The sequence below is a fragment of the Poeciliopsis prolifica genome, unplaced genomic scaffold (genome assembly GCF_027474105.1).
Source record: "Poeciliopsis prolifica strain line A6 unplaced genomic scaffold, Auburn_PproV2 SCAFFOLD015, whole genome shotgun sequence".
NCBI lineage: Eukaryota > Metazoa > Chordata > Actinopteri > Cyprinodontiformes > Poeciliidae > Poeciliopsis > Poeciliopsis prolifica.
Genome location: NW_026562390.1, coordinates 6,015,171 through 6,137,066, shown reverse-complemented (window position 1 = coordinate 6,137,066; position 121,896 = coordinate 6,015,171). Strand labels below are relative to the sequence as shown.

General features: G+C 37.8%; 6 protein-coding genes across 6 annotated transcripts in view; all 6 read right to left on the bottom strand.

The window, feature by feature from the left end:
- Nucleotides 1-3,159: 3,159 nt before the first annotated feature.
- Nucleotides 3,160-18,982, bottom strand: LOC129366495 (calcium/calmodulin-dependent protein kinase kinase 2). Its single transcript, XM_055040395.1, has 17 exons — nucleotides 18,668-18,982; nucleotides 14,546-14,817; nucleotides 14,110-14,451; nucleotides 13,067-13,114; nucleotides 12,165-12,218; nucleotides 10,292-10,343; nucleotides 10,054-10,187; nucleotides 9,654-9,690; nucleotides 9,451-9,472; nucleotides 9,257-9,345; nucleotides 8,450-8,649; nucleotides 8,254-8,307; nucleotides 8,071-8,144; nucleotides 7,896-7,983; nucleotides 7,336-7,467; nucleotides 7,071-7,174; nucleotides 3,160-5,594 (listed from the first exon to the last, which is right to left on the bottom strand). Exons 2-17 carry the CDS (start codon nucleotides 14,759-14,761, stop codon nucleotides 5,522-5,524), a joined length of 1,719 nt encoding a protein of 572 aa, XP_054896370.1. The 5' UTR covers nucleotides 14,762-14,817; nucleotides 18,668-18,982; the 3' UTR covers nucleotides 3,160-5,521.
- Nucleotides 18,983-19,731: 749 nt separating this feature from the next.
- Nucleotides 19,732-22,795, bottom strand: snrpd3l (small nuclear ribonucleoprotein D3 polypeptide, like). Its single transcript, XM_055040398.1, has 4 exons — nucleotides 22,677-22,795; nucleotides 21,390-21,529; nucleotides 20,238-20,430; nucleotides 19,732-19,929 (listed from the first exon to the last, which is right to left on the bottom strand). Exons 2-4 carry the CDS (start codon nucleotides 21,513-21,515, stop codon nucleotides 19,865-19,867), a joined length of 384 nt encoding a protein of 127 aa, XP_054896373.1. The 5' UTR covers nucleotides 21,516-21,529; nucleotides 22,677-22,795; the 3' UTR covers nucleotides 19,732-19,864.
- Nucleotides 22,796-24,453: 1,658 nt separating this feature from the next.
- Nucleotides 24,454-33,200, bottom strand: adora2ab (adenosine A2a receptor b). Its single transcript, XM_055040030.1, has 5 exons — nucleotides 33,128-33,200; nucleotides 28,936-29,461; nucleotides 28,643-28,774; nucleotides 27,006-27,109; nucleotides 24,454-26,470 (listed from the first exon to the last, which is right to left on the bottom strand). Exons 2-5 carry the CDS (start codon nucleotides 29,133-29,135, stop codon nucleotides 25,497-25,499), a joined length of 1,410 nt encoding a protein of 469 aa, XP_054896005.1. The 5' UTR covers nucleotides 29,136-29,461; nucleotides 33,128-33,200; the 3' UTR covers nucleotides 24,454-25,496.
- Nucleotides 33,201-36,460: 3,260 nt separating this feature from the next.
- LOC129366672 (breakpoint cluster region protein-like) lies at nucleotides 36,461-69,586 on the bottom strand. Its single transcript, XM_055040645.1, is given in 25 exon segments — nucleotides 36,461-41,887; nucleotides 42,178-42,340; nucleotides 42,779-42,884; nucleotides 43,046-43,180; nucleotides 43,417-43,556; nucleotides 44,219-44,328; nucleotides 44,510-44,569; nucleotides 46,619-46,750; nucleotides 47,699-47,796; nucleotides 48,013-48,087; nucleotides 48,306-48,410; nucleotides 48,628-48,703; nucleotides 49,955-50,074; nucleotides 50,165-50,330; nucleotides 51,107-51,228; nucleotides 56,736-56,876; nucleotides 57,013-57,038; nucleotides 57,041-57,064; nucleotides 57,165-57,222; nucleotides 58,368-58,475; nucleotides 62,409-62,437; nucleotides 62,440-62,593; nucleotides 62,972-63,076; nucleotides 68,182-68,241; nucleotides 69,521-69,586. Coding segments are annotated over 25 exon segments (2,469 nt in total). The 3' UTR covers nucleotides 36,461-41,797.
- A 6,892-nt stretch (nucleotides 69,587-76,478) lies between these two features.
- On the bottom strand, nucleotides 76,479-105,771 carry LOC129366671 (breakpoint cluster region protein-like). The gene is made up of 2 exons (XM_055040644.1): nucleotides 103,542-105,771; nucleotides 76,479-76,600 (listed from the first exon to the last, which is right to left on the bottom strand). Exons 1-2 carry the CDS (start codon nucleotides 105,127-105,129, stop codon nucleotides 76,479-76,481), a joined length of 1,710 nt encoding a protein of 569 aa, XP_054896619.1. The 5' UTR covers nucleotides 105,130-105,771.
- A 1,659-nt stretch (nucleotides 105,772-107,430) lies between these two features.
- atp2a2b (ATPase sarcoplasmic/endoplasmic reticulum Ca2+ transporting 2b) overlaps nucleotides 107,431-121,896 on the bottom strand; it is a 25,300-nt gene continuing 10,834 nt past the window's right edge. The window contains 20 exon segments of the mRNA XM_055040059.1: nucleotides 107,431-108,428; nucleotides 111,172-111,343; nucleotides 111,427-111,544; nucleotides 112,683-112,816; nucleotides 112,900-112,985; nucleotides 113,110-113,286; nucleotides 113,289-113,311; nucleotides 113,404-113,624; nucleotides 113,715-113,926; nucleotides 114,019-114,142; nucleotides 114,227-114,445; nucleotides 115,220-115,339; nucleotides 115,436-115,567; nucleotides 115,647-115,749; nucleotides 115,855-115,943; nucleotides 117,805-117,971; nucleotides 118,137-118,278; nucleotides 118,404-118,559; nucleotides 119,172-119,257; nucleotides 119,914-119,994. Of these exon segments, the coding sequence (XP_054896034.1) occupies nucleotides 108,415-108,428; nucleotides 111,172-111,343; nucleotides 111,427-111,544; nucleotides 112,683-112,816; nucleotides 112,900-112,985; nucleotides 113,110-113,286; nucleotides 113,289-113,311; nucleotides 113,404-113,624; nucleotides 113,715-113,926; nucleotides 114,019-114,142; nucleotides 114,227-114,445; nucleotides 115,220-115,339; nucleotides 115,436-115,567; nucleotides 115,647-115,749; nucleotides 115,855-115,943; nucleotides 117,805-117,971; nucleotides 118,137-118,278; nucleotides 118,404-118,559; nucleotides 119,172-119,257; nucleotides 119,914-119,994 (2,576 nt within the window). The 3' untranslated portion in view covers nucleotides 107,431-108,414.

The window sequence follows — 121,896 nt, the reverse complement described above, 5'->3', positions numbered from 1 at the left end:
TTTCAAGTGTAATATATTATAATTAAATTTTAAAAAAATTAGGTACAATATATAAATGCAGTGATGGATGACGCCCAGGTTAGCGGACCGCTGATTATTGTCCAGTACCACACAATTCGTAGCACAATTATTTATCAGAGTGTGATATTTCATTTATTTTAGGCTTTTAATTTAAATTTTTCAGCGGTGCCAAGAAGTGTGTCGTATTTAAGAGGTCAAAGAGCAAAGTGAAAAGTGAAAATGAAAGAGAAATCAACAATATCTGCAGCTCCTTAATTTTAGCAACAAGCACCAAATAATCTGCAAATCTAAAAGACTGACTTATAGAGAAATAATTTTTTCAACCAGGTTTTATAGAATCTATAGGAAACACAGCTATCCTTCTAACACTATTGTCTACTCTGCAAACTAAAAGGGGAAAATGCTCCTGGGCCTGCATAAAAGAGAAGTGTATTAACATCAGCAATGTGTAAATGCACACATTAAAGCGTTTAGGAATACAGGTTTATGACACAGAGCACTCAGACAAACTACAAGTGTGTTTGATTTATGAAAAAGCCACAGGAGCGGAGACAAGTTTGAAAGGCAAGTCTGATATAAAGCAAAACAGGAAAAACAATGGAGAGAATTAGTGTTTACGTCAGTGTTAGATTCCGCATTGACAGAATGTGAAATAGCAGTTTCACTGGAACGTCAACAAAAATAACACCCAAACAAGATTTTAAGCCCTACTTGCATTTTTACAGGATGATGATTAAGGTTTTTGTTTACTACTTCATTTTTTCCCCCGTTTCTTACCCCTCCAACCTTCCAACTGGAAAACAATTAAGCGAGTCAGGAGAGTAAAGGGTCTGATTCTGTTACTATCAGCGTTTCTCAGATGCTGATGTGCAGTTTCCAGCTTCCTCATGTGCCCCAGCGGGGGGAATTTACGCACAGTGCAGTTCAGAACCTGAAGCTGCCTCTGTACTGGTTTTGAACAGCGCCTCATATGACGAACATTAGCACACATCGACGACAGGTGTCAGCCACACAAATTGTTAAAATGGTGCTTAAGCTCAGCCTTTTAACAGGTTCCTGTTTTTCTATGTCAGCCTGTGAGATATATACTCTGATCAGGCATAACATTAAGACCACATTCCTAACAGTGTGCTGGGATCTTCCTTGCAGCCAAAACAGCCCTTACTCATTAAGGTGAAGGTGACGATGTTTGCAGAACCTTTACGTCCTTTAGACGGTGAACTGAGGCCTCCATGTGTCTCTTTTTACATTATAGCAAAGAGTCTTATCCGACAGAAACCCATCGATGAATATTACTGCATTTATGCATTTATTTATTTAATATCAGTTATTGTTATATAACCCCCAATACAAGTAGGGCAGATTTTTCTCTTTATCATCCCATTCAGCACAAAGTATAAGCGTGATGTAACTGGCCTGATAAGAAATCTGCATTAAGGAAAGCAATCAAAGACTCTTTCACTCTCATCTTTCAACTTTTTTTCTCGCCAAAGACTCTCTTGTTTGGAGCAATTTAAACTCCACCTTCTAAACTCTTAGCCTTATTTTTATCACATCGATTTCAAATCGATGTGATAAAAATATAATTTTTTTGATAAAGTCAAGCATTTCCAAGTGTCAGGTCTTTAGATTAAGACATATTGCTAATTTCCCTTTACATCTGGATGTCATAATTTCTCACCTTCCACAAAATTCATGTGTGTGGGAGCAATTATAAGTCAGTAATAGCTACAGTGGCAGATATGTGAATGTAATAGGGTAGAAAATGACTGACAATTACTTTTTCATACAGCTTGCTAAAAGATGTTGGCCAGGCAACTGAGCACAACAATACGCAAATCCTGAAGGCTTTTGAAATTATGGCTGGAAGTGGGCTGTGATGTCATTACTTTAACTGAGTTTGAATTTCCAAGGTGTTTGAAAAGAATTAAAATCCTAAAAATCTGTTCAGGAAGAGAAAATTTACATGTACTGAGAAACTACATATGTTAGTGTGCAGCAGAATAACAACTGGAAATGGAACCTTGTGCATAAGCAGTTTTTCACAGAGCAGTCCAAGTGTTGCTTTGCATGTTTTGGTCTTTTAAAATCATCCAATAAATAATTAACATTATAAAATAACCTTATACCTTATATCATTCTTTAAAAGGTTAAAATCACACAGACTTTAATTTGAGCTACCTTGTTTTATACAGCAAGAGGTCTGGAACGCGGCCAGTTTGGACTCTGTGACCTCGCTGCCTCCTGTGTGAATGTTAGAAAGCTCTGACGGGGATGAGAGATTGAAATCTCCTTGAATGAGGCGTTTGTTGATGGGCCGAATGTTCCCGGGATCACATTTCTGGCATTTTGGCCACTGGATGCAAGCTCCCATTGACAAAAGCAATAAATTATATCACTTTAAAATTAAAACTTAAACATTTTAAGCATGAAGCTTTAATGTGTGTCAGCTGTCAACAAAACTATCAGCTAATCTTCAAAATAAACAGTTTTGAAGATATAATTTCACTTCTCTTTTTTGTATGAAACAGACACATTTAAGAGTTAGTCTGCCATGTTCAGAAATATAGTGAACAGCGCACACCTGTGGCCAACTATAGGAACTGTGAGCCTACAGTGGGATTATTGAAGCAAAACATGACCAAGAATTTTACAGAAAGGCAGTGATTGTTTCTTTAAATAATGAACATGGTACAGTTTGAGTTTTGTTAAGTTTTTTTTTTTGTGACTTTTTATGACAACAGAACAAAATTATAATAGAATAGAATAGAATTCAACATACTGGCATGTGTTTTTAGTTTATATAACAGCTATTTAAAAATCAAATTTACGCACAATGAGGAGAATTTTAGATTCACTGAGTTCTGCTGTGTGGCTTACAAAATGTTAAAACTTGGAATTTGTGTTTATGTGTTGTGCTCTTAAATTTAAGAGTCTTAAATTTAAGAGCACAACTTAAACTTTTGCTGAAAACTTGTTTGGCATTACAAATGGACACTTACCATTCGACCGCACATTTCTCGTGATAACTTGAAATACACAATATTAAATGGCTGTCTATATAATGATGTGTTTGAACTGTTTCCAGGATATGATAATGACACAGCAGTAACTTCAATGAACCACAAAAACAAGAAATGGGTGCACAAGTTTGAATTTATTGTGAATTTGTTTTCATTAAAACTGAATTAAAATTAAACATATAAGCTCAGTGTATACATACAAATACTTGGTCATTAGGTTAATCCTTCCCTAGGATGTAGCACTTTGACCATATGCTTTTTGTAGCCATAAAAAGAAGCTTGTGGAGTAATTATGAATATATGATCATTTTTCCAGGCTGAAATTGGAAAGTTAATTTAAATTGCTTAATTTCCTTCCTTGAACCTTAATTATCTCTGTTACAAAATACACTTTCAATCTAGACTGGAGAACCTATTTGGAAAAGATAATATGAAGTTTTTAAAGAAAACTATGCCAACTGGTCACCATGGTGGTGGCAGCATGGTTTTGTGATTGTGTCTTGCAGCCAAAGCATCATGCAGAGTTGAAGTTTTGTTTTAGTAAACATGTTAAGCTTCTTGAATGGCCTTGACCTCGGTCTTACTGAACGACTGTAGACTTCTGTCTGTCTGAAGGCAAAGAAAAGCCAATCAGCTAGAATGAAGCTGTTCTGTCAGGAATGTCGATCAAATATGGAGCGAGATTACTCCAGAAGTTTGTTGATGTCTAAATAAAAAGCATGTAGTTCAGGTGCAGATCATCTCCACAAAAGGCCTTTTTTGTATAACTCTGTTATTAAACTTATCACCTGAATTATAGCTTCTGAGCGTGCTCAACAAGGTGTACTGCTGCACCACAAAGACATTTAATGTGCATAGTACGAGTCTTAAAAACCAACATACATTTCTGAGAAACATGCAGGTACGAGTACAAAAAAGTCCTTCCCTTTTCTTATACATTCAACACGGAAGTCCTGAACTAAAATGTGTGGAAGCATTAAATGTTAGCATCAACACTGTCAATAATCTATGTTAACTTGACACACATTCGGTCATTTTATCTACAACACTAAATGTTTGAAAAAAATATATACAGAACGGATGAAAAGGTAAAAAAAATGGGAAAAAATTAGTACATTTGTAATTGATTTCAGAAATTAAATTCTGCTTCTTTCCAGAGTGACTGATGTTTATGACCAAACACGCCAAAAGATATGACATGCATAGATCTGTAAAAAGTCTGAATATTGGCACTATGCTTCCATCCTAACTTTATGGCAGTAGACAGCTTTTATAGATCAACAAGAAGAACAAGAAATTGTTTGTCATTTACTTTGCAAACCTATGCATTTATTTAAATGGTCTCTGTCTTTAAATAATATAAATCCAGTCAGACAAAACAAACAAAAAAACAAGGTTTCCTTTTTGATTTGAGGTTCTGTTGTCATCAAGTAAATCCTAAAACAGAATGCTACAGGAATGTGTAAAATCTGCCTTTATAGCACGGTAAAATACTTTCAAATATTTAAGGAAACAACAATTTTTCACCAACACATTCTGCTCTTCTCACATGCAGACTTTAATATTCAGCTTACTGCAGCTCACTGAGCTTTAAAATTGAGTGTAAACACCTAAAACAAAAACTCTTCACTTTACATGTCTGAAAGTACAAGTTTTAGCATATATAAAGGTCCTTTTTTACTCCTATGCCATCCAAATGCAGTGACGACGAATGTGAACGTTCACACAGCACTACATTAACCATTTTAAATCATTTAAAGCTTTCTATTAATTGCAGTACACGTCAAACTTAAAGTGTGGGAGTTAAGGTAAATATCTTGTGAAAAAAATGCATGCATTCAATGAAGTAAACATGTTTAGCTTCCCTTTTTCCTCATTTGGTAAACTGTACAGTCTCTTAAATATGTAACAAAACAGGGCACTGCCACTCTACCATATTTTGAATCTTTGCCAGGAGGCATTCTCTGCCAAAGAGAAGGCCGGAGGTGATGGTGAATTCCCATCCAAACATCCCCTTTTTTCCCTCTCAGCACAGTACACCTGAAGATCTGATCAAGTAAAAACAAGGGGGTGCCGTAGGGATTAGACTATGTTAAAAACCTGAAACTGGACCATTGAAGCCTGAGACGAGGCATGCTGAGACTATAAATGCATGCAAGAGAGGAGGATGAGAAGTGTAAGTTGAGGGAAAGGATGCAACATTTCAAGGTTTTACGGGGGTCAACACCCTGGGAGGTTCACATACGACAGTCACAAACCCCCACCACCTCAAAGATAAGCTGTACAAGAAGAGAAAAGATAATCACCGTCACAAAATCATCACCAAAGTCCTTAAAATAATAAGTTTGTCCATTCCTTTGAAATTCTTCGCATCCAACGTAAAAAATTAAAGTCCATAAGCGTTAAAAGAGTAAAGGGGCGTCGTGTTGTGCAGTTACAGGCAGGAAGATATCAGTGTGCATATGAAGCCGTTTCTATCAAGAAAGAGCCTCGTCTTCTCCTACATAGGGAAGGTCCATGCTTTTCACTCCTTCTGCACTCTCTTGTTTCCTGAGTGAAAACAACCGAGACTCAGTACCAGTAGCAGCATTGCAGCAAAACAATGTTGAGTTCAAACAACAGGAACAATTTTGAAGCACTGCTCTGCTGAAGTACTAAAATAAAAGCACAAACTTTATCTGTTACTGGTTTCAAATAGTTCATATTGTATTAATTTTATTTGTTCTGTGACACTTTAGAAATTAGATGATTACCAGCTTTCAGGTGAGGATTTCAAACTGAGGGTTAAGTGTTTCAGTGTTTAAATGAACTGTCTGTTTTTTTCCACAGGAAGTGATTCTGCCAAAATGATTCTGTGTTCAGCTTCTTATCTTTGTTTGATGAAGTCATTGACAGAGCTACTTTTATCATTAGCACTGCTTCCTCTCCCTGTTTGTCTTTCCAAAAAAAAAAAAGTCTTATCTGGTTGACTGTTTAGTCGTGTCTCTTTCCTGGACGAAGACATTGATGGAGCTATATTTGTAATTCACCATAAGCCCCATTGAAGTACTTCTGGCCTGATGCTGTATGTTTAGAGCGTGTCTTCTTTTAAATCTCCCAGTTTGTCAGGGCCATCCTGAGTGTCAAACAGGGTTCTTTTTAATGAACTGGTGTGTTTTTCCCAACCTTAGCACCAAATCTATGGAACAGAATTATGCAGAAAGAATAAAACATTAGGAAAGGGTGCCACTTGATACTAATTTGTACTTCATTTCCAAGATTCATTGACTCAATCTATTTTAATGTTCATCTATATATAGTTATTCTCTCTGACTTCTATTTGTTTTTATAGAAATAGAAGGAAAGGAGTGTTATGAGGAAAGCCATATGGGATGTGGACATTTTTTTTTTGTCTTTTTTACTCAAAAATTCATATCTAGAATTCTATATTTATGTAATTTACCATGAGAAATGTAAATGTTACTATCCAAAAATGAAAAAAATCAACATTACACACAATAAATGTCTAATCAATTAAAAGTTTCATCCTGCTTTTTTGTTCTTGTGGAGGATCGTCGTGCATGGAGACAGCATCCATCATAACATGCTATTATCTCAGTATCCCTGCTAACAGATGCCACCATCTTCATTTAATAATACTGTAAACAAGCATTTGACAAACCTAATCAGCTGATTGCTGATCTGATTAAAACCAGCAGTGCCGGAACACAGCATTTAAGCGCAGGATTTATTATCACCACCTGACGATATTAAAAGACAGACCGCGCTTTTAAGAGCCGAATTGGAAATGATGTCTCATGGATTTAGTGAAAAAGGTGGGCAGCTCCAGGCAGCACTCTGACCTAGACCTGCCCTATCTGTGATAGGTCAAATAAAAGGGCAAAATCATTCTTTGTTATTAAAACATAAAACACACTAAATGAGAAAGAACAATTACGAAAGAAAGTTGTGGTGAAACCACATTGCACAAAGACTCCAAACTGTTGTCATAGTATTATTAGGTCGGCCTTTAAACAATATACTCACATAAATGTTTGTGCTGGAGCACACGTACCGCTGCGATCCTCCTTTCGGCTCAAGTCGAAAGGGTTCCCAAAGGAGCGTTTCCTTAACATGGTTCTCACCAAAATCTGTCAAACGTCAAAAGTTTATGCAAAAGCTAAAATTACATTGAATTAGCAGTTTTTAATGTAAATTTACCCACTTTATATCTAGATCATTAAAATCCATTTTTAAAATATGACCGAGCTGCATTAGCATTTTCTTAATGCCAATTATCAGAGAAACTCACCACTGTAGCCAGACTTGGGATGTGTTTCACAGAATTCTCCACTTCCTCCTCAGTGACCTCAATCAGCAAACAGCAGTTGTCATCCTCAGGAGGAAGAGGCTCGGCACCGTGCTTCGTCACCCACGGATGAGCCTGGACACGACAAACAGACTATTGTTAGATGTAAGTTAATAGACTGTACAAGAATAAAGAAATAAGTAAAGAATATGAACATGGATGCACATTTCTACAGGAAAATGTTTCCAGTACCAAACAAACCTCCACATTATGATAGCATCAATCTTTCTACTGTTTGAAAGATTTTAAAGACACCATCCACCTGCTATAATGTTTAAAATAAAAAATATTCAGCAAACACCAGAAAAACATACATTGTTGTGCTCACATGGCACAGGTTAGTTTAACCAGATATTTGAAAAAATTCTATTTTGTGTACATTTCATTCAAATTTTGTGTTTTATCCATAGGACCTGTTTTGTCCCTCTTCTCAAGAATCACTGAGATAACTAAAATAACCTGTTCTCAGGTTAGGAAACTAGGAAACTATAGAAAGTGTTCACCTTTATCTGTGGCACAGATATTCTGGCCTCTGGATTCTTGTCCAACATTTTCAACAACAAATCTTTGAGGCCATCCGATATGTTTGCACTGTTGGCACAAGAAAACAAGTAGTGCAAAGCTTCAGAACAAACAGCAGCAAGTGAGTGGAAAAACAACGCACCCTTTGAAACATACCATTCTGGTATCACCACAGGTTGTGTTTTGATTTTTTGATGTAGACTAAGAATGCGCTCATCCATAAAAGGACACTGTGGAGACAATTAATATGCATAGTTTATTGTTTTAATGGAACGCCACCATTTGGAACAACTTTAAAGAGACAAGCAGCCTCTAGATTTCTTATGTAGACACACTCACCACTCCAAAGACGAAGCAGTAAAGCGTTACTCCCATAGCCCACACATCCAATGCCTTTAAAAAGAAAAGTAAGAAATACCTTAAAGCCATGTCAACTAATAAACAGAAAAAAATGATCTGAAACACCATCAGTATTGTATTGCATTACTGGCAACTGTCTCCAGGTGGCACTAGTTAGCCACAAACGCTGCCTCACCTTCCCAGAGAAATTTTTTCTGGTCTCAGAAAGTGTTTCAGGAGCAAGGAAAGCAGGTGTTCCCACTGTGCTGGTGAGCAGAGCATCGGCACCTTCAAACTGGTTACTAACTCCAAAGTCTGCAATCTTGATGTGTCCATCTTCCCCCACCAACAAGTTAGAGGGTTTGATGTCTCTATGGATGATTCTCTGATAATGCACTGTTAAAACAAGTCAAATTATGAGAATATAAGTCTGGAAATGTTAAGAATATCTAGGTAAACATCATTGTTCAAAAAAATAACAGCCATAATGTATGCTTATCGCATAAAGAAAGAATATGGAGGTGGTTGGATTTCAACTAAACAACAACTGAGAAAAGCATTTTGTTTCGTTAGATGTGATTATTATAAGTTTTTTTTAGTCTGAGACTTAAAGCCCTCCCATCCCTTTCATCCCAGTAATAGTCTCCTAGACAACCCTTGTGTAAAAGCTTTTCTCTTGAGCTGAAATGCATTTGCAGCCAGGAAAATTATGTGAAATGATCCTCGTGGGTGGCTGGAGTCAAGAACAGCTCACATGGAGAACATTATAAAGCCAGGGTAGCATCGTGAAAACAAATCTTAATGATACAGTGAGAGCATTTTAATGTCTGGCCAAGACAAGAATGATTATTCACAACACCTTTTATTTCACCTAAAAATAAAAGCCATATCTAGATAGCAGGTATAATCTATCACAGGTTCATTTTGAAACAAAGTGATTCATATTGATTAAATAATTGTTTCCATTAGATGGAAAATGAATATAGAGGCCCGAGGGACTCACAGTACTCGATTCCTCTCAGCAGATCCCTGAAGTAAAAGCGGGCCTGTTCCTCACTGAAGGGTTTATCAGTTGGCACCTCCATCACAGCCCTGAACACACACACACACTCACACTCTCATTATTAGCAATCAGAAATAATGAGATTGAGTCCATTTCAGTCGTATAATCATTGCCATAATAGAACTATATCTTACCCTTGTTTCACCAGCTCAAACACTGTGACAAATAACAAGAAAAAAAGATGACATTTGTCAAGAAACATGTTCTAAAATGCAGTTTTATTACAAATGTTATTAAAATAACAAAAAGTGATATATCCATATGCTTTATTAGAATAAAAACCGGCTGTGTTATGTCTGTTAGCAGTCTGGACAGTGACAGTTTGGCCAGAACATACCCATGTACAGATGGTCCTCGCTGGGGTCATCCAAGACCTGCCATCACAGCATGAGGGAACAAGAAATGAATGTCAATCCAAACACACACTTACAACACACAAAACCTCATCTTTTTATTTACATGCACTGGAAGTAGGGGGTTTATTTGTGGCCTTTTCCAGACTTAAACATGTCAAATAATTTTATTTGTTTTATTTTTGAATTTCTTTAGATTGAGTCATTTTCAAAACAGGTGTTTGGATTGTTTTTATACCTCAATAAATTAACTCATCTTTCCAGAATTACTTTTTGTACTTACCCATATTACATTTTTCTGATACTGACATTAGTTTGATTATCTGTAAGATTTAATTTTGATGATAAAAACAGCACTGTAAAAGTAAACTGCAGTTTACGTACCTCTACTAGTTTAACTACATTAGGATGGTCGAGTTTTTTTAGAATGGCTATCTCTTGATAAACTCGTTCCAGTGGCCCTTTATGCTGAGCTGGACCTTCGGGGACTGCTCTGGTTCCACGAGGAGGTGGTCTCCCTGATGGAGGAGAATACAAAAAATGGATGAGAAGTAAGAGACAAAAAAAGTGAAGTGGCCTTTATCAGTTATCTACTGCATTAAAGACCCTGCTTCTGACTTACGTGGAAACCCTGCCTGCCTCAGGAGTCTCTTCTTGGACAAAAGCTTCATCGCCTACACAACAGAGGGAAACAGGTTTAGATTTGGTGGAGGACAGGGAGGACAGGAGGCGGGAGAGCCCAGTGGGCAGCAATCCAGGAAAAAGATGAACAAAAGAGCAGATGGGAAAAAAATGAAGCTGGATACCACACAATCAGATGCTGCTATACTGACAGTGCACCCACTCATACACCTACTGCACATCTACTGTATAGATGACAGTGGCAGCATCTACAGTAAAAAAAAAAAAAAAAAAAGCATCTCTTGAATATCCTTTGTCTGATAACTAATGCTTCTCAGTAACAAAAAGTATCTCTTTTACAGATACAAAAAGGGATTCTTAGAATTCACATTATGCCTAAAGATTTCCATATAGAGAGCACTGGAATCATATTCACAATTTTTCTCATCAGGGGGTGAGCATCCCAGACAGAAACCTGATAGAGGCTGCAAAAGAGCCGAGGCTGGTGCAGAGATGAAGCTTCTAGCAGGACTGTGGTGATATCTGGGGCTAAATAATATTTGGAAAACATGCAGTTGCAATATTTTTGTTCAATGCTGCAATGATTGCTGCTATTAACAAAAACTTTAATCTACTCATTTTAACCTAAAACTGTACCAATTGAAGTGATCAAGTAGAAGGAGAGCTCATCCAGGTGTGAATTAGCAAATCCAAATTTGATTAACCAGCAGGGATTGTTAAAATTCAAGCGGGTCCAGTGCTGCAATGACTCAGAGTCCATATCTAGATCTATGGCCAGACGTGAAAAATCAATGTTCTCAGACACTATTCATCTGACGAAGAGAGCAAAGCTGGTAGAGACACAACCAACCTGCAGCTGTAACTGCAGTGAAAGATGGTTACATAAAGCATTAACTAAGAAGGGCTTCATACAGATCCATACCACACTTGCCAGATAAAATAACATCCATCCTTTAGTGTGCACTTCACAATCATAGAAAACAGGAATGGAACAGGATGCCTGCAGGTTTCAGCAAGTCAAATTTGAAACTTTTTAAGACCTTTCTAATGCCACCTTGCATGAAGGATAAGACCCAAAAAACCTATGAATAAAGAGTATGTGGGGTATTATGAACAGACATTGCAAAAAAACAAAAAACTTGTAGTTGCGTTTTCACACAATGCACCCAGCCTCTCAACAGAAGGGAGCCAGTGGCAAAAAACAAACATCGTCCAGCCAATGGACAATAAACTGCCTCTTACCTATCACTGATTTAAAAAGGGCTAGCTAGTTAGAAAGGGCATATTAGCCCTCATCCTCCTCAAGTCACAATCGAAAGATGTCTAGAAGAGGCTCAAACTTTTGCCAGACAGAACAGTCCCATGAAAAAAAAACCTGCATATACAAAATTAAATCGTACTGCCATAAGAAAACATAAGATTTCTGATAAACATATTTAATGCCAAATAAAAAAAACACTTTAATATAAATTTAAGACTTTTTAAGGCCTTCATTTTAAAGACATAAATGTAACACCAAGACTTCTGTTCGTATATCACATGAAACCCCATATAAAATATTTACAGACTGTTAAAGTCTGAAAAAGATTAAAATGGATGAATACATCTGGACTGGTCTTATTCAGACCCAACTAATCCAATCCACTGAGCTATTACAACAATAATATAATCACCAATTGTGACATGTGTGCTTCGTCACTTGGAAGACATTTTCAGTCCAATTGTGACATGGAGTCATTGTTATGAAGAGTAAATGGCATTCTGAACTTTCTCACAGAGGTAGCTCATTAAAAAAAAAACAGGCGTATATTATTGTACAATTAGGATGTGGGAGTGGGTTTCACAATACTCACGTAGTATGTGTTGTCATCTTCATTGTAAGCAAGCTTGACAACGCCATAAGAGCCCTGTGGAAGAGAAAACAAACAAAAAATATAAAGAAACGCTTCATACAAAATAAACCACATTAATGTGTAGAAAACCCCACAAGAACAAACACACAAGCATCAACACACGAGCTAAAGTGAGTGGGCTCACACTGAAAGAGTACCAGCTGCTTCAAAGTGAGAACAGAGAAATTCAAATCCTCTCTCCATCGCTTTTTCATTTTTGATTTCAGGCTAATTAAGGAAACTGGATCTGTTTTGTGCCATCACACCGCACCCTCCCCCCTTAACATAGGAAACTCTGTGTAGAAAGTGGGCCCAATTAGAGTCCTGTGCAGACAAATTCATACACAACAAAACAAAAACAGAGAGAGGGCAGACTCAGTTCCTGCTGGGGGAGCAGATTGTAGCATGGAGAGGAAGCAAATAGCTCATCTCAAAGTCCAAAGTGACAATTTCACAACAGAGGAATCTCTCCAATGATCCTAAATGGCTTCAATCTACAGACATTACATCTCTATATTAAAATTCATTGATACAATCAACCTGCTCAACAATACTAACAATCTAAACCATTTATACACACATCGACTCCCTCGCACCAACCCCTATCCACTAAGCCTTGCACAATCCTTAGAGAGCACTATTTATACCAGCCTCTCATCCATCTTCCAACTCTCTCATGGCCGGGTGGTTTACATGGAGTTTGGAAAATGAGGACAGCCGGGAGAGAGCATATCAGAAACTGTTACTGCACGTCCTCGGTGATGTGCGTTTACGTGACAGACATGCAGTAGGCGGAGGGGAGAAGGGAAATGGAAGAGTCAGTGAAAGAGAGCAATCAGTGAGTGAGTGGTCTCGGATGGTACCTTTCCAATCTCATCCTTCAGTTTGTACTGGTTGAGCTGAACGCAGTCCTGGAGGAGGGAGGGAAGAAGGGAAAGAAAGGAAGAAAAAGGAACATTTGTGATTCTCTTCAGAAATCAGAAAGCAAACATATTCAATCACTCACATTTAGGTACATTATTGTAAACAGACTTATAAGGATATATGTGTTTCTTTTCAATAAATATAAAAACAACAAACATTAATCAGACTATTAAAATATATATTTTAATGTTTACTTGAAGGATTTTTAATGTAAATAATAGTCATGTAAATCCTTCACAAATATGACTTTTGATACGACAAAATCTGATCTTACTATATCAAGAGCCTGTGAGGGATGTAGAACAGAACAAAAAACTACCACAACTATCAGCTACTTTTACTGAATCTATAAAATCTTACCTGTGCTTCCACAGCTTGATCTTAACCAGTGCTGCTGCTTTTAACAAGAAATGTATATGTAATTCTAAATACTTATAGTTAATTTTAATATCGTGATACACTAGCAGATGTTAAAGAGGAGCACCTAAGAGAGCTACTCTGTGTCAGCATTAGTTTGCCCATTCATGTGTAATGCTTTACTAAAGCCTCAGGAGAGCACAGTTAGTTAGGGTGCAGAGAAAACAGATACTATATTCATATTTACTATTTTGGTGCTTATTACCTCAAACTTACTGATTTTCAATGAATTCTTCATCACCTGATCAGTGAAGAACTGTTAAACAAATAAGATGAGGGTATTCACCTACATAAATATTACCTTAATTAATCTGCTGAATAAACTGTGAATCTGGAAATATTTTAGTATCACTGTTCAAAAACAATCCAAGACTGGATCCATCAATTATCCATCCAAGTGATCGTCCGTCCGTCCGTCAGTCAGTCCATCCGTCCGTCCATCCATTCATTCATTCTTTGGTTAATCAGTCCATTTGACCATCCATACTCTGTTTTTACAGGTTTTATTTTTAATGCCGGCCTGCCGAGTTACCTCTAGTAAATCCAGAGTGAACCTATATTTTACCTGGAGATCTATGATGGAAACGCTGTGGGACTCCACAGTGGGCCGACGAGGCAGGCGTGGAGAGGAGTGGGGCGATGTGATGGGAGAGTAAGGTAACGACGGGTAAATATAGCGCCCGTTAAGTCCAGGGGAACTACAGGGTGAGGTGGCAGTGTGTGAGCGTTCTTGCAGAGAAAGTTTCCGGTCAGACAAACTCAATCTGCCCCGTTGCTCTTGGCTTTCAGGCAGCAGAACCTCGGACCGACCAACTGTATGGGACAGCAGGTCGCAGGATGGAGTCCGGAAAGGTGCTCCTGCTGAGGAAGCTGGCTCCGGTGTCTCAGAGCTGTCCATTTCTTCCACCTAACATGACATGTTTCTTTTTATTTCTCATTTCAAATTTTTTTTTAGAAGCTTATTGTTTTTGAAAGACATAAATCAGTAAGTTCCAGCTCACCTCTTCCTCTCCAGGTGGTTGACTTGGTTCATACTCTGTGACCACAATGAGGGACTCCATGGGGTCTGGGGACGGTGTCTCAGAGTGCGTGTTTAAAGACGGGGTGGGACAGCTGCACAGCAGATCAGGGAGAGGTTCCTGCACTGACGGTGCATGACTGCCGCAGGACGCCGGAGACTCAGCAGAGGGCCAAGGAGTTACATGACAAGGAAACATGGTGCCTCTTCACAAATCTAGACAACTCCTCCATCAGATTGCATCCTCTCGGAGAACTGTACCCAAGAAAAAGAATTTGCACAAAATAAAAGGATGTTACTCTTGTCATAGGATTTATACAGATACCGACCTCCCTAAGATATGTATTCTGTTTTTGATTTTTGTGATCAATGGGCATCTTAAATATTTTATATCAAACAACCAGAATAAACAAATACAAAAAAAAAGTTTTTAAATTCTGATTCTATATATTGAGAGAAAACCCTATCCAAATCAACCTTGTCCTGTTTTACTGAGAAACATTTACATAAAAAAATAAAAATAAAACTATCTGAACTGTCTGACTGACATGACTGAAGGAGAACTTTTTGGAAAGCTTGCTACATCTGGAATAAAATTACAAATGACATAAAAATGACAAGTTACAGTGGTCTGGCTTTTGTGTTGAAGGTAACTTCAATGCAGCCTGATTCAAAGATGATACTACAATATTATATTGTAGATTTCTTGAAGTTGAAACTGTAGCATACTTATTGCACTGAGCACATCATGTTTATCATTTACCCGTCTCCTGTTACAAAAACGTTTCAGTTTTCACTACAATTCCTAGAATTGCCTAGAAGCTCCATCTACATCCTCTACTCTAAAAGGCAATTTTATGTCATATCATTAAGAATTAAATGTTGACATAAAAATAATGTGTGCTCGACTAACTTTCTGTCTGTTGCATTTTGATTTTAGTTTTTTTTATTTTATTTTTTTGTTTTCCCACACAAGTTGACTACACACTTTTTTCTCATTTTGAAGCTCCCGCCATCAGTCACATAAGCTGGTATACAAAATGTTAATCTTAAACTGTGTTTATTTTATTTAGTTTTAAGGGAAGTATAAAATCTCCAAAACGCACTGCCAGTGGAGTAGGGTTATTTTGTGTGTATAAGATTATGTTTCTGTAATAAAATCCTGATTTATTAAAAGAATGGAGGCATTATTAGTTAAAAGCAAAATCCATTTTGGCAGACTAAAATGGTAATTTTTTTCTGGTAATATGGATAGAGTTGACAGTTAAATTTTCAGTCTTGCATTTTGCATTATTTGCAATCTGGAAAAAGTTATAAAGAATGAAAGAATAGTTTTCAACCATTTCCAGACTCCTGACTGATTCAACATTTTGCTTCTAGTCTATTTATTTTTGTTAGGTTAGGTATACAAAACCAAATAAATATTCCTTGGAAGAAGTAGGGCTGCACATTCTATCACGAAATATCATTTTGCCTAGAATAAACAAACACAAAAAAAACTGTCCTGCTCTGTAGGAGCCACTGACATTTGATTAAACGTTTCTCCATCAAGTCCTATAGTTATTATAAAATTCAACCCATATTATCATTTCTTGCATGTTTTTATAATATTATGGAGTGAAAAGTAAGCGTTTTCCCATCTGAAGCATGATTTGTTTGGTTTCACAGTCTCTTGTGAACTTCTCTTTATTGAAGTGTGGCCAGCCAGACAAAGCAACTGGAAAGTAGACGACAAACTCTGAAGTAAGAGGCAAAAAATGATTTGGGTGGCAGTATAGTTTGCATATGCAAATACATATCTCTATTAGGGACATTATATTGCATATCCCTAATAATATTTACCTACCCACAGAGCTGAAGTATCACAAACCAGATGCTTTTCACCTGCAACATAACCTAAGTAGACATTTTGTTTTCATTTGAACCTTCAATAGAGTCTTGACTTTATTGAGGGTTTTTCCCACACGCCCTGTAAAGAACTAATTAATTCATCTGAACACATCGAGATGCACCAATTTCAGCTCTGGAAAGCAGATACAAAGTGGTGCATCTCAAGGAGCAACATTGGAGTCCGCTTTTGATGTCAGTTATACAACATGATTAATTATTATCTCCACAGCATTTAATGAGGACCGTGTTTTCTTTGTTTTGTTTTTTTTTTTTTTTTTGCATAATTTAAGACCACAATTTCTATCTCCAAGTCCACTCATGTTTTTTATACGCTCATTATCCGAGGAATGAGGGGAAGAGAAAAGCAGAGGAGGAAGAAAAATCTACATAATTTTTGTTGGATTGTTTTTAAGAGGATTGTGGTCATGGAAGTACGATAAACTGATGTAGCAGAGGACAAATAAGGCTATGAGGTAAACATGACAGTGTGTGAGCTAGCCGAGAGTTAAATGAGAATGATACGTGGGAGAGACGCCCACTTAAGGTGTCACCAGACTACAATTAGATTCAAGTCTTGTAAAACAACAGCAGATGCTGTAAAGCTCCAGATGCTGTACTTAGCCTCTCAGACCCAAAGTCACATGAGTTGACCTGGACAATCTGGGTGTGAGAGGAGAGGAAAGCAGGATTCATCATAGAATGTGGGGCGGAAGAGTGAAAGGGGGGGTCCGAGGTATGTAGTGCATTAATTATGACATAGATGTGGCCCTGCAGACATACCAGTACAACACACAGCCATCTGGAGCAGTGGAGCATCCCAAGCTTCATTAAATGACACACAGGGCAACAGAGTCAGCGGTGTGTGGAGTCATGCAGGAGATAAGCTACAGTAAATGCAAGAAAGGGTCGCCTAGATTAACTTAAGTGCAGTGTTATCACACGGCTGAGAAGAGAGCCAGTCATTTATCCCTTAACCTGCTACAAGAGCACCAAGCTTTTAATGCAAAACAACGGCATCTCACCCTAATTTGATGTCAAATATTTAAGGAGTTTTAATTATGGCAATATAAATGCGTTGATTTCCAAACTATTCAGAAGTGAGTGGTTAGATTAAAGCCGATTATGAACAGTTTAAATGCCACATAATATGGGTGTGACGTCACTTACAAGAAAAATTTTACTTTTTATATGCATTTATGTCTTTTATCTGTAATATCCTGTGTAAAACTGTGAACATACTATTGATAACAGTTCATTAACATGTTTTAGTATTCAATCATAAAACAGTAAATATTAAATTTTTAGACTTAGAGATAATTTAATTTAACATGTGAAATATATTTACATTAAACCTAAATTTTCTGTCATATCTCACTGGGGTTTGCTCAATTGTGGGGAAATTTTAAAGGTAAATCAAATTCATCGTTCCAGAAAGTAAGACTAAAGTGGGATGGTTTTCTATCCAGCTGACTGACAATGCAAGATAAATCTGTTTTTGATTTTTGCGTCAAATATGCGTCAAACAACGGCACAGAAATGATAGTCCCTGCTTCATTTTTCTGCTTCCGATTCCCATTGTGGAGCGCTGGCATAGACCGAGCGTCAAGTTGCTGTTTCAAACCAAAAGCGTTCGACACTAATCTTCCCCCTAAAATAAACCTAAATGGAAATATAGCTTGACGTTGACAACATTTGGGATAGAATGTTATGCAACTTTGGATTCTCATTGTAACTGATGTTACATAATCTAGTAGGGCAGAGATGTTTTAGTTTAGGCTGTTGACAGGCTGAAAACGTGCAATTTTAAAAACTCCCAACTGCAACATAAACATAAACATAAACAAACGACATGCCAGTTGTGAGCCGCTTTCAATGGAATGTCTCGCGTTTCTGGTGATGTAGAGGCGAACCTGCATTAACAATGCAACTAGTTAAATTGATTTTGAACATAAATGTGCCAAAGGGCGTCTTTGATGCCAAAATTGACACGGATGTAACGGTTGTTTACAGAACCAGCGAGCCAACTCCTCTCTAAAGCTCAAAGTCAAGCGGCTCGGCTAACGTTAGCAGCTGCTTCGGATGTCAACATACAGATGTTGCTGTAACGGGCGTCAATGATGACTGTAACGATTCTGGCGCTTAAAGACGCTTCCACTCGATAGCAAAGTCATTGAATCGATCAGAAACATACAATCTGATGTTATTTGAGTCTCACCTCTCCGTGCAGCTGGGGGGGTAGAATCAGAAATGTGAGGTTTCTTCTTCCAGCTGAGGTGTTACAGTAGCTGCTGCCAGCTAGCTAGCTTTGACAGAGTCGGGAAATGAAGCAGACTGACAGCCGATCCTGTGATGGAGCGGTCCACAGTGCCAAGTCCAGAGGTTCACACGAAGGGAATACTGACAGCATGCATTTATTTACGTAACGATGAGAAATGCACTCACAGAAATGAGATTCAGACGCAGGAGCAGTGTATGCTGCTCCTCATTGTTTTCATTTTTCTCACTTCAGGAAAAATACTTCATGGTTCTTAATTTCTGATCTACACAACACGGCCAGCACCGCCTCCTGTTGATGAGCTGGAGAATTGCACTCGATGGCAATGTATTTTTAACCTACATTTAAACGCACTTTGGATACTGTAGTTTTTCCACTTAATTTAAAAAATTAAGAGAATTTTTTAAATTCACTTCATTTCAATATCAAATTAATATCAATATCCGCCACAATATCAATATATTGTGGCTCTGATAGTGAAATTAAGTGAACAGATTAAATCATTTTGGCTACCTTAATGTTTTGGAGCAATCTTGCTCAAATTAATTGATGCTTGTCTGCCTTAACATTTTTAAAGGATTCTTCATATCTTTAGGACTTTTGAATTTACATCAAATTGTCAGATTTACTGTGGAAGTAAAGAAGGGATTTTTTATATATATATATAGGCTTATATAAAATTGCTGTTTGTATTCTTCCCCTTTTACTGTTATAACCTTAAATGAGACACAGTACATCCTTTGGAGGCAACATATGCAAGCATAGTTAATACCGGTGTAATCTTGTTTTGATTAAAATAGTATTTCTGTGAAGCCACAGAAGTATTTCAGATCGGCTAAGAAGATTTAGCCAATCTGATGACTGTACCCGAGTCGTTGATGTTGTCCACAATTTGACAACTAAAAATCTGTTTGCAGTTGCATTTACATGGTAATTTCAACTGTTGGATATAAATGAAAGCAGCTCTCACCAAAATATCAAATCTCGAAGAAACAGACTAAGAGTTGTAAACGCAAAGATGTTTATTTCCATACAAAATAAAAATCAAAGTGAGGAATTGCAGAAGCATAAAACACCAGAAAATACCAAATGATTTCAAATCCAAAGAAGACTAAATGAAACAAGAACAAAGGAAAGTTATCGCCTCTTCTGGAAGATGTTGCCTCTTCCAATTCCACCACGACCTCGTCCTCTTGCAGCCACTATAAAAAGGTAAAGAAAACAAAACTATAACAAAAATGTACCAAAAAATGTGTGGTTAGAAAATTATCACAAAGAAGTACCAAGCACAGCACAAGTACAGAAAAGAAGCATGAATAGGAGATAAACATATATAAAGCAATCGCAAAAAACAGCACGCAGTTCAACCATTTCCTCCTGGATTTTGTTACATAAAAACATTTTTATCAGTAAACACAATTTAAAAACTTATTGACTTAACCAAGCCAAAGATGCATGAAGTATTTTTAATACAAGTACAATATTATGGAAAAACGGCTTCCCTACTCACCTTGTGCTTTTAGAATGGCAGCTTTGCCTCTTCCTGCGCCAGAACCTTGGTTCTTGTTCTTCATGCTCTTTAACATGGGAGCATTCTTTAACATATCAGGTAGTATCAGAAAGCGGATTTTGCTTCCTCGGATGTAGACCTGTTCCAACTGCGCGACCCGACCATCCCTATAGGTCACGGTAATGTTGGACATCTATTGTAAAAGCAAAGAAAAAGGAAGAAAAGCTTTAGAAGTTTAGCTTGCATGTCATTATGCGAGGATGAGGACTAAAATTTCCAATCCCACTTATTTATTTGGCCACTTCTGCAAATCCAGCAAAATTAATGCACATAAAGAAAGCATTTCACTAACATCTGCCAGTATCACTTGTAATTATTTTCCCAACTTTTCTGTTATTGCTTTCTTTGAGCCATTGGAGTCATCATTAGTGTCAAATGTGGGCAATTACTGCAACAAGACATGATTCAACAAGGTGGATATTATATTGGTATGCAAAAAGTGAGGGAATACATTAGCTAATACCACATTCCAAAAGGTCATTTACACTTTTAATATTTCATATTAATATCATGACAGAAAAAAATGCATAATTTTCATGTTTAGAAAACATGACCACAGAATAAAAACACAACACTACTTTTGGAACAATAATAGTCGATATGGTCCAGGTTTACTGAATGCAAATTCATTGTTCCCTCCATTCAAAGCATGGTGTTATAAAGGCATCGAAGTAACAACATTACAGCACACTGTGAGGATTTATTTGGCATAGTGAATAAATATGCTATGATGACCAATGAATAAACCAAGCACTGAAGAACATCCCTGTAATGGCTTTCCAATACCATCTTTGTGCTCATAAAAATGCTGTTAACACAATGGTTAGTCAACAGGAAACAAAATAGAACAATGTACCTCTTTCATGTCACAGGATTTAAGCTCTTTATACACCACCAGTTATGAAAATAAGCTGATAGCATGATTTACATACTTTAAGGAATTGAAGTAGGGAAGGACAAAATAACTATGCCCAATACAAAATTGGGGTACAAATTAACAAAGGGGCAAATAACCCTGAATCTTAAGTCGCCTGACATCATTTGCTGTTGGTCTAACCTATGAAGGCAACCCATCAATATAGACAAACCAACCTGACAGTTCATGTTGTCCTCAGCTTCAATCAGCTTGCCTCTGTACACCTCTCCTGTGTTGGTCTCACAGGTCACAATGTGTCCTTCGGCCTCATGCAGGACCTTGATTGGCACGCCAATGGACATTTTTAACAGTCTTCCTGAAATACAACACAAAGCAAAACTTTACTATATCAGATGCAATATTATAAAATAATATCCTTTATTCAGTTCTCTAAAGAAATTCAATGCATCAGCAGCAAGGCGACAGGCCAACGGAAAACATACACCTCTTCAAATTGGTAATAATGAATAAAAAGTTAACAGTCTAATATCAAATATACTGCAGAAACCCATAGTTATAAAAATACCTGCAGATCCACAAAAAGATAATAAAAAAAAAACTTTACCTTGCATACAAAAAAAAAGACAACAAATGTCAATCTGCTTACTTTAAAATTACTTAAAATTACTAGCAGAAGTTGGCTGCCAGATTTGTCCAGGAATATCTAAATGAGCCAGCAACTCCACCAATGAACATATATATTTTTTTTCCTCATGTGCAAAAGATATGTACTCAAATATTGCATTAACTAGTAGATAAAGTCAGGGTTATTAAGTTGTGAGTGAAAATTGGAGTTGCATAAAATTGTAGGGGGAGTCTGTCCAGAAAAAAAATCCAAAAATGTATGTCCAAGCAGCACCCAAACACAAAAAGACCAGTTTTAAGTTACACTTTACAATTTCAATCACACTGTTAATACATGTCCTGAAACACCACAAATGAATAAAAGCGAATAAATGTCAACAAAAGGTAATTTTTCATGGAGGATAGGATTTACTGTTTTATTAGCAAATATTAATGAGCCATCGCAGCTCTATTATAAAAAAGGTTGAATCATTCAAAATTATAATCACTAATACTACTCTTTAGCATGAAGCAAGCAATTACATCTCGCGTAGAAAAACATAATCGGTGATTATAAAGTGAAAAGTTGACTGCTAGCTAACGACGTTAGCCACAATAGCTAACGATGCTAAGATACAACTCTTACTGACCAAACAAAAAATCTTCGAGATAATGCACATTTAAAGTTAATAATAAATCAAATACGCTGAACAATTAGACAGTTTCACACGTCCCAATTTGAATTATGCCCACTTATTTATGAAAATAACCAAACGAAGCCATGATAACAATTGAATAAATTAGCTTCAAAATTCTAACTCATGTCCAAATCGTGTTTGCGTAAAAACAAGTCGGAGGCAATTTTCTTAGCAAAAATTAAGATAAAGATGTGCAATTACCTCGGGTTTGCCTTGAAAAGAGGTTATTTTCTTGTTACTTTTGCTGTAGTAATTCCGCAACGTGCGCTTGTCGCTACTACTGCGCCTTTTGAGCCTTTTTCCTGCTACCCACAAAGCAACGAGGGGTCAACGTAAGTGCTTCCTGCAGCGCTTTCTGCGACGCATTGTGGGATATGGAGTTTTTTCTAACACAAAACGTAACCCTTTTAGGTAGGTACAAAAAAGTGTGAATGACAAGAATGTAAAGCGGAATATTTTATCGTATAATTTTTGACAGCAGCTGTTGTTACCTAGAACAATTGGTCAGTAGTTGGTGAAGGAAGTGAGTTTGTTTTAACACCCCGAGGAAGAAAAGTTATAATTGTATGGAGTCTTCCTCACCTGATGGGAGGAGAACTTTACATTTTTCTACCTATCCAAAAGAGACTTTTGATCTTAATGAGTTTTTTACTGGTTAAATAAAAGTAAAAAATAAATGATGAATTACATATTTTATTGGTGATAATTCAACGGTCCATGTAAGATACAGATAACCAGGAAATGAGATGCACTGCAGAACTCATTAACCACAAACTGGAGGTTTACTTAGCCGGAGATAGCTACTCATGTATGAATAGTAAACATGGGTCATTTTGCTTCCTCTGGAACCAACCAAGCTACACTAAGCTTATATAATTTTATTTTATTATTATTATAGGAAGTGCATTAGGCATGAACTACTTTTTTACCCATGCTGAAATTAGGCTCGTCAAAGTCAGTTGTTTATTTAAGATTGATTTAAAAAAAAAAGCTTTAGTCAGAGTGTGAATGTAAATAACAATAACAACAACAACAACAAAACTTCCATAGAAAGGAACGTCTGATATAGTAGCACTGATTTGCATCTTCTTTCTGAAAGGACACAAAACAATTTTTCATCATGACACAGTTATGGTTCATGGTTGACATTTACAACTTTATGAGATTCCATAAAGAGGCTAAATGGGATCCCATCAAGGTGCTACGTGAAACTTTTATTCTCTTGAAAAAATAACATTTGAATCTGACATGACCATCTAATTTTCATAAAACCTATAAACATAAATAATTAAAATAGGATTGTTTGAGCCATTTAAATACCACATATATCTGATGACAAGGTTTGTCAAGCCACTGATATGCATAGGATTTGAATCCACACATATAGCACGTGTTATGTAGAAGCCAAGCAATGTTTATTTTGGGAGACGTGTGTCTGGGATTGCTGTGAGGCACATAAAAGTCGCCTATTGTGGGCTTTTGCTACAGAGGAAGGACTTTTTAATGGGGAAGGAGAAAGCATAATGGGATAATAAAAGACATCATCAAATGAACCTTCATTTGATTTTCATTGCATTTGGCTCATTGATTGGCGTCAGCAGCCAGGCAACTCTGTAAACACCTCATGGATTGTAGGCTGTGGTTGTGTGCGTGGAATTTACTTGTGCATATGTGTGTGTTTCTATTGTTCTTTATGTGTGCAAGCCTGATTCAGAAATTAGTGACCTAACACGTCTATAGAGAGTTCACAATGTTCAAACAAACCTAATGTTTCATTAGGTAAAAGGTAAAAGGCCTTGGTATTTCAGTGCCTGTTATTTGTGTCTCATAGATGCTGTTAGGCAGTTATTTAATTGATCAAGGTATTGTTATAGAAACATTTAATTACTGTAAAAGGGAGCCGTACTTAAATGAATGTATTTAGGTATTTTTCTCTTACTCAAGAAACAGAGACAAAGAGCACTGATTACAATAGAAGTATTTGTGTGTTTGACAACAAAACACCAAACAATTCTTTTATTCATGTTTGAACAGAAAGGAAGCATCTGATTATACATCCAGCTTTGTAAGAAATGCTGTTTCAGTGTTTGAAAGTTAAACTACAATGCATGGCATGGAGCAGTACAAGGCTGACTGAAGATTTGTACAGTTATTGACATCAGTGATAAAAATCTGTAAAACGTTTCAATTTGATGACATTTGTTCAGTAGGGTGGAATACATGTTAAGAAACTTTTTGTCCTCACAAAAACTTCCCAGCACCCTTGCTGTCAAGGATCAAGGCTCTTTTTGCCAATGTGAAAGTCTTTTTTTGTAATGTTTTCAGTTTTGAGCCAACATTTGTATATGGGGTCAATGAAAGTATGAAGTGGTTTGAATAATTGATCACTTAAGAGATTGATTATAGGTCCAATGGTAATTTTTTGTATGGGTTTGAAGCAGGACAGCTTTGGCCAACTGGTTTTGTTTACACAGTTTTTATTTAGTAAACCCATCAGAGTCCAAATAAATAAATAATAATAATAAAAAAAAAAAAACATGTGCAAAGGCCCAGATAGCATACACACTGCCTGATCAAAATCAACATTTTTATGTTTAGAGTAGCAAAACTATTTTTTTACTTCTTTACAGGGTCTAAAAATGATCACTGTATGTATCATTGTTTTGTTTACAATATTATTTAACATTTTTGCTATTGCTTACTGTATACAGCCTGCATTTATTAGGCATTTCCATGGATGTCACTTAAACAACACGCAGAGAAAATATAAGCATCAGCTCATATTAAAAAGTGTCTCCTGCTTTAAGCGTCTTTATATTGATGTAGCCTGACCTTCATCTTTAATTTGGCTCATATCGAAAATAAAAGTCTAAGTAAATAAAAACAAGCCTTATGCTATGAGAAAAAAAATAGCTATTCTGTTCAGTGTTTTTTAAAATTTGTTTATTTTTTTTAAAGAAATTGTCTTCACAGGATTAAGTGTCGTGGTGGCGGAAAAATTTTTATATATGAACGTAAACGTCATGACACTTCTGTTATGTCTGTGGAGTTGCAACAATCAATCTTTTTTACGGAGACAGCTTGAACATTAACAAAATCAATGCAGCTTCCTCTGTCTTTCAACTCAAAAACATCTGCCGCTCCCTCTTCACATGAAGCAGATTCAGCTTCATCCTGTGCACGAAATGCCGTGCTTGGGTTCTCCTGCATCCCTGAGAAGGTGTCACTTTGCCCTTTGTATCCATTGTGGATGCAGCTGCTTGGCAGTACATCTTGAGTTGAAGACCAACGGCTGGAAGTTCTGTGATTAACTTCGTATCTTGATGGATTAGAATCAGAATCCAGGATGTAGCTATTCACCATTGTGTCACATGTTGAAACCTCTTTGCTCATTTGGGATGTCCGTCTGATGCTGATGCAGCTGAAATCTCTGCTGTCAAAACTCATTGTCCCAGTACCACTGCTGGTTGGCTGCCTCAGAATGTACTTGTAAAATATCTTCCAAAATGTGTGTCTAAACTCCCTGATGCGGTAGGCATAAATAAAGGGATTCACCACAGAGTTTGCGTGGGAGAGGATGATGGCGATGTTCATTACCCAGATTGTTGGACGCTTACAGCCTTTGCACAAGTGGTTCAAGCAGTTGATGATATGCACAGGAAGCCAGCAGATAGCAAATAAGCCCACAATAATTGCCAATGATTTGGCAGCATGCACATCCTTCTGCAGAAAAGAATGAGAAGAGTTCGAGGAGGAAGGTCTTCGTCCAAGAACAGGTGAGAATGAAACTGTGATGCTCATTCGACGGAGCTGCCTCCTCGCCACCAGAAATATTTTGATGTAGATGACCAGCATGACCAACAGAGGGGTCAGCACAAAGCCAAAGAAATTAAAATAGGTCATATAGTCCATAGGAACAACTGTCTCAAAAAGGCATTGGGTCAGACCTTTTGGGCAGCCTTTTTTTTCTGAGCTGTGAAGTGTTAAGTTTCGGCCTGTGAAACAGAGGCAAGAAAGATTTAATGTTAAATCCATAGAAAGGCTTTGAGAATGATATAGGCTTAAAGTGGGTTTAACTGGAAGCACAATAAACAGAATACCAAGATTCATGAATGTTAGTAGTTATCTTTTTACAGAAGAATGGCAAAAAAAAAGAATAGATAAATGGTTTGAAAGAGCAAAGAATTTGGATTCAATTAAGAAGCCAAGTTCAGAAAAGGGGAATATCGTTTAAGGGAACATTGAGGATGTTTTATTATATTTGGAGGCCATAAAACAAGCTTGTAATAATTTGGCAACTAGACTAGAGGTCGTTATCCTTAGGGCACATAGCCCTGCATGGTTTAGATCTTTTCCTAATCCCTTCTTCTCACAGAAATGTAAACTTTTTCTTTTGAGAAAAAAAAATTCAAAATTCAGTAAAAAAACATATCTTTTTTCAGCTGTCCTAATGCTAAATTTCAAAATGTATTTTGATGACAGAAAAATATGAGTGACAGAAGAAAAAAATGGCTGAATTTGATCTCTCACCTGTGTTCCAACCAATGAGTGGAGTCATGCCGATCACCGCTGATAAAGTCCAGCACAGTGCTATGATGCACTTTGCTCTCAGGCCTGTTACCAGACTGGTGTACCTAAATGGTCGAACAGAGCACAGAGATACATTATAGGGCAGAAAGCTTTGCTGAACCTCTTTATGATTACATCCCTCAAAGAACGGGTCAATATTTGCCAATTTTAACTGGATGTGCACTTAAATCTAACTGCATTATTTATTTATTAAAACAAATTGATGGTTTCTTAAAAGAAAAACATTACAGTAATCAGAACACATTTCCTTTTATGGCTCGCCTTTCCTATTTATGGGTTGATGTTTAAACACACCACAATCATGAATCACGAAAATGTTTGAAAACACTTTCTTAAAATTCTGTTTCTCATTTTCTTTGCAACAAATCATTATCAAATCCAATTTGCACTTCCCTGCCTTTTATAGGCACTTCCTTCTTTAACACATTAGATATCACAAACACATTGTGATATCTTATGCCTCATTGTGAATTAGATTTCCTTTTTCGATAGGCAGCTCATGCATCTTTTTTTTTACATAGATCTTTGTAGTGACATAGGCTACGCAGAAAAATTCCCCACACTAAAGAATCTTCTATAACATTATTCTAATACATCTTAAATATTAAAATGTAAAAATAGTGGGGATCTCAAAACGACAAGTCTCTTCTTTCAACAATTTCTAATCAATGACAAACAAATTTAGTGAAGGTTTTACAAGTCTTTTATTGTAGTTTTTGTGCCTATATCAATCTAGGCTCAAAATTGATATACTATAATATTATATTATAGTATTTTCAAATATTATAATATAGTATAGTATTTCAATTAGGTAAATGTAACCTCTGCTTATTTGAGCAGAGATGGGTAGAAAATAGTCATCCCCCCTACCCAAGTCTCCACCCCATGTCAAAACTGTTTATACTTTAAGAAAATTGTCTTGTTAAAAAGGCCTAAATTCTTTTTAATAACACATTTCAGAGGGAAATTTATTCCATGTAGTCACCACTAATTATTTTTGCTAAAGGTCCCGGAACTGTTTTTGGATCTAAATATGAATGAGAACATTTCCAAATATAAACAAATTCAGCTGGAAAACTAAAGTAAACATTAGTAAGGGCAAGTCCTTGAGTCATTAGTTCAAATACTCAACACTGTTACTTTGTTTTTGACTGAGATCCTGTGTGGGCAGGTTGGCAGCCTCATGGCACCAGTATTAACACTAAGTACACACTGAAGCCATTATCCAACTGCTTATGCAAATGCATCACCTGTTGTGGCTTACAAGATGAAACTTCCTTAACAGGAGAGAGCAGTGGTTACTAACCAACCACTCATTGTTCTGTAAAAGCACCCAGATTAGCAACAAGAAAATTCAAGGCAGCACTTAATCAATATTGATTTAAATGAGTACATCAAATCACATTCTGCAACTTTACTTCCCCTCAAGGCAGAAAAAAAAAATCTGTTCGTCATGGTTGAATCAACGTAAATCTCTCCAGATGAGGCTTAATTATTTCAGTTTTTTCTGAAAGTGAGCATTTGCATGTTTCTGGGCACACTTAAATATCATGTCTTGGGGCCTTCTTTGCTCTGACCTGAGCGGATTCTTGATTGCAATATAGCGGTCCACAGCGATGGCCAGCAGACTGAAGATGGAGCTCTGTGTGAGCACTAGCAGAAAGCAGGCGATGAACAGGCAACCGTAAAAATCAGCACAGAAACCCACACTGGATATGGATGAAAAAAAAGAACCATTACCGAACAAAAAGACAGCGATCACAACAATTAGAAGAAATCATCAGTGGATGTATCTCATCCTGTAATGTAATATTTCAGCGGTACAACATTAACCCTTGCCCTAAATTAGATAAAAACAAGGAAATGATACCTAATTGTGATAGCGAAGGGAATTGCCAGTAGCCCCACAGCGATATCAGCGACTGCTAGTGAAACCACAAAGTAGTTGGTGATGTTCTGCAGGTTGGAGTTCAGGCAGACGGACCAGCATACCAGGGTGTTCCCAGCCACAGCCAGGAGAGCGATCAGCAGCTCCAAGCCAATGTAAACCACCTGGTGGAGGTCCAGCATGGTTGTTTTTTCCTCTTTTTTTGCTTTCCTTGTACTTTCATCCCATCCAGTCAGCTCCTTGTCTTGTTTTCAGACACAACATTTTTCTTGCTAGACCGTTTGGTGCGACTTGAGACAAAAGGGATTGTGTCACATTGACAGTGACGCAAAGCAGAAAGTTCCCAGCACAAGCGTCACACGCTCGATGCCGAATTACGCTCGCACTTTTTACTGTCACGACTGCTGTGCTAGGCTGTTAGTCTTTCTCTTTTTCAAGTTTTGTTCAGTGAACAGTGATACAGCTGAGGATGATGCATCTAAAGGGGCTACTAAAGTAGAGAAGTAACCTGGAGAGGGGGGAATACAGAGAGTACATGGTGTTAGTGTGTTTAGCTTGTATAAACAGATTACACTGTGTTCAATGGACATGCAGTTACACCCACCCACCCACACACACACACGCATCAAAAAAGCCATCTATCACTGCATGACAAGGATACAGGGTCAAATCAAACAAGACAACAAGAGGCTTTTTATTTAGGGACAGTTTCCCAAAATTCCTTTCCTTATCATTTGAGATACTGACATACTTTTCACAGATAATTACACAAATAACTCAAACACCAACTGTTTGATGTTATTGCATAATCAAAGGAGCTCTGCAGAGTTCTTTTTATGGAAATTCCTGCATGTGATATGCAGATTAGGAGTTCTGACACAAACTTGTAACAATGTCAACAGACTTTAGTAATAATGACCTCAGACATCTGAGCTCAACTGCACAAAATAAAAACAAGGAAATGAAGAGCAGAAGTAAAGCAAAATGAACGTAAGCTCAAAGATCAGATAAGATGAAATGTAACGATTTAAAGAATTATGGAGCATTTTGACAGGATTTATTTCCATCAACAAAATTAATTGTACTTCATGTGAAACACCCACATAAAATAGAAAATTGCAATGATGAGAAAAAAAATGTATATGATTTATGACAATGTTAATTTTTTCTGTTTGTTGTGAATGTTCTGTAATCCTTATGTTCTGCTGCAAGTCTTAGCCAGGGTTTTCTAGCAAAATATTTTTTTTAAATTTCATGGGGATTCTCCTGGTGACATAAAGTGTAAATAAAAAAAAGTAAATGAGATAAAATAGTTGTGTACACTAAATCTGTAAGTGTGGCAAGAAGAAAAACATTTTTTGCCAGATATTTTGGCACCAGTGGCCTTTATTGAAAGAGTAAAAAAATACTGCTGTCATTGTTAAATTCTGCTGAATTTTCAGTTGATTCCTGAATGAAATGATTCACTTTCCTTATTCCAACAATGAGCTATTTAGAAAAATGTTAGCATGAGTCAGAATACAATTTAATGGATGCCTCTTTCTTAATTTTCTTCTCGTGCTGTTTGCTCCAAACGTATTTGGATCTTTAAAAGTTGAAATAAGTTCTTAAATTAGTCGGTTAATACTGAAATGTTACGACATCTTCTTGTTCTCAGTTTGAAGCTTAGAGCACTTTTACGTCACGGTTCTTCTGTGATTAAGTATATATTTATCCACATTGACACAAACACTTGTGAATTGATTGGTAGTCATGGAATAAAATGAGAAGTTTAGTTACGCTGATCAGTAAGGGGTGAAAAGGAAAAAACAAAATGGAAACAACTTCTACAGACCCCTGATGATTGCTTAAAATGTCACATTTACACTTCTGACATTGACTTAATGCAATGAACAAAATTGCTCATTTTGTTTTACTTTTGTTTTATACGACCTATTTATATGACAAAAAATAAATTTCATGAACGATCAAGCGAGCAACATGCAAAAAAATCTATGTTAATGATTAAGAGAGTAGTTCTTCAATAGAATCTTTCCCAACAAAAGATGAAAACGAGACAACGTTGCAAGATGCCACTGGAAAACATTCAAAATGGAAAGAAATGGTAACAAAACTAACAAACAGAAAATATGAAATGAAACTTGAACCCTGTTTAACATGATCTTAGTTGTGTTGTGGTGCCAATGAAGTGACACAAGGTTTGTTTATAGCTGCAGTGCAATAGGGTAAATATGCCGAGGAAAATTATGCTTGCTCACACTTCAACAATGACGCTCGCCTCCCAGTGAAAGATCTTTCCGCTGTAAGATAATGAAATATTCTTATGTTGCTGAGTCATTCCCCTATTCACAGCAAAACTGAGCTACAGTAAAACTTTCTTTCTCTTGTCCTTAGAGTCTCCCAGATGCCTTTTGGCAAACTCCAGTCAAGCGGCTTTCTCATTGCCTCTTTCCTATAAGCTTTGATTGGTGAAGAACCCGAGTCTCTTCCATCTTGGCTGCTGAAGATTGTAACTCTTTCTGAGTAATCATAGTCAAGTCAGGCGTATTTGAATATCACATTTCAGCAACAAGGAAGTTCAAAGTGCTGACATGATGCAAAAAACAAAAAACACAATAAGCAATTTTGAAACAAGCAGCATTTGACAAAAATAATTGTCATCATACATCAGATATTTAAAACAATGTTTCTTTGTTGTGACCTACATAAAACGGTCTGGTTGTGGCTTTCTTTAAATAGTTATTTTTGTTATTTTTCCACAAAGAAAGCTATGTTATTTTACGTCTACTTCACAATTACGCACCTCTTTGTGTCAGTCTACCACATAAAATCCCAATAAAACACACAGAAGTTGGTGGGAATTTTTTGTGGGAAAAAAGTGAAAATGTTCAGGAAGTGTGACTTTTGCAAGAAAGGGTAAGTAAGTCTTGTCAACACTTCTCAAAAAACAATTGATAAAGATGAGAGTTGATTATCTATCTGAGATCTAAAAGCATCTGTGGAAAGCCTCCCTAATTCTCATGCAGTGTAAAACAAGAGCCTAAGCATGCAACTGCTATAAACATCCCGGGCAGTCCTGAACACCTATACAATGTGCATGCTTCCCATTATGTATTGGCTCAGTAGTGTGTCATCTAACACTGGAAGCTGACTAACTAACACCTGACTCCACTGAGAAATCAGTAAAGTATGCAAAAAAGGGGAAAAGATGGCTCAGAGCAACAATCAATGCAAACACTAAAAATACAAAGGGAGAACAGAAGTTTGCACAATTTACTTCCCTTTGAAATATTTCTCATTTTGCTATTTTTAAACACGTTTTGAGACACTTCATTAAACATACCCCTCTGAGCCACATGCAAACGTGCAGCTCCACCATCAGTAATCCAGACGTGCAATCTGTTTCTGCTATCGCAAAGTCCAACTTTTCCTCTGTTGCTTTGCTGTTTAGGAATTCAGAATGAAGGATTTATCCAGTCGCAGTAAAAGACCTCTTGAGGTTGCAGCAGATTAGAGTGCAAATCCTCCAAAGCATGGCGAAAAGCAAAAACATTTGATCAAAGTCTGCAATATATCAGAAAAGACCGTTTTCTAGCTGATCTCACTGACAGAAAGAGAGACAAGAAGCACTCAGGACTTTGATTATGCCTATATAAGAAACAGAGGAAGAGGTGATAAGAAAACGCACGTCCTGCTGGAAAAGATCTGCCACTGTCCTGTCAATCAATGTATCAGCTCAGCTCCAACAAAGTCCAAGGAAAACAAGAAGAGTTAGAAAGGAAATGCTCATTTCCAAGAATGAGAAAAGCTGCTGGTTTTGACATATTAATAGAAACAGGTTTTTAAGACGGGAGAAACAGAAATGACAGAAGTTTCTTTAGATTTTTAGATCTCAGGAACTCAGCGCAGTGTCGTTTAATCTGAACACGGATGATAACACTATTTGCAATAAAGTATTTATTCTGACCCATTCATTTTTAGAAAAAGAAAAGGTATGTTTCTATAGCAGTACTAGACTGCTTTAAGAATAACAATCTAAATGGGTGTCAGTTGTTTCAAAGGCCCTTTCGGTTTTACAGTGTAATATCTGTAACACCCTGAATACAATTATTAGAATATCAAACTACCTTCAATCAGCTTCAATCGCACTTTGGAAAAGTAATCCTCTCCTTACCTGATGGATGAGAAAGTTGATCTCGCTGCTTCGTGGGTTTCGTTAACCCTGAAACTGCAAACAAACGAGTGAGTTACAAAGGGAGACAGGAAACATGATGAAAAAAAAAAAGTTGCAGAGATCGCGCCACAGGCGCTGCCAGTGACGGTGCGCACCGACGCGACGCAACAGGAAAACCAAGAGCCGCAGCAGGCGCTCCGCTTGCGTGCGCCTTCCCCGAAACTGCTGCAACTTTGAGGCGCGCATTTGTAGCTCCAGCGTGGAGACCCGCCCCCTCCCCGAGTGAACGGTGAAATGCACAGCATAAATTGTAATTTAAGGTAGAAAAGGCGATGTGATGAGATTTGACTAAGAGAGGGAAACACTGGTGTGTGAGAGACTGAGGTTAGGTGAAAAAAAAACACACACACACAATAAAAACGAGGCTTCAGGAAAACCACAACGGAAGATGACAAAAGTGAAACCATGAAGCAAGCAATGATACAAAACACACTGATGTGGGAAAAATTCCACCTTTACCTATTCAGTTCTTTGTTTATATGTTGTTTTTTCACTTGACTTAGTAAATAAAGACAGCATAAATGTGTTTTGAGGAAATAGTTGAGACGCTCTACCCCCTGAGTTTCCCATTTTCACTGAATTTCAGTCAGATTCTTCTTGTAGACTTCATCAAACCTCTGACAGCAAAAGTCCCATCACCTCTCACAGTTAAATGTGTTTATTTTGTTTTTAGCCTACAAAGCACCCCTCTGCCGTCCATTCATATTCTATACTTACTTGTCCTTGAAAAGCTTCAATGGGGAGTAGGAGAGGTAGGGTACACCCTTGACAGGATACCAGATCTTGCACTGGGAGAACATCCAAACTCAATGCAGTCAGGATTCAATGCAGTCCTACCAGCTCTGCAGCATGAATCCTGCAGCATGTCACTGAAATCCAGGTTTGGACTCTGACTCAGCCCAACAGTTCTACTATAATCCTTATTGGATTTGCTGGTTGTTGTAGATCATTTAACGAGGACTAGTTTGTTTCATAGATGGCACTTTGTCCCTTAATCATCCTCTAATGCAAGAGCTGGCCAGCCTGGGTTTCTGCTGTAGCAAACCACCTCCAAGGTATGACACCTCCACCTCCTTATTTCACAGCTGGTATGAGGTCATTTCCCTACAATGCTATATTTCCTCTGTTCTGCTGTCCAAACAACTCTATTTAGATGAGTCTGTCCAACGAACGTCGTTTCAGAAGCTCATCTTTCAAAATTACGTTGGTTTCTCTTTTAGCTAATATCCTGCATCAGAAACATCTGAATTTCTTGTTCAGCATGACATTGAGTCCTTGATTTGATTCATGGAAAAGGGATTCATCTGAAAGTTGGAGAATAGCAGCTAAACAGGACTGGAGTTTACACGGTTACAGATGGTAACCTGGTTTGTTCTGGCTGTATGCAGCAATATAGACCAGGTTTCTGCACACATCTATCTGGTCAGTTGAAGCCAAGATTGTAGCAATGTAGCAATAATTATAACTTGTCTAAATTAATTGAAAAATAGATGATGATCTACAATTTTGTTTCAGCTTCTTGTATGAATACTGTGAAGAAGTGAAACTATATTTTACTTAAGGTTATACTGTAGCATAGAAAGGCTTGTGCTCACACAACTAAACTAACCAAGTTAAAGTTTTTCAGATCACCGCAAAAGTAGGTCTCAGCAAAACCTCTCTGAGTGGGTGGGTCTGAACGCGCTCACCACCAAATTATTTCCACCACAACTTAAAACATGTTACTGACACACTTTCACATGCTAATCTTGCTGGTAATGTTTCGCAGCATCTCATAGGCTAGTTGTCACAAACTCATGTAATCTGAAGTACAATCAAACTGGTGGTTAGTATGAGCCCAGCAGCTTCTGCCCCAGCACATTAAATAAAATACAATAACCCTAAACTGCAGAGCAATGACTGCAGTTTAGGGCAGTGACACTTGGCTGTTGTTAGCAATTACAAAATTGAACTGTACAATATTAATTATAACAATTACAAAACATATACAAATTAAACCCCATATTTAGTTGAATTTGCAGAAAATAGATATTAAAATAGTGAGAAAAAGAGGGGACGAGCCGTCAGTAACTGTTTGCTATGGCAACCATAAACTGTCAAGAACCACTTACATCAATGCAGATCAGGAGAAAATAACTTTTTGACTTAAATTTAATCTGAAGAATAAGTCAGCCAATTTTATTTATTTTTGTTACAAATGTCACTTCTGTTATGTAAAACAAATTATATATATTGTATTATGTACTACATTTATAGTTGTTTTGTTTCAATATCCGAAGTCGTAAGAACTCTGATCCTAAATGGGTCTTGCATCCTAGATACAAACAAGATGAAATGAAATTAATTTCTAATGGCATGAAGGCTATTTTGCGCAAACTAATGAAGCTAAACTCAAAAAAAAAAAAGAGGGAGTGAAAGGAGTTTGAGGAAAATTTCTGCATGATGAATCAGTTATTGCTTTAGAATATTGTAGAGGATGTATTTTGCAGGGTTTTAATCAAAACATCTGCAAAGTGATTTGATTGTCTAAACAACATTGATGCGAGAGTTTTACGCATTTATTTATTTTTTTGCTCTTATTTTTGAATCTTCTTCCTTACCCTCCATCTATCCAGGTGTATTTCAAAATAAATATTTGCTGTAAGTACATGTAAACGGGTTTTAGAGTAGCAGCAATGTAAATGTGAAGCTTGTCAAAATTTATTTGTTTGTTCTTTGACTATTTTTTTATGTTTCTTTAGACATTTATTGATGTTTTAAGTTCTGTTACGGTGGTTACCTCAGTAACCGGTAACTGACAGTAATGGTATGTATTATTATAAGCTCTGTGTTTTCTTTACAAATATCATATTTTACAAGATATTTTGGACAAATGTGATAGTGTACAGTGTCTCTTCTGTAAACTTGTGTATATTTTTTAAATGTCATCATTGTTAACGTTGCTCATTTCAGCTTGTTTAATTGCACAAGATAAAACTGCTTCTAACTGCTTTATCTGCAGCTATTGCTTTGTAGTTTGTAAAGGGATATTTATTGGATTTTATTTGATGTATAGGGGGCAGGAGCTGCTAGACTGGCGATAACCACCTACTTGTTTTATTATTTTCTTAAGAATAAACACTATGAACCTGAATGTGTCTGTCGTGGAGTCAGCCTATTGGATCTGAGACGAGGAAAGAAGGGTTACATACATATGCTTTGCAGGTTTGCACCAAAAATCATACATTTGGCTGATTCATTAGTTTCAAGCAGGCACAAGAGGAGTGCAACAAGCTCTTTGTAGATACAGGAGATTTTATTTACTATTTTTGTGTACAAACATAGGCTGCAAATGCCTCTCAAACATGTTTTACCCTCAGAATACAGTAATCCTTTTTACAGTTCTACAAGCAGAACACTGAATAGTTAAACAGAGACAAAAAGACTCAAAAATAGAAAGTGACATAGTTGGTCAACATGTCTCATCGAGGAGTTTAACATTATGTCCTCAATTTTTAAAAAATAACTAGAACATCGCTTAGTAGGCAAATTTATTGATGGCATGATTTCTGAAAAGTGGCAGCAGAAGGTTGTGTCATGTCACCTATAATATGGCAATAAATACCAGGATCTGATGTAATAAATGCACATTTAAAGCAATATGCACCGTCAGGCAAGCCCACAGAAAAACTTGAGATTTTTGGCTGGGACAGACTGTGGTGAGAACATGCAAGTACAGTGACAGACGGAGCAAAACAATACATTTAGAGCATTATAAGACTCTCCTCTACCACGAACTGACAGGTCAGATTTGCAAAGAGGTTAAAGGTGTACCAGCTTGATCCAGAGAGCTGCGCAATAAATAACAGGGAAACCAAATTATGTATTCTCTAGTATCATACATATTATACACTCCATGGGAAAAAAGGAGTCTGAGTTATTTGAACCTGCACTTTCTTTACTGTTGTCCACATCATATAGATAAACAATCACAGTGGGCAGTCTGTTGTTTGAAATAAATAAATACGCTGTGCTGACGTTCAGGAACTGAGTGTTCCCGCACGTTGGAAAACATATGCTATTTTTCTGTTCATAAAAAATATTTGCGCCTTTTCTACATTTTGTCACATCACAACCAGAAATGTCAATGCATGTTATTGTGATTATATGTGATGAACCAACACAAAGGAGTGCCTAGTTGTCAAACAGAAAGAAAACTGACACATTGTTTTCAATTGTTTCATGCAACAATACGACTCCTTCATTCCATTGGTCTGAAATGTGTCATCCAAAATTGGGAAGAGTATGTCTATGCTTCAAACCTACCAAGCCACTGTAAACACATGGAAGAAAGTGATGTGCACAGCTGAGACCAAAAATAAACAGTTTTACCTGCATTCATCTTCGAGCAAAAAAAAATCGACCTTAATTCCAGCCATGGCTACAATGGAGCAGTTTCTATCAAAGCAAATTTTGGGGTTGCAATGACCCAGTCAAAGTCCAAACCCAAATCCAATTGTAAATTTGTGACAAGAGTTGAACATTTCTGTTCACAGATGCCCAATAATTTCAGTTCCTCTTGCACTGTAACATTCTTTACAGCCTCACAATATAAATGTGCATCACATTTTTTTTAAAGCAGGTATTCTCATCTTTTACACTACATAAGTATACACTATTTTGTGTTGGTGAAGCATATAATCCTAATAAAATACATTTAATTTGAGGTTGAAAATAATAAATGTAAAAATGTTTCAGCAGTGTGAATATTTTTGCAAGACAATGTGTCTACAGAGCTACTTGGTGGTTCTTGTACTGAGACAAAATTAGAACAAAATGTTTTAAATACAGCAGAAGAAGCAGATTAATTTCCTAGAGAAACCACATTATATTAAGACATTTTTCTAACATTAATTTGACATTTTACCATAAATAAACAGATCAAGCAGACCATCTTATACCGAACTAGAAGGAATCATAAATAAATCAGCACAAAAGGCATTATAAGAGAAAAAACTAGGTGTTGCACTTAGAGGATTAACTTTAGCACAGGGTTTCATTCACTTACAGCATTAGAGGTCGGATGAAAGAATGCTCATGTACAGAATGAGCTAAGACCATGCTTGTATTTTAAGGTCCTGTCTTAGCCTATAAGTAAAAGATGAAAGATGTGTGGCTGTCCTCAGCAAAGGCAACAAGAGGATGACTGTCTTTCTTAACCACCAGCCTCTCGGCTGACATAAAGACAAAGCAAATTTTGGTGGTAAACAAAAGCAAGTGTTGAGGCACAAAAGGGTTGGATAAGTACAGGCAGCTGGGACTTTGTATGAAGGAGAAACATGACCGAATGTCCACATTCTAAACGAGGCTGAAAGCATGCAACTGTGAGTGAAACGTAGTCAAATTATATTGCGGAAGCAAAAATATCACGCCAGCAGGAAAAACCCAGAAAATAAAATAAGATCAAAACAGTGATTTCAAATATCCCAAGAGGCTGATTGCTTGCTTTTGTTCTTACGTACTTGTTCGTATGCTACGTTTCTGTCGATAATCATAGTTAAAAAAAATAAATAGTAAACCCTTTTTAGCAAGGTCCCTGATAGACACCAGTCAACCACAACAAAAGAAGCACATCAGCTCAGATGCATTAGCACCAATTTTTACATTTTTCTTCCAGGAAAAGATTCTACAGGGAGATTTCCGATTTGGATGCATTTTTGATATTTATCAAAATTGATTAACTGCAAGACTCAAAGCTTTGCCATTGTCAAATGACAGGTTATCACAGATTTTCTTTGATTTATTTATGCTTCATAAATGAGGGCTGCAAAAAATTTTAATAAAAAGATAAAACCTGAAAGGTCAAAAATCCAATCAATCGCCCAAGGCATGTCTGTGCAAGCCATTTGTAAAATGGTGACCATGCAAGTTTTTGTGGGATCTCAGCAGGGAGGAGGACCTATGAGATCCTCACAGTATGAAAACCTTGAGTAAAAAAACTACAATTTTACAGCAATGTGGTGTTTATACAAAAAATTAAAAGCAAAATCTGTACCCTGATCTCATTACTTTTAAAACACAAAGGCAACCAACTGCTAAAATAATGGAACATATTCATTTTACATTTATATGTTATCTACAAAATATTAGTCATTTCGAAGTATTTTATTTAAATAATCACCTTCTAAAATGCTGGGGAAAAAAATCCAAAAAACCCCCAAAAGAGCAAGTAGTGGTATTCAAGTGCTTATTGAGCATTTCAGGCATTCTACTTTTTACATAAAGTAAAACAAGTAGAATGAGAGGATATAGGCTGGTAAATTAGTCAAGCTATCTGCTCCACTGGTCTTTTAAAACTTTTACTTTTAAAAGGGTAATGGGCGACACTTTGTTAGTTTCTGTGCAGTGATTGTCAGAGTTGCTCAGAACTGGAAATATTTCCAGACAACCTAATATCTTTTTCTTTTAAGCCTAATTCACTCTGACTCAGCAAGCTTATCAGCAACACTAAAGGCTCTCTAAAGTCACAAAAACTCATGACCCTCCAGCATTGATGTGCATTTTTTAGCAGGTTATTTGATCCATTTTTAATGTGATAATTTTAACTTTAAAATTAGAATTTAAAGGTAAATTGCAACTTTAAACTTTGATACCAGTAACTGGGTCATGCATGGTTCTCCACAATTTAAAAAACTGAAGATTAATGAATAAAATGTTATTTTGCATGACTTCAAAATGTTACAAATGAGAACTTGTTCTTTTAGCTTTATGTAAAATTCCAATTTTGTTTTCAGAAGATTTACAGAGTCTGTAAAAGCAGGTGGTTTTCTAGACCTGAAAACATGCACACTACAAGGACCATGTCACTTATGACACAAACTATCATGACTCAGAAAACGTCTATTAAATCCTGAGGATTAAGGCATTAATAGCAAACATGTATTTAATGCCTAATATTAGCCTGAAATATGGAAATAATGAGTTTGTGATTTATATGTTGTGGCTGATTGGTGTATACAGAAATCTAACCCTAACCCTCATCATAAGGTTTATTTTTCCTCTGGCTAAAAAGATGTTTTAGGAGTGCAAGAAAGTAGAACAAAAGCAACAGGTGATATCATAGATCAAGTCTGAATACAAAGTCATCCATAATAAATTCAATAAAATGATAAAACATGCCTGCATGTTAAATCAGTAACAAAGAAAGTTATGAGCTTTGTCATGGCTGTTGCCACCGGAAAATTTTTACAATAGCAAAAAGGGTAACGAGTGGTATAAAAAAAAAAAAAAGCATTTCTCACTGGACATAAACACAGAATTGTCAGGCCACTTAAATTCTTATACAGTAGTTTTAAATATTGTATGAGTGCACTTCTGTTGCCACAGATTAAATGGTACAAAAAACATAATCTCCTACATGATTTGTATGACTTTTCTGTAATATGACTGTTGCATAAAGTCTACACTAGACGGGCGACAGACGTCTCTGGAGGCGAGAAGAATCCGCCAAGAGACACCAGCAGTTAAAGACAGTTGAGCCTTTTCCACAGCAGCATACAGGATTTGACTACAATGCTTGCGTTACCTTTATAATAAGAATAATGGTATTTAAATGGAGAGTTCACAGGGGATTATTGTTAAAAATGAGGCTGAAGTCTTGCTCTTTTACAGCAAGATCGAGACTAAAACCTACCACTTTCATAAAGAAAAAAAATGTCTTTTTTCCTCAACAGGACCTCCCAAAATAAATAACAGTAATAACTTTAAAACAAAATACAACTTTAAGATTACAAACATGTACATGCCTCATTTTATCCCCAAAAAACAACAAAAACAGTTTGGCAAGATGTCCTATGTCACAACAAGACGAACATTTCGACAATTCCTACATTAGAAAATATATTGCTTCCTGTGCACTGAGGCTAGAGTCTATCTTAAGAAACAAATGAGACCAAGTAAAAATATGACCAAATAAATCTGCTTTTTCGGGTTTGTAAAGAAAAAAGATTGGATAACTAAGTTCTTTTTTTCCCCCAACACATTTCAAGTCATAGCTCTTAACTTGAATCGTGTTTGTTTATGTTGTAAGCACGATCAGGCGTTGGCTTTCATTGCCTTTAAAAAAACGGTGACTAAAAAGAGCAAAAAAACCCACAAAAGTCTCGTCTATGCTGAAATAATGCACCGAGAATAATGTAAGAGATTGGATGTGTAAAAACATTTGAGATGGGATGATTTGTTTTTCAAGACTTAATGATTGTCCAAAAATAAATGCAAACTTGAGTACAATGCCGCAATGTAAAAGTACATGAAAGTCAAGAAAGACGTACTGAATTTTAAACACGTCTTCATTTATGAGACAAGAAAAAAGTAAACTGTGACAAAAGCAGATCACCTGGTGAATAACTACAGGTACCAGGAATCATACTAACTATTGGATAATGGTGTATATAATTATGACCTCAAATCCTCTGAGCTTCAGAGATGAGTGGTGCCATCTTCTGTTCTGTAGAGACAATCCTTCCAAGTCAATTTAAAAACACACTACAGTGGGCTCACTTTGAGCCAGTGTCCATCCCCTTTTTTACACCTCTGCTAGAATGAGTTCAGAGCAGACGGTCTGTGTAAGCTCTACACCTCAGTGGAGAAGAGGATACTCTGTCGTTTACTGTCCGGGGTGGGGATGGTTTCCAGCTGCAGGAAATACAGCAAAACTTGGACCTGAAACAACAGGAGACAAAAACTGTGAATTAGAAATAAACATGATACAAAATCTTGAAAAGTATTTTTCCATTACAGCTGTCTTTTTGGCCCCTAAATTTAATAACTCATTGTTCCATATTTTGGCATTGCATCCCTGTAAAGAAATGTTACCCCATATTCTCTTAAGAATGGCGACACTGTCTCAAAAGTATTATTGTTGAAACTCAGCATTAGCTGGTTATTTCTGATAGAACTTCGATGACAAAATTGCAGCGGGAGAGGACAGAGTGGCGCTGGGTTTAGCTCACTTGTGCCATAACTTCCAAGGACCAGCTGTCCCCCATGCTGATGGGTTGAGTGGGGTTAGAAGGAATCTTGCTGTCCTTCTCTGCCGGCCTTAGCAGAGTGGGCCCAAACACGGTTGCCAGATTGTGCAGAGACATCTTGTTGACGCTTTCCTTCTCTGCCACCCTGGGGAGAGGACAACAAATAAGTGACATTGGTGCCAAGGAAGTCAAACGGTGATGAATTGTTGCCTACGGTGGTTGTTTGAGTTTACCTCAATAGGAAACTACTGAAAGGAGAACTGAAGAAGAGCTTTGAGAACTCAAAAGCTTAAACTGATGCAGAAACCAATGAACCAGGTGCAGAGTTTAAACGTAAATACACAATGAGACAAAATTAAACACTTGTAGAAGTGAGAAGTAGTTTATATAATAAGCTCAGCATTTGGGGAAAAAAACCCTTAAAATGAATATAAAATAAATGTATTTTATATTATAAATGGTGATGTTAATATGTTTAAAATACACATAAACAAAAATATATTAGCTGAAACCTAAGGCCAGTCATGAAGTTGCATGTCTGAATATCTCGCAGGTACTAACTATAATGTCATGTGTTTTGTACCTCTTGAGGTGATCCAAAAGGAAAAGGAAGGTGACCAGGTTTGGTTCTGGCAGTGACAGCAGCAAGTTCAGCATACAGCTCTCTTTGGCAACACTATCAGTGAGGGCTGAACAGAAGAAAAGGAAAGCAAAGCAACAATTCACGCGACTCTTTCACACATTGCATGCAGCTGAATTCTTCAAGAAGCAATGTGTGGCAACTATCTTGAAACAGCTCAATCTTAATAGCAATAATTCAATAAATTACAAACACTGGGTGGTAACTTACTGATGCCACCTGCAAAATTAGGATAGAGCTCATCAGTGAAGAGGGGCTCAGGCAGCTCTCTGAAGTACAACTTCAGGGTTCCAGCGATGGCATTAACATCCATCTCGCTCATCATCACAGACACATCTTTGTTATCTGCAGGAGGAAGACAAGAAATGAGTAAATTCCAGAGGAAAAGCATGACAGGAGCTAAGATGTCTGTTGCTAAAATGATGATAAGGAAATGCAAATACATTGTTTAAGATAGCTTATGCAATGAAACCTTTGAAGGTTTTGAGTGTAGAAAACTAATGGCTCCTCTTCACACTGAATACCGTTACAGCAGTATACAGATCATTTAAGCTCAGGACACAGATTAATGCAGGACTTACTGGTGTCAAAGGCGGTCTTCAGAGCCTGAATATCAGTAGCCACCCCTGACACTCTGTATATTCCCACCTCCTCCATGCCTCTCCTCTCTATCTCTTCTAGGCACTGACGGACAATGTAGGGCACCTTGGAGCGTTCCCGTCTGGATCAGGACAAAAACAAACACTTTGACAATTTACAACAATTTACTTCAGATCACTTTCTTTTTTACTCTTGAATTCTGTTTCATTGGAAGGTGAAGATTCCCACAAACTTTTTTTTATTTCAAAATTTGCACTTTTACCAGACTTCCAGAGCCTATGTATTAATAAAAGCTTTGCGATGGATGGATGGATGGATGGAGTAAGGTCAAATAGATGAATGGATAACTTGCCAAGCTGAACAAAATGTGTTCTTTATTCCTTGAGAACACTGTAGGTGGCTAAGTGTAAGGAAAGTTGATAAAAATAAAAAATAAAAACCCAGCCTCTTATTCAGTTATACTAGCTTAATAGTGGTGAGAGATTGACATATTGTCAATAGTGAGAAATTGTCAAATACAAGAACAAGGACAATAAAAAAAAAGATTCTGGTTAGGAAACTTTAACATGATCAGTTAAATAAAAGACAATACCAGTTAACTAGTAGGTTTTAAAAGATTGAAATTGATAAACATTGACAAAGCTAGCATTTGTCCTGCACAGAAAAGACGACAATAAGTTAGACCAGCAAGAATATCATAGTATAATACAGATGGTTGTTTTTTTTCTCAACACGGAGGACTGATTTTTATGCATTTACTCCATTTTTCTAACGTTAACTCACTTGGTCACTGTGGAGATTTTAACTCCAAACACGCCCATGGGTTTCTCTGAGGGCATTCTCTTCAGGCTGAACTCTCTGCTGGTGAACTTCATGGACAGTTTCACTTCAACCTGACAGAAAAAAAAAAAAAGTTTACAAGTTTAGAAGTGAGATTAGAAATTAATATTTGACAATGTTGCAGAATCTCAAGTAAATATTGTTATAAAGATTGATATTACTAGAAAAAGTCCAAAACAATAATGTCAGAGTAAAAGGGATTGGATTAAAGTGAAGAATAACTGTCACACTCACCCCATTCATAGGAATAACTGTTCTTTGCCAGTCTTTGCCTTGAAGAGTCTGAGCATCAAGCTGAGAGGAATAATCAAAATACAAAATTAATGGTAATTCATTTTTAAGTCAAAAATATTCTACTCCATATGACTACATGGGGTTAGGGAAAAATAGAAAAAGTCCAAATATAGTTGATAATTTATTAATTAATTTATTTTTTTCTGTTAATTTCTACTGGTTTACGCACTCTTGTTGTTTGTGTCTAGATCGGCAAGGGAACCAGTAATGCATAAAACTATGACATCAACTGCAAAGGTCCACCCCCTACATGCAGGAGACAGTTGCTGATATCATTCATTCACCTTATTTCCTGATGAAAGATGAACCAAATATGATTTATATCCAGGGCTGCACAGCTATGCAGTTGGTAGCACTGTTGCCTTGCAACCAGGTCTTTCTGCACAGAGTTTGCATGTTCTCCGTGTGCATGCGTGGGTTCTCTCTGGGTTCTCCAGCTTCCTCCCACAGTCCAAAATTATGACTGTCAGGTTAATTGGTCTTTCCAAATTCTCCCTATGTGTGAGTATTCTGGGTGTACCCTGCCTCTCACCCGGAAAGTAGCTGGAGAAGGGCACCAGCAACCCCGTTAGGGACAAGGGTGAACAGAAAATGGATGGATGGATTTATTTCCAGAGACTAAAATTATAACCACACAGATCTGATAAACCAACTGGATCTGGGGGCAGTACAAATTGGTGCAGCTGAGATGATGCAGAATATGAGCAGAAACACAGAAGACTGAATATTGATGTTGCCAAAGCCTCTTCTGGTTGTGCACAAAGTCGGATCACATTTCTCATAAACGAATCTTGTACCGCTGAGTGTGTACTTTGAGCAATTTGATTATAAAGAATTGCATTTCATTTAAAAAGAGAGCTGCTTTTCTGTTGAAATGTTTTAAGGTGTGGATTTCAATTTGCTCCAGTAAAAAAGCACAACACTAAGATCCATTTGATTTAGAGGGCTTAGCCTTTTCTCAGCTAGTTTTATATAGCACCTGTGAATCTATAAACTGTGAAGAAGGACTATAGAGAATAGATAATTAAAATAGATCGATAGATAACAGATGATAGATGGATAATGAACAAATAATCATGAACAGAAACATGACTAAAAAAAAACCATATGGAAATAACTTGTTGCAGATGATGCGTATCTGCATTATGCTAAGCAACCTGCCAGGCTTTCCATTGTTTTGCTCTGATTTTCTTTGTTCCAGACAGAAGAAAACTGGGCATTCTCTGCCAGCAAAAACGGTAATTTTGACATGTAAACAACCACATATAAATGACAGCAACAGATTAAAAATAAGTGAATTTCTGTCAAATAAAAGAAATATCATTTGTTCAGATTTATGAAAATCCTGTCACGCATCTCTGGCAGCTGGTTTACAATGACATCATCCCATTAAGACAGGATCAGGTCTCAGAATTACTGAACGGTGCCACTAGGGGGAGCATGTCACTGAGCTTGTGAGCCCAGGAACCAGACTTTTCTGCTGCAGTTTAACCAAATCAAACAGGATACAGAACGCTCAGATTAAAACAGTTTTCCCATAAATAACAAAAACAAACCTGCTCTGGGTGAGCTTTTGATCTTTTATCTATTTCACTAGAAGCACAAAAAGAGAATAATATTTGTCTTTTTTTGATCTTTATGTTTACTAATTTCCAGTGATGAATTTGGGCTGATGTTCTCTTGGCAGCCTCATCAGTGACACTTTGAATCTGCCATCAATGTCATGATACCATCAGTCATCAGGAGTTCTGACAGCTAAACCTGCCAGCACAACAATGAGTAAAAGGTCAAAAATGGCAGCTTTTTGTCTGTCAAAAAAAATCATCTTCTGAGTAAATCTTAGCTGAACTGACAGACATTTGTTAGTTGCTGCACAGGTTGGACTATCTATTGTTATGACACACTAATAACCATCTTTCTACATCGTGCATAACTGTCAAATCAATGTGTGCTTCATGCCTTGCAGCTGAGGAGATGACATAACTCCCAATCAATACTGAGTCATGGTAAGTCTGCGGATCGTAACGAGGGGGTGACATCATGTCATACCAGGATCTGTCCTTTCCCAATGATGTGGTCTGTGCTGTCTCCGTCTTCTTTGTTCAGCTTGGTCCTGTTGTAGCTCTTCTCATAGCAAAGCAACCTCAGGGTCTGAGAGCCCTCCAGCTCGATCTCAAACTCCTTTGGGCAAAAGGAATTGAAAAAAAAGAAAGACAATGTTTGCATGAAAGATGAAACAGTGAGACAAAAAAATCACAAATATTACAAATATTATCCCTTTACTGCCCACAGCTGAGCGACAATCCTTGCAATTATGTCAGGTGATGCTCTACATATGGTTTGCACATTGTTCTGAGATCCACACTGTCGATTCATTTCGCTTTTGGACAGATGTGAGTCATTGTGTGCTGCAGATCCTAATTATTTCATATTATTTCCACTTTGTTAAGCAGAATTCTCAAAGAGGATCTAACATTTTTCTAAACTCTCTCTTCCCGTAGTCAGCAGTGGCATTGTGAGTGCACATAGCCGCTGCACAATCTCTTCAGATTGTCCGCACTCTTACAGTAGGTCCTATTTCATGTGCTGGAGTTGCAACCAAATGGCAAAAACTGATAGACAAGCTTCAGCCACATTTCTTTTAAAGCCTTTGGTAATTGTGGAAATGATTGTGACATCGGTGATTTTAATCAAAACTTTAGCTTCTCATGTGAGATATTTTTCACATATGAATAAATTCAATCAAATAAATATAGGAATGTTTCATAAATGTTTACTGGGGGGGTGCTAATAACTGTGGAGGGTGCAATATAGACCAGCTTGTATGCAATAACTATTTGTAGCAGTTCATTTCCTCTATGTTTTTTGGGCGGCAGATTATCCTTGTGATTTTTGATAGACATCTTTTTGCTACTCAGAAACACACAGCCAACTGATAAAAACAACAGATGCTACACATATGAGAAGCAGCATAAACCACACAGATAAGAAAAAGTGTTATTATTGTGTACTGCTGGGTACAAGGAAAACAAAACAGATGGTTCATTAATGCTGGGTATTTGCATACAATTCTACAGTCATAAATGAGACTATAAAAGATTTAGTATGGGTATTTGTTCTGGATTTTACCTCGTTCCACTTGGGTTCAGTTGTATATCGGTAGACTCTCGTCTTTGCTTTATTTAAAAAGAAGCCAAATGAGTCCACCTCCAATGTGCAGTAGAGATCTGGCAGAAAGAGGGTGATGGTGAAGAAATTGCACATAAAAAAGAAAAAAAAAAGGGAACTCTGTATGCTCAGAGGGAATGCTTGGTTGCATTTCTTTCAGCCACAAAAATACAATAAATTAATAGGAGCTTTTAGCAATGCAGCATGAAAGCTGTGGTTATTAGAGTTACCTTATGTTATAATTACTGCATAAAGTCAGAAGTTGAGTGACTCACTTAAACTCTGTTTGAGGCCAGAGGCAGAGTGGACGATTACATTCAGGAACCCGTAGAGACCGGAGGATTCATCCTCTGGAAAAACAGCAGAGAGATTGGAAAAGGATGTCAGCGGGGGCAGATTAGAAAAGCATGCACATATCTGTTTGTTCTGGAGTCGATTCAGGCAGAGGGGGAAGAGCTAAAGCAATGCCGGCTAGTGGAGAAGATTTAATTTAAAGCTGTTTTTGTAGTAATTTCATTCCTGATGCACAAATAAACCCTACATTTAGGGACAAAAAGAAGGAGCCTACCTTCTTTATTCAGACTAAGTGGAATGTTGTGGACAGTTTGGAGTTTGAGACAGGAGCTGGTCAACATTTGGAGCTCCATGGACGTCAGTGAAGGAGTTTTAACACCTTGAAGACACAAAAATTTATGTAAATATCAGTGGATATCAAAAACATGTCATATTGGATTGTGAGAGGGCTCTTGTTAGTCATAGGCTTAAAGAGCAGGATTTGCTGAAAATGTTTAATCAAACATGCTTTGCACATTGTTACGTGGGAAGCAGGTATGTTTTTCTTTAATTGGATCAGACAGGACATGCCTGGAGGACATCTCTTCGACACTCACATTTCTGCTGCTGTTCCCTGATTATCTCTCTCCACTCTGAACGCTCATAGTCAGAAGAAATAAGGAGGCTGTAACTCTGAAAACACAAACAAACACACACACACGCACACACACACACACACACACAAACAGTATATAAGAAAACATAGAGGTCTGGGAAAATGTATATGACCCATTTTTTTATTTTATTTTCAATGCTTAGCTCTTTTAGATCAAACAAATGTTAATATCAGAAAAAGATAACGTTAGTAAAACAGTAAAAAGCTATGGTTAACTACAGCGGAGTTACATTTCACAAGTCACACTCAGGTCTGATTACTGTTAAAATATCACAATCACAAAATCACTCAAATAGAAACTGTCTGACAAGATGGAGGTTGAAGATCTCAAAAGCAACAAACCATCCCTAGGCGTAAACATCCACAAACGGAGAAAACATGCAAAAGGTGGAGAAGCTTTTCAGGAGGCGCTTGTAGCAACCAGCGCACATCTGCAGCTCACCCAGGAGGTCACAAAAGAAGCCAGAACAACATCTGAAGCACTGAAGACTTCTCTAGCTACAGTTAAAGTCAGAGTTCATGATTCAACGATGAGAAAGAGATAAGGCGTAAATGGCATCCTAGAGAGTTCCCAAGTGAAAACCACTGCTAACAAAAAACACACAGAAAAAGTGGAACTTTTTGGAAAGTGTGCCAATTTCTTCTGCTGCAAAATTCTGAGCATTTAAAAAAAAAAGCAACATGCCTCCAGTTAAACATGCTATAATAAAAATAACCATCATTTAAGGAAACACGATTTGGGGTCTGTAGCAGAATATCTTGAGAAAAAATAATTCATAATTCATCATGGAAAGCTCATGTGGATCTGAGATATGCTGCAAGACAATGACCAGCAAATCCCTCTATGATTGGCTGAAAAAAGAGAGAAAAAGGTTTTGTGGTAGCCTAATCAAAGTCTAGACTTAAATCCAGTTATGTGGTGTGCCATGACTTTAAACAGGCTGTTCAAACCCTCTTGTTTCAAGCCAAGTATAATAAAACAGTTGTTTAAAAACAAATTTTTGTATTTAATCAAGGCATCTTTGTCTGATATTTGAAGATCTGAAACACAAAAGTGTAACAATGGAAGATCAAGCAATTAGTAGAAGGGAAACTGAATTTAGTTGGGTTGTTCATTAGCAAACTTTAAGAAACGCTGGAAAGGATTTGAAACTTGTGATAGACTTATTTTTGGGTACTGGATGACTTAGGAAGGCAACGGTTAAATAAGAGACAGAAGAAATACAAAGAACATGCAGGGAACATTATCATAATAGTCACATCCTCACCTTTCCGTTCTTGTTGAACAATCTGAGCGGCATGCTGGGAGACGTTAGTAGCAGCAAAGACTCCTGCTCCGATAGTTTCTTCCGGAGTCGGTCGATTACTTTTGAACCCTTGTTGGCTCTCTGAAAATCCAAAGCAAAAAGAATAAAATGCTCCACAAAAATTTAGATTCTCAGAATCATCTGTATATAGGAAGGAGTTCTCCGACTGACCTTCTCCCTCAGAATCTCACTGCGGAGGTGTGAGATCTTGACCTTAACAGCGTCCAGCTCTTCGTCCGGGACTTGGGGAATGGTGAGAGGCTCAGTGTCTTCGGGGCCTTGGAAGGTCAGCTCAGTCAGGGGGATGTACCACTTGCAGTCGTACTGTTGGTTTTTACTGCATTTGGATCAGAAAAAAGAAAGTTAGAATGTCCAGAAATAAAAGTAAAGTAGATGCAGCAAAGTAGGTTTGAAAGCAGGAGATGGATCAATAAAGCAGGATAATTGATACAGATGACTACTAGGGAGAGGCTTTGGTGGCATTTTGGAGTCCATATTGGGCTCACTCGCCATCTGTAGTGGAAATCACGATTTGGCTCCAGCTTTATGTGATGCAGATGGGATTTTTGCAACATCATCTAGAGTGTAAGTGCCATAGCATGCAACTGCTCGCTTAACATATCTTTGATGTTTTCCAATGAAAAATGTTGTCTTCATTATTGGTTTGTATTGTTTGTAGATATTTCAGTCTTAAAACATTTTTAACTTTGAAAAATATGTGTTTGTTTTAGCAGATTAGTTTGCTCTTTCTGCTGCGGATGCCTGAGTGTTACCATTTTACTTGATCATTAAAAGAATGCAGTGATCAGGCATCACTCTCATCTTTCACTGTGCTCTCTTTTTGTAAATATACCACGCTGTTGCTCTAGACTCATCCTTTCTGTTTTCATTTTCCTTTGTACATATTTAAAATTTTGACTAATTATGTTGAAAGGGTTTCATAGCACCAACTTTCATCCGATGGCACGTTTAACTGTGAAAGAATAACCTGCCTTGGTCCATTAAAAACTTCCTGAGTCAGTTTCCCAACTCCTATATCATCTGTGTCAATGTTGTGGTGCATAGCTGTGAGGTTTTTTTTCTATCTGTGCAAAGACAAACTGTTTTCTTTACCCTCCAATCTGTTTCTTCAGCTTGGCGCAGAGCAGCAGGTCAGTAAAGAGGAAGACGTGCCGCAGCTTCCTGGTTCCCTCCACCAGCTCCACCATGAAACTGTCCTTCAGCAGCTGCCGGTTCTACAACAGCGACAGACAGCATCGTTTAGATCAGCAGGGGGGTTGCATGGCACAACCACAACTAATGCTGTGGTTGTGTCATGCTCTTTTGTGTACACTACAAAAATGTGTTTTTTGTAGCCATAAATATATTCTGAATTCAGTTGGAAGCACTCTTTAAGACTGTCCAAATAAAGAAACTTTTCAGTTTTTCATTCTTTCATGTTGCAATTTTGTGGTACTTTATGTTTTTCTAATAATATTTGAGGTTAGGGGTTGGAATGTGACATAATATGAAGAAGTTGAAGAAAATACTTAAGCGAGACCCTGAATACTCTCTCTAATTAAACCAGCAAGAACAGAGAAACAGAGAGAAATGAGGAAACGACTGCTTTTGGAAGGACTCAGCTATACAATAAAGCCTGCAAGATGGAAATAAAATCTCCAAGATTGAGAACTGGTTGTATCAGTTCAGTTTATGAAAAGAATCTGAATCTTCTATTTTTATGCTGCAGAGAAATCATGAGAAGTTTCTCACAAAAAGGAAAAGTGTTTTCTGGGGGTCAGTACTCATCGCTGATGTCAGACTATATAATGAGATGTGCAATAATGCCATTAACCAAAAGGGGGCAGTAAAGTCATTTTATAAGGATTTCTTTATAAAGACAAGGAGTGTAGGCAAATGTAAAACCACAGTTTGGTTGTAAATGGCTCAATCTTATTCACTTTTAACCTCAGTTTTACTTGTGGGAAGGAAAGTGAAAACAGTTCTTGAAGTCTTGATCTTGTTCTTGTCTCAGCTTGACTTTATATCTTGTAGAATTTTACAGTTTTCTCACTTGAATCTGAGGTTTGTCTTGGTGACAGATGTTTACTTATGAGGAATCCTTTTGTGTTCTTGCACAAATATGATAGTAAACTGAAAAAGTTTGATAATAAACACACTTAGTAGATTGTTTGCAAATGAAGGAACTTTAAGAGCTTTTTGGTTTGAAGAAAAGCACAAAACATGTAATCAGAAATTTGGACACAAATTTGAACAGTTTAAAGTTTGATTACTGTGCAACCTGTTCCTGCTCACTTCAAACCTGTAGTAAACAATCCTTACCAGCAGCAAAGCCGCGAAGCATGACATCATGTTTGTTCAGAGCCAACTACATCCCTGTCATCGTGTTTCTGACCTCCCCTCTCTGTTTTTACTTTGGTTTTTTTTTTCCTCCTCCCCTCTCCAGCGTGTCAATCACCAACAGAGAAAACTGGAGTAGAGCTAAGGCTAATGACAGAAGGAGAACATTTACGTGCTCGCAATAAAATAAAATAAAAAAAAAATTTTGCGCATCGGAGGGTTTGTTCTGTTGTGAGTCAGAGCTGAAAAGCTTGTGAATGATGTAAGGAGGGGGCTGAGGAAGGGTGACTAAGATGCAGAAAAATAGGAGCAATGACAGAGAGAACCTGTGCAACGATGTCTGAGAGGAAACGGGGAGGAGAATGAGGCCGCAGAGGAGATCCCTGAGGAACAAATATCACACAGATGCTTCTTACTCTACGTAGATACCGACCCGTGTGTCATTGCAGCAACGCATTCCCATCTCTACTTCACTTATCGCCTCCCTGATCATCAAAATACAGAATCTAATTCCACATATTGAACGTAAAACAGCCATAACCTGTGATGAATAACTTCAAGATTACTTGCTTTCATATTGTGTCGAGTTGGAACCCGCATTTGTATCACCACCAGATTCTCAGCAGACATTTGTACCTCACTAAGCTTTTTGACAAGAAGTATTTCACTGTGCATGGAATCCACAAATATCCTGTAATCCCAATTTCTTAGAGCTTGATGTGGAAATTATTGTACTTTACCTACATAACCCTTGAAACCATTTGGCACCCCCACCAGAAAATTGTTCTACCTTTTATTTCTGACAGATTATCCTGTAGTGGTTTTTAAAAATAATTCATATTTAATTTTAAAAGTATGTTTAAAATACAAAATTCTAAAGTTCTCCATGAATTTATGACATACGCCGTAACAGTGGAGAGGCTCTAAATTTACAATCTGTGAAAACATACGGAAATGAAGGCCGGTTAAAGAACAGAAAAATGAAGAAAAGTTCAGGAAAAGAAAGATGGACATAAGCAAGAAGGAAAAGAAGAGAATAAGACATAAGGAAGGACAGAAGAAAGGGAGGTAAAATACAAGGAAGGACAAAATGACAAGAAATAAAAGAATTAAAGACAAGGAAGGAAATAGTGAAATAAAAACAACAAAGTTAGTGCACTTAAAAGAAAGGACAGAACTGAGATATTTTCTGCCACTTCACAGCTACCTGTAATGTTAGGTTTATCTTTTATATAAGAGTCCTATCAAATAGTCTAAAAACTGTTGTTCTGAGTTTCAAATTGTATGAATAACTTTAGAAGGTACTATTGCTGCATTCCTCCAGTACAGAGAAAAGGATGCCAGAGTATTTAACAGGCAGGAAGAGAAATGCATCTTTACCCATTTTTTCCAGCAGCTGACCGTCGCATAAAAAAAGAAAAAAAAAATGCTCATGGACAGATTAAATATTGACCAACTCTTGGAGGAGCCTCACCAAGAGCCTAATGCACAAGTAATGGGATGGTTTATTTTTAGAGCATTAGCTTTAAAGGGCACCTCTGCACTCGTGTGAACATGTGTGAGTTTTTTGTGTGTGTTCTTGTGTGTGCGTGCGGGCTGGGGGACATTTTTCTGGGGCGGGGGGAAAGGGGAATTGCGTAAATGACTGTGTGCATTTCTGGTTCAGCATTTTTATTTTCATACAAAAGTCAAACAAAGCAGAGCGAGGACATGAGAGCCGTCATTTGCATTTTAATTAAGTGCTTCCTGTTTGCCGCCACCCCCACTCATTATGGCGCGGGGCCAGGGCCTCTGGGGGCCCACCTGTACTCATCGGTTTCATCATACCCTCACTGACCAAGCTGGAAGTGACTCAGTGTCTATGCATGGGCGGGAATGATTACCCTTCAGTGCTCCTCCAATTGTTTAGCTTTTAGCCAATAACACAAATACACTTGTGGTTTCTACCATGTTGGCTAACTTCCTTATCACTGACAAATTAAATAAGCTTGACATGAAACTGAGAGAAATGAAATTCCACACTCTAAACATGCAACTTAAACCCTAAGAAAAAGAGCAAATTAATATTGATTTTTTTATTTAAAAAGAAAATGTGTGTAGAAGTTAAAATGCACAGTTTTTACATGAAAATCAGCAGCTTCTCTGTGGCAAGAGACAAAAAAACAACAACAACAAAAACAACAACAACTCCAGCCTATTGTTTACTTTATCTTTTGTAAGGTGTAATATAATGAAGCCCATTGATTTCAGAAAGCTCCTTTCATGTATCCATGATAAATATTTGATAACTGCTGTTGGGGCCTGAACTGACTGAGATGGAAACTGAGGCCTGCAGGGATAATAAAGGAAATGTGTGTGTGTTTGTGAGTGTGTATGTTTCTCTAACATATGGAACAGGGAGTAGGGAAGTGTGTGTGAATGGAAAGGGTGCAGTAATGACCCCCCTGTGAGCGGGGGGAGGAGCCCCGGCGTCTCGCCTCCTCCCATGTACCATTAATAAATAATTAACGAGAAATCTGCCAGTCAGTGTGGACTGGTGGCACGTTACAAGGCACTGTGTATGGCAAAGGCTATCAATCAAGGGGCATCCATTCATGTGCATCAACTCATCTCCAGGGGAGGGAGAAACTGGTGGGGGGAGCGGGTGGTTGGGCAAGTCTGTGTGCGCTGGTTCGAAAGACGGGTGGAAGGGTTGGAAGGGGGATTGATAGATACTGAGCAAACAGACAGAATCAGTCTCATGGAGGCAACCCTGCTATGACCATATAAGGACATGGGCTCTGCTTTAGGCTGCAGATTGGTGGCTCCTGTGCACTCATCTGCTGGTGACTTCAAAGTCATTTGGAGGTTGAGTTTGTGATGTCATCATTCCCAAGATGGGCAGGTGCGAGTTTAGCTGACATAGGTTAAAAAACATAGAGGCTTATTTTGGGAGAAACACGGGATATGGAAGAAAATATTAAGGAATATTTCAACCACAGGAGCAAACAAAGACAGAAAGCCTATATAAGCCCCAAAAAAACTGCATTAATGTTCATTTTGTCATTTTAAAGCACATGGTCATCAATCAGACGATTGGCAAAATAATAGACATCCCTACACAGTGCTTTAATATTTCCATTGTCCTGTTACGATATTTATGTTGTTTTTTTAATCCCTTCAGTTTTTAACCTAAGTTAAAGATAAACAATATGTAGTCTTCACAATTTTTTGCAAATAAATATCGCAATAAAATAAAATAAAAAATATTGCTCATCGGAGGGTTTGTTCTGTTGTGAGTCAGAAGCTGAAAAGCTTGTGAATATGTATTTGTACTTGGGTCCATCCAGTTAATACTTTTAAAATCGTATCAGAGATTCTCAAGCTGGGTCTATAGACTTTGGCTTGGCCATCCTAATACATAAACAGATATAATTCTTCCACTGTAGTTCTGGGTGTACGTTTAGTGTTTTTGTCCTGCTGGAAGTTCACCTCTCGAGTCTTCTGCAGCTTTCTACAGGTTTTCCTCCAGGATCAGGCGGTACTTAACTCCTTTTATAATTATATGCAACTTTGTGTTACAAAAAATTGTATGAAATACACAAAAGTTTGTGATTGTAAGATGACAAAATGTGAAAAAAGGTATAAACTTTAAAGGTCTGATTAATTTTATAAGGCCCTGGAAAAGTAAAGCATGGGGAATCTTTAAAAAAATATTAAAGAAAAGGGACCAATTATGAGTTCCTGATGAAATGTAACAAATAATTGAGTTGATTCAAAAACCCAGAAAGAAGGCAAAATGTAATGAATTTGGAGATTTCATATAATAGAGAAAACTGCATGAAAAGATTTAGAGAAGGCAGAGAAATCTGCACATCCTGGGTTTCTATGATCATCAAGACTGCAGGCGGTACCAGAATGGAAATCCTGGAGCAGTAGTCCCTCGACAGGCCAGAAAACATTTCTGAAATCATCCCACAGTGATTCAAGCCCACAAACAGAAGTTCTAGTTAAAACTTTGCAGCACAAGGGAAAACAACTGTTTTGTATGAGTAATTTATACTGAGGGCAAGCAGAAAACATGAAGGTGGTATAATCTTGGAACAAAAAAAAAAAACATTAATCCTAAACAATATGCTCAAATTATAAAGGAAGACATTCTATGTCAACAGAATGACTATTAAATCAAAGAGGTTGAGTAAGAAACTGCCTTTGCTGAGCCCCTATAAACTATCTGGAGGATTTGGAGCAACAAAGAGAAGCCTTAGCTAATACTCAGGTTCCTGTTTTGTGCTTCAACTTGGCCAGAACATGAGACAGAGGATCCCTGGACAGGATAGTCAGCTCCCTATTGCCTTCCAAGCTCGTTTCTTTGGATAAAAACAGCAGTACTAGTTTACTGCTTTGCATTCTGAACACTCACCTCTCCCTTCTTCCCAGCTAGAGACTGGCGCCTTGACGTCGTCTCCTCGTTGATGCTGGACAGAAAGTTCTGGGAGATCCGCAGGGCATCCTGCAGGAGCGGGTGGTCCGGGTGGCTGGTGGGCGTGTGTTTGAGCAAGTCCTTTGAGTAGATGACAGAGTAATGTATCAAAAAACAAAAGATATCTTAGAAAAAAAAACAACAATTTGAATTCTCAGTTTCTAATAGATAGACAGCTGTGACTTCAAGAAAGCATGCTTCCAGTCATTTTGCTTACATGTAGCACCAAAGTGCTGCGTGTCACCGGTCCACAGGTTTATACAGTAAAGCTAAAAGTAAAATGAGACAAAAATAGAGTGAAAATTTCATTCTGCATGCAATATACAACAAAACAGATTTATGATTTAAAGTAACTTTAATATGACGGACCCTCCAGGGAGTTCTTGGCTGTATCCTTACAGTCTTTAGGGCTCCTCACCTTCAGGTTCTGGTGGATAAAAAAAAAAACACAAGAAATTAGTAATCTAAAATTAAGTTGGCACAAACAACACAAAAATATTGTAACGTTATGTAGTTTTTCTGCTTCAACCACTAAAAGTCATTCACTTCCAGATTAATTATTCAACCATCAGCAGATTTTTTTTTTTGGCCCTACTATCATTCTCAAATGGCTCAGAGTTATTCATCATTACTTAGACCATTAGTAAGTCTTCCATTATGTATTTCATGTACGTCATGTAGATGCCCACCTAAATGCTGACTGGCAGGCCTCCATAAAACATAGATGAAAAATTATGTACTAGAAAGATCCTCGTGGGTTGGGAAAAAAGGTAGAAGTTGTGAATCAAGAGCATCAAGGTCACCAGACTGCTCAGTAGTCACAGTTATACATTCTTCCAATTAGGTTTGCTTTTGAGCAACTCATGTGTAGCAGTGTGGTCAAGCTAACTGAGAAATTCTGTCCATTTGCTGTAAAAAATAAATAAATAAAAATAAACTATGTTGGTAATTCATTCCCATTTGTGTCATGTGAATCGCTACGCATGCTGCTCAGACAGAACTGTGCAAAGAGCAGCTGAAACAGTCAAACTTTATAACAATAAATTGAAGCCAGTTTATGAATCAAGAGAAGTTCTGTTAGTTTTGTTGGAACTTGATTCAGTGGAACAGCACAAAAATATTTTCTAAGTCACTTCAAACAGGGAACAACAGAGCATCTCGTCTCATTCAGTTTGCACACATTTGGGACGCTGTTTTCACATTGCAAAATCCATGTTGAATGGCTGCTTTGACTTACAAACTGGCATTGCAGATCTAATACCACAAATGCATCACACAGGACTTCCACGTTTGTTTACTTTCCAGTTCAGTGCTCTGTTGTGGTCCAGTCATTTCTGTGCAATGGGAGCAATGATTGTCACGTGTGTGGCTTTGTTTACAAATTACAATCTGTTTGCAAAAAAGTACAATGTGAACACAAACCGCACCTTTGGTCTGGTTTTGGTCCAGACCAAACAAGCGGACCAAAGGATTTTCTTGGAGCTCCAAGAGAGAAAAGAATACCAGATCGGTTACATCTTGGATGACCACTTCCCTAAGCACCACCTGTCTATTTTATGTGGTCAGTCTCACCTCAGAGATTTCAGCAAACTGCGAGTTGGCCTGGCAGCACTTCTCCGCTGTCTCTACAGCAAGCTCATAGTTGTCCAGAAATGCTCGATACACTCCAAGCTGGCTGGCCTGAGAAGGAGAGGAAAAGTTAGCACATAAAAATTAAAAGGGAAAGGAAAAAGTTTTTTTGGTAAATTTTCAAAATTTGCTTTTTAAAAAGAGCCAAGCTGAAATAGCAACATACATAATCAAAGTAATTTCTTGCTAAGACAGTTTAGTTTAGTAGAATCTGAAATACATAATCGAACAAAACAGCCAGCAAAGAAGACAGACGGTCAAAACATCCCCATTTTTACTATGGTGGTCCTAGACGCTTGCTGCTATAGCAACTAGTGAGACCTGGTCTGTGTTGAGTGGAATAATTAACCAGTGCTGTAACAGAGATAGTTGTAGGAAGCTTGATGACGAAATTAAATTCCAGCAAACGCTTGTCTGCCAGAGCTGAGATTCATCTCAGCGGAGAACAAAAGGACGATCAATTCTTCGGAACAAAAGCAGAGAGAGGAGAGCGTACAGTGGAGCGGGGTGGGCCCTGTGTGAGCTGTCAAGATCGACCCCCATGCGCCCACCCCACCTTTAAAACGCTTATCACACATGTAAGCACTTCCCATCAACATACCGAACAGGAAATTTTACTTGCAAAAACTGATCTCAGGTGGCAGCATTTGAGATCTTTCATGCACTTTTTTAGAAATTAATCTTAAAAGACCTACTTATTTTCATTTTGTCCAATAATTAGAAATGAGAGCTTGGATATTATTAAGACTGCAACATGAAAAATGTTTCACAACCTTTTGTCAAAAAATAATTGACAAGTAAGTTTATCTAAAAATAGCAATTCAAAACTGAGAATAGGATTTTAACATTTTTGAGCTTTTGCTCTTTGAGCACCAAGTTCTTGTTTTTCAATATCATACAACTTTTCCGCTCTGGAGAAAAATTATTTCAAATTCATATCTGCAACTAGTTCACGCACTCTTTTACTGCAACTGTACAACTTTCAAATTATATGCCACAAAACTGAAGGCTGTATATTATGTCCAAGTTAAAACAGATTTAAAACTGTTTAGCAAAAATGCTGTTGCGCCATAAAGCAGCAAGAAGCAGCAAGGTGCTGCTTTCAAAATCTTTCCCCAGGCAACACAATCTGCACTACTGCAGGGGCAATTCAGAGCGTGACAGTTTCACCGCAGAGGGAACGGGTCGCCCAAATATCCCACAACCACATCCCCATACGACAGCGTGAAGGCTTATGGATCGTAGCCATAGAGTCGGGGCAGAAAATGGTTTTGAGAGATGGAAGAAACATGCTTCGGTGTTTGGATTTCTCAGTTTGGGATTTGCAATTTGTTAGAGTCGCTGTGTAATTTACTGCAGAGAACAACATTAGGAAAACAGCCGAGTGACATTACATAAAAACGGCAGACTTTAGCTTTGGCTGGTAAACTGCTCAAATGTCTTGTAAACATTTTCTGACGAGAGAAAGCATTGTTTCATCTCGACAGGAAAAGGTACTGTATGTTTCAATTACGCCTACAGCTAAATGTATCAAGATACAAGCTAACGCTTCTGGCTGTATTGAGGCTATAATACTTTCATCTTGCTTATTATTACAGGGGGCATAATCCAAGCAAGATGCCCTAACTAGCATGTATCATGTCAGCTAGTTGTAGCTGTAGGTCTAAGTGAAATAACATTGTTGCCTCCAGCTCCAAATTTTATGAGCTGAATTTGGGGGGAAAATGACCCTCAGCATCACATTATGGATGATTTTGTTTCTTAAGGGAGAAAACAAGCAAGAATACAAAGATATTGAGTCGCAAGGGACTAAAATGACTAACAACTGTGTAGGATTTTTTCATTTATTAATTTTTTTTACCAGAAGTGGCAATAATAGTGGAGATTGATGAAGTCTATGTAGCAGCTGAGACACTTACTGTAAGTTTAATTCAGAGACATTTTAAATTTAAAGACAAGGCTTGTCCGAGAGATATTAGGGAATTATTGATCAATGTTATGATACAGTCAAGCTAACAACCAACAGCAAACTGAAAGCTTGTCACAGCCACAGTTTAAAACAGAAAAGCTTCATCTTCTTTTACTCATCTTTGATAAAACAAATTCAACACTAGTTTAACAGATTCCCATCTCTGAGGCGTGTGTTTAGGAGGATGAGGATCACAACTGTGATTTTGCCCTATTTTCAGCCTTCAAACGATTCTCTCTGACACTTCACTCTCATAGCCTGTCAGCGACACTCTGCCTTTTCCTCTTTTCATCCCTTCTCTCATCTTCCTTGTTCTGATGTCTCATGACTCCTAAGCTTTTGCAGATTTAGGAGTCATGGTGAGACAGCTCTATCAAGAGTTCCAGCAGCCTAAAAATCTACTTGGCTTGTCGGCTCCCATCCTTTCACGGACGTCCCCGCCCCCACGAGAATGCATGCATCACCTCCTTTACTCCCTTTAATTTTCCTTTTCCCTTGTCCTCAGAACAGCAGAGGTGTAACAGTTTTACGAAAAAGGGAATAAGATAGAAACAGTTCGAATGTGTAAATATCTGCTTCATCTTCAAGCAGGTCAGAAAAGTTGACAGTGTCCATTGTTCAATAACAATAATATCACAACTGTGATACTCATTATTTTATGACTAATTCTTGTTCTTTTTGAACTTGAAATAACATATCATGTTATATATCTTTTTACTCTATCTGTAGGTTGCTCAGATCATAAACTATGGACTAACAAAAAGCTGAAGTTGGCTTCTAATTTGCAAGTCTGAACCAATGCCTTTTTACTTTTTTCATAAGCTATACCAATCAGATCTGTCAAAGTAAGCATAGTTTGTGATTGTTGCCATCCTATTGGAAATCTAAAAATGAAAAACATAGAAGTTTCATTGCATTGAATCTAAACCAGATCTGTATGTTAACAACTAGAGTTCTTCCAGTAAGGGACCCATAAAACTGAAATAACAGGAACGCATGCTAAATGCATGCTAAAATGTGAACCACTCTCAACAATTATTGAGCAATGTATTGAGCTCAACCAACAATAAATGCATACACTGAAAATAATTCAGAAGCAACCAAAAAGAGAAAATAAAATATGCAAAAGAAAATGTATTTATTTTAATTTCTTCCAAGTGCCCATCTACTAGAAAATAATACAAATTCAATCAAAATTTATCATCCAAAGCCCAAAGGCAGTCTTCAGAGATACATTAATAAGATTGTGTGTGTGTGTGTCTGTGCGTGTGTGTGGTGAAGGCAGCTCCTATTTATAGCAGCTTCTTGAAGACAAAAAGCACACAGCGTTGTGATGGCCTCAGCTGCCGGAGGCAGAAAGGGGGCATTGTGAGGCAGGCCTGTGCCCCCCTCTGTGTGCATGTGCACGTCAGAGTATCAACCAGTCTGGGGGGGGACTAGATGAGGAACATGAGGGAGAGATCAGTGGGAGAGGAGCTGTATTTCTCAGAGTATTAACAAATGATTCATTGTGAGTTAATTGACCTGCTGTGAAAATGATTGAACAGAACCACTGTACTGTACATTTGGCCCTGACATCCTTGGAAGAAATTGCTGCAGGACACGAAGAGAGTAAAGGCAATCCAGATTTAATTTGTGCAAATTTGAAATCACAAAGAGGAAGATCACTAGAAAAATCAAATCTGCTTTTACTGCCGATTTATCAAATTTAACTGGCCGGTTCTGCTTCTGACATCTTTCTGTTTGATGAGATGTTACAGTAAGTAAAGCCGCTGAAGCTCTGCTGGTTTGCTTTGGGAGGGCGTCCAGGCAACATAAATGTCACTGTACAACCCCAAATGTCCTTTTCCACTGCTGTCAACCTTTCTGGCTGCCCAATGTTGTCACTTTGATTAGGGGTAACGTCACGCGGCTACACCCAGGGACCCAGCGGCTGTCATAGCTGCACACAGACTACAACCACAAACAGACCAACCCTTTAATTTTCCTTTGATAGGAACTCAGATTGTATTCACCAGCTTCTGGAAGAGGTCTCCGACCCTTGGTGGTGGCTCCACTGCTGGACGCGGGGCAAAAGTCCGTCGTAAAACTCCTTGTGGATTTCGTACAGCTCAGGCACTTTGAAGAAGATGGTTTCAATCTGGGCCACTGTGAGAACAGGCTGGGATGTTGTAGCAGCTGCCTTCAATGGTTTCATTGGCTGAGACAAACAGAAATTCAGTTCAGCTGATTTAACAAAGTAGCAGAGCTGAATAAACCAGTGTAAAAATTGTGCTAGTTAGTCAAAAGTCAATTTTTGATTCCTTCTCCCTGTACTGGTGTAAGGTCTCCTTAAATACACAACAGTATATTGAAACATACTGAGAAGGGGGAAATCGAATTATCCAATTCAAATACCTGTAATTTATCACTGGTTTGCAGAAACCTGTTGAAATGTCTGAAGTGCTGAAATTGAAACAACTGAACTGAAAGTTGGCAACATCAGGAGAGAAAAATGACCACTGTTGCTGGTTTGACCAGGTGTAACCTGGAGTTTACTTAAGCAGACACTAATGTTGTGCAATGCAGTTTCACTCACCAGTAAAAGAGCCTCAAGGTGGCTGAGGTATGCTTCTTCTGTGGCCAAGATCCCAGACAGGACCCACTTTCTCATCTCCAAACCCTTTTCAAGGTCACACTCAGTCTGTGGAGAATAGAAACATGTCTAAAGCTTAAAAGAAAATGCAACAACTCTTATTTCATACAACAAAAGCAAAAAGAAATAAAAAAAATAAAAATCAAAGCAATCAAACAATGTTTTGCCTCCTGACAACCTAAATACATGGCATATAGTCCAACCTGTATGAAACCCTGCTTCCATATTGTTTTTTTAACAGAAAAATTTGATTAACCTCAAATGTCTTGACTGATAAACTAAAACTCATTCATCAATGATGGTAAAAGGGTGATGAATAAGACTTTGAGTGTCTATAGTTACTGGCTACCCTTGGAGGAGCTGCAGGAATGCTCAATGAAACAAAAACATCCTACAAAAAAAAAAAGAGAGACATCCTAGGCTGCTTTGCCATTCCGCCATTCCCCTGAGCTGAGTCAAAGCTCACTGAGGAGCACAGACATGAGAGAAAACAGAACAACAGAGAAACTCCTCCGGCGGTCTTGTTTAACCACAAACTCTGAAATAACTCAAACAGACAGGGTTTCTCCCATGGCTGAAAAAAGGTTGGGGCCTAAATATGTGCATGCAGAAGAAAGACACACACACAAGCTCCAGTCTGGAGGTGGAGGGATTTCAGCTCTGTAGGTAATGACGAAGAGGAGAAATGAGGGGAAAAAATAGGAAGTAATAAAATAAGCTGGCAGAGATGGATCAAAACAATAATAGACAACTTTAAAAACAATATTTAAACAGCGTATCTGAATAGGGAGCAGAAAAAAATATGTCAAGTGTGATATAGATAAAACTAGTGCCTGCAACAATCTGTGAAACTAGCTCAGTGGCGCATATGCAATATATTGCCAAATGTATTCACAGATCTATCCTCACCTGATTTTGACTGACATGACTAACTTTTGTTTATCTGAAGTCCATTTGAAGTTTGAAGGTCTGCAGCTACTGCATCCGCAGAAAGCAAGCAACATCTTAGCAGAGGCTAATGAAACGTTAGCCTCTGCTAACAGTTCATTATCGAACATTTAGTAGTAAGAAAAATTAACAGCTGGAGCCACTGCATCTTGTCATGGCACTACAGTGGAATTATTAAGCTCCTGAGATCCCATTCTTTCACAAAGCATGACTTGGAGCTTGTGGCTGTGTAAGTGCTTAGCACAACTGAAATTAATATTTTAATGGTTGAGCAAATATATTTGGCAATATAGTGTCACATTTTTATGCTATCGACGGAAAATGGTAAAAAAGATTATATGAAAAGGACATTTAAATCAGTTTTGTACATTAGCATATTCAGGTGTTGGAGTCAAGGGCCAAGTAAGGTAAGTCAATATTTCTCTTTATCATAGTAATATCTCAATAAATAAGCAAATCTTTACAGTACTTTCAATAAGAATCGCGCTACTTATTGTTGCTTTACAAAAATAGCGTACAATATGTTGCACCCTGCCTTCTACGCACACATACGGGGAGAGCTTCGATGTCTGTGGGCGTACATGCATTTATTAAAATGATGGGGCAAATGGGTTTGAAACCGGTTTCCATGGCCACTGCATAAGTAGATGCTGATGCAGATTTCAAGGAACAGTTGAGGCTGAGTAGATTATGAAACCCTCTGGGATTATTATAGACGGTGTTGTTAACCTGCAGTTTAAATGCAGGACTGAATACACTTTGCATTATGTTGCAACTCCTGCAACAGTCACATTACTATGATTTTTGTAAAAATACTACTTCACTAAAGCTAGACATTCATAATTACATTTTTAATTTTATTTAGATAGTATAGATATGCTTCTATCGTTCTCCAGACAATGAACTTAAAGATCGCAATGGATCGCATGTGGCTCCAACACCAACATCTATAATTTGTACTGCATAGAAATGTTCAGCCTACGAATCCCTGCACTACCACTTAATTCTGAAACATCTTTTACTTCTAGCTTTTCCTTTCCTTTTCTGGAATTATTAACACTACATAAAAACACACTATGCATATTTGTCCAAAGACAACATAAAGAGGAACATCATGACTGACTCTTTATTATTTCTAACAATCTGCAAAACAGTCATCATTAACTTGGAAACATTGCACATATCACAATGTCCACAAATGCACAAAAATAAATCAGTACTTACTTTTAACAATCAAACATTTTATGTAAAAGTGAGAATAACTGAATAACTGTGAGAAGTGATTAAGATTTTAAAGCACAAACTACACACTTAAAAAACAATGAAACAGTCTGTTCCTCTTCTTGTGCTTTGCCTACAAAATTCACTCCCTTGGACATTTTGCCCTGCTTGGTCCTTTTACAAGTCGATCAATTTTTGTTCCATGTTTTTATTTAATTGTCATTATTTTATTGAAATCAGTTTTCAGCAGGACATTAAAGAGTTTGATTTTTGTAAAAAAAAAAAAAAAAAAAAAAGCCACATTGTATTGATCATGATTGATTTGTAAAAGTAATTAAAAAGGCAAAATGGCCAATAAAAAAGAAATTTGATACTTTTTTATAGGCCTTGTAACAAAGCCTCATCTTTAAAGGTTTTATGCTTCAATAGTGTGATCTTTTCCTGTCTTATTTCTTTCTATTATTCTCTTCCACCCCCTTTCATGAAAGCAGTCTGACGATGGATTTTTGACAGCTTCTGCATTATGTATGACATTGTTTAGAGTTCTGCGCTGCATTGTATGTTTCTATTGCTCATTATATATAGGCACTAAAATACACATATAAAGAAAGTATGTATACAAATGTATTAAAATATTTTTTTTCTGGGCTGTCATTTAGGTGTTGCTAAAATAAAATGTAATGGATTTACTACACTCTAAAGCAGCTCATAATGAAGGCCTAAAACAAAACAAAAAAGTAGCTAGGACAATGAATAAAAATGTGTCATCACCCTCAATGCTTATAAAGTAGCATTAAAGGCCTAGCAAACATGGAGAAAACATGGAGAAAACCTGGTTACACCAGGTTAAGCATTATTTCATCCATTCAGACGACAGAATATAGAAGACTTGAGTAGATGCCCAGACATCCATCTTTTATTCATTATGCTGGCAAATAATGAGTCCGTCTTCGGGACCAACTTAAAGAGGCGTCTGTGTGCAGCATTAAAGGTACACACCTAAACAAGAAGCTCTCATGACCTGATTTGCTTCTAACTTGTTTGTGGGGGACTGAGGTTTATAGATGAAACAGTCAGATCAGTACAAAAAAAAACAAAATGGCAGCTCCATAACAGAGTTTTAACAAGATTCTTTTTTATCCCTATTGTGATTCCCTCCTATGTTCGTGTTTGCTTGGCTATTCCGTGTTGCACCTCGAACAAATACGAGGTGCAAGAAATACAAACAATTCCAGATTCTCTAGAAAGATTTCACTTCTTATGGTTATTATGTCAAAGTTTCATGTAGCCAAAGCAAGCAGGGGCATGACCTCACCAAAAGTATAATATGAAAAGCAACAATGGTGAACTTTACGAGGCTTTATGATGTTGCAGTTCTGGTAGTCAAACTTCAAAGCTAAAAAAAAAAATAAACTGCTTTATAGGTTGAGGGAGAAAGCTGTCCTTGATTTACGCTTCTGCAACTCCAGCAGCAATAAAACTGTCTTCATGATCAGTTACCCCTATTCTCCTCTTACTTTCTAATGAGAGGAAAAGTCACAATAGGAGGAAAGAAAAAAGGAGCCACTGACAAAAGTCAAGTCATCTCTGATGGTGAGTCACCACATTGACATCATAAAACCATCAGCTCACACTGGGCCAAATTGAGCCTGTTTGGGCTCCGATTCATAAATTAAAGAACGAGGCAGGAGCAATGTTTGTGGAAGACTTTTCAAAGGGCAAATAAAAAAACGATAGTTGGTCTGGCAGCCTATGAAAGTCTGTTTGACACCGCTGGGAATTTGTTAAGGGAGGATTGTTTAAGTGTTGCATCATATATTTGACTGACTTCAGAGGAGAACTGCTTTGGAGCAAAAACTGCAGTGAGTGAAACTGAAAACATTCCTCAGACACAACAGCAAATATGTTACGTGATTACGTAGTAGAGAAATACGTTAAATAATAAATGGATTTGAGCATCCTGCATAAGACATCAATAAGACATTGATGACTTTTGCAAATTTACTTTGAAGAATTAGAGTATATAATCTTAGTGATGTCCCTTTTACAATCAATTAAGACCAAACATAACATTTCTGGGATCCTAGAGGGAATGTAATCATCACGGTACTGCTAACATAGCACACTTTTGCTACCATGTGATTACAATTTTACAGTCACAGGCATCACATTCGCACTAGAATGTTTTCTTGAATTCACAACCTGTGTAATTTCCCCATAAAAATTTGACATTTCTGCACCTCCATCAGTTTCAGCATAACTGTAGGAAAGGATGACGCTGCCATAATTGTATTTGTTTTGGATGACTTAAATCTGTCAAACAAAAAAAGCAACATCCATTATTTATTGTCAAATGTAAGCTATTTATTTCAATTCTTGTGTATTATGAATGCTCTCCAGGTGTAGTAAGGTTGAAAGGTTACGAACTAAAACATCTTCATGACAACCAACACAATGATTTCACCGCTCAGAAGCCATTTTAGACTATTACTTTAAACTCTGGCACCCTTCCATTTTCCACAAAAAATTAAGAAAAAGTAGCTCTTTGGTGTTCTGAAAACTAATATGTCATTTTCACAATAACATGTAAAGAGTGTCAGATGTTGAATATTGCTGGATCTATTTTACAGAAACAGAAAGGCAGAAAGAAGAGAGCTGGAAGGATAAAGATGGTTGTAAAGTTATGGGGATGGGGAATAATTCTGCCAAAAACTCTCCCAGAAGCAATCAATCTCTGAAGGCTAATTTGTTTCTTTCTTAGGTGTCAGGTAGTAGGGTGGAAAAACATGTTTTATAGAAATGTTTTAATTTAAAGTGATAGGCCTCGAGAACCGTCAGCTGATGAAAAGTTAGAAGGTAAAAAATATTTGCCCTTTTCAGGCATTTTTGTGTATTCTTCACCTCTTCCTTTAGTTTGTTTTTACTAGAAAAGTAAAAAAAAAGTATCAGCTAATACTGATGAGAAGACATGATAGCACACTGACCGACTTGGAGGACTCCAATGATCCTGAGGAGAGTGTATCCCGGTGCTGCGGCTCTTGGAACTGAGGTGCGGCGAGGACGACGGCGAGTCGTCAATGTACGGCAGGATGTCATGGTGCCGCCGCTGCTCCTCTGCTCGGTCTGCATCGTAACCGTACGTTGGAGGAGTTCCAGTGAAAATGGCCATCTGTTAATGACAAAAACCAAACAGCAATTTAAGACCTTTAAAAGGTTTTTGAAATTGATGCTGCAGCATTTCTGACATGCAGATGCTGATGTGACTTTTGGGCTAGCGGAGCATCCAAATCTTTAATTTTCCTGATTCAGGCTTCCAGAGTTCTTGGTTTATTTTTAGCCATTTCTTAAAGTATAAATACTAAAGTTCACATTGAATCCACAGCAAATATTTCTACAGTCATTAGGCTTTAAATTTGGGGCTCTAAGGAAAGGGACTGCTGAACTGATTGATGGATAGATGGTAAAGTCAAACTGCAGACTTGTTCCTGCAATAGAACCATGATTAAAATTTGCTTACCAAGACCTAAAAACTGTCACTTAAATATTGTTAATGCATAGCCTGTGCAAAAACAAAATGTGCATAAAATCCTTCACTTTTATTACAGACATCAAAGCATCCTTGACCTACAAATCAAAATTAATTCTCATTATTTGAGGTTTTCTGCACGGCAGTGCATTGAGACAAAGACATGAAGTTGTGCATTGCATTTACTGATTGGCTTCGCGCTCTCAGAAGGTTGCCAAGTCTGGTAGAGTTAATTTCCAACTCTAATTAGAGTAGCTCAGGAAACTGGGGCACATAAAATTAATTTCTCCTGCATCTTTGTTCATACACCATAAACCATAAAAAGGAAACACCTGAGAACGAAAACTCAAAACTGCTTAAAGTAAAAAAAAAAAGTAGGATATAGTTTGGATCATTAAAATGTATTATTGATTTGAATTTTAACAATGGACATTAATTACTTATACAGCAATATATGATTCACTTGAAATGGCCAGAACAAGAACAAAGATCAGTGAGCTGTTTGTTCAGTAGATCAGTGCAGGATGTGTGACAGATAAATTAAAGACAGAAAAATAACTCTTAAAAGAACTTTTTGAAGCGCCTAAAAGTTTTTCATAGCCAATATGTGGGGTTTTTTTAAATTATATGCTCTGTAGTTGCTTTTGCACACTGTACGAATTCACAAGTGTCACACTAAAACATAATGCTCAACTTTATTGCAAATTTACCTTTCCACAACATTCATATGTTGCAACAATCTCTTTGAAGTAAACAACACAGAAGGAGGGCATTCAGTGTCAAAGCCTTATGCCCACCCATGATTTCCAAAGCTCACTGTTGTTGATGGTGATGCCCGCTGCGCCTTCTTTGACCAAAGGCATGCTGCCAGAGGAAACAACCCAACACAGAAACTCTGTGTGGGGCAAACAGCCTCTTCCCACAATGTCAAACCTTTCAGCAAACCATAGTTCCCAGTGACGCTTGCAGAGTCATTGGTGGTGTAAAAATACCGGGTGGGGTTTTTAAAATACCCAGTCGAAAATGAGTGAGTGCGGTACTAGCATGTTTTTCTTTCTGGGTTTTCTAGCTCTGCCTCAGTGCATTAATAGTAGCAGGCATTCAAAAAAGGAGCTTTTTGAGAAATAATTTTGCAGCTGTTTCTTCACAACACTGAACATATTCAGAGCATTTTACTATTTAAATTCTAACTTTGTTTGGAAAATGCCATTTCTGGAAATGATGGATGCAGTTTTAATGTAACAGAGTCCAAAGAAAACACAAAAGTCTTAAATATTGGCGAAAACAACTATTTGCGGTTGTAAACACCTCAGAATAGAAATGGGTGCTATGATAGTAAATAAAAGTAATTAAACATAAATGAAATTATTTTTCCATGGCTATGTTTACATCATGTCTTGGTTCAGATTGGCCTGAACCACTTTTTTTTTCTTCTTTTTTTACATCACTTTTTATGAATATTTTACGTGGGTTTTCACCCATTTGTTGCCTCTACTGACATCTTTGTTTCCCCCCCCCCTCCTCTCAGGCTCCATGGACATCTCACATAAAGAATATAAGCACCAAATACCACTGAACAAAACAAAAACAGGCAACCAAATTCAACCAAACCAAATTCAAGTTCCAGCAATAAAAGTAAAACACACGTGTAAACTTTCCTCTAAAATGCGTGGATGGAAACAGCATTTGGGAGGGGAACAGTTAGGGCACGTTCCTGCAGAAGGCGGAGAACTACAGTAACACTGGCATCCGCCTAACTGAGTGTTAATGACACTGATGGTGACATGAGGCCACTGAATGTGGGAACTGGTATTTGTACAACTGTCGATATTAAAATATTAATAATAATCTTAAAATCTAACTCTCTGGAGCTGATTAATCAAAAATAGATTTACAAAACCATGAAGTGTTGGTGTGGATAAGGAAATGAGAAATCAAGATATATGGGTACTTGTTTTTCATATCATTTTATCCCTGCATTACAGATAACTCTTTTACTCTGCAACTTGTTTTTCCTCCGTCTTGGCCACATTTACAGCATATCGACAAGCTGCTGTAGTGCGAACGCAAGCAAGTATTGACTTGCATTATCTATTTTCACATATACACAGAATTAAAGGCTTTGTTTGAGTTGAAGATCCATGGCCAGGAGACAAACAAATTGCAGTGGTTGATAAAAAGAAAAAGGGGGTGAAAAGTGTAACCATCAGAAGAAAGCCCAGAGACAATACAGCACCCGAGAGCCATGATATTGAAGCAAGGAGGTGATTCTCAAAGGAGGAATAAGATATCCTCGATAGCGAGTTTCCTTTCCATCCCCCCATCAGGCTTTCCCCTCAGAGTGCCAGTCATAAATCTGTTCTGCCTGCTGACGCCTTTATTGAACCTTCAGAACAGGACTGTCATTCAAACATTACCATTTTAAGCTCTTCCTCAAACACAAATACATTCACACACTTACCTCAAAGCTCTGTGCAGCCCTATAAGAGGCTGGCTTTACTCAGAGCTTTCCTTCCTAATCCAGCCTTTTGATGAGGGAGGAGAACATAATCATAAGATGTGTTTTGAGACGCCCTCCCACCCCACCTAAGATCTGATTCAAATTCATCGTGCTTAAAGGGTACAGTGGATTCTTTGGAGGTTTAGTCTGTATGCTGGAGATAAATAACGTGGATCCCTGATGACCAAATAAACAGCAATTCTCGTTACTGCTTAGCAGACATATTGTATAAATGTATCATTTATGGAGCTTAGGGAGTAGATTGTGTTCCCCCGTGTTTCCCCAGCCTTTACATTTCCAATTTAGAGATAATTTAGCACAAAAGAAAGGGGGTTGGGATAGAAGTGAAAGAAGAAAGCTGCAGAAATTAAAGAACATCTTCAGCTTTGCTAAAGGGGACAGCTCTACCACCAAGCCATTTTCAGTTTTTTTTTTCTTCTTCCTCTAATCCTCTTGTGATTGCACAGCGATGTGACAGTAGTTAATTTGATGAATGTGGCAATGCTGTCAATAAACGTCAGACAGAAAGTCATAAACTGTGCTACATCCACATTGACAATTAGATGGCCTTTAGAGAGAAAAACAAGAATGTCGATGTGATCATCTCCCAAGTCAAACTGCATCAAGCCAAGGTATTGTTTTTGGATCAGATTGGAAAATCTTGGTGAAAATAACCCAGAATAAGAGCAGCTGATTTTAAGAATAAAGGTGGATTTATTTGTAAAGTAAGTTTTGAAGATGGTGACTCTTTGGAAATACGTTCCAACAAATACATCCATCATTTAAACCCAGTTATCCCTGCAGGGTTGCGTGGAGGCTGGTGCCTATCTCCAGGGTGAACAAGTTGCCAGTCTATCACAGGGCAACACGGAGATATGCAGGACAAATAACCATGCACAAACTCACAATTTAAAGTAACCAATTACTCTAAACTCCTCCCATTGTCCAAAAACAGAACGTGAAGAAAACCCACAGACGTTCAGGAAGAATTCTGTGCAGAAAAAAGCTTTCTTGCTGAAATGTTCTTTAAAGACAGCAATAAATGAAAAAAAACATGTGAAAACTATAAAAATGGATGACACAACAAACCAAACATTTGTGTCAGTATGCCTCCATTCTGTGTTTTCCTCCCACATTTTCTTTAATCAAAAAAAGACTAATAGGAGACCTTTCTTTTTTTTTCAACTCAGGCAGATGTTCAGTAGACGCACCTACCGTTCTTATCCTAGGAGACAAACCTTTGATTCTATAATCGGCTACCCTGTCTTCCCCATCCGCTGCTAAAGTCATTAGGAAAGAGACTCATATTCCAGCCCCTGAAGCAATATCTGGGAAATAAGTGCTTAAATTGCTGAAAAGTCACACAGACATTCTGATTAATATTATAGCACGCTTAATCACCAGCTTCACTCAATATGGAAGCTGCTCATTAGAAATCTGTTTTTACAACCAAAGATAATAAAATATTATGAAAAATAGAAATGCTTTAGAAGTAGACTAAGGTAAATTTTATTGGGGTAGACATTCTGAGAGCACGGTTTATTCATTATAAAGAACATTTTGCTTCTCTCTCAACTTTTCATCGTTTTTCTTCTTAATTTCTCTTGGTCTCTCTGTTTTCTTTTTCTTTTGACGGAGCAGGAGCCAGTTCACAATCTGACCACAGCAGTAAATCTCGAGGGCAGACCTCAGTCCTCTGACACGCTAAGTAATGCCCTATGAGCACCGTGATCATCACGCGTGTTTCTGTGTGGGAGGAGAGCAACCTCATTAATTTTATCTACACTGAAGCTGCCACTTAAATCTCCATGGTTTTCAGAATAACAGTCAGTACCTTATCATTGCTAATGTGTGGCTTTTGAATGCATGATTTCATCCAAGAGAAATCTAACTCTTCTTTATTTTCGAATATAAAATAGTAGAAGTATATAAGAAGAGTCCTTTTAAGCCACTATGATATTGGAAAATCTAAAAAATGGGAATATTGTTTATTATAGCAGATAAAAAGTTAAAGATAACTATCACATGGGAAACAAATCCAGATCCATCATGACATAATATGAAATATGCCAAGTTTCCAGCAACTATCTGTTTAAAACTCACCCTGTTGGAGCTTTTGACCACCAAACCACCATCTTTGATATTGGAACAATACATTACATCAACTTGTTTCTTTGTAACAAGTCCTAAGTTAAAAAAAAACAAAACAAAAACAACAACTTTTGAAATGTATGTAAACTTATTTTGAAGACATTCATGAAAAAAACTCTAACATATTTGTTCTCTCATGATCATGGCATTTAGCAAACACAACTTATTTTGGTAATTTTGACCTAAAACAAGAAGCTAAATTAAAATAATTAAGACACGTGTGCGCTCACTCTGTTGTCTGAGACAGTGGAAATAAAGCATCAGTTTCTCTCAATAGATGATTATAATGTCAACTTTTTATTTTGTTTGCTAACTAGAAAGTTTGAAGACAGAACCGCTCACGAGCTTCGCTAGCTATGGAAATCAATCTTTTTTGGGGAATGTTATCACACAATGGCAGGCGTTTGATCATGTTAATGTGTCTGGGGCTGTAAAAGGCATTCAATACTTGTGAGCAAAGGTTAAAGGTTAAAGAGTTGGAGAAAACAGTGAGATCAGTGTTTCCTTGCTTGGGGAAAGAGGAGGCAGCAGAAATCTTATAATTTAGAATGATGGCTTTTTATTAAACAACATGATGCAACTCAAAGTAGATTGAAGCTTGCTTAAAAGTCATTCTGTTTTCATCTCAAACCTCCCATTCATCAGCAAAGTTATTGAAAAAACTGTGTGTAAACAATTAAATAGTTTCCTCATGATGACCAACTGCTTTGACACTTTCCAGTCTGGTTTTCGTGCTCACCACAGCACGGAGACTGCCCTCGTAAAAGTATTCAATGATATCCATATAAATACGGACTGTGGGAGAACCACAGTGCTGGTTCTGTTGGACCTCAGTGCAGCTTTTGACACTGTCGACCATGATATATTACTGAATCGACAGGAGAGTTGGGTTGGACTCTCCCGTTCGGTGCTCGACTGGTTTAAATCTTACATAAAGAACAGGGATTTCTTTGTTTCAATTGAAAACTTCTTATCAAAGAGGTCAAAGGTCACATGTGGGGTACCCCAAGGTTCAATCCTAGGACCCCTCTTATTTAATATTTATATTCTCCCACTAGCTCAGGTCATAACAGGAAATAATATTAGCTACCATAACTATGCGGATGACACACAGCTCTACATTACGATGTCACCAGGTGACTCTGAACCCATCCAATCACTGAATAAATGCTTAGAGCAGATAAATGTGTGGATGTGCCAAAATTTTCTCCACCTAAATAAAAACAAAACTGAAGTCATTATTTTTGGACCTAAAGAGGAACGATATAGAGTCAATGCACAGCTTCAGTTATTACAACTAAAAACTAGAGATCAGGCCCGAAACCTGGGAGTAGTGATGGACTCGGACTTGAACCTCCAGAGCCACATAAAGACAATTACAAAGTCAGCCTTCTATCACCTGAAGAACATCTCCAGGATTAGAGGACTAATGTCTCAGCCAGATCTAGAGAAACTCATCCATGCGTTTATCTTTAGTCGCATTGATTATTGTAACAGCGTCTTCACAGGCCTGTCCAACAAATCAATCAAACAGCTGCAGTTGATCCAGAACGCTGCTGCTCGCGTTCTCACTAAAACCAGGAAGATAGAGCACATAACACCAGTTTTAAAGTCCCTCCACTGGCTCCCTGTAGCTCAAAGAATAGATTTTAAAATACTGTCATAAGTTTACAAATCACTGAATGGTTCAGCACCACAATATATCAAAGATCTGCTGTTGTTGTATCAACCTTCCAGACCTCTCAGGTCTTCTGGTTCTGGTCTGCTCTGCATCCCCAGAACCAGAACCAAGAGAGGAGAAACAGCTTTCAGCATCTATGCACCAAAACTTTGGAACAAACTTCCAGACAACTGTAAAACAGCGGAAACCCTGACTTCTTTTAAATCACAACTAAAAACACACCTGTTTAGAGTTTCATTTGAAATGTAATATGTAACAATGTATTGTCTATTATATGTTGCATGACTTTGTATTCTCGTGTTTATGATGTAAAGCACTTTGAAATGCCTTGCTGAAATGTGCTATACAAATAAAATTTGATTGATTGATTGATTGATTGATACTGAGTCTATGGATGAGTTGGTTCACAGTGTCTGTTTATAGAGGGTCACCTGGTATTTGTGGGGTTTAGAGACCAAATCCAGTCGTAACCAGCAAATAAAAGTATGTGTGTCCAAAAAACACACATACTTTTACAATTTTACATCCTTCTATGTTTGCTGCATAAGTTAAGAGAGAAAAAAATGCCAGTGACTGGAATTTTCTTCAGACTCCATTAACTCAACATTCTCCGTCCACCAAATTGTTGCTGAACACTCCCGATCAGCTGGCTGAAAGTGATTGAATAAAATTTACTCTCACTTACAATTCAGGTGAAAAAGTTCTTTGTTTGAAATATTTGCTCTATAAGGTAATAAATGCAATGTAGCTCTAAAAAATTACGGCACTATGGAGGTGTTAATCTAATGCTCACTTAATACTAACGTAGAAATTAAGCTCTATGTCTGAGTCTTTAATTTTGATGGAGGTTGTGCACTCTGACATCTGGTTTTAGTTTAATATAGTTGTAAATAAATTAGAAAAATCAACACAAACATAAATCGAGTTAGATTTTTGTCATAGTTCATTAAAAGCACTTCAACATCTAATAAACAATAAGCTACACACTGAGAATACATTTCTTGTTTGCCACTGTAATGCTTCTACAAGCTTCTACAAGAGTTCATAATTTGCCATTTTTTCATGTTGTGAACCTGCTGAGGTTTTAATTAGGATGTGATTACGGCACAAGCTGTTTATGACACATGAAAGGTGAAAGAACTACAGTCCATTTTAAGAACTGGCTGATTCTCTACTGGTAAAGCTAAACCAGACATATTTTGAATAATTGTAGAGCGAGAAAACTATTACATCAGCATAATGCAAGTCGATTATTTTTTTCTATGTGGAGACAAGTGGCTCGACCAAAACACAAATCAGTAGGCTATACACTCATTGGTGAAAAAAAAATACATGAAAAAAGCAGGATGGCTGAAATCATTCCCCAGACACAAGGCACAATTTCAGCGTGATCATTTATTCTGTACAGTATAATGGTCAACAATCAGAGAATATGTGCTCCAGGCATGGTGTTATCTCCGATCACATCACCCTGGCTACAACCCCCAGAGTCCCGTAATGCAGATAATATTACCCTGCTGCTGGCAGTGCTGTTCGGATTGTCTCCTAGGAACAAAGCAAAAGGCAAACAACTGCACTCCTGCCACACTCATGACTTCATAGTAGAGTTGTTGATTTTTGTCTTTTAACAGATAGTTAACTAGGTGGAAAATCAAAGCTTTTCAGGTTTTCCCAATAGAGTTGTGCACAGATGTTTTTTTAGATTTTGTGACACAAAAGACTTTTCTTTGTTAGTAGCTTGACAAAAAGAAGGTCTCAGAATAGGTACCTCTATAGTCTACGTACCATTGAGCCACGCAGACCCTCTGTAGTATTTATAACTGGATAAGTTAAACCAATTGAAGCTCACATTAAGTTATGCCATTTTTAGTCATTTTTGTTGCTGTATCTGAAAAACATTTGGAGAAACTGAAGCAAATTCAAAACGAGGAGAGTTGTGTCATTTCCCTTGAGGGTAGAAACTACTTTTCACAAGTTCATACATTTGCACACACATCTATGTCCTCATGGGGAGTCGCTTTTGATAATTTTCTGTTGCTTTAAGCTTATTGAAGTAGCTTGCAAAAACCTTAATTCCTCTTGAACTCTTTAAAATTCCCATGTCATTTTAGATATATAAACTTTAATGGTTTTATGTGTTGATGTTAAAGATGAAAGTGGTACAGTTGGGAAATAAAGGCTTTTCAAAAACCTGAAAAGTGTGGCTTGCATATATATTCAGTGCCATTCTGAAACCCCTAAAGAAAATCCAGTGCAGCCAATGTTGTGTATGTTTCAAAAGAAAAGTCCACTTCCATGTAATTTGATCTGCATATACACAAACATAATCATGACAACAAAGTTACCCAACAACAGGTTAAGGAGTGGTATTATGAAGAAGTTCTTATGGGTTTTTTTGAGGGAAAAAAGTAATATTATAAGCGTTAAAGATTTCCCACAGTACTCTTTAATCTATCATTTGAAAATCAAAACCACTCCATGACCAATAGATGAAATACTGGGAAATCTAATGGTGCTGAATGGATAAATGGAAAAGAAAATCACAAAAACTAAAACAACTAAACAATTTTTAATTGTTTTTAATTCACTTCCATGGAATTTGATGGAATTTGATCTTTAATTCAACTCACGAATATTCAGTCTTGAGTTGAATATTACTCAACTCAAGAATGACTTAAAATGTCAGAAAGGGAAACCAGGGAACAGAGAAATAGGAGCAATAGCGAAAACAGGAAGTACACAGAACATAAAGGAACCAAAAACACCAAGGGAGAAAAAGAAGCTGAGATTTTCTAAGAGAAACTTAACTTTGAAAAAAACTGAGAGGGATGTGAATTGAAAAGCAAGACTGAAAAAACAGAACATAAATATACAATTTACACCGACCATGTAAAGAACTCCTGAGTTTGAGACTGGCGGTCTACACAAAACCCTTAACATCATGACATCTGCTCATATGGGATTAAAATACATTTTTTGGACAACATTCAAAACTTTACTCTGGATAGGTGAAATGCATGCCACACTTTTCAGATTTAGATTTGTAAACACGTCTAATAAACACAATTTTCCTTCTTTTCCTTTAGTTTGATTGAGTTTAAATTGGCCTACAACATCCTAAAAAGTGCTTTATAATTTGATGAACAATTATTGTATTATTGTAAATATCCTGCCATAATTCAACCATCCAATCTGAAAAGTTATCATATTGTATTTGCATGTCTTGGTTTGCAGCAGGAGTCTTTTATTTACACAGATTTATTAAAGAAAATCAATCTAATAATGCAGCAAAAGTGATTACTGATTGTAAAACTCCACTTCATCTGCAATTATTGGTTGTCCATCCACACAAACAAAAAGATCTGAGTCTTGCTTCACTGTATGTTATGCATATGCCATCCTTGCGTTCTAGGGGCTCACACCCCCAATGAATAATACAAGAAAAAAAAAACACCACAAAAACAAACATGCTTTCTGTCAGTTTAACTTTACACTCTCATGTCCCTTGGCTGCTGGCTCAGACTCAATGGCCTGCAGCAGCGCTTATCATCGTTGAACAGCAGAACGAGCATAAAGCTCCGGTCTGCCTAATCTCTGGTCAAACACAAACCACAGCCTCAACGCTGCTTACGGCAGTAAACCGCTGCTTTATGCTGAAGCTGTAGCTGTTCAGAGGGACACGCATTAGGACTTTGCTAAATGAACCATAGAAATGCGGCAAAGCCTGTCTCCAGGGTAACTGTTGCCAGGGATACCGTGGCTAACAGGAAGAGGATGTTGTTAGCGGTTAGGCTACCTGTAGGGATGCTCAACACACCTTTATTGACACTATACTTGAAACATATTTCCTCATTGATTTCCTTTCTTTTAGTCTTGTAAAAAAAAAATGTGTTTGCATTTTTTCATTAATAAACATCAGACCTAGATTACCTGAGTAAGCAGAACAATTATTAAAATATTTATTTCATTCAGATAAATAACTATCCAAACCAACCAGGTTTAATACAAGAAAATTATTCTCCACTATCTAAATAAATAATGAACAAATGTTTACTAAATAGACGTCTGATTATTGCCAGACCTGTAAAATTAAGAACTAATTTAAACAGAACTTGTCTGACAGCATGAAGTAGGCCACAAGACCTTGTGTAACAATTAATCATGCCTTGAAAAAACTTTTTTTTTAATGGAAGAACAAGTATGAAAAAAAAAAACTCAATGATATTCATCAAGCTAGAAAAGCATTTATCCATGTATGAGAACATGGAGCACCAGGGAACCTTCCCATTACTCCAACAACTCCACAAAAAGGCCACAGAAGAACATAAAATATCATATGAAGAACTGTAGGCATCAAACATTTCCCCTTCATGGAAATATGATTTGAAACATCTAAATGTAGAAAAAAGACAGCATCTCTTTACAGCATTAGCATTGTATTTCCTGAAAGCTGTCTGAGGAGAATATATTTGGAAATGCTGTTTTAGATCACGATTGTGCTATTGTAAAGATGTCTTTACAATACACAACAGAGCGGTATGAGCTGGATATAGTTAGCTGTCAACATCCATTCAGTGCGTGTCACACCCGATTTGATTGCTGCACAATGTTTATGTGCTGGTATCAGTTCAGCTCTAATTACTTGCTCTCTTCAGTCCCCCTCTTTACACTGGAACTGTGCCAATCCGTTTCCCAGTTTCAAGAACCCCACCATCAATTACCTGATCCATCATTCACAGGTCCCCATGATCATTCTACAATCTGCACATTCAATTGACATACATTGTGTGCCCCTGACGAGCAGTGAAAAGATTGAGTAGCGCACGCACACACACTAATCAGGAAACGTACAGCGACCTCTCAGACTTTCGACATTAATGTGGATGCACAGGCATATTTTGCCAAATGAGGACAGTGAATAATTAGGGAGATGAAAAGCAGAGTTTACACAGACAGTCATTTCAATTATCCCAGCTCCTTTGGCAGTCTGGCAGCTGCCGTCTCTGAAGGTTACGGGCACAGCTCGCCACAGTTAGGTCAAGACGATTATTCCCACTTCCATAAACTTCAAAAACAACTCAAACATTTTGGATGGATACCAACAGATACTTTAGATGATAGGATGAACAATGGCATGGGGCCAAGCCAAGCAATAATGGATATACGATCTTTAATAAATATATTTACAGTGACTGAAAGCAAGACCAGGCAGGGAAGCACAGCAAAAACACTACATACACCTATGCTAATGTGTGCTCTTTTTTCTGCTACCATCTGGTGATGAAAGCAGGCATATTCTTTTCATAACAACTCAATGTCATATCATTAGTTAACACCTACTCATCTGTGCAAGCGGAGAGTGTTTTCAAAACAGGAAAGTATGGCTTCTTTCATAAACACTGCATTAATGAGCACATGGTTTGAAACAGAAGCTCTGCTATAAATGACATAAATGAGAATATACCTCAAATGTGTCTTTCTGATAACACTATGAAACATATTTTCAAACCTCAAATAAAGCAGCTCACACAAAACTTGGACTGATCAACTTTTCAGGCAAATCTTAATCAAAAAATTTTAATCCGAGTGATAAAGGCAACATAAAAAAAATACAATAAAAAATGCATAACTGAAACCCGAAAGGGGAGTTATTGGGGGTGATTAAGTCAAGTTTCAAACCTGTCGGTCAGTCTCTGGAAGGGTGGAAGGTTACCAGAGCATCAGCCTATCATCGCACTCCTTTCATTGCTTTCAAATAAAGAAGAAACATCCAGAGTGGTTCTCCAAACTCCACACATGCCTGTTAAAATGCATTAAGAGTGCAGATCCTTAGTTTGATATTTTGTTGAAGCAGATTTTAATTTAAATTCAGCTTTCAGTTCTTTGTATGAGTTTGTCATCATGCCACGTCTTCACTTCAATATTTCTCCACTGGACTTTCTATCCATCAGACTGTGAGGACAGGCGGCACCACACATTTTCTGAAAGACTTTGATCTGGATTCCAACTTGGACATTCCAAGCCTTACACTTTTCTCTCTTGAAGAAATTCTTACAATGATTAGAATATTGTTTGGACTTATCACAATCCATCTTCATCTGCAGCTTTCAAACAGAAACCTTCCTACCTAATGAAGCCAGTTGTTTAAGGTGCAGGTGCTGTGTCTCTTCTTTTGGTCTTTAGACACTAGCTTAAACAACCCCTCTGCCCCCGATTCATTACATTTAACCTTTCAATTGTATTTCTAATGAAGCAATCTCTCTGTCCCCCAAACTGAAAACTGCATTTTTCCAACCCCAAATGAGAACAAGCAGGTTCAAAATGGCCCAAAGAACATTTCAGAGTCAGAATTGCATATGGGATTGTTTCTCTTTGGCAGGTGGTTTTTGGTTAGAAATTGTGTTAAACAGGGGTTGGAAATATTTCAGCTTAGTTTGATATGTGCGAAACCAGAGTCCAGAACAAACTGTGTACAAATCAATGATTTTATGTACTGCTCTTGCACAAAAAAGCTAATGTAGAAAGAAAAAGTTGGTCAGAAATAAGTAATGGAAGAAAATGGGTAAGTAAGAGAGATGAGAAGAGATACAATCCTGCATGAGCTTCTTACAGAGAGATTATGGAGAAGAATGAGTTTTTCTTCTCTGGTGCCTCGAGGGAGGAACAATATATTCAGTTTAGGTTAAAAAAAAAGAAAGTATTTGGGAAAGAAGCAGGAAAATGTGCAGCATGTAGGACTTAGATTGGACGAGTCCTACAGGGATTTTCTTCTGGATGAGGGAATTGAGAATTGGGCTTTAAGTGATCCACGTTTCAGAAAATATGGCAAGCAGCTGCTGAAACAGCATAGAAGTTCGCAAAAAATTGTCCCAATTAAATAACTGGGAGATGTCATTTGTTTACCTTTTCAGGCACCTCTCTGTTTTCTAAGTGTCTTTCCCTCTGATCATAAGCTTTCTGTGACTGCTTCTCCTTCTCTGGAGCAGTGACTGATAGTGAGGTGCCAGTTACATGGGCTGCTTGGGTAACATTAGCCTGCTTATGTAACCGGACACTACAACGGGGGTAGATCGTGGCCCTGCAGGTTGAACAGCCTCATATATATGCACTGTTGTACGCCCACAGGTGTCATTTACCTTTGGTGCATTAAGAGAGAGCAGGAGCAAAAAACCTGTTTCAAAGCCATGACTCACACACAGAAAATATAAAGGAAGTGATGATGTTATTGAACTACAGAAAAATTCCCTCAAATCATGTAAAAACATCAGTTCATGCTAATGTCTGATGAAGAAGTTTGCTTATCTGTGATTAGAAAAGGGATTTCTAAGTTTAGTCAAAAAATGGAGATGTAATAAATCATCTCCTTATTGGCATGTTTGTTGGCATGAGTTGTGTAATAATCTAATGGTATGATAATTGACAAAACTGCAAACATTACACATTTTGAAGAGTTACTGTAATATACAAGCAAGACTCTGATCAAGTTAGTCTGGAATGATGAAATGAGTGAAAGAAATAGAACCAAAGATATTAAAACAACTCAGTCATCAGGCATATCCAGCTTAGGGCTGAAACTATTACTTGCATAAATGCTGAGGAATCAATTATTGGAAAAATCGTAACCAGTAAATTAAGTGGAATATACAGCCTCAGTAAAGGTAATTATCTTTTTTGAGGTAACTAAGCCAAAAATGTACAATAATATGTGCATTTTGCTATTAAGAAAAAAAAACCTTACATAAAAAAATTTTCTACCCAGAATACCTCAAATGGCATAATTTTTGCTTCACCTGATTCAAAACCTGTACCTTTTGTCATTAAAATCATTGATCCAAAAATATATATCAACAGATTAGCACTACACTGTGTTGATCATAAGTCAAGCAGAAAGGGCTGAGCTGTTCACATGTTGGTATTAGTATTTATTAGCTGCAGATGCATCGTTTGCTACCAAAGATCAAGAGTTCAATGAAAGCAATGGCATGCTAGTAGCAAGTGGTAATATGAAAAATCTGCAGAATTTGTCATCTGATTAATAGTCAGAAAAATCAGAATAGAATAAATCGATTATTGAAATAATCATCAGTTGCAGCTTGATGATGTAAGCAAACTGCTAATAGTGTATTAAGTTTATTGTTGCTTTGGTTTCAATGAACACATTCTTAACTCCTCACAGCCGCTTGAAAAGCCAGTGTACTGCAGCGACTGGAAAGCACAGCAGGTTCGTATACTGACACAAAGGCAGCCTCCCTGTCAGCGTGTGGGTGTCCTCAACCCCTGTGGAAACCTAGTCCTTTGGCGTGTTTGCTGGAGCATGTGTACGTACAAAGTGACTGGTAGGGCCCAGCAGGTGGGGGGTGGGGCTGCAGTGGATGAAAATGGTGCACAGCAGCATTGCACGGTTTTTCGACCACCAGACAGATGTGCTGCAGTCCCACATGCTTATTACACACCAAGGGCAAGGCAGGGGAGTCACATGCACAGCTAAACACACACCAATGGGCTACCATGACATCATAAACAGCAGAATGAACCGCAAGGACACATGAATGCCTTATATGTGTATTTATGTGCAGCTGCAGCCCAGTAACAGTTTCATCTTTACCGACACTCCAACATCAAGACATCTGCAACATTAAACTTTATGTGAACCAAGAAATGAGGCCTTCAAATGGAAAAATAGACAACTATGATGGATGAACAGCAAACTATTCTGATGATATTGTTTCTAAAATGGATAGAGTCTGTTTCACCTTGCTGAGTGTGTCATATATAGCCTTTCTCTCCTGCATTCTTTGGTAATGGAATATAGTGTTGGAGGTTGGCATAAAAGAAGAAAAGTTGTTATTCAAACCATTTAAAACAAAAATGTGTTTATAGTGTAATAATGTCAAACTGGTATTTTTATTCAAGGTTATCACAACTCCAGAAACTTCGCCTTGTTAAAAAAAATAAAAAAAATGTGTTCCACTTTCTGGCCACAGGTATTTTAAAATGAAACTGTGCAGAAAAACACAAACTAAACAAATCAGAAAAAATGATTTCCTAAAAAAGAGGGAGGCGATGACCTGACCCAATATGTTGCCCGACCTGAATTCGCCAGAGCAACTTTCAGGTATTTTAAAGACAGAAGGAGAGCAACACATCCCCTCTAGCCAGAAGAACAACAAACAAACAGTCTGTGAAGAATGGCAGGCTTTCCAGAAACTAAAGCAATACCATTGTCCTCCAGGCTGACAAGATTACCTTCAAACAAAAATGTGCTGAAATGAAAAAAAAACAGTACAACGGAGAGCTTTTTAGATCATGCAAGATGTCACATTGCACTGAGGTGTGCTCACTTAATTACGAGAGTTTGCTTTTCTCTGCTACAATGTACAAAAAGGACAACATTGTTTCCTAAAAGCTTGTTTCTATGATTTCTGTTAGTGCCTTATTTCAAAAAGGAAAAATACTTAGCTAAACACAGGAAGTAATTGCCATATATATTCAACAAAGTACTATTCTGCGTCTCCATGATGCTGCATTTTAAAGTGTTTAGTGTGGAGCAAGCTCCCATGATAAACTTCAGCAAGAAACAGAAGCAAACAGCCACGCATTGCTGCAGGCTGGCAGCATGAAGTAAACAAACAAGTTCCACAAACTCACAGAGCAGCAGCAGTGGAGAAAGAGGACAGAACGGTTTTTGTCTATTTTGCCTATATTAACGAGTTTTGTGCGAGATTCCTCCCTGATGCACTTCGCCCAAAGCACCTTTGATTCTACAAACCACACCAGCAAATGTTCCACAACAGAAAGACTTCACTGTTTGCACTTTAGCTCAACTTTGTAATTTTGACCTTTCTGACGAAACCAAATGAATTTTGAGGCGCCTTGTGGCTATAAAACACAGACAATGTTTCAACTTGCAAACATATGTGGCTGTATCTACTTTAAAAACAAACCTAAACTGTTTCTTCTTAGAAAGACAAACAGAAATGTATTTAACGTACATTGCTTTGCAAAAGCATTCATGTGGTCTTAATCTTTCTGACATTTTGTCCTGTTGCAGTCTAAAACCTCAATGTATTGCACTGGGACTTAAAGTGATAGACCAACAGTCTGCAGTTTGTGGCTCTAGAGACATTGTGTGGTGTTTTTAAAAGATACAAGGTGGTTTTACTTGTTCCACTATCTTTTTAGTGTAACATCTGCCTTGAGTTTCCACAACAGACGGACTCTGAAGGTGGAAGGAAGGCATATTATCCATCAGCTTCACATCTTAAAGGTGAATTATTATTTTGTGTTCAAAAATATTGATCTTGTTCTCCTCAAACACAGTTGTCCATTGATGACTAGCATTTTTTAAGAGCAAAAAAACCAAACACCAACAGTTTTATATACACAGTACATTAATAAAACCTGACAAATCTCTCCTTTTTAAAGGTCAAATTGGTTTTGTGACTCTAATAAATTGTATTTGGTAGAGGAGAGAGCAAAACTGGCTTTTTGAACTGTAATTAGTTGCCGATCCCATTTATAGACAAACAAACAGTAGTTCATACAGTTGATAAAAAAAAGAATTACTGTGTCATCTGAATATGTAAAGAGTATGGCACAAATGATAAAGATCCAGCCAAAACATGTCTAGTCATAAAATATACACATTTGACATTGATGGAGTTGTGAGAATGAGCCATTTTTTGAAAAAACTGGAGTAATTTTATCTCTTGGTTGATATGCAAAGCGCTACATGCAACAGAAAACAAAGGCTACAAATTATCTTGAAAACTCCATGCCTGTGGTGGTGGTGGGAGCATCATGCTGTGGGAATGTGTTTCTGCTACTGAGATATTAAAACTCATCGGTGTAAGCTAGATATGGCAAATCGTGAAGTAAAAGCCAGAGAGCTTAAACAGACAGCTACTGTTGAAAGACAGTTTACATTTATTTGATGTTGTTAGTTACTTGCTGTTTCTATATAAAAGCAAAAAAAAATCACTCCTTGTCTGAATAAAAAAAAGACATGCAAGTTTTAGTAATTAAACTGTACAATAACCCTAGCCAATTATATACCGAGCATGGGAAAATCAGGATAAAATGAAAATTGAATTAAAATAGTGCGACCTTTTGAAGAACAAAATTCAAATGAAAGTTACACACTCCCAGAGGTTTCAAAGCTCTGCGCTAAAGAGCCACAAATGCATCCATTCCCCTGTGGCTGCTGTATGCTCCACTAATCTGCCAGGCAGAGCGTATGGATGATGAAGAGAAGACAGGGAAGAAATGAGAAGGGGATTCATGACAGGAGTAGATGTGCATTTGTGTGCAACTTGTCTCAGCATGTGTACGCGTGTTTGTGCGAGTGTGTGCGTGCAACCGCATATGTTTGCTGAGGTGGAGCACGCGGTGGTTTCTGCTCATGTGAATGCGCAGCTCGGAGAGATGAACCGAAGTTGGTTTCGTTGTTCTAGAGGGAGTTCACGTCACACTGCTGAAGCAAACACAGTCAGCACGAACACACGGGAGAACACAGATGAGGCTCTGTGGGTGGTGAGCAGAGCAGCCGAGTCTCCCCAGATAAAAACACTGTAAAATTATAGCCAGCCCGGGAGTATGCAAACGTGAAAAATGACATCATTACAGTCATTGTGAGACTTAACATTTATTGTCATGTGCTTTATATAAGAACCACCAGTAAACGTTATGACTCATTAAAACGGTGAGGGAATGATATAGTTTTTATTCTAGTTTAAAAAGGAGGTGTATTTCTAATTTAATTATACCTCATAAGCAGAAACATCTAAAATATGAACCACCAGACAGACAGATGCAATGAGTCATTTGATGTACGCTCTCTGAGTAAATATGACTCCCACACCCAGACAAGTAAAATAGCCACAACAGATACGAGTCTGGAAATTAGATGTTTTTAAATGTCGTTTACAATGTTTCTGTTCTCGCATCAAGAATGAAAATAGCTCCTTAGAATTAGATTTGATGTGAAGAAGAAAGTCATATTAAGTTACTCGACACTTTGATCAACATAAAAATGTAAAATATGAATTAAAATTGCTTCAGTTTCATGGGTTTACATGAATCCATATGGCCTGGTGTCAAACTGCTAACCTTGTGAAGGAATGTTATGATTGTAATCAAATTCAAGGTTGCATTTTTCTGTGTTTTTCAATTTGAGATTACACTACTGCACTGAAAGATCAAATATTCAAATGTCTTCCTTCAATATCTTGACCTTTATCATGACTACTAAATAGTGCTGAGAATGTTTTGCTCCTACTATTCTGTTTTTGAAAACAGAAGCCACTTTTCTTCATCCCTAAAAAGAGACCTGTCTCTGTGACAATAAGCAGAGACTGATAACACCAATCTACTCTCAGGATATCTGGTGTATACAGAGTCCAGGACCGTTTTGACGGACAGGACCCCCCACACACACACGCAGAAACACAAGAGATTTTGTAAGAGTGGAGGTGTTTGACCCAAATTCTGCAAGGAGAGCTTCCAAATGGGTGCTTGAAGAGGGAGGTTGGGGCGAGTGTGGGTGTGTGTCATTAGAGATGTCAGGCAGAGTCTGCGAGAAAGCACGAAAGGAAGCAGTGGTTCAGCTGTGTGCATGGAAGCAATCAACCAAAATTAGCAATACAAACATGAGGACATGTTGAGCTGAGTACTGATGAGGAGGAGAAAGAGACAAAATATAACAATTAAAGCACTTTGGCAGACTTCATTATATGCTGGGATAAATACTTTCTGTTCACTTATATGCTACATAGAAAAAGACAAAAAAATTGGCAGATAACATGTTGGAAATCCTTTTGCTTTTTCAAATAAGTAAATCCACCACAACAGGCGTTTGCAACAAGCACAGTTAGGTTTTCTGTTACAGATTAAATACAAAAGTCTTCAAAAGTTCATTTTCAGATTCTTTAAAAAGCAGTGACACAGCAACCTGATAGCAACTCAAGTCTGTTCATTGGAGCTACATATCTGTTTACATAAAAGCTATCGACTACATTTACTGGAGAAAATGAATGACACAGGATCTAGCAGCAAAACTTTTTTTGTGTATGGTTGATTGTTTCTACTAGCTTTTACAGTAGCAAAATTGGAAAATGAAGACGAGAGGCGCACATAAATCGAAGCTACGTTGCCAGAGCACTCAAATCGCTCTAACAGCCTCTTAAGCTGCACTAGCCAAAGTAAATAACCTTTAACAAGGAGTTGTGAGCCTCTGGCAGCGAGCCTCAGGCTGCACTAACTCAACTATAGGGAGAAGCAAAGGATGTAAAGATGGGAAGGGAAACCGCTATCCACTGAGGAAAAGACATAAAAGGAAGGGGGGACATATGCCACACTTGAGTAAGATTAAATAATAGACCAAAATATGGGAGTAAAGTCTCTGGTAAGCAACTGTGTACTATTTGTAAAACAGTAATATTGCAAAAACAATGCAGGTTGTCCACAAAAGTGAGAAGCTGAAGGTGTGTGGGAAAGGGAGGTATGGGAAAACTTTTTTTTTTATCTTTGATCTTTACAGGGTCAGTTTACAGAAACATAAGAGAAGCAACTATTGCATCAGCATTCATGCTACCATCCCCAAAATATCATCTAGCTTTCTGCCATCTCAGCAACATCTCATATTTAGTAGCACAGAAGAAAGCCACACCAACCGCAGGAAGAAAGTGGCTGCAGGGAAATCAAAGAAGAGGTAGTGCAAGGTGAGGGTGTCCTCTTAAAGGAGGGGGATTCAGCCTCTAATTGAAGCCATCAATAACCCACCACACAGGTCTGTCAGCCATGTCTTGGAGACTGACAGGCTGGCCACGTGTGAATACACAAACACACACACAGGCGCCTGCAGAGAGCACAACTGTGTCAGATGTCTGATAACCTTGAAGTACCCTGTCAGCTCTTGTCAGCAGAAGCAGGATGATATTTTCAAAAGCAATGATAAGTTTATTTTAGGGTATTATTTTTGGTTTACACTGTTTCGGTGGGGTCAGAATAATTATCAAATTCAAACAACTTAGTTTTAGGCCATAAAATTTTTTAAAGGCAATTTACTTGCAAATTAAATTTGTACTTTTAATGCAATTACCATGTGACATAACTACAATGTGCATATGAAACTGTCCTTATGTGAATTGTTAAGGGAATTGCATTTAAAATGTTTTTTCTAAAGTTCCTCTAATAGTTTATATGTCATGGAAAGGTGTAAATTCAATAAAACCTGGTTTAAACACAGGGATTTGGAATAATTATAGATTACATGAAACCTCTAATAACCAATATTATCTTATTTGTTAATTTTTTTTATTTAAATAAAGCAAGCAGATTATGATGTATTTTATTCACTCTCAGTAATTACATCTGCTTAATTGACGTGTTAGACGTTCCACCACTTACACCTAAAAATAAAAAGGCCCTTAAATTAGCTCAAAACAATAATGTCCCACCAGTGCACTTTAACAGATGTGACCTCTAAATAAGTACCTGTATTATCCAGACTGGGTCCTTAACAACCATATGGGACGCAGGCTTGTTCTATTTGAGTCACCAAATGCCACATGTCTAAAATATGTTTTAACAAGCTTGGCCTCCAGAGCTAAATTAATTGCGGTTTTGTTGTGTCCTACACTGAAAGTACCCTCATGGCTGCAGGCCTTTTACTGCCCTTTGTTTATTACTCATCACGTATGTTTATTTTGAAATCCGTTTTGCCCGTTTTGTTCCCCGTCTCTTTGCTAGCTGATGTTCCCGCCTCGAAATGATGCCACTCTGAAAATAGATGCATTCTGTCAAAGAAGGAAAGATGAAGACATGGCAATAAACATAGAAACTCGACGTTCCACCCAGTCTGTCCTTGGTGTCAGCTGTTCCTTTTCCTGCTTAAGATTCATGAATCAGTCTCACCATTTTGAAGTTTATTTAAAAGCTTTGGGACAACTCCCTACATTCATTACATTGCTTTTAAATGTTTTGAATGCTAACTAGTTTTATGTATTTTGCGGTAAAAAAAATTGATGCGCAGTTTATAACTTTGGGGGCTTCAAACATGGACGATTTCCAAAATAGGTCATCAAGAACTGAGGCAATTTCTATAGGTTTTGGGGAATTTACAAACTCTTAATCTCAGGGTGCTGTGGTGGCACAGGGGTAAAGACCAACCCACATATGGAGGCCTCAGTCCTCAAGTCCCGGCCTGATGACCTTTGCCGCATATCTTTCCCCTCTCTCATTACCTACTTTTCTGTCTAACCACTTTCAAATAAATGCCACTAGAGCCAATGAAACCTTAAAAAAAGGGACATGTCAATTAAAGGGTAAATCCAACAGAAATGATTCAAATCCAAAGCAAAAACAAACTCATATCTCATCAAATTAGCTTCTACAGCTAAATATAAGATTTACTGAACACTAGCAGTCAATAATAATTTTGTGAAAGGGTCTGCTTTAAAGGATCGTTCTCCCTGTGCAGTTTGATAGCTGGTTAAACAGAGGCATTTATTCCAAAATACTGATTACTTGTTCCTTTTTGTTAGTGAACTACTGCATATTAATATGGTGATTGACAAAAGATTCGGAATGTCATGACAAATGTCCAATATTAATGTAAAAACCCAAACAAATTCAGATGTTATTATCTCATATCAGTCATTCCTAAAACAAGTGCAATCTGCTGACTCAACAGGAGACCCATGTCCATGTTTGGTCTTGATATCACATTTCTTTAACATGTGATATCAGTGCAATTAAAAGCTGTACGTGTTTCAGATAGAGGAAATACATTTTGTTTAATCATCTGTGAGAACCTAACACTACATTTCCAAATGTTTATCAACACAATTCTCAGCTACCGGTGAGGTTTCTACGAAATCAGTCTCTGAAAGAAGAAAGGCAAAACAAAGAGATTTAGAAATTCTCCATCTTTAAAGCAGAGAAATTCAACTTGTTTCTGACCACAGCGCATACAATATGAAGGCTGAACTGTCAGATGTTACGGTTGCATAATCACCGTAACTAAAAACATTTCTACTAACTGATGCACAAAGAATAAACTCAGAGAAGCATCAAGGCGGACGGTGAAAAACACAAAGAATGCCCATTGTTTTCTATTCACAGAACTGCACAGCATTAATCACCCTTTGTGCACTGCAATTATTCCTAAAATATACAGCACACTAAGCTTCATGGTGGATTTTAAAGTCATGTCAAGATTTTCCTACAAATCTTCTTTAGTCTTGAGGCAAACACTCACCAGTGGTGGAGACTTAGTGACACTCAAGTCAACAAAAAAGGGGATGTGATTTTCATGCAGTATTTATGGAAACACTGTAATTTTATTCTTGAATCAAGAAAAAAAAACACTTCCTTCTTTCATGGACAGCTTTTTCCAGCATATACAGTATGTTTTTTGTTCTTTCCTGTAAAGTGAGCCTTCCACTAACATCTCAGTCCTGTCTGTCAAGGAAATGACAGCATGACAACAAACCCGACGACTCAGAATTAACAGCAACATTTCTAGAAGAAAATTTAATAAAATTGCCTAAAGTCGAATTTAAATCTGATGCATTCAGGGAAAAGTAAAAATAAGAAGTACAAACTGCTGATCCACCGCGGCTTTAATCTAAACAACATCAGCTTGAGAATATTGTTTTTGTATTTTACACTAAGTAACCAAGGTAACACTGCCACTCTGAAGCTTTCCCATTGAAAAAGACAAGGAGTGACATTTATGAATTCAGCCGTGCGTTCACAGCGGGGAGAATAGCGCTTTTTCAAAGACACCCACGTGCACAGGAGACTCATAAAGCATGTTTTCTTCAGTAAACACACACATCTACAGGAGCAACACTTCAACACTGCTCAAGCAGATGTATTGTAAAGCTGAAATACCATCATGACTGTGAAGGCAACACAATCTCTGCCTGGCAGTGTTGCATTATGTCCATGAAGCCATTGCTGCCTTGGAAGTCTAATCAAATCCTTTACAGTTAATACTATAAAACAATAAAGAGATACCACACATACTCAGATGTGTCATTTGATGTCTTTTCTGCAAAACACTAAGCTGTGATGTCCATTATGTCTTGCTGCGTGTTTAAAATCAACAGTACAATATTTGTCATCATACATGTATCTGAGATTGAAACTTTAGTATGAAAAATGACTGTAAACTTAACAATGATTGCACATTTCTGATGTGCAAGAATCAAACCTGCAGAAAATATGTGATGCAAATGTCCTATTAGGATCCAAATCTCAGAGGAATGTTTCTGGCACCGGCTTGAATCTAAAAAAATTTAAAAATTACAGAAGTTGTGTAGTCAAGAGGGTCTCTGAGACAATAGAATTTAGGTCTACCCTATAAACTTAATTGTGAGAGTTTAGTTTTATGAACCACATCCACACGCCAAATTCGACACATTTGTACCCCCACAATGAGAGGACAAGCCACATTCATGTTACCCCAGCAACATGCAGTTTTACCTTCTTAGTGTCAGAGATATGACTTAAATGTAAATTTGCAATATCAGTTGCGCAGAGCAGTTTCTCTCTTTTGTGAGCATCTCAAGATGTCCAACATTAAAGGACTGTGTCTAGAGCAGATGGAGCAAAGAAAATTCAGAGCATCACAGGAATGTCTCCACACATTTTGTCCTCTGGCTAAATGTGTGGAGAAAGAAGAAAGGCAAGAAGAAAGGCAAAACAAAGAGATTTAGAAATTCTCTAAATCTCTTTAGAGAATTTCTAAAGTGATTTAGAAATTCTCTTTAATTTTAATGAATCAGTCTCACCATTTTGAAGTTTATCCCTTCTGAGGAGGGGACGGAGAATAGCATGTCAGTTTGCCTCCTCATCCACGGCACGTTACTAAAGTAGAGTCCACCTGGAAATTGACTCCCCACTCGCTGTGGACGAAACTTATTTGCACCAGTTGCATCAATACCTCTCTAGATTATGTTACTTCCACTATGAAATGTAAAAAAAGACCAAAATAACTGAGTGAACTGCCACAATTTCACTTGCCTAGGTAAATGATACTGTTTCTTGCCTGAAACGGTATTGTTTAAGATAAAAAATTATGTGTTAAAGAACATTTATAAAAGTATTTTTTAACAAGCAAACCAACATTGAAAATAGGATATAAAGTTAGAAGAATCTGGCTAAAACATGCTTCAGACTTTAGCTGGCCTTGCTAGCTGCAAGCAGGGGCTTTACTTGTATGTAGGAAAGTCCATTTGCATTAAGAGGTCAACGCAAATGGATCTTTGCGTTAACCAGTTCAACTGTTCTGGTTGAACTGGTTATCAGCTCACAGCTTTCTAGGAGGTGGGTATTTCAATGCAGATTCTATTCTGGGGTATTAGATCAAAGGGGGTTGAATACATATGTGCTACATATTAAAATAAAGTTTAATAATCATGCATCTTCATTACGTTCACTGTACTTTTATTCTTGATCTGTTGTACTGCTAAATGTCTTAAAATTTTTGAGGTAACGTTTATGAAAAATGTAGGGGTGTGAATACTTTTGTGAGGCAACCCAGCACTGTATCCACAGGCTTCAAAGCTCCTACCTCCGAAATTGTATATGCTTAATGAAACTGTTTGAGGTTCCTGAAACGGTTCCAGGAACCACAAGATGATGTACTTGGTATAGAAATGAAAAAAATAACTTACAGATTCAGTTAGGGCCTGCTAAAACACACATATCTGTCACCATAGTCTTTTTCCAAAGGGAGCTTTTTTTCTATTTGCTTATTTAAATCCAGGTGGAAACTTTTATTTGCACAGGCAGTGTATTTGGAGTCGTACTGTGTAATCATGCTGCGTAGCAGAGCTGTACAGCAGGAAGTCAGCTTTTCTACCTTTTCATTACAAGTCAATATTAGATTAGACTGCGTGTGTAAGTATAGAAACATGGATGTTTTTTGGGGATTTTTAGATTACTGCATACAAGAAGACATAGCAGTGGAGGTACTGAAAGTGTAGTGTGTAATGGGACACCGTGTGTCATGACAGTTTTGCAACAAGTGGGCTCCAGTCTCAATAATTCATGACTGGGAACAATATGGGAGTGGAAAAGTGGTGCAGGGAGTTAGTGTGAACTTGCCCTTTTTGGCTAATTCGGTCTACTTTAAACATGAAAACTTGAACTTTTTTTCATAAACTAATGTTGAGCAAAGACACTGGATATGTAACATTTATATACATACAAACACAGGAGTGATGTTGAAAATTGCTTTACAGAAAAAGACCCATATTTTAAAAATGTAAAATGGGTGCACCTCAAGGTTACAATTGAGGACCACTGCTCTTCTGCATACAAGCACCAAATATGTGCAGATGATGCATTCATAAAGGAAAGTGGAAAGAAAGTGGAATCCCACATGTGAATTCAGCTTACAAACTGGACATTTTAGGGTTATTTTCACCACAGACAATGTTAGACACCTATAAAGACTTTTCCAGCTGAGAAATAAAATTCCAACATCAATTTGTACAATATTGCAAAGAATGGCTTTCAGATACTATTTGATATGCTATCATATTAAACCTAATTTCAGCTAGTTTGCTGTGTGTAGCAATATGTGGGGCAGGGACAATGCTGTGTGACTTGATACTTTAGATCGATCAAAGGAAATTTTGGTCAATTCAGCTGTATTTGTGACATCACATTAAAAAGACAAAACTGAGGTAGTGGTAGGAAAGTGAATCTATGACTTGTTAAAACCTTATGACACCTTGATAAAGATACCTAGCTCATGCTCAAGTAAAATAAAAATTTAAAAATAATAATGGAAGAAACATAAGCTGACAAAGCGAAAGAGCTTCAGGAACAGCTGGTTCTTGATGTTGTCTTGGTGTAAAAAAAAAAAAAAAAAAGAAGGAAATTCTGAACTTAAAAAAAATTTGACTTTATTGTGTTTAGCATGCTCCAGGCTGAACAGCACAGCGTGAGGGTGGTAGGCAGGGCAGGAGAAATGGTCAGGGGAACACAAAAACGATTAAGTGACATAAAAGAGATTCCACAGAAGGCGAGATGCTACCGAAGGGCATTTGGGATGAAGAGAGGAGTGAGGAGGGGGAGATTGCAACATGAAATCTGAGCTCCTCCTCCGAGGCTGGAGTTATCCATTTCTCTCAGCAGCTTAACAAATAACACACAACAAAAGGGAGTTAAAACTCTAAGAGAACAGAACGGAAATCAAACTACATTTAAATCTGGCAAAATGTTTTATTTTTCTTTTCTAATAATGTCTGAAGGCATTTAATAACTGTGTGCTTACTGCAGAATTGGTTCTGTGTTTTGTACATCAGATTAGAAGATTTCCTATATGAATCCGTCTTTTGTGTTTGCAACTTCTATCCATTAGCATCTTGTACTCTAAGAAATCACATCTTTCCAAAAGAGAGGAATCTTATGAACCCCTAACAATTTCCATTTTTTACAAAGCTTTGAAATACTGAGAGTGGAATCACATGGAGCCCAGCTGGTAAACATTTGTGGACTCTGAAGTGCTAAAAAGCCAAAGAAACGGAGATGGACTTCTCCTTTGGATGCATAAAAACCATCTGGACAATCATAGGTAAATGTAAACTTCTAGTCATTTTAAAACCTTTAAGAAATTATTCAGTTCACAACAATCTACTAGTGAAAACAAAAGGTAAAGGAACATTTTTCTCCTCATTAGAGGAGCAACAAAGTTACCAAAAGTTCAAGGAAATGGGGATTTCTACACCAACACTGTGGCCTTCAAACCTTGCTTAATCCCAGCAGTAAACTGTGGGAAACTCCATTAAACCCTTAGTCAATTAGACAGTTTTTATGAATCGACAGTCTGTTGGTGCACGAACTGTAGATTGAAAGCATATGTGACAGGAGTCCATGACTAACAAAAAGAAGACATGCTATAAATAGTTTAAGGAACAGAGTAAACAAAGACTGGAATCCTAATAGAATCAGCTGAGCACGAACATGGAATAGACAGGACGGCATTACAGGAAGGACACCTGCTGTTGACAGTTGGCATTGATTACGGTTTGGTATGGATCGGTCGTGTAAACAACTCCTGACGATTACAGCCTGCTCTTGAATAAAGATTCTCTTTGCTTCAGTTCAATAGCATAGCAAAGGAGTGACCATGATAAAGGTTTATTGGGGAGCAAACATTTCCACTTCCTAGCGCTAGTTTAAAAGTGTTGATAATCTGAACTGTAATACCATAAACGGGACATAATGCATTAATGGTGCAAGAGGTCTAGTCTGAGCTGTTACGTGGCATAGGGAAATTAACATAATCTGATTATTAATCAGTTGCTTTTGCCTAATAATCCAGAAAAGAGCATTTTTAAAGTGAACATGACCAGACTAAGGACTTTTGTCACCAGGGTCAGACAATGTTTAAAATAAAAACATCTTAACTGAAGATTCATTACTGACCCATAGCATTCATGAGAGTGTTTTGCTGTTCTCTTGGATACTCTTACTAGCTAGACACAGAAAGAATTTTTGAATAAATAAAGTAACTATACTCTATTGCTATTTAGTTTGATTTTGATTTTCTGGTTCCACCAAAGTCTCTAGAAAAGTCCCAATAAAGGCATGAAACTCCCAAGTTCAAAGTCAAGGCATGCAAGCCTCGAGTCAAGCCCAAGTCTTAAACTTTTAATTTAAAATCTTAAACAAGTCATTTCAACAAATATGTAATTTTAATCTGAGAAATAAGCATTTTCCATCCATCCTTTTTCTGTACATCATTGTCCCTAGTGAGGTGCTGGTGCCTATCTCAAGCAAACATTTCGGGCGAGAGGGGGGGTACGCCCTGCAAAGGTCAAAAGATAATTTTAATATTTCAAATTATGTTGAAAACTGTTTTTTTTGCCAGAAGAGAACTTTAATATTGTCTACAAATCAGTGCTTATTTTGTAGTTTCCAAACAAAACACCAATGTAAATTTTGAAAATGATGAGAAAACCAATGTAATATAAAAAAAAAAAAAAACATTTCAACCAAAAACATATTTCCAACTGAAACACTACAAACATATTTTTACAGTATTATGAGTCATAATTCTATCTGCCAGCTCTGATGCACTGACTGCTCCTGGTTCTTTTATGATTTCATCAAGTCGAAAGTCATTAAATTTGTGGCTTGAGTCTGACTTCATTCTAAATGCCATGACTTGAGTCCTCACTCTGTCACTTTTTAACACTAAAAGTGACTGATGCTGTTATAAAGACAGCTAAAAGTACTCCATGATTATATAGATGTCAGGCTGATAAGATGGTGTCATTGAGAATCCAACAAAGTCCTCCTTTTGCTCTGTACTAATTCAGCACTTCGTAGTATCCAAAGACAGAACCCAGATCTGGGAAAGATGTCACTCTTTGTGTCACTTTTAAGTTGGAAAACCAGAATGATAGTCTTCTCTGGTGCTCAATGATCATAATCTATTATTAGCAACATGCCATAAAATGCATTATGTTAGATTTTATGCATTCCAGTGCTGCGGCCACACTTCTAAAGACAAAAGAATGTACAATCTTATGCATCTGCTTGATTTCATGAGCTAAAACAGAAAAGACTATGTGAAATAGCTGTTTAAGGCTGTTAGTTTCAAAATATACTTTTCATCTGTCTAACTAGCCATATAGAACACTGTACCTTTAAAAGTACAGTGGAAACAAGCTTAAACTCATATTTGAATCTCCTTAGACAAGATAAAAATCTTGCAGAAGTGAAAAAAGTTGCAAAGCCTTAATGTGGTGATAAAAATAAGACTGGCAAGTAAATATGTTAGAAACGAATTGGTCTCAACCGCAAACCAAAAAGTGCTTGTTTCCCGTGTCAACCCTCATAGTAAACTTGTCACTGAAACAAGTGTTTGGAGTCAACATCCCTCATCAACTTTAAAATCGGTTTAAAATCAGAGAACACACCAGCAAGCTTCTTCACTACCGAGACTGAAACCCTGCATTGCACAGTGAGAGCAGCATAATTTCCCTGTGTTGCAGTCAATCAAGATGACTGTGAATGAAATAACACAAGCCACACTAAAGAGCCAAGATGGCTAGTATTCAAAAGAAATGGTCATTACAAAAAAAATGAAAATAGTCACCAGAATTTATGTTTAGGGTTTTCCAAGTTTTTTCCCCCCTCTTTACAAGCCTCATTGGTTACAGAGGAAAGATTCTGGCTGGCTGCTTGGCAAAGGAAATAAACAAGCTGACATAAAAAAAGAAGAAGAAATTAACACTAGAAAAGAGGACTGATTACTCTTTCAAGACTGTGTTTTTGTGTGCATTTGTTGGGAGTGTCCTATCAACACATCAGCTTCTTCTTAATAAAAAAAGGAGAAGAGATGTCTCAAAATTTTTCAAAGACACATAGGCTTTGTATAAGACATTTAATTTAAGAAGCATCAGTGGTAAAGAGCTCCAGACCCAAAAACCAAGCCAAGAAGTTTGACTCTCACTGGAGAGCTGCTCCACTGCCAACTCCACACCAACCATGGTGCCAGGCTGAGCTTCTGCTGCTAAAACATGGAACCAGTGCCGACTGACAGACTTCATGCTACATTATGAAAACAAACAGAAAAACAAAGCAAAATCTTCCAATTGTTTTATTTTTTATATTTTGTGTTGGTCCTTATTAGGACCACAGAACGGTTTAATAAATACAATCAGAAATACAAGAACCTTCATGTAAGAAAACTATACCTATCACTGTTGAGTGAATATTCATGAAATTGAGCAAATATTGCAGAAAATATGTGGCATTGTCTCTGCTTTATCCTGTGAGTTTTCAATATTTGTCATTGGTTTGGAAATACAGTAAGTTAAGGTAAGGGTGTATATTCTCTACAGAATACACACAAGGAATACTGTTTACATAATCATAGTCAAAATTGGCTAGACAAATCGCTAATATGAGATGACAATTTAAAAACATGTTTTTATTGAATGTGTTCATAATCAATAGGTACTGTAGCTGGGAACCAAGAGGGTCAATAACTTATGTAGATATCAAGATGCAATTAGCCAAAATCAAAACAAATGATAATTTGCATAGATAATTGTAAAAAGGTGCTGATTTTTTTAAGAAATAATAATAATCTGGATATCTTTTACATAATGAAATAGAAAAAAAGTTGGGAACTGCAAACAATTTCTAGATTTGTTTTTATTTTTCCATAAAAATCCAGACTTGAAAACTGTCTACATCAAAATCCATAACGTTTAAAGACTTTTCAAGAAAGAGTTGGGACCTTAAGTGTACAAAAAACTCAAAGAATATGCTCCAATTTTAAATAAAATGGATTTCCATACGAACAAATAACTTTTGAACCATTCAAATGTTCGTTTATTAGCCTCCTGACATAAAGTCAAAGGGACAGTTTTCAGTTGCCTGAGCAGGTTGCATCAGCCCTGGTGAGCTGACCTCAACACCACCTGGCAAAGAAAGTCCAGCATGCTGCCCCCCCTCTAACTCCATCTAATCTCCTTCTCTTCCCATCTTCCTTCTTAGAGCCTAATGTTGAGCCTGTAGCTACTGTGTGTCTTCTCTTACTGCCAAGTTCACTCAACTGCAAACAGTGAACAAGTCATTTTAAGAGGCGTAGTCACTCCCCCGGCCGTGTGAAAAGGGGTCATTGTGCCACACCAGACTGACTGTAAAGCTTTCTTTCCTTCTTCTGCCTCCTCCCTGTGCTCTAACACAGATGGAAATGTTGAATCACATTTTTAGGACAGAAAAGTTCAAATGCACGAGCTCATTCATCTAAGAAAAACAAAAGAAAGCCTCAGTGTAACTCACAGGATACTATCTTTAAAAATTAGGAATGCATTTATAAAATGCAGGATGACACGGATAGTGAAATCAGATTTAGTCTGCAATAGATGCCATTGTCTTTAGCTCATACTTCAAAACTGCATCTACCACCACAAATCTCTCCTTTTTAAGTTGATTCAGGTAAAAATAATAATAAAATATTACTTAGGCTATTATTTTAAGAAGGTGATGTTATGAAAGATAAAGGGAAGATGAAAAACTCTTACATTTAATTGCTTGAGAAAAAAAAGGTGAGTGGGTGTTTGGACATCTGTCTGGTAACAAAAAGCAGCCTCATAAAAACAGCTACGCCTATTGCTTGGCAGCCATAGTCATTTTGTGAATCAGCAGACAACAGTCATGACACCATTAATTAATTAGCAAACATCACTTTGCATGGATCAACATGACTTTATAAAGTAGAAGACAACTAAACACAGGGTATTCTGCTTAATTAAGAAGTTAACTTTAAAACTATTACTGAACTTAGCATTGGTTATTTCTAAATTTCTTTAGGTTTTCCACCAATGGGCATATCTCTAAAAAAATGAATAAAATATCCTGTAGACTGCTGACTAGCCATTTTAGAAATTATATTTTAAGATTAAGTCAAAATGGTGAGAAAATTTATATTCTGCTTTTTGATTTAAGTCCAAATATGAGAATAAACTGAAAAAAAGACATCTCAAAGGCAGGGCAGATTGTGAAAACTACCATATTTGTTTCATGCAAGTTCAGTATAGCGTGTGCCTATACACACTAGGCGCACACTAATGTTTGTCAAAGAGAAACGTTGACAAAAAAGACACGATTGTCTCAAATTTTAGCAATAATTTCTTTTTCATATCATTTTGACTTCTCTCTCCCTAATCATTTATACATTTTTCTTTTATAATTTCAATTTATGAAACAACAAATCTGACAAGTCTACTTATAATTGCTTCATCTTTAAAAACACATTCCATTTGCAATGAAGCATCACCCTCATAGCAGGGATGATCAGAGAATGATAGTATCCTCTGTGTATGCCTCCTCTAAAGCCAAAGTAGTCTTGAGACGTATGAAATATCAAGAATGTGTAACTTTGTGTATGCCTCAGCCTGAGTTTGTGTGTTTATTACACAACGGGAGGGTTCTTCCCATCTGCGCCTCTCTGCAGCACCCCACATCCCGGACCGCTGAAGCGAGAAACGACAGCTTTGCCTCGCACTCTGCCTCCCTCAGTCTTCCTCACCGCACTGTCCCACTATTTATTAGCATCATCCCTGCCCACAACATACACTCTCTTCACCCTTCTTTCTGTATTATCAACATTATCTGCAAACATAAAAATACACATCAAATTGTTCAGCTCTTATTGTGGTCATCCAGCCTGCTACTCACTTCTGCTTAATTCGTGTAGAAAACATGATCAGTCTGCAGGGCATTAAATATTTTTACATCTTGAGCTCAAATTTATGATAATCTCACAAATGACTCACTGTCTGCAACACATCCCCACCTCCTCCTCCTCTCCTGCCCAAAATCCATCTCCATCCTTGCCTTACAGCTTGTCAAACGTCCCACTGGGCTCATCATTGTGGAAAATATGTTAAAACAAAGAGGGCAGATAGTGCTGTGATAATCCTAAACACAGCAGCTGGAGAATTAGCCAGCCATTTGCTGGAGACAGACTTTCTGGGCTTTTGCAGCTACCTTTAAAACAACCCTAATTGTGTTGTGTGGCGTGTAATGTCTTTTGCTATTGTGCTAAAATATTGATGGGATTTGCCTTTTAATTGACATGATGCAAGATGTTTTTTGCTTTCAATGCAACAGTGTTGCCTTGATAATCGCATCCTGTTTGGAAAGGCATTTAGCTAATTCCACCAGGGTTCCCAATTCTTTTCAGATAAATGAATTATAGATGCAGTGAGACCTGTGAGCAAAAGAGGACTGCAGATGCTAATGCTATTAAGAGTGACAGTAACATGTTGGGAACTGAATCCTGTGTTGCAGCAGCTTAAAAGTCATTTGTGATGAATGCAATGACTTGGTGAAGCAGCAGCTTAAGACAATCTTTACTTTCAATGCTTTCCTTCTTTTGCAGCTCACCCTGGTTGCAGGCATGTGATGCCTGTCTGGTCAAACAGGGCGCCAGTCCAAGCCTCCTATAATACATCAGCGACTCAAAATACTATTCACTTCCACAGCCGAATCCCACTGACAAGCAACTCACCAAAATGTGCATGGCTTCTAGTAACCGCACCTTAGTAAACAACATTCCAAGTTTTAAAATTATACCAAATATTTGAGCCAACAGAGGAGTGTTTGCTTTCAGCTCTTACGACCTGGCATAGCTTGTATAATGGAAACTTTCTGAACAAATTACAGCAAACCAAGTTCTGGAAGCCCAGTTACCCAGATAGTCCATGACTTTATTTCTAAGCACCACATCCTTTTAGCTGTGTAATTCCAAAATCTCAAGGTTAGCAACTGTGTGCAGGCATATTACTATGTGGAAGCATAAAGGCACTAAAACCAGATGTTTACATACGGTATATTGACAAAACCCTTTAGTGCTATTCCTGTCTGAATTTAGATCACATTAGCCTTTTCCTGTTTATATTAGTCAGGATAACTACAATTCTTTCTATTTGTATTCAAAGATAAACCAACAGTTCTGCTCCTGATAAAGAAACTGATATTTTTTTACTTTTTCATGATGTCACATGAGGAAGCATTGTGATTAGGGTGGCTTAAAGTAAATCCATAGGACAGTTTGCAATCAAAAGAGTACAAAGTCAAAGGCATAATAAACTTTCATGTATGTTTCAGAGTTTGGAGAAAGTATTAATCATCTGTAAAAAAAAAAAAAAATAAATATAAGATTTCTAATTTTCTGCCATTTAACAAATAGAACAAATGTAGGTAATCCTAACTGATCTAAAAAAGGAAATATCAGCCTAATATAAGGTCAGGCTGTGAAACAAAAAGGCATATTTAAACAATGGTAGTAACTGTAAATATCAGTGAAGACATGTTTGTAGTTCAGGAAAAAGTCACCTTGCATCTCTTTTTTTGGGAGAATGAGAAAGAAAAGAGAAAAAGCCAGGCAGGCAGGAAGACACCTGCTATTCAAATTACATACAAGAGCCAAAGGAGTTGCCTGAGAAAGGCTAGACTTTTAGTTTTTATCCTGACTGGCCACATTCATTGTTCACCCACCCGACTGACATTCCAAGAATGAGCAGAGGTGGATCTTTCATCTGGCTCCCACGCAAGGCCATCCAAAGGACGCACATTTTGGCATATATGACTGCACACACCAGTCCAACTAACATTATCAATCAATGATGCATTTATCCAACATGTGGTTTTAAGAGGAAAGATATATTATACAAAGCAATATCAGTGCCAAGATTAATTAAGCATGACTAACTTCAGCATAACAAAGATTAGAGATAGTAAGGGAGTGTGCTGCGGTGGCGCATGGGTTTAGCACAACCCACATATGGAGGCCTTATTCCTCAACGTGGCTGGCAATCTTTGCTACATGCCTTTCCCTTCTCTCATTACCCACTCTCCTGTCAATTAACTATCAAATAAAGGCCATAGAGCCAAAAAAATCTTTTTTAAAAAAAGATTGGAGATAGTCATTTTTACTTACCTAAGTGGTCTCCATGAAAACTGTTGTCATGGGATGTTCTACCATGGGGCAGGAGGTCATGGTGGACAGGAGGGGGCCAGATTTGACCTGTCTTGCGAACACTCACAATAGTTGCCTCAGACATGACCACATGGCCTCCCTGCTGCCTGTGGTGACGCTTCTGAGACTGCGGCGTAGGAGGGCTGCTGCTGTCATAGGAGTGTTGGGAGTTCTGGGAGTTTTGGGAAGGTGACCTGCTCTTCTCTCTGAAGGGACGACGGAAGGCTGTGGTGGGACTCGGAGAGACGTGACTAGACTGGCCAGAGGAGAAGTCCTCCTCACTGGATGTCAGGTTCTCGTTGGAGCTACAGTCCGGTGTGTAGCCACCACCCCCTCCAGCATCCTCAAAGCTACCTGGGGAGTAGGAGCGGCGTGGCCAGGTCAAGAGGTGATCATCACCTCCGCTGTGGTCTCTCATTGTGATTCCAATGCCACCTCCACGTCCATCCCCACTGCCACCTTCACCCATCATTACTCCACCAACATAGACGCTGGAGTAGGCTTGGAACTCAGATGGTTGCCAAGGAGGTGGTGGAGGTTTACCCCCGTTGGCCCTCCCTGAATGTCGCTGGTTGGGTTCTCCGTCTTCGTATTCTGCGTCATAGCCACAGGTGCTCTCAGTAGACCGTCCTCTATACACCGGCCTGGCACGAAGTTCACCTGCCACTGTTGCCAGATTGCCTGGAAGGGAATGAAGAGACCTCTTTCGCTCCATCTGCATGGCCTGAGAACCCAGGGAGCTGATTTTATCCGACACATCCCGGTCGTTGACCCTGACCAAACCCCTCTCATGATGGAATTCCATGTTAGTGTAGAATGGTGGTGGTGGTGGGAGCTGCTTTTCCTGACCCTTACCTACATCTCCAGCAGAGTGAGAGTTGGCCCGTTTGATCCTCTCAAAATTGGACCTGAGAGCTGCTACACCAAGTCCCATCCCAAGCTTATCTTTGGGGTCAGAAGGCAGATCCTTATCTGGGGGTGGAAGTGTGGGCCTGCGGGGGGACAGGGTGATGCCACCCCTCTGCTTAGATGGCGAGAGGCCATCGAGGTTGTCGCAGGACGTAGACTCTGCTTGTTGGGGTGAGTCAAACGCTGACTCCAAGCCGTCTCCATGGGAAGCTGACTTCCTGGCTGGTGGCGGCCTCGGTTTGGACCTGCCAGTACCATCCCCAAGTGGCTGAAAACGACTCCTATCCACCACAGCGTATCCTCCAGCACCTCCAACTCCACCAGTCTCCTGCATGTGGGGCTGCTGAGACGGTGACTCTGAACCCTGGGTGGCTGCAGGGTCTACCCCCTCATTCAATGGTGTCTTCCTGAAACCCCACCGCTGTTTGTCATAGCTCTTCCTCTCTTTTGCCAGGAGGGTTTGCAGGTAGATCATGCGGAAGCGCTCCTTGTTCACCTCCTGTTCGAGGCGTCTGATGGACGCTTTGCACTTCTCCAGCTCCTGCTCAATACCTCCAATGGACCGCAGCTCCATCTTTGGGGGCTCCGAATCAGGGAATTGTGCCTTCCAAGCCTCTATGAATCCAACGGGCTCCACCATATTGTGCTTGATTTATTTTCTGTGACGGACCCTAGTTCAGACACAAGGAGGGGGTTGGTGTGATGCCAAGGGCGCACCGTTTGACCCCTCTGAGTCCAGTATGCCACAGTTGCTTTTTTTTTTTTTTTTTTCTTTTTACAGACAACAATGGCGACGTCCAATTAAAAAAAAGATGGGTAGGGGGGAACTGTTTCTTGTAAGCTTTTAGGAAACTCGTGCACAAACACACAGCCTAATTGCTGGTACTTGCCGAAGGTTGCGCAGTCGCATCCTGAACAAGAGAAACCGGCTGCTCATTCAGGATAAAACCGGGAATGCGCAGTGGATCAAAAGGGAATAAAAATCTATAGAGATAATAGAGTTTCTTGTGCATTATTCCGGCAAAAGTAGAGTTTTAAAATAAGAATGAATCGAAGTCGTTTCGAGACAATGACGGTATGTCTTCGCTGGGTGACGGATGGGGGTATCAGAGGGGAATTTACAGGGGCACAAAAAGAAGAAAGTGATTTAATCCTGCTCCTGTTACTCACTGTCACGGCTTCTCATTCCATCGTTTTAGATGCAACTGATCTGTTCACTCTTGTGGACTGACTGTAATCCCAGGTGCAGATCCTTAGAATAAGCGTCTTTGTGCCAGCAGTGCAGGGGGGGGGAATGGATTGGGGAAAAAAGCGCAAAAAAAAAAAAGGAAAACAAAAGCGAGAGGCCACAACAGCAGAGGTTTAATTACTGATTCAAGCGGTTGGGTACAGCGTCACTAAAAAAACAGGATTTCCTTTCCCCAAATCCTCCATAGCGCACCTGCTTGGTATTGTTGGTTTGCATGTCCCCTTCCTTAGATTCATCCCGTGTCTTCCGACGTGATGGTGCTGCTGCTGCTGCTGCTGTTATATGCGCTCCCATCTCCGACCAGTAAAACCGAGGGGCTCCAAGAATGGGAGGGACCAGGAGAACTATGAGTCAACTAGTTAAAGGGACAGAGCAGGAAAACTGGCTCTCCTCAATTGACTGCTGAATGTCCATTATTTTTTGGAGATACTTCTCTAAAAACATGAGGCTTCTTTTTCTGTTTAATTTTTCACCGACTTTCTAATCTCAGCATCAATTCGTACATCCAATGGGAACTAAGGGGTTAAACACGCGGCTGCTTTTAATTTCAGCCCTCCCAGGTTAATTTTGACATATTAATTTGCATTAATATATTTTACTACCTATGGGTAGTTTAAAGACTGTAGTTGTGCCTGCTGAGTGAGCGCGATAGCGGTAGAGCTTGAACCGTAGCTTATCAGCGCCCCCTGGTGGGGCACATATTTATTCCATCACACTCTCTGGTCCATGTGAATCTTTAGTGTGGAAATTTGTAATGCCTCATCCTGATTTTCAAAGACGTAAATATGAGATTAGGATTCATAATTTAAAAATGTTGTTTGATTTTTTTTTTTTTGAAGCAAACATTTCAACTTTGAGATAAAGTAATGACTGAATGTGTCAGGATTATTGCTAAAATTAAAATTGCAACTTTAAATCTTAAAATTATTTTAGACTTTGAACTCATTGATAATGTGCAAGAATTAGCCACTCAGTTGTAATTTGAGATATTTAAAAACAAATATTTATTGAATAGTTTCATTAAAAGTCATTTCAGACTTCCTTCCTCTAAATTTATAACTTTGTAGAAAACCACAATTACAATAGTAGCGCTTAAGACCTACGAATTATTTTGTTGTACATGCTCGAGTAGAATGGCTATGTCAGAAGGGTAGAATTTCCCACATTTCAATGTCCACTTAACTACCAGGACTGATTAAGTTATTCCTATTGTTATATTGCAAATCAATAACGTTTTTCAAGGTAGGAGCACACAGAGTTTTTCAAGTATTCCACATTTTCAAATTTCAAGGCTCACTTACATAGGTGTTTTCTGAGTTTTGAATATGAGATTGTTATGAAATTTAATTTTGCATTTTTTCATTTGGTTTTAGGTCCTTATGCCAGGATGAACCCTCATTTACCTCCTCAAATATTTACTGTTTATTTCACATCAAACCTACCAGTTGGTAAGTCACAACCAAAGCTGTTACAATTTAAGTGTTTTTGATGGCAAAATTGGAAAAAGTATCAGTGATTTCATTTATAAATCATGAATTTACACAAATTAAAGGTTCAACACTTCCAATATGTTTCAGTGTGAGTTGTGACAAGTCAATAAATTTACTGGAAATCTGTTCCCACAGGTGCCACAAATGTGTCCGTTTCCCCCTTAAAAATATGGCATTGGCAACATAAAATAAAGACAAGGAATCAAATACTAGATTATTTTATTTACCTGAAATCACAACCTCAGTAATGTATTGACTGTACAATCATTATCAGCCTTCAGTAATGATTGACGTTTACATATGGTTAATATTGTTCTTCAACCAGGTGTCAGGAGGAGGCCATACAGGGTTCCTCACATTAAATCACAGTTTTACAGCAGTTGATAAAGATAGATAATTATAGGAATGTCAAGGCAATAAGAAAAATCAAACGAGCTGTATTGCAGGTTCACTGTGAAATGAACGACAGTCTGCTAACCTAGATTCTATTGGCTAATTGATGAAATTAACTGGCAGAGTGAGTGGTATTCCCACATTAAGTGATGGGATAGAAAAAAAAAGATATTTACAAAAAATGCAAAGGTTAAGCACAGTCAAGTTCAGCATGAATTGGGTATTCATGTCCAACATTGTGCAAATCACCCAAACCATTACAATAAAAAGTGATTTTACAACTTTTATCTTTCTTAAAACGCTCTTTGTCATTAGAGTATTATACATTAGAATCTATAAATACAAATTTGTAAAGCCTACATACAGCTGAAACACATGCATGAATGTTTTTGTACACTGATGTACAGCTAAGACCATTCAACCCACTTTTTCTGCAAAGTGATCAATGTGACTGACGAGCTACTGATGGAAGAACTTCTTCATGCAAGGAGGATTCAGGAGGGAGTGTTTCAGGACATCCCTGCACATAAAGCTGGATTATCGTCCTAATTTAGCATTTGCACACAAAGGAATGTGTGACTCACTGCGGGAATTTTATGTGTTAAAAGTTAGAGGAAATAGGGACAACTAGCAGGATAACTGTATGCATTCTGAAAACATGTTCTTTTCACCCGTGTGTGTGTGTGCGCTGCTGGTCATCACGGTGTCTGCAGTGAGGGAAATTATGCGTGAGCGCACACTTTGTGGAAAGACGATTCCCAACTTCTTATTCTGCTCTGATTGCCAAAAGCTTTCATGAGAACTGACCTAGAAAGAAACAAGAGAAACAGTTAGTGTGTCAAGCCTGAATGAATATCCAACATTTTACTTTGTGAATATAAGCAAGTGTCCAGAGGTGAAAAGTACAGCACACAGTGAGGTTCACAAAAGTGATATGTGGTGAAATGATGGTATGATTATTTTCTTGCATATGTATGTTTACATATGAAGATATCCCAGCTTAAATTACATCTAAATGAGAAAATCCTGAAATAATTCAACAAGACAGTGTGTGGTGATGTACAGAGCCTTGGAAGTTCTTACACACCTTGAACTTTTGACATTTTATTATGTTACAATCAAACCTCAATGTATTTTTATTGGGATTTAATGTGATGCAGCTACTCGAACAAACAAAGTGGAAGGGAAACTATAGTGTTAAAATATGTGGCATGCGTTTATCCTTGCCACTCTTTATTCTGATATCCGTTAATAGCAGCTAGAGCAGGAAATTGTGTCCAAATGTCACCCAGTTATCACATAAACTTAAACTCTGAGCAATTCAATCTCAGTACAAGTGCAACAAGCAGGATAACTGTATGCATTCTGAAAACATTTCTTTTCACCCGTATGTGTGTGTGTGTGTGTGCTGCAGTGTCTCAGTGAGGGAGACACTGTTTTGTGAAACCTCTGACATTAGATGACAGGTTTAGTCAGACAAAGCCAAGATGGACATTTTTAGAAAACCAACACTGGATAGGCATCGGAGCCCTGATCCCTCAGAAAACAACCAAGGAACGCTCTTGGCCGCTGAGGGATGAAACTAAAAATTGCTCTATAAGATATCAATATTGGATCTCACTTTCTCCCACTTTACATGTATGTGCTTTGTGTTGGTCTTTCAAATAAAATCCTAATAAAATACAGTAGTGCTGTAGTTGTAACATGCTAAATATGGAAGAGTTCCAGGGGTTTGAGTACTTTTGAAGGCTCAGTATGTAGTTGATGAAAGAAATGGATACTCACTCTAATGACAGGGAGCCAATGGAAGGCATTGAAGAAAATAAAGCACACATTTGTTAAGACAAACACAGGCAGTGAGAACAACCAAGTTTCTACCTAAAAACATGCTTTAGTTGAGTTTTCACACATGGAAAATATCCACAAATGCAAATTACTGAAGGATCTGATCCAACATCTGTACTCAGAAAAACTAAAGTATTCGTTTTTCCTAAATTATTGTTATAGTAATATATGCACATACAAAAACACTGGATATGAAATGTAATAACCATGAGCCTCAAACATAAATAAAGACAGAAAACACTTGATTCAAAGGGTTCATTGTGAGTGTATTTTTTTCTTTTTTATAGAAAAAAAAAACAACATTTAGGGTTTTGATCTGCAATCAATGTTCTTTTGGAGAACTTGTATTAGACTTGTGGGATAATATTTTTTGATGTCCTTTGAATCAAACACTATGGAAATGTTAAGACAACATAAAGCATCCCCACCCAGTTCTGTCTCCACAACAAATTAAGTTAAAGAATGTCACAATCAATACAAATAAGACACATCCTTAAAAAAAAAGTTAAAGGGGAAGGAAGATGTTCTTTGTTTTCTGCACAAGTAAGTAGGGGGCACACCTCAGATGTTATCTTTTAGCAAGACGTGTCGAGGGAAAGCATCTCGAGATGAGCAAAACAATTTTTTAAAAAAGCATTTTTCATCATACTGAGGTAGCTGTGCTCTGCCGAGTGCAGAAAAACCGACTTCATTTTTAATCAATATCGTAAAAAAAATAAAATAAAATAAAAAATCCACAAAGCTATTTAAGTTTTAACAAGGTGGGGTGGGCGTACACATTTAAATTTGAAATGAGAAACCACATAGAGTTCATGCTTGGTCACAGGACATGCAGCATTTTTTGTTTCTCAGGATTATATTTTTCCTTTTTGTTTAAGCCGAGCATCCCAAACCTTTCCCTCGTTTCTTGTCTGCCGAATGGAGCTTGTCCTCTCAGAGTTTTGAATTTATACTGAAGACACAATGGTTAACAGAAAGTAAATCAAGGCGGTTTTTCTAAGCCACGCTGGTTAAACAATTTACAAAGCCATTTAAAAAAAATTGCATAAAATAGTGTTCAATCTCTGTACAGATAAACTGATTTTATATCTTTACTTTTTAACGTGTTCAGCAGAAGGGGAGCCTAAACAAAATTCTCTAACAGTAGTGACGTAGGGCAGAGTACAGATAATCCTAACATTTAAAATCAATAATAAAAAAAGAAGAAAAAAAAAAAAAAACTGGCAACACTATATTTACTCTTAAACCAGCAACAAAGTCCAACCCTACAGGAGTCACTTCAAAGCCTCAGCCATTCATAAGTCCTGACCCACCCTCAAACAGGCGACTTAAATTTTTACTTTTTTTTATATTATTTGTTGCGTTTTATGAGTTACAGTTGGTCCTTCTCGTGCACACAAGCTCACACGCGCACACGCAACTCTAACTCTACAAACGCACACGCATACACACGCGAGCTAGCTAGCTATGAACAATTAGGAAGGCAGAGAGAGAAGGGAAGGAGGAGGTGATGGCAGTGGGTGAGGGGTGGAGTTGGGGGCTGAGGGAGGGTGGGGCGGGGAGGGGAATGGAATGGAAAAAAGTCGAAGTTGTGCTCAAGTCAGTCAGGACATGAACATGTCAGCCAGGTTAGTGTCAGAGCTGTAGATCCAGAGGACCAGAGGGAGGGAAATGGCCACGAAGGGCCAGGAGATGCCCTCCATACATGCAAACAGGCAGCAGCCTTTGGAGCTGGGGAGCTTCTCCAGCTCTCTGTTGCGCTCCAGGTAGTTCCTGGCAGCGAACTTCAGCAGCTCATCAAGCAGGATGACGGGCAGCGAAATCTTCAGCACCATTAGCCACTGGGTGAGGTTAAGAGGGGTGATCTGGAAGATGATCTGTAACAGAAAGAAAGAATGTAACAATAAATACACTGCTAGGGCTTTAAAACTGCCATGATACAACTATGTAAATTTCATACTGGAAGTGGCTCCACATAGAGGATGAGGAAGTGAAGGGACATGGAGAGACAGATGGCACCCAGCAGCCAAACGTTCTCCCAGGGAGGCATCCGCAGCAGCGACTGGTTCTCTGACACACTGAGACACAATAAGAAAACGAGATCTTTATTAAACACTTTAACTGGTTGGACAAGATTGTGTGCAATAAAAGCTTCATTCTCCTCATGAGATTTTCACACAGAACACAGAAACTCGCATCACAACAGTATTTGTACCCTTCAACACCAAACTTCAATGGACCTTATGAGACTTTTTGCAACAGATTTTTGCAACACAAAGTTTCAAGTTTGTAAACTTGAACCTTTTTACAAGTTGTAATTTTATTCTGGCTATGTCAGAAGGGTAGAATTTTCCACATTTCAATGTCTACTTAAAGACCAGGACTGATTAAGTTATTTCTATTGTTATATTGTAAACCAATAACATTTTTCAGGGTAGGAGCACACACAGAGCTTTTCAACTATTCCACATTTTCAAATTTCAAGTACTCTTTTCTTAAGGCTCACTTACGTAGGTGTTTTCTGAGTTTTGAATATGAGATTGTTATGAAATTTAATTTTGCATTTTTTTATTTGGGCATTGAATCTTTGCTTCAATGCCCCCTAAATAAAATCTAATTTATTTTTAGTCCAAATACAACAGTTCTCTGAAGGCCCCTGAGGTTTGTTAAGAGAATATTTATGGGTGAGATGAGGCCACAATGCACCTTTTAGCCAAAAATGCAAAACGTAACACCGTCTAAAAATGTACATTAAGTGTGAATGAATGTGAAGTTGTGAGCTAAATGCTAAAGTTTTTTATTTCATGCAGAAAACTTGTTTAAAGCTGAAAAACACAAAGACCCAAAAACACAAGCCAGAGATGAAGTAGAATAAAACTCATTGCAAATCTGTGGCAAAACTTGAAAATTTATGTTCAGAAACTCTCATACTTGAGCCACTATGGAGATAATTCCCCAAAGTCTCTACATTTCAGATTTAAAAAAAAGTTGCAAAACCATTTCCCCTTTTCTTCCCCTTCACAATGGTGTGCTCTTTGTGGCTGGTTAACCTCATAAAATGGCATTAAAATAAACATATATCAGTAGTTTTAATGCAAATGTGTGGAAATGTTTAAAGGGTATGGATACTTTTGGACTGATCTGCTTTGAATAAGGTTAAATGTACACAAATCTTTAGAGAACGTAATTATGTCTGTATGAATTCCTCATACCAACCTGTTGAGGGCATTGCACATCTCTATAGTAACCAACACCGACAGGGCCATGGTCATGGGGTAAGGGGACTCAAAAACCTTACAGTCCAGACCCTGGTAGTCTGGGTTCTCTGGGCCACATTGCAGGAAATGGCTCTGTAGGAGGTGATCGATGATGAAAGATTAGACTTTAGTAATGATAAATGAGGTGAACTGGAAAGCAAAGTGTTGACACCTACCAGCTGGTAAAAGGTGATCCTTGGTCCATCCTCAGCAGCAACAAACCACCAAGCAGCGGCGCCAACAGTAGCAGCTCCAACGTAACCTGTTAAGATGATACAAAAGAGCTGTTGAAAATATTTAAGGTAAACAGCAACAACAGGAAAGTGTTCCATCAAAATAAAGCATGGATTTGCTAAGGATTGACTTCCCATACAGTCCCAACTTACATCCAATGGCAAGGTATCTAAAGAAAAGCCATCCGGAGATGAGGGGCTCCCGAGCATTTCGTGGTGGTTTGCTCATGATGTCCAAGTCGGGGGGGTTGAATCCTAAGGCAGTGGCGGGCAACCCATCAGTCACCAGGTTGACCCAGAGGAGCTGAACTGGGATGAGCGCCTCGGGAAACCCAGAGCTGCAGTCAGGAAGATGCTGCAACCACATCAAGATTCAGAGTTATACAAGAGAAAAAAAAAAATATTTTTAAATGGAGAATTGGGAGCACATTAACCCAGAATCCTTACCAGACAACTTCACCAACATTGGAGGAGATGAGGTATCTGATGAACTGCTTCATGTTGTTATAAATGGCTCTGCCTTCCTCGACTGCAGCTACGATGGTGGAAAAGTTATCGTCAGCCAGCACCATCTCTGACGCCGTTTTGGCCACAGCTGTACCGGAGCCCATGGCAATGCCAATCTCAGCCTTCTTCAGAGCAGGGGCGTCATTCACTCCGTCACCGGTCTAAACCCAACACAAAACCAATCACGTCAACAAACATCTTCTTGATCTTTTTTTTTTTTTCAGAAAACTGGAGGGGCAGCTCCTTCTTACCATAGCTGTGATCTCATCATAGGACTGCAGATACTCAACGATCTTGGATTTGTGTGCTGGCTCAACGCGAGCGAAGCAACGAGCCTTGACCACAGCATCTCTCTGTGCGGCAGGTGAGAGGTCATCAAACTCTCTGCCAGTGAAAGCCATGCTGGAAACATCATCCTCCTCCCCAAAGATGCCAATACGTCTGCAGATGGCTACTGCTGTACCTGAAATATTCAGGCACACAACGTTTAGTCAGTGAGACTTTACAAAAGTCAAACATTTCAGACGTTGCAGTTTTGTAATTTGTAGATTTTACCCTTGTTGTCTCCGGTGATCATGATTACTCTGATGCCTGCAAGACGGCAAAGCCTGATGGAAGCAGCCACCTCCGCTCTGGGTGGATCCAGCATGCCGACGCAGCCCACAAACGTCAAATCAGTCTGAAAAATTAACACAGATAAAACTTTACAAAAAAAAAAAAAAAATTAATAAAACACAAAATACAGATTATCTTCCCCTCTTACCTCATATTCCACAAAGCGAGAAGAGTCTTCCAACACTAGGTTCTCTTTGTTTACAGGGTTATCTCGCGTCGCCAGAGCCAGACAGCGCAGAGTGTCTCTGCCAGTCCCATACTCTCTGATCACAGACATGATCTTCTCCTTGATGCCAGGGGTCATTGGCACCTTGCTGCTGCCAACACGGATGTGTGTGCACCTGTCTATAACTCCCTCTGGCGCACCCTATGAGCAAAGATGGTTAAGATAGCAAAATGGACAAGAAATCACAGTTTGTTATGAGTAAAAGATGTCTATTTAATCATTTTAGGCATTTCCAGCATTCAGTCCTTTTTAATCATCTTTTAAAACTGGAATGTGAAAAAAATGCAAAAACTGCAAAAACACATTTGAATTTAAGGTAGATAGTGAAGTTTTACAAATGTACTCTGCAAAATCTACAAACTGGAAAAAAAGAATGAAGGCCAGATCACAGATGGTGGATAAATGAACACATGGTTAAATGTTTCACAGAAAAAAAAGGGGCAAATGAATGAATAAAGATCATAAAGCTTATGAATGGGTGGAAGAAAACAATGAATGGATGAATGAATAAGTTGATGGACAGATGAGATAAACAAAAAAAAAACAGATGGGACAGATGATAGATCCAGGACAAATGGGCTGATTGATGGGTTGACAGAACTAAAGAATGGATGAAAGAAAAGCACAACAGATGGACTGATGATGGACAGATACCGGACAAGTGGATGGATGAAGTGATGCATGAACAAATGAATCGACAACAAAATGGGCCAACAAATGAGTGGATGGACGGATGAATGGACAGACGCTTGAATTTACACATTAAAACTATAAGCAAGGGAATGCATTTTGAAAATATTTTTTTTTCTAAATTGGATTTCATTTTCTCACACAAATTCCGCCCTTGTAAATACTCATCAGCACGTTTGTCCCAGGAAACATAGAAATTACAGCTTCAGTAAGGGAAGTTTTTACCTTCACAAACATCTTGCCAACAGAGGACCGTGCTTTATTTGGAGTGCAGTATACAGACATAGACTTCCTGTCTCTGGAAAATTCCAAAGTGAATTCCTTCTTCATGAGCTGTTTGATCACCTGCAATAAAACAAAAGACCAGTATGAGAATTTGGGGGTTTAAATTTAAACCATTACAAAAAAAAACCAATAGATACAGGGTTACAGGTTACGTACAGAGTTGCAGGCATTGGCTCGCTCGACCTTGGACAGGTTTTTAATGTCTGTATCAAACACGTTCATTTTCTCCACCAGACATGTCAGCGCCGTTTCTGTGGCCTCTCCTACCTTCTCATAAACACCTTTGGTCTGGACAGAACAAACATTGATGAGCAATAAACCATTTAATAAAAAAATAACCAGAAAAATATTCAAGACAATCACCAACCTCATTATAATCCAGTGATGAGTCATTACAGAGAGCACAGATAGTGGCCAGCTCAACCAAGGCATCATACTGGGAACATTTTACTGATTTGCCATTATGAAAGCTAAAGAAATGAGACAACCACAAAAAAGTAAGGGAAAGTACTAGACATGATAGCTGAAGACACACCTATTTGAGCTCAGACATTTAAAAGGCACTGAATACTCACACTTCTCCATCTGGAGCATATGTGGAGCCCGTAACAGTGAATTCCTTTAACGGACAGTGATCCCCCTCGGTTTTATCAATAATAAACATCTGGAACACAAAGAAACAAACCATTTTTTTGTTGAAAACGGATTGAAAAATTAGGTTGACACAAAAATGCTTAATATTTTACCTATTCCACCCTAAAATGTCAAGGCAGGTGTAAAACGTGTTTAAAAAACAATTCTAATCTTAGTCCACCAGGTGGCAGTCTGTTACAACACTGAACAGTGTAAAAAAAAAAAAAAAAATCAGTAAAATCTTGATTAAAAGCATATAAAGAACAATGTGGTGGGTCAGGTCTATAAATGTCATCTTACAGGAACATGAGTACAATCTTCTTAGTTGCATTCAGGTCCAAGGATAAACAGTAGAAATCTATAATCCCCTTAGGGGAAACAATTAAATAGAACCTTTATAAAGATCTGCTTAAATCCACAAACAGAGAATGCTAGGTCTTTTTGGAAAAGATTTATCTTTCTATTTATTCCTTTTATATATATATATATATATATATATATATATATAACCATTATTTTAAGGGATTCTGGAACTGTTTGAACCTGAAGTACTTCAAGCTACAGCCTCTTATCCAGCAGACTGGAGTCAAATAAGTGGTTCTAATAACTGCAATTGAAAGAGAATAGAGATGAAAACCAAAATATTCATTTAAAATGATGTGAAGGTTTTATGTGAGGACTACTGACTTGAGAGAGATGCAGATATTGAAGCAAGGCAGAAAGAGACACAAGGTCAGTTATGCAACTCAACTGGTTTATGCTGCTGACTAACTACTGCATGCTGATCAGGATTCTGCTGGAGCGGAGGAGCGGCAGCAGAAAAACGCATCCAGAAATATAGAAGGGTTGAAATGGAGAACTGTGCACTTAGCTAAGCAACAACCAACAAGATGAAACAAACAGATATGCTATGAAGATATTTATGCTAATAACGCAGGATGGAGGAAAGGAAAACATCTCATGTTGTTTCCACTCAAATACTTTAATGTGTATTCGGTCTTTCAGCCTGAGCGATGCATAGTGTGTTGCTAACTCCATGCGGACGCTTACAGACAAACCATGCCTGCGACACATCACCACTTGTACAAAAGGGTGTTCAGTTGTGGTGCTATGTTTGTTTGTTTTTTTTACAAACTTTGCAACGCTATACTTTCACATAACCAGCCTGAACTTGGTGAAATTAAATGGGGTTCTTTTTAGGGTCAAACAAATGCTGTAAACTGATTTTTGATGAATTTTAGCTACTCTGTGAAGAAAAGATGCCCAATTTCTTCACAAACATAAGAACATTGCTGCTGGTATGCTTATGGTCCAGGCTGCTACACACATCTGTTTTTGTATGGACAGGTTATAAGAATGTATCCTACTGTCCCCCTTTTTAACTTCACTATAACATTTTACTTTTTATATTCACTGTGGTTGTGTGGCAGAGTTGTAGTTTCGATTCCAGCTTCCTCCTGCCATATGTCGATGTGCCTCTGGGCAAGGCACTTAACCCCAAATTGCCTACCGGTCTGCGTATCGGTGTATGAATGTGTGTGTGAATGGGTGAATGTGACTCTTTGAGTGGTCAAAATGACTGGAAAAGCGCTATATAAGTTCGGTCCATTTACCATTTATATTGATCAAAAGTAAGTTTCTCTCAGCCCACTATACAGATAAGCAGAGCTAAAGTAAAGGTTAAATATTAATTCTCATATGATAAATTTTGCCTGCTAATGTGCTGAAATGTAATCAAAATTTTTGAACTAACTGACTGACTGACACTGTTCAGCATTTGTCCAATTTCTTGTTTGCTGGTGCCTGTCAAGCAGACTCCTGACAATGGTGAGCAGTAAAACTGTAAAACCCACCAAGGACTTTCCTCTCTTCTGAAAAACTAGAGCTCTTACCCGACAGACAGACATCTGATTGGTGGTCAGTGTCCCAGTTTTGTCAGAGCAGATGACAGATGTACAGCCGAGGGTCTCCACAGAGGGCAAACTGCGGACAATAGCATTCTTCTTGGCCATGCGGCGCGTTCCCAAAGCCAGACAGGTAGTGATGACAGCAGGCAGACCTAGAGAGGTTACAGCAGGTGGGTTCAGGGGAAGAGTGTAATTTAGCTTAAAGTGAGAAAAATATCTCACTCTAGAAAAGAATGAGACATTATTGCTCTATTTTGTATGGCTAAAGAACAAAAATAATTCCAGATATGCTGTATTATCTGTGTGACCCAGCTTACCCTCAGGAATAGCAGCGACTGCCAGAGCCACCGCAATCTTGAAATAATAGACTGCACCTCGGATCCAAGAGCCTCCATGGACCGGGTCATTAAAATGTCCAATATTGATGATCCAAACAGCAATGCAGATCAATGAGATGACCTGTGATAAAACAGTAGCTCAGCTTTAAAGATGATTATTAGCAAACAGAATCAATAAAGTGCATTTTGCACAAATTTAAATTATCCAGATTAGAAATTCTGACCAGAAAATGGAGATTTGTTAACCTTTGATAGTTGCTGCCCAAACTCATCCAACTTCTGTTGCAGGGGCGTGCGCTCCTGCTCTGTGGACGCCATCTCATCTCGGATTTTCCCGATCTCTGTGTTGCCGGCTGTAGCCACCACCACGCCTACAGCCTTCCCTGCCGCGATGTTGGTGCCCTGTTGAGGTTGAGTGGTGAACACACAGATTAGTAAACCGAGAAATTTAAAGAACTACAAAATGAGTGAAATGTTTACTAGAAATAGCTAACATGTCAAAACGTCCAAAATCTGAGCTTAAAAAAAAAGTATTCATATACAATGAATGGCAAACGTATTGTCACTTTTTGTCATGTTAAAGGGGTTAAGACATGAGGCTGTGAATGATGACTTTGTTAAACACATAACTTGGCTTAAGTTTCTTAACTTGGCCTAGTCAAAGTTTATGCCTCTAATCAAGAATCGAACAAACACATTCAATGTGGCAATAATTGTAGTTAATGGCGGTTCTATAAGATGGGTTGTATATAAATACACACCGCACTTTTCAGATAATTAGTTGTTCAATCTTATATCAAGATCCTTTCGTGTAAAATCCCAAGAAAATATGTAAAGGCTTGTGGTTACGAGACAAATTTAGGAAAAGTTGAATCCCTGAGAATTGTGTTGTAAATCACTGTCTCTTCAGAAAAAAAAAATCTGAATATGGCTCAACAGGACAAAAAAGTATATCGACTAAATGTAGTCGAAATATATGAAATAGAAAGCAATAAAATCTTCTGAGTCACTCACAGAAAAGAGCATGTTCTTTTTGTCCTGGTTGACGGCTCGTGGATCTGGAACTGGATCTGTGTGCTTGATCACCGATACAGACTCTCCTGCAAGACGGCGAAACGAGAGTTATGAGAACAGGAAACGGTGAGTTTCTACACAGCAGAGCACGAATAAGTAAGGGTGGTGCCTGGCTAACATTTTAAACAGAAGTGTGGAAAAGGCTTAGCAGCTGACTGAGCGAACCTGACAAGTATCAGATATTGCCCTGATGCTGCCTTTCAAAGACCTTATCTAATGTGTGCTTACACACTGTTTGTGAGCGCTTTTGGGCATAATTAACTGTGCATGAATTGTAAAGCTCAAACAGAACGAGACGGAGACCGTCTGAAAGGCAGCATGGCCATGAATGGGGAAGGAAAGAGAGGAGAAAAATAGCTCAAACACTAAAATATCCCATGGAATTTGCTACCAATTAAGGCAGCAGAGCAAGACAAGAGATTTAAAGAGTTTATTCACTACTTCTCCTGAACATCAGCCATCCTTCACTATCCTCTCCTAACCCACTTCACCAACTTCACAGGAAATTGATGCACCCACAAATTCAGGACAATTTTTAAAATATAGTCTTATTGACTATGTGTAATTAAGTCAAAATAAGCACACCGGACACATACATTTTATATAGTTACCTTTTAACAAAGAGATTGGCAAATCACAATGCACCAAAAGGAAATTGAGAAGGTGAAGATAGAGACTTTACCTGTAAGAATCGACTGATCTACCCTGAGGGTGGTCGACTTTATAGAAGTCAGCCTGATGTCTGCAGGCACTTTATCACCAACTGTGGACAGAAATGACATTTTGGTACCTTGAAATTTGAGTTGCATTTATTAAGTAAATAAGAAGAGAAATCCAAATTATAAACAGTATTTTATAACCCTTTCCAGGCATTTCAATGACAAAATTTTATATTTCAATTCTGTGGCACAACCTCATTTAAATCAAATAAAATGTGATTTACTGCAATACCCTACATTTGAATCAAACCCCTAATAAAACAACAACTGTAAATCTAAACAAGATCCAGGTGGTGGGGAGAGGGGTAATTAGAGAAATAATAAGTTATTGTTGCTCAGATCAGAAAAAAATCATGCTTTCAGCATTATTAATGGCCAACTCATCCCCTGCAAAAGGCTATTATACACTTCATGATATCCTATTTCCCTCACAAAAGGCTCCAGCAAGTTCCAATAAAAAAACAGAAAATGTAAACAATATATTTCAAGCTCTGCTTAAATCTCATAAGCACCAATAAATCTGCAGACTTTTATTAGACCTGAAAGATTAAACTGTTCTTAAACTTAACTTAACTTCACTTCTAGCTGAGTTTGAGTTACAAACAGAAAAATGCTGATAGGTGGTGGTCAGAATTAATCGTGCATTTTAATTAAAAAAAAAAATTCTTAACAAAAACATAAAAACTTTGGAAAAAAAGAGATAAAATCCATAAAAGACACATGAATGATATACAGCTGAGGCCACCATTCTTATTATTGATGGTTTATATTTATAGAAGACTTCACAGAAACTAAGAACGGAAACGACCACTCTTCCACCAGAGATATTTTCCATTCAGTTAGTCATCACACAGCTTGAAAGAGTGAAGATAAGAGCAATGACTCAGAGGCTCTTTAGAGCACGCTCTGTGGATAGTACAGAGTGGTGACAGACATGTAAACCTCTGCTGTGCCTGTCTGAGAGGAGAGAATGGGCTGGAGGGAAAGAAAAAAGGGGTTTAGATGAGTTTCTTAAACTCTACGCCCAAAAATGGGAAAACTATTTTTGATCATTTGAAGACATGCAGCTGGAACTAGGGGAAGGGGGAGGCTAAGAACATCTGTTTCAAGCAAGGATATCCCACTGTATCAGATGAGCTGAAATAGAAACTGTGACATGTGATTGTGTTCAGACAGAATATTGTTAGAGCTCGATTTCCCCAATCCAGACATGGATTTAAGTAAGAAAAACATACTTAATAAGAAATCAGCGTAAGTAAACAAATGAGATCTTGATTACACAACTATTTATTTCAAACTGGTATTACTGTAATATGTGTTGCCTCCGCAAAGATGTTCATGGACTGCATAGGCTGTGCTACCTTATTTGGTATCAATGGTTTACTACATATTGTTGAACTCCCTCCATGCCTGATAAATCCCATAAAATAGGGAAAAAAAAAAAACAGGACAGTGAGGGAGATGATACAAAGGCACTGCAGCGACTGGAAAAATTAAACAAAGCCTGTGGGAAGCTTCGCACTAAAAAGTGGCTAATTAGAAATCCTCTTACCAGTAGAGAAAAAAAAGAACACCCTGCTAATTTTCCATCCACTGGGATATACTGGGAATAGGGTCACAGTAAGTGGAGTAACCCACTTATACTGGCAATCAGGATGTTTCAGAAGCCAGACAAGATAGTAAAGGCAAATAAATCTAGCTTATATAATCCATAAATTAAGATATAGCAGCATATTTAATTTTGCAAATAAAAGCTCAAAATTAAAAATATCCCTGTAAAAAGTATGTTTTGTCAAAAACTTAAGCTTTTGAAAAAGCAAAATATCAAAAATGGCTAATTTTTCACAACGTTAATGAAAATATATTGCAATCTTGCACAGAAATGTTCTGAACTGACCTAATTTTCAACTCCACATGGGAGATGTTTTGGCTTTGGTCTTAAAGAG

Coding starts and splice junctions, on each gene's coding strand:
- LOC129366495 (XM_055040395.1), bottom strand. CDS start 14,761: ATGTTTCCTTGTCATGTAACTCCTTGGCCCTCTGCTGAGTCTCCGGCG. Junction 9,473..9,653: donor CGAGGACCATCTGTACATGG/GTATGTTCTGGC, acceptor TATTTGTCACAG/TGTTTGAGCTGGTGAAACAA. Junction 7,984..8,070: donor CCTGTGGTGATACCAGAATG/GTATGTTTCAAA, acceptor TTGTGCCAACAG/TGCAAACATATCGGATGGCC.
- snrpd3l (XM_055040398.1), bottom strand. CDS start 21,515: ATGTCCATTGGCGTGCCAATCAAGGTCCTGCATGAGGCCGAAGGACAC. Junction 20,431..21,389: donor AGGACAACATGAACTGTCAG/GTTGGTTTGTCT, acceptor CTTTTACAATAG/ATGTCCAACATTACCGTGAC. Junction 19,930..20,237: donor TGCCATTCTAAAAGCACAAG/GTGAGTAGGGAA, acceptor ACCTTTTTATAG/TGGCTGCAAGAGGACGAGGT.
- adora2ab (XM_055040030.1), bottom strand. CDS start 29,135: ATGCTGGACCTCCACCAGGTGGTTTACATTGGCTTGGAGCTGCTGATC. Junction 28,775..28,935: donor CCCTTCGCTATCACAATTAG/GTATCATTTCCT, acceptor ATCCATATCCAG/TGTGGGTTTCTGTGCTGATT. Junction 27,110..28,642: donor GCAATCAAGAATCCGCTCAG/GTCAGAGCAAAG, acceptor TCGACCATTTAG/GTACACCAGTCTGGTAACAG.
- LOC129366671 (XM_055040644.1), bottom strand. CDS start 105,129: ATGGTGGAGCCCGTTGGATTCATAGAGGCTTGGAAGGCACAATTCCCT. Junction 76,601..103,541: donor TTTTCATGGAGACCACTTAG/GTAAGTAAAAAT, acceptor CTTTGTTCCTAG/GAGACAATCCGAACAGCACT.